The 144,179-nt window shown below is 45.8% G+C and overlaps 2 protein-coding genes across 4 annotated transcripts; one reads left to right on the forward strand and one right to left on the reverse strand.

Annotated features, from left to right (window-relative positions):
• Positions 1-4,851: 4,851 nt before the first annotated feature.
• Positions 4,852-39,265, reverse strand: LOC143767749 (uncharacterized). Of its 2 annotated transcripts, none has more exons than XM_077256270.1 (7): positions 39,176-39,265; positions 21,244-21,393; positions 20,935-21,114; positions 20,723-20,846; positions 20,552-20,649; positions 16,674-16,764; positions 4,852-6,606 (listed from the first exon to the last, which is right to left on the reverse strand). In XM_077256270.1, the coding sequence occupies exons 2-7, from the start codon at positions 21,319-21,321 to the stop codon at positions 5,687-5,689; spliced, it is 1,491 nt and encodes a 496-aa protein (XP_077112385.1). In that variant the 5' UTR covers positions 21,322-21,393; positions 39,176-39,265; the 3' UTR covers positions 4,852-5,686. The 2 variants fall into 2 exon arrangements, with proteins under 2 accessions (XP_077112385.1, XP_077112386.1); XM_077256271.1 differs by lacking the exon at positions 39,176-39,265 and adding an exon at positions 38,185-38,619.
• A 15,662-nt stretch (positions 39,266-54,927) lies between these two features.
• On the forward strand, positions 54,928-120,979 carry LOC143767741 (uncharacterized). Of its 2 annotated transcripts, none has more exons than XM_077256253.1 (7): positions 54,928-55,213; positions 109,180-109,329; positions 109,459-109,638; positions 109,721-109,844; positions 109,926-110,023; positions 110,589-110,679; positions 119,449-120,979. In XM_077256253.1, exons 1-7 carry the CDS (start codon positions 55,103-55,105, stop codon positions 120,468-120,470), a joined length of 1,776 nt encoding a protein of 591 aa, XP_077112368.1. In that variant the 5' UTR covers positions 54,928-55,102; the 3' UTR covers positions 120,471-120,979. The 2 variants fall into 2 exon arrangements, with proteins under 2 accessions (XP_077112368.1, XP_077112369.1); XM_077256254.1 differs by lacking the exon at positions 54,928-55,213 and adding an exon at positions 81,513-81,570 and having other exon boundaries at positions 119,449-120,978.
• Positions 120,980-144,179: the final 23,200 nt, after the last annotated feature.

A 144,179-nucleotide genomic window follows, 5' to 3' on the forward strand; every position in this document is an offset into this window, starting at 1 on the left:
TCCTCTCCCTGCGTCACTCTGCCTCCTGTCACATGAGCCTGGCTTCCCATGCGCCCCTCAAGTCCGTCCCCCGGAACCCCGACTCCCGGCAACAATGGTTCCACCCGTCTGCACAGCTCACCAGGTCCCTGTCCCCTACAGGTATATAACACTACGGGACACACACCTTACTTACTCCCTACTTATCTGCAGGCCCGGCAAAGAGATTACCGAGCTGGAACTGGACCCAGAGGAGGACAACCCATGGACGGGGGTGTCCAACTGGGTACGAGAACATCGGCATCGGTTACACACTCTGCAATGCCTGGTATGGACTAGGTTTCAAGAGTTGGAGCATGTTGCAGTGGCTCCACTGCGAGGGACAGCTCTACAGGCCAGAGATCAGGTGCTGGTGACAGACAAGCGTCTGCAAAACAAGCTCGGCTATCGGTGGGAAGAAACACCACTCCGGGTCATATGTCAGGTCCACCCTGGAGGGCCAGTCTACAAAATTCGACCCGAAGAAGGTGCCCCTTTTCGTGTGGTGCATCGTAACATGCTCCAGCCGTGTGTATCCAACGATCCAATTGTAAAAGAGGAAGAAGAGGTTTCTCCTGCCAAAAGACCTCCATTAATTCAGGTTGAGAAAGAGGAATATGCTGAACAATTGCCAGTGGGAGAGAGAGAAGAACGGACATCTGAGACATCAGAGGCTCCTGTAATTCCAGAAATGACTGTTCTACCTGAATTGGGTGTGTCCCCAGCCTTGTAAGTCCAATCAAATGCAACCATCTCCCAGGACCTGACAGAGTCCCAGTTTATGTCTTTCTGAACTCTCAACCGTAGGAAAACCTCCTAACCATTTTGATCAGGAACACTTCATCTGGCAACAAATTGTGAAAGGAATAGGAGAATTCAAACGCCTACTGCAAGAAATCTCGCCCTTGTGGAATGGTGAGCACAAAGGAAAGGAAAATGTAAGGAGGAGAGCCGGCCTCGGTGTGCCTTGTCTGGGACGAGTCCAGAACTACTGGTGCTGTCACTCGAATTGCAGGAGGGAGAGTTTAGTTCCTCGGACAGACCTATGAACTTGAGACCAGGGGGCGTGGAGAGCATAAAATGGTAACAATGCACGGGAAAAAGGTTAGTAGTGGCAGGATGCTGTAGTGCGCAGGGGCTGAATCCGAGCTCTCCTGCGCTGTACAGTCAGGAAAAGGTAGGCCCAAGCAAGAGTGGTCTACGGAAGCTTACCGGAGACTTCAGGCGGAGACACTTCCAGAGATCGCTGACAGTGCTGACTCCCATGACATCACTGAGCGCGAGTGATCCCTCCTTACGACTGGACCGCAGTGGGCATACTCCCTGACGTGACGACCAGGCTGCAGTCAGATACCTGTGACCGGACATCCCAGGACCACCGACAATGCCGGGATCGAAGACCCCTTCTGCATCAGGACGACACCGGTATCTTCAAGCGTCCAGGCCAGGAAGCTACCGTCATCATCTCAGAGACTGCTCCTCATCAACGTCGGAGTGATAAGTCTGATTCCTTTGAACTCCCCCCTACCTAACTACACACCTGTTGCCCCTAAGTCTATCATACTCAGTTTCACTATCCTATTTACCATATACTCCCTCCCTGCGTGGAGTAAAGCTGTTATATTAAATCCCTCTGTTAACCCTTGCTCTGCCTCCAACCATTACTGCATTCTTGTACCTGCTTCACCACCTCTATCTTTCTAACCCCCTATCTCATTTGTCACCACCCTCCTGGGCCTGGCGATTTGGAATTTCCTTTTCCTCCTCAGATCTTGCCATCTCCTCAACATTTCACTAGTAGAGATCCCATCTATCTCCTGGAATGGAACCCCACTAGCTATCAAGTCACCACACAACTCCTTCCTGATCTAATTTGGGTATCATCCTCTTTTCTCCTTTCTTGATCTACTCTCTCTACTGTGCTAGTTTTTGACACTTTTGCTTTCTCTAAAGCAGATAACTGAGAAATTAAATTGCATGCTGTATAGACAGTAGTGGAATTTCCCATAAGCGCACTGAATATAGTGAATAATGGGGATTTGTAAGCAGCTGGGGCACTTTGAATTTTTTCTTCAATTTAACCTTCATCATTACTGTCAACATTGCAGCATCTGGTCCCTTCCAATCCTCTACAACAGCAAAATGATAATTCAAATCTGGCAAAGGATTGCGAGTTGTACCACCTATGCATGCGATTTCTTTCAATCTCTGAACTCCGTCTACAAGAGACTCCCATCGAGTTTGTGGTATTAATTCAATAGGAGAATCATACACTTTTGCCACAGAATCTCTCACCAACTGCAACAAAGAAGTTTTCTGCAGTGTACCTTGCACGTCTCATTTTTAGACATACCATAGGATCAATACAAATACTACATAATCCTATAGCTTCTCCATTGTTCAAAATTATAGTATCTGCCCCATGATCCCATAATCTGACAATCCATGCTAACAAATGTTTTCCTGCTTGCTGCCTGTACCTGGTACCCAGTTCTGTTAGCACTCCTGCTGTGTACCCCCTAGTCTCTACTGTCATTGCGGATTCTGCTCCAGTAGCTGCATTTCCTGCATCCTTCCTATCTCCACTACGCTGTGTGACTTCTCCTAGTTTTTGTTATTACAATACGGCTTGCATGCATTTCTACCTTATATATCTCACTGTCAGAACTGTCCCATTCTGGCAAGTCTGACCATTGTTCACAGGTGATCATGGTCCTGACCCGTCTTGTAAAGGAGTCTGACACAGGCTGCTGCCTTCTCCTGCGTCTACGCATATTCAAATTTTTTACAACATATGCTTCAAAATTCCTTTGCATATTGTTATGCTGTTTCATTTGGTCTCTCAAGGCTCATTGCAAGCTAATACTTTGCTCTATAGCTGTATGCAGCACTAAACACAAGTTATCAATGTCCTCCTGCAAACTTTGAAGTGCCTGAACACAGACCATCCAACTGCTGCAGCAACTTTCTTTTCCTTTGCATCATACCTTGAGAGACCAAACTTGGCAGCCACATCTGGGGATTTGGTAAGCCCTGTCCCACCATATACTTGTTACATTCCTGTGTCCTGGTTCCTGATAACACCCATTCTGGCAAGTATCTGACACTCTCAACTACTTTCCTATTCTTACCAAACTTATTCAATTTTGCAAACATTTACAGTGGTGGCCAAAAGTATTGACACATCTGCAATTCTGTCAGATAATACTCAGTTTCTTCCTGAAAATGATTGCAAACACAAATTCTTTGTTATTATTATCTTCATTTAATTTGTCTTAAATGAAAAAAACACAAAAAGAATTGTCCTAAAGCCAAACTGGATATAATTCCAGACCAACCATAAAAAAGGAGGTGGACAAAAGTATTGGCACTGTTCGAAAATCATGTGATGCGTCTCTAATTTGTGTAATTAACAGCACCTGTAACTTACCTGTGGCACCTAACAGGTGTTGGCAATAACTAAATCACACATGCAGCCAGTTAATATGGATTAAAGTTGACTCAACCTCTGTCCTGTGTCCTTGTGTGTACCACATTAAGCACGGAGAAAAGAAACAAGACCAAAGAACTGTCTGAGGACTTGAGATATATACAGTATATGTATATATGTATCTATACACATAATTGTCTAAGGGTTTTTCCGTCTGTCTGTCTGTCTGTCTGTCTTTCTGTCTGTCTGTCTGTCTGTCCTGGAAATCCCGCGTCTCTGATTGGTCGAGGCCGCCAGGCCTCGACCAATCAGAGACGGGCATAGCATGGCGACGATGATGTCATAATGGAAATCCCGCGTCTCTGATTGGTCGAGGCCGCCAGGCCTCGACCAATCAGCGAAGGGCACAGTATCGACGTAGATGTCCTAATGGTTGCCATGGCGACGATGATGTCATAAAGGTTGCCTCGACCAATCAGCGACGGGCACAGTCTCGAGTGTCGAAACCATTTATAATAACTTACTACACAGCCCCTCTATCCCTCCACAAGTTACTTATTCGGGGGGGACAGTACAGTATGTCCTCTGAGATGTGGTCTTGCATTAATACTGTACGGGCTGTTCCAGTGTTTATCACTAATGAAACAGTTTGTCTCTCCCTGAGAAAATGTGGACAGTGAGTGAGGGTCCCTGGAGGGTGACAACGGAGCACAGAGAGACATCTGGAAGACCAGTTTCCTATGGAGGGTTCAGGATTGTAGCTATTGATTTTGTAGAACATTTGGAAGAAAAATTTCCTTTTTGCCCACAATACCAACATTTAACTTTCCTGCAGTCTATTTCTTCCTTGCTAGTTACTTCCGCCTCTCCCACTTTCCTTTCTGGGCTGCACGGGTCCTAATTAATTCTTTTTTTTTTTTAACATGCTTTCTAGTTCAGCACCCTGGGCTATTTCCATCAGAAGAACCCATTGCATATTACACCACTTCGGACGACTAGTACATACTGCGGTCTGGACCAAAGGTCTAAAACCATTCATGAAACACTGCAGCAATAGTAAGGGGACACTATAAAATGACAGAGACTAGATCATCCCATGTGGCCCAATATGTCTCCTCAGCACCCTGGAGACACATTCTGTTAGGGGTCCGGGAGCTGGTTAACGAGAGATAAGCTCACCGAGGGGCCAGGGCCATTGTTATGCTCTTGGCTATACCTGTGGATAATCATGTAACAGCAGGTTACTTTCTATCCCAGAAGGTAGAAAGAGTACATGACTCATCATCTTCATGGGGACCAGAGGCAACTTAGGCATCCATGGCATGGGGACCCAAAAGACACAGTAATAAACCCCACAGAGATTTTGTTTGCCACAATATCTGCAGTCTCATCCTATCATTCCTGCATAAGGCAGGGGTGTCAAAAAGGATGCAAGTTTTACATCAAGTACAGAGACTACAGGGGTCTCTGTGTTTTCATACTATCATAGATTATATTTACAGTTCTATGTCTATTTCATCTGATTTATCTTCACTTATTGAGATACAGGAAAGATCTTTGTACAGTGTTAGCCAGTAGATAGAAAAATATTTAGAACTGAGAGTCCTCAGTGGTTGACGCCTTTTAATGGCTAAATGAAAATATAGTTACAAATTGCAAGCTTTCAAGACTAATCGAGTCTCTTCGTGAGGTATAGAATAATACAAAGTCTGAAGAGTCACATTTATACACAACAGGGTACAGAAATAATGCAATAGATAAGACAACTAACGTGAAGCAGAGCTATTATTATGGAAGAGGGATAAACAGTTGTGTCCATAAATATTGGACCAGTTCATAGATAAGGAGTGTGAAAGTTTTATTGTCCTCTGATTGGGGTCTGATTCTGTGTTGTGATGCCTCCACAAGGTATGAGGAGCAAATTCCTTAATTGATGTGAAAAGACAAATCCCTGTGACACATTCCTTCCTGTGCCAAGTGTGTCAAAGGTTGTCATAAATTTAAACCCCCACACTCTTTTGTCTCTGAGATTTGAAGTTACCTTTTAAAACAAGTAATTTCATGTCCAGGCTTCTCTCCTGCGTGAGTTCTTTGAGGTGTAAAAAGAGCTGATTTATATCTAAAACATTTCCCACAATCTGAACATGAAAAAGGCTTCTACTCTGTGTGGTATCCCATGGGCCTATCAAGGTCCACCTTATGGCTAAAACATTTCCCACATTCTGAACATAAAAAAGGCTACTCCTGTGTGTGAGTTCTCCTGTGGCTATCAAGTTGCGCTTTCCTGGTAAAACATTTCCCACATTCTGAACATAAAAAAGGCTTCTCCCCTGTGTGAGTTCTCTGATGTTTAAAAAGAGTTGATTTATCTCGAAAATATTTCCCACATTCTGAACAAGAAAAAGGCTTCTCCCCTGTGTGAGTTCTCCTGTGGCTATCAAGTTGCGCTTTCCTGTTAAAACATTTCCTACATTCTGAACATGAAAAAGGCTTCTCCCCTGTGTGAGTTTTCCTGTGGCTATCAAGATTCGCTTTCCTGTTAAAACATTTCCTACATTCTGAACATGAAAAAGGCTTCTCCCCTGTGTGGGTTCTCACGTGCCTATCAAGGACAGTTTTTGAATTAAAACATTTCCTACATTCTGAACATGAAAAAGGCTTCTCCCCTGTGTGGGTTCTCACGTGCCTATCAAAGACAGTTTTTGAATTAAAACATTTCCCACATTCTGAACATGAAAAAGACTTCTCCCTTGTATGGGTTCTCTGGTGGCTATCAAAATTTGCTTTCTGGTTAAACCATTTCCCACACTTGCAACAAGAAAAGCAATTTTTTGCTGTGTGAATTTTTTGATGTTTAAGAAAAGACGTTTCGACGGAAAAACTATTTCCACATTCTGAAACTGAAAATGGCTTCTTTGCTTTAGGAGCAGTTTGTTTTTCAATTCTTATTTTGTGATTTTGATTTTCCTTAGTAGTCGGTAATGAATCAGAAGACAGGACCTGTTTCAAGGGATCAGATGATAGATCTGTACTGTGAAGGGATGATGATATATCTAGAGTAATGGTATTCGCTTCAATTGTATCCTGTGGGATGTCAAGATCATCTGATTTAAAAATTGAAGATGTCAGAAGTCCCTCTGGTCTTCTGGTACAGTCATCTGCCAAGAATAAAACCAATATTTATTTGTGAATTAAATATCCTTAATTTTTTTATTTTTGAACATTTCTACTTAAACTGTCAGTAAAAATAACAAGTTATGTAAAAATACTGAATTATTCACCAAGACAATGACAGGTTTTCTATTAAACTGTAAACTAACAGGATGAACCAGTAGAGCATGGTGTTCATCTGTTTGCTCATTTTGCCTCCCAAATATGGAATAAAAAAACACCAAACAATGTTAAAAAAAATATTGCCGGAAGGTAGATATCACAGGACACTACCTAGCTAAACTATCTGAGTAAAAAAAAAATGAATAGCTAACTAGATAAAACACTAAGGTTACTTACGGGTAGCCGTTTTTTTCTGGAACCCATGACAGCACACCTGAGAGAGGGGATCCGCCCAGTCAGGACAGGAACCCTACTGAAAATAAAAGGTCGGTACCTCTCCGTCGCTTCAGTTGGCTTACAGAGCATGAGAGGCCCCCCTGGTCAGTACACATGGCAAAACCATCACCACATCAGATCAACTAAAAACACCCAAACCTATAGTGCACACCGAAGGGGAGATAATGAGGGGGGGGAGAAATATACGGGTGCTGTCATGGGTTCCGGAAAAAACGGCACCGGTAAGTAACCTTGGTGCTTTCCTTTCTGTCATGATCCGGGTCGGCGTTTGCTTTGTTTCTCCTACTCCGGCCTGGTCATGGTGGGGTTAACCATTTCTGCCATTCTTTGATTTGGGAGTGGCTATTTCTTGGTGCTCTTGCTGGCAGCTTGTGTCAGTGATAGTTTTGGGCTTGCTGGAACTGCTAACCTGTGAAACCCCAGTGTTCCTTTTGCTTCTGACCTCCCTTACCTGTACCTGACCTGTCTCCTGTACCTGACCTAGTAGGACTCTGGTGTGTATCCCCTCAGTTTGTGACTCAGCTAAAACTCTGACTTCGTCTCCTGTTTTCCATCTTTGTTACCACATGTCTGTCTGGCTTTTTGACCTTTAGGCTTACTCTGACTCCGTTCTCTGTCTCACGTCTCTGGTACCTTTGCTCCTGGCTGGTCCTGACCCATGGCTTTTATTTTGACCACGAGTTCTGTTTTCCCCTTTAAACTATACGATTACCAACCGTTACTGACTTGGCTTGTTTTGACCACTCTCTGTTGCCACCTGATGGCACAGTGCAGCGTGAACTGGGCTGTGGTGCGGCAAGTGTGACCTCTTTTTCTCTCACCCACTCTCCCTCATGGAGTCTGCACATACCTGCATTGCTGCAGCGTGACATTACCACTGACCCTGAAACATTTAAAAGAGATTTCACACTTTTTTTTTTCTCTATCTTTGTTCATGGATCCACTGCATACCTTGGCGGATCAAGTAACTAACCTGACACAGATGATGCCGACATTATCCATGGAGCATAGGACCTTTACTACCTCTCAGAAGCAGGTGCAGAAGGCGCTTGCAGAGACAGTTAAGATAGACCAGGGTGTTTCCTCTTCCTGTCAGTAAGTCAGGTGAGATGATGATGATGTTTCTCTGCACTCTCCTGAACCCTCTGTTAAATTACCCGACACGTTCTCAGGTAAGAAGGAAAAATTCCATGCGTTCAAGGAGAGTTGAAAACTATTATTTTCCCTTAGACCCTGATCTTAGACCTCATCTCCCGGTACTTTCCTACACGCAACCTCCGATCCTCACAAGATCTCCTTCTCTACTCCCCTCTTATCTCCTCTTCCCACAATCGTATACAAGATTTCTCTCGCGTATCACCCCTACTCTGGAACCCTCTACCACAACACATCAGACTCTCGCCTACCATCGAAACCTTCAAAAGGAACCTGAAGACTCACCTCTTCCGACAAGCCTACAACCTGCAGTAACCACCGATCGACCAAACCGCTGCATGACCAGCTCTACCCTCACCTACTGTATTCTCACCCATTCCTTGTAGATTGTGAGCCTTCGCGGGCAGGGCCCTCTCTCCTACTGTACCAGTTATGACTTGTATTGTTCAAGATTATTGTACTTGTTTTTATTATGTATACCCCTCCTCACTTGTAAAGCGCCATGGAATAAATGGCGCTATAACAATAAATAATAATAATAATAATAATAATCTTCAGTGGATGAGAATCAGCGGGTGGGGATAGTTATATCTTTACTTCGGGAGGGTCCGCAGTCGTGGGCATTTTCCGTACCTCCGACTGCCCCTGAAAGAATGTCTGTGAATATGTTCTTTGATGCTCTGGGACTGATATATGATGAACCGCATCATGTTAGACTGGCAGAGGACACTATTATGGGGCTCTCTCAGGGTAAGCTCTCAGCCGAGTGGTACTGTTCGGAGTTCTGGCGGTGGTCTTCAGAGGTTTCCTGGAGCAACTCGGCTCTCAGGTGTTTGTTCCAGAGGAGACTGTCTGAACATTTAAAGGATGCTCTGGCTCTCCATCCTTCCCCCAGTTCCTTGGAAGAGGCCATGACTCAGGCTGTCCGCATGGATCGGAGGTTACGAGAGAGAGGTGTCATGCAATGGGAGGCTCCTTTCCTTCCTGGTAGGCCAGAGTCTTTGCCACCTGTTGAGCCCATGAAAGTGGGAGCCATCACTCTCAAAGAAAAGGAGAGGAGACATCGGCAACTTGGCAAACTCTGTTTTTACTGCGGAGATCCCGGACATTGGAAAATGGACTGTCCTTCCTGCTCACCGACTTTCAAGCGACCGAGTCTGGGTGATTGTCGTGGTGGTCACCCAGATTCACAGGTACCTTTTTCTTCATTTTCAAAGATATTGTTGAAAGTGGAACTAGCTGTTATGGACTGTGTTTTTGCTACCTCGGCTTTTGTGGACTGCGGGTCCTCCATGAATTTTATTGACTCCAAACTGGTGGCCACCTGTAAGTTAGGGACAGTTAGGCTGGAGACTCCCATTAAACTTGTGGCTATCGACTCTTCACCTATCACAAAGAATGGGGTTAATTTAATCTCTGAGGAGTTTATCCTCAAGATGGGGGCCTTACACCAGGAGCGTATGTCATGATTTGTCCTGGACAATCTCCCAGCTGGACTGGTGTTAGGTTTTCCATGGTTACAACTACATAACCCGGTTATTGACTGGGGGTCCCAAGATATTGTAAAGTGGGGACCTAATTGTTCTAAATGTTGCCTTATTTCGGTGTCTGTGTCATCTATCAGTCTCGAGGGTATTCCGGAGTACCTGAGAGACTTTGAGGATGTGTTCTCAGAAAAAGAGGCTGAGGCTTTACCACCACACCACCCATTTGATTGTACTATAGACCTGGTTTCTAATGCTAAATTGCCCAAGGCCCATTTATACAATCTATCTGGTCCTGAGAGATCTGCCATGAAAGAATACATCTCTGAGAGTCTTTGTGAAGGGAACATTCGCCCCTCTGTGTCCCCTCTGGTGGCTGGGTTCTTTTTTGTTAAAAAAAAAAAGATGGTGGTCTGCGCCCATGCCTCAATTTCCGAGAGCTAAATAAGATGACTGTGAGGAACACTTATCCTCTCCCACTTATCCCTGATTTGTATAACCATCTGTCTGGGGCCAAGTGGTTCTCTAAATTAGACCTCTGTGGGGCATACAATCTTATCCGTATAAGTGAGGGGGATGAGTGGAAAACTGCTTTTCTCACCTCGGAGGGACTGTTTGAGAATTTGGTTATGCCTTTTGGTCTGACTAATGTGCCAGTTTTCCAGAATTTTATCAATCATGTCTTCTCTGACTTCATTGGGAGCTTTATGGTAGTCTATCGCAATGATATTCTGGTGTACTCAGTGGATAGGCAGGATCACATAGGTCATCTTCGTGCAGTTCTCCAGAGGCTCCGGGAGAACTGTCTTTTTGCTAAACCCGAGAAATGTTTATTTGTTGTTCAGAAATTATCCTTTCTGGGGTTTATCTTGTCTGCTGAGGGGTTAAGTATGGACCCTAGAAAGGTTCAGGCCATTGTTGATTCGGTGCAACCTAAAGATCTTAAGGGTCTCCAGCGTTTCTTATTATTCACAAATTATCGAAAATGTATAAAGGGGTTTTTGCAGATTGTCAAACCCCTCACAGATTTAACTCAGAAAGGGTCTGATGTCAAGAATTGGCCGGCTCCTGCTGTAGCGGCCTTTTTGGAATTAAAAAAATGTTTCATGTCCACCTCTGTTTTGATTCAACCAGACCCATCGGAACCATTTATTGTAGAGGTGGACGCCTCTGACGTGGGGGCGGTGTTGTCCCAGGGACCTGCCACTCTAACCAACTTAAGACCCTGTGCTTTCTTCTCTAAGAAATTCTCTCCCTCAGAAAAGAATTATGATGTGAGGAATGGAGAATTGTTGGCCATTAAATTGGCTTTTGAAGAATGGAGACATTTTTTGGAGGGGGCTGTCCATAAAATCACTGTAATTACGGACCATAAGAATCTGGCTTATATTGAGTCGGCCAAAAGACTGACTCCGAGACAGGCAAGATGGTCACTTTTTTTCCCTCTCGGTTTCAGTTCTCTATCACCTTTCGGAGAGGTTCTAAAAACATTAAGGCTGATGTCTTGTCTCGTAGTCTGGACCTGGTGTCACCTCCTGAGCCACCTTCCTCCATTCTTCAGCCTGGTGTGGTGGTGGCTGGGGTTTCCTCGGAGTTGGAGCGAGAGATTTGTGAGGCCCAGTCTCTGGCTCCTCTGTCTATGCTTGTGGGTAAGCTCTTTGTGCCTGTTCAACTTTGTCTCAGGGTTCTCTGAGAGTTTCATGATTCTGTTATTTGGTGACAAAAAACGATCTGTAGAGCCTGTATTCTGGGTTGGGGATAAGGCATGGTTGTCTACCCGGAATATAAAGCTCAAGATTCCTTCAGCTAAGTTGGGGCCTAAGTTCATTGGCCCTTACGAGATTATGGAGGTGGTCAACCCGGTGTCCTTTCGATTACGTCTTCCTCCATCTTTCCGGATTCCCAACATGTTCCATGAAGCTCTTTTGAAACCGTTGGGTCCTTCCTCAGGGGTGTATCCTTCTCCTCCACCACCTGTGTCGGGGGAAGGCCAGAATGAATTTGAGGTGGAACGGATTGTGGACTCACGCATGGTCCGTCGTTCCCTCCAGTATCTCATTCATTGGAAGGGTTATGGTCCTGAGGACTGGTCCTGGGTTCCGGTGCGGTTGCGGTCAGTCCATGTGGATCGATTGGTCCGGGCATTTCACACCCGCTATCTTGGGAAACCTGGGGGTCCAGTGGCCCCACCTTGAGAGGAGGGTACTGTCATGATCCAGGTCGGCGTTTGCTTTGTTTCTCCTACTCCGGCCCGGTCATGGTGTGGTTAACTATTTCTGCCTCTCTTTGATTTGGGAGTGGCTATTTCTTGATGCTCTTGCTGGCAGCTTGTGTCAGTGATAGTTTTGGGCTTGCTGGGAATGCTAAACTGTGAAACCCCAGTGTTCCTTTTGCCTCTGACCTCCCTTACCTGTACCTGACCTGTCTCCTGTACCTGACCTAGTGTGACTCTGGTGTGCCCTCAGTTTGTGACTCGGCTAAAATTCTGACTTCGTCTCCTGTTTTCCGTCTTTGTTACCACACGTCTGTCTGGCTTTTTGACCTTTTGGCTTACTCTGACTCCGTTCTCTGTCTCACGTCTCTGGTACCTTTGCTCCTGGCTGGTTCTGACCCTCGACATGTATTTTGACCACGAGTTCTGTTTTCCCCTTTAAACTATACGCTTACCGACCGTTACTGACTTGGCTCGTTTTGACCACTCTGTCGCCACTTGGTGGGGCAGTGCAGCGTGCACTGGGCTGCGGTGCGGCAAATGTGACCTCTTTTCCTCTCACCCACTCTCCCTCATGGAGTCTGCACATACCTGCATTGCTGCAGCATGACACTTTCCTCCTTGACAGCACACCTGAGACACTTTTGTAGAATGAAAAACCTTAGGGAGGGACCACCGCTTGCAGAACCCTTCTACCAAAGGTTGGGTCAGCAGAGGATAGATCTAGCCGGTAATGTTTGAAAAAAGTTGAGGGTGAGGACCAGGTAGCGGCATTACAAATTTGATCACTTGATACCTCAGCCTTTTCTGCCCAGGAGATAGCCACGGCTCTGGTGGAATGAGCATTGATGCCTTCAGGAACCGGAGTGCCACTCGCAGAGTAGGATAAACTAATGGCCTCCCTGATCCATCTGGCAATGGTACTTTTAGCTACTCCGCTCCCTCGTCTGCTACCCTGAAAGGCTACGAATAGGGTCTAGTCTTTCCTCCACTTCCTGGTCTTGGACATGTATTGTAACATGGACCTCCTTATGTGTAACGTATGGAACTTTTGTTCCCCAGGATTCCTAGGATTATTACAGAATGGTGGTAAAGTAATCTCCTGACTCTTACGGAATTTAAGGACTACCTTGGGGAGATATGCCAGATCTGGTCTTAGAACTATTCTGTCTTCGAATGCTTGAGTATAAGGAGGGCATATAGACAGGGCCTGTAATCACCTACCCTACTGGCCAATGTTTAGGCTACCAGTAGCACTGTTTTAAGAGTAACTTTGGTGACAACTCCTGGGCTCAAAGGGGTCTCTGGTTAAAGCTTTTAAGACTAAATTCAGATCCCAAGGATGGATTTTTGGGATAATGACCGGCCTAGACCTACTACAAGATTTTATGAACTGTGAAACCCAACAATTTCATGCTAGGTTGCAGTTATATAGGGCCCCCAAGGCTGAAACTTGAACCTTAAGGGTGCTAGTTGCTATCCCAAGTTGCAACCCTGCCTGCACAAATTCTAGGATGGGTCCCACTGGAGCTACATCCCCCAACGGTTTGCCTAGGAAGTCTAGAAACTTCTTCCATGTTTCTACCTTAGATAGAAAGATACAAGAAGATATCTTAGATAGAAGTCTTCTACCGTAGATTCTAGATGTTATAGGTTTTCTACTTTTCAATAGGGTGGAGACTAACCCTGGTGAGAATCCTTGGCCTTCTCAAATTCCAGGCTGCCAGATCGAAGCCCTTCACCTGAGAGTAGCCCACTGGGTAAGCAGGTCCGGAACCGCTGGTAGAATCCACTGATCTGTTATTGACATCTGCCTTAGAATGGAGAAACATGGCCTCCTTGGCCAAAACGGAGCTATGAGAATTATTTTCGCTTCTTCAGTTTGACTATGGTTCTCCAGGAACCATCCGGTTTATGTATCAAAAAAGAAGGGGGACCAAAATCCCCTTCCTTCCTCCTGAATCGGGACTTCCTGTAGAACATGTTTCTGAACAAGTCCCAAGACCTCTGTCTCCAGAGCCGACTGTTCCTGCTGGGACTCTCTTCAGGGTGTCACTAAGAAAGTTTGCCTGGGTGGATGGATGAATTTTAACTTTAAACAGTCTTTGATTATACTTCAAACCCACGTACTGAGGTAGATGTTTACCCAGGTGGGGAGGAAGAGAGAGAGCCTTCCCCCATCCTCTAATTTAATGTCATTGGGGGATTTTTTTGATGATGTAGAGGGCCCTTTGAACATGTAGCCAAACCCTCTTTTATCTTTAAAGTCCCAATTTCTCCTATCACCTGGGGGACTACCTCTATTAAATCTTCTCCTCCAAAAGAAAGTCTTTTGGGTTCTCTAGAGAAACTGGGAAAGCTTTTCTTTTTGTCCCCTGCTTGTTCTAAGATTTCTTCTAATCTTTTCCCAAAAAGGAATTGACCGTCACACGGGATGGAACACAGTTTATGTTTGGATGGTAAATCCCCAGGACGTCCTTTGAGCAACAGGGCTCTTCTTGCCGCATTGGACAAGCCCGCTGCTCTGGCTGTTAATCTTGCAGAATCTGCTGAGGAATCTGCCAAAAAAGCTGCTGGTCCATGTACTAGGGTCAAATTTGCTAGGATGTATTCTCTTGGTACTTTATCCCTCAGCTGATCCTCTATCTGCTGTAGCCAGATCATGATCATGAGAGCACGGGCAGTACAAGTCCCAGCTATTGCTGGTTTTAATCCCCCTGCCAATGCTTCCCAGATGTGTCTTAAGAAGCTATCTGCTTTTTTGTCAAGTGGGTCTTTTAGTACGCCAGAGTATTCTAATGGAAGAGGCGATTTTTTTTTAAAGATCTGGCCATGACGTCATCAATTTTAGGGATTTTGTCCCAAGTTTCAGAGTCTTTCTCCTCAAAGGGGTACCTCCTCTTTGATGAAAATGGTAAGGTGGTCAACCTCTTAGGTTTTCTTCACTCCTTATCAATCAATGCTTTTATTTTTGCATTGACAGGGAACGTGCGTTTTCTTTTCTCCTCCAAACCCCGAACATAACATCTTCTAATGACCTAGGTGTTTTTTCCTCCTTTAGGCCCATTGCATCCCTGACTGCTTTACTCGATCTCTCTACATCTTCAGTTGGGAAACATGGTCAACCCCCTATGTCACTGTCCGAGGAGGATTCTGATGACTGGGGAGAGGAGGAGGTGGCAGAGGGAGACAGGGATCTTTCCCGACCTTCCTATCCTAGAAAGGCCTCCGAATCCGTAGGTACCTTGCGGCTTCTTTTTCTCATTTTTTGAAGGGCTATTTTTAAGGAGTCTTTTATTTCCGCCTGTATTATGGCCCTAAGGCTAGTGGCAAAACTAGGGTTTTTTTCTTGTATGGTTTTATTGATGCAGTTAGAGCAGAGATCCTTCTGCCACTGAACTGCAAGCGGGTCTTGGCGAAGGCCACAAACTCTGTTCTTTGTTTTATCGCTAGACTTCCTCGACCCCTAGTAACCAAGCAGAAAAATGAACCCTGTTACCATAAGAGTGACATTCACGTAGATCACCCACCACCGCTGTCAATCAAGGGTACCGGTTTCGGTGGCTGGTCAGATGCACGTACAGCGTCCCTCCTGGACGTCGAGGAGTCTTGCCGGACAGGATGACTGCCGCTCCTAGCACTCGAGCAGCTACTTTTCCTGGAATGCTGGTGGCTCGGCAAGGCATCTTGCGATAGCTCCTGCTGCTGCTGTGGCTCCTGCTGCCCCACTTCCATGGTGAAGTTCTGGGCATGAGTGCGTCTTCTGTGGTCATCCCCCATTTATGAGGGAACTACCCTCCCTGCCTCCTTTGGTGCCCAATGGTTGTCCCTCCCCCCTCTGCCACGCCACCGGGATCGTTTTAGCCAGCCGGCGTTTTCTTCATGGGCACCGCCATCTTGGATCCGCCGCCCATCAACGACTTGCGTGTGATGTCAGGCACGCTACCTGGAAGCGGCTGGAGCTCCTGGATGCTGGGAGAGGGGAGAGGGCGGCGTTGCAGCCACGGAGGAGACCTGGACACCCGACTGTGTTGCACCGACGCCCGCTCGGACACTAAGGCCAAGAGGACCCACGGACAGCGGATCCAGCACCCAAGGACCAGCGCACAGGCCCTGCCTGTTCTTCCACGCTGGGACGGGAGTGGGTAAGTAGGAAAAAATCTTCTGCCGTGTTCAGCACGAGGGTCCCTGTCAGGACAGGAAACCCAACTAAAGCGATGGAGAGGTACCGCCATTTTATTTTCAGTAGGTTTCCTGTCCTGACTGGGTGGATCCCCTCTCTCAGGTGTGCTGTCATGGGGGAAGGGAAAAACTAGCTGCTAACACTGCCAGCATGAGGAGAAGTCTTTCTGCGCTGTTACAGTGTCAAAATAGTGCTAAAACAAGATGTCTATTTATATGGAGAGGGACATGTGATTTCAGCAGCTAATGACACAAGTCGTTGTGTCAGGACATTGTGGATGTTTCCTGCGCCCTGATTGGCTAGTCGCAATGTGCACACATAAAGTTAGGGGGAAAAAAATTACTTTTTCCAAGCACGCCGCGCCTCTGAGCTCTGCAAACCCCTCCCCTCATCAAACACGTGCCCCACGCTCATGAAACTCCACTATTATGGTTGCAAAAGAGCTGAAAATACTTTTGTGGCAACGCACATATTTTCCCGCACTTTTTAACTGAATGTTTCCGATTTTTTAATATTTTATAAAATTTGGCTTGCGTTTCCGAATCTAAGGGTGCCATATTCGTGCCGAATTTATGCCTGACGATCGTTGTCCGAAAAAATTTGCTCATCATTACTACTCACCTGGGTAGTCATATGTAGGAATCTCCTCTTTACACCGCTCATCATCCCTCACATATTTCTCTGTAGTATTAAAATGGTTCAGATCTTCACCCTGAAACAAATATTGTAAAAGTCACAGACAGATGGAGAATTCACTTCTATGATCAGCTCTAATCCTTCCATCTCCACTGTTCTCATTACACAAGTATCTAATATATAATTGCCTAGAATACTACTTCCTGCAATTTGTGCCAACTTCCGTGGCTTTGTCCGGAGCTAATGTCCGGAGCTAATGTCCGGAGCTAATGTCCGGAGCTAATGTCCGGAGCTAATGTCCGGAGATAAGTGACGTCACCAGTGTCCTACACCCAGGCAGAGCACAGGGGCCCCAGGCAGCCTATGGGGCCCCAGGCAGAGCACAGGGGCCCCAGGCAGCATATGGGGCCCCAGGCAGAGCACAGTGGCCCCAGGCAGAGCACAGGGGCCCCAGGCAGCATATGGGGCCCCAGGCAGAGCACAGTGGCCCCAGGCAGAGCACAGGGGCCCCAGGCAGAACATGGGGCCCCAGGCAGAACATGGGGGCCCCAGGCAGAGCACAGGGGCCCTAGGCAGCATATGGGGCCCCAGGCAGAGCACAGGGGTCCCAGGCAGAGCACAGGGGCCCCAGGCAGCATATGGGGCCCCAGGCAGAGCACAGGGGCCCCAGACAGCATATGGGGCCCCAGGCAGAGCACAGTGGCCCCAGGCAGAGCACAGGGGCCCCAGGCAGAACATGGGGCCCCAGGCAGAGCACAGGGGCCCAAGGCAGAGCACAGGGGACCCAGGCAGCATATGGGGCCCCAGGCAGAGCACAGGGGCCCCAGGCAGCATATGGGGCCCCAGGCAGAGCACAGTGGCCCCAGGCAGCATATGGGGCCCCAGGCAGAGCACAGTGGCCCCAGGCAGCATATGGGGCCCCAGGCAGAGCACAGTGGTCCCAGGCAGAGCACAGGGGCCCCAGGCAGCTTATGGGGCCCCAGGCAGAGCACAGTGGCCCCAGGCAGAACATGGGGCCCCAGGCAGAGCACAGTGGCCCCAGGCAGAGCACAGGGGCCCCAGGCAGAACATGGGGCCCCAGGCAGAGCACAGGGGCCCCAGGCAGAGCACAGGGGCCCCAGGCAGCATATGGGGCCCCAGGCAGAGCACAGGGGCCCCAGGCAGCATATGGGGCCCCAGGCAGAGCACAGTGGCCCCAGGCAGAGCACACACCAAATCGGAGGCCGAGGGGCCCCGCCAACCAAATCGGAGGCCGAGGGGCCCCACCAACCAAATCGGAGGCCGAGGGGCCCCGCCAACCAAATCGGAGGCCGAGGAGCCCCGCCCACCAAATCGAAGGCCGAGGGTCCCCGCCCACCAAAGCGGAGGCCGAGGGCCCGGCCCCGCCCACCAAAGCGGAGGCCGAGGGTCCCCGCCCACCACATCGGAGGCCGAGGGTCCCCGCCCACCAAATCGGAGGCCGAGGGTCCCCGCCCACCAAATCGGAGGCCGAGGGTCCCTGCCCACCAAATCGGAGGCCGAGGGTCCCCGCCCACCAAATCAGAGGCCGAGGGTCCCCGCCTACCAAATCGGAGGCCGAGGGGCTCCGCCCACCAAATCGAAGGCCGAGGGGCCCCGCCCACCAAATCGGAGGCCAAGGGTCCCCGCCCACCAAATCGGAGGCCGAGGGGCCCCGCCCACCAAATCGGAGGCCGGGGGTCCCCGCCCACCAAATCGGAGGCCGAGGGGCCCCGCCCACCACATCGGAGGCCGAGGGGCCCCGCCCACCAAATCGGAGGCCGAGGGTCCCCGCCCACCAAATCGGAGGCCAAGGGTCCCCGCCCACCAAATCGGAGGCCGAGGGTCCACACCAACCAAAACGGAGGCCGAGGGGCCCCGCCCACCAAATCGAAGGCCGAGGGGCCCCGCCCACCAAAGCGGAGGCCGAGGGTCCCCGCACACCAAATCGGAGGCAGAGGGACCCCGCCCACCAAATCGGAGGCCAAGGGGCCCCGCCCACCAAATCGGAGGCCGAGAGTCCCCGCCCACCAAATCGGAGGTCGAGGGGCCCCGCCAACCAAATCGGAGGCCGTGGGGCCCCGCCAACCAAAGCGGAGGCCGAGGGTCCCCGCCCACCAAATCGGAGGCAGAGGGACCCCGCCCACTAAATCGGAGGCCGAGGGGCCCCGCCCACCAAAGCGGAGGCCGAGGGTCCCCGCCCACCAAATCGGAGGCCGAGGGTTCCCGCCCACCAAATCGGAGGCCGGTCCCCGCCCACCAAATCGGAGGCCGAGGGTCCCCGCCAACCAAATCGGAGGCCGAGGAGCCCCGCCCAACAAATCGAAGGCCGAGCGGCCCCGCCCACCAAAGCGGAGGCCGAGGGGCCCGGCCCCACCCACCAAAGTGGAGGCCGAGGGGCCCCGACCACCACATCGGAGGCCGAGGGTCCCCGCCCACCAAATCGGAGGCCGAGGGTCCCCGCCCACCAAATCGGAGGCCGAGGGTCCCCGCCCACCAAATCGGAGGCCGAGGGTCCCCGCCCACCAAATCGGAGGCCGAGGGTCCCCACCCACCAAATCGGAGGCCGAGGGGCCCCGCCTACCAAATCGGAGGCCGAGGGTCCCCGCCCACCAAATCGGAGGCCAAGGGTCCCCGCCCACCAAATCGGAGGCCGAGGGGCCCCGCCCACCAAATCGGAGGTCGGGGGTCCCCGCCCACCAAATCGGAGGCCGAGGGGCCCCGCCCACCACATCGGAGGCCGAGGGTCCCCGCCCACCAAATCGGAGGCCGAGGGTCCCCGCCCACCAAATCGGAGGCCGAGGGTCCCCGCCCACCAAATCGGAGGCCGAGGGTCCACACCAACCAAATCGGAGGCCGAGGGGCCCCGCCCACCAAATCGAAGGCCGAGGGGCCCCGCCCACCAAAGCGGAGGCCGAGGGTCCCCGCACACCAAATCGGAGGCAGAGGGACCCCGCCCACCAAATCGGAGGCCGAGGGGCCCCGCCCACCAAATCGGAGGCCGAGAGTCCCCGCCCACCAAATCGGAGGTCGAGGGGCCCCGCCAACCAAATCGGAGGCCGAGGGGCCCCGCCAACCAAATCGGAGGCCGAGGGGCCCCGCCAACCAAATCGGAGGCCGAGGAGCCCCGCCCACCAAATCGAAGGCCGAGCGGCCCCGCCCACCAAAGCGGAGGCCGAGGGGCCCGGCCCCGCCCACCAAAGCGGAGGCCGAGGGTCCCCGCCCACCAAATTGGAGGCCGAGGGTCCCCGCCCACCAAATTGGAGGCCGAGGGTCCCCGCCCACCAAATCGGAGGCCGAGAGTCCCCGCCCACCAAATCGGAGGACGAGGGGCCCCACCTGTGAAAATTTTACTGTGAAAATACCTGATGGGCACACAAGTATGCGCCAGTATGGGTACTAAGAGCTTTTCCACATAATAATGAAATATTTTAAAATGTCATAGAACATACCAATATACATAGTTATTGATACATATTATTTATTATTTACATTATTGTTCTTAAGCAAAGAACCGTTGTTGTGGCATTTGCCACAACACGCAAAGTTGTTGTCTGATGTCTTTCATCACTCCCCTCATAAGCATGTTCATGGATCCTGTGTAACTGTACCTTAAATAACAAGAATTGTCAAGAGCTGGTGAGTGCAGCCATTTTTTGTTCTTTCTTACTATTATTTATTAATTGTATTGTTCTTACATTTGAATAAATAAAGTATATATGGATTCTAGACTCCCAATTCTTTAGAATCGGGCTGCCATCTAGTAAAACATATAATACTGGTGGATAAAACAAGACTGAGCACAAGACCTTCACAACCGTCTACACATCATAGGAGAGATCTCCTGACACCTTCTCTCTATCTACCTGATGATCCTGAGGAACATTGGGATCTTCTTGTTTACAGTCCTGTGGAAGAAGAGGACGGGGACATCTCTCTGGTGTTGTCCTTGTACTGGATAGATCTGTAGGAAACTGAAACTGAATTAATTCTTTACATACAAATAATTATAGGCTGTGTGTATTTAGTCCTATTACCTGGTGATGTGAGGGGCTGGGGAACCTCCATCATGACATCCTTGTACAGATTTTTGTGTCCTTCTAAATACTCCCACTCCTCCATGGAAAAATAGATGGTGACATCTTGACACCTTATAGGAACCTGACACATACAATAATACCATTATTTCCCAGATCAGATCCTTTCATAGCATAACTGCATAATGTAACAACATTCCTAGCAGTGTCACCTCTCCAGTCAGCAGCTCAATCATCTTGTAGGTGAGTTCTAGGATCTTCTGGTCATTGATGTCCTCATGTACCAGGGGGTGAGGTGGAGGACCCGTGATTGGGCTCATGGGTCTTCCCCATCCCTCAGACACAGGGTCCTGACAGCGCTCACTAGAGGTCTTCTTCACTACTGTGTAATCCTGGTTATGGAGAGACACATTAATAAATCTCACTACAGACATTTCCAGAGTCCTCACCTCTCCAGTTCTGCCCATTTGTTATTCCCATATATAAGAATGATGTAATGTGACGTCATCAGAATCTCTCACCTCTCCAGTAAGCTGGAAGAGGATCTCTAGGGTGAGGTGTAATATCCTCTCCACCATCTTGTCTCTGTCCATATCCATCTTTGATGGGTAATTCAGAAAAATGATTTTGTATGAGAGATCTTCAATGAGAGGATCCGATATTGAAGGGACCTGAATGAGAAGACGATGAGCCGATGTAACATCATAAAAATCCTGAATAATAATACAATTACTGGAGATAATAAGGGAAACATTTGAGGAGATTTATTATTTCACACTATTTAGTGTAAAATAAAGACAGGCTGAATCAAGGGATGTGGAAACATCTGACAATCATCCTTTTGTTCCTCAAAATGATGTAGGCAGGCTGACTTGAGTTTGTAAGTGTTTCACTACGACTTAATTCAGGACTATAGGTCACATCTGAAAATTATAATAGGCAAAATGGACGTAATATGTAAACATTGTCGAGCAAAGAAGCTTAACTTTAAATCGCCTGGTGTGTGGAGGTCAAATGGTAAAGTCAGTTTGCCATCTTTAACGCTACCTCCCGAACCACTTTTTTCATACATGTTGGGAACAACTCATGAGTCTAAGCATTTACTGCAAATTATTAGGAGATACAATTCATATTTCTAGATGACATCCTTTGGTAGGACAGCTGGACTTGAAGCAGGATTTATGCCAACTTTTAAAGTCCAGGGACAAATCTATCACAAAATAGGTTGGATCCTAAATCAAGACCCAACATTTTTACAAATTTACTGATTGGGAGACGAGCAGATGCAAACTGATCGACACTGTGAAGCTATAACTAAAGACAAAAAACCCACATTGTTTTGAATTTGCAAAGAGTTTTCCCATCAACACAGTCAGTTAGTAAACCATTGTAAAACAGCCTTAGGCTATGTGCACACGTTGCAGATTTGCCTGCGGATTTTTCTGCACTAAATCTGCAGCTCTTGGCAGAAAACGCAGATGCGTTATTTGTGCGGTTTTTTATGCGTTTTTGAGAGCCAAATAAAGATGCATTATTGAACAAAAAAAAAGATTTGTGATGCTGTCTTGTCCAACCTCCTCTTTTACATTTGTCCAACTCCATTACACACATAGATAGACAGACAGATAGATAGATGGAATGAGATAGATACATGTAGATAGATATATGGATAGTTAGGCTACTTTCACACATCAGGTTTTTGCCGTCAGGCATAATCTGGTGAGTTTTTTTTAAAAAAACGGATTCATTTTTTTTTTCGCCAGATCCTTTTTTTTCTCATAGAGTTGTATTAGCGCTGGATTGCGCTTGATGGCCACACGTTTCATCCGTTTTTTGCCGGATCCATCAAAAGAAACTGTTTCCGGCAGATGGAAAAAAAACATACAGAGGAAAGTTTTTTCTGTCCGGCGAAAAAAAATGCGCAGCGACGGATCCGGCGAAAAACGTATGAAACTAAGATGTGAAATTATGAATCCGGCCTCCGAATCCGTTTTTTCATACATTTTTTCCATTGAAATCATGCACATTTTCCATTCTCTCTCTCGCTCTCTCTCTAAAAAAAACAAACGGATCAGTTGCATCAGTTATTCACTATTTGCAACGGATCGGATTTTTCAAAAATTCACCCGATCCTGCCTGACGGAAACAAACTGATGTGTGAAAGTAGCCTAAATATCCATATATCTATCTACATCTATCCATCAAACAGGATCTGGCGAATTTTTGAAAAAACGGATCCGTTGCAAATAGTGAAAAACTGATGCAACTGATCCATTTTTTTTTGAGAGAGAGAGAGAACACAGAAAATGTGCATGATTTCAATGGAAAAATGCATGAAAAACCGGATTCGGAGGCCGGATTCATCATTTCACATCTACACATATTTGGTATCGCCACGTTCAGAATCGCCCGATCTATCAATAAAAAAAAGCATTAACCTGATTGCTAAACGACGTAATGAGAAAAAAAATCGAAATGCCAGAATTACGTTTTTTTGGTCGCCGCGACATTGCATTAAAATGCAATAACGGGCGATCAAAAGAACGTATCTGCACCAAAATGCTATCACTAAAAACGCCAGCTCGGCACACACAAAATAAGCCCTCAACAGACCCCAGATCTTGAAAAATGGAGACGCTACGAGTATCGGAAAATGGCGCAATATTTTTTTTTTTTTTTTTTTAAAGCAAAGTTTGGAATTTTTTTTCACCACTTAGGTAAAACATAACCTAGCCATGTTAGGTGTCTATGAACTCGTAATGACCTGGAGAATCATAATGGTTAGTTTTAGCATTTAGTGAACCTAGCAAAAAAGCCAAGCAAAAAACCAGTGTGGGATTGCACTTTTTTTGCAATTTCACCGCACTTGGAATTTTTTTCCCGTTTTCTAGTACACGACATGGTAAAACCAATGATGTAGTTCAAAAGTACAACTCGTCCCGCAAAAAATAAGCCCTCACATGGCCAAATTGACGGAACAATAAAAAAAGTTATGGCTCTGGGAAGGAGGGGAGCGAAAAACGAACACGGAAAAACGAAAAATCCCACGGTCATGAAGGGGTTACGGAGCTGAAACTCCTAAACCATTCATCCAATTTTAATGTGGATACCCTCAAATGAAAGTAGAAAGTCTGAACTTCAACTGCATCTGAATTGTTTTGTTTAAAATTCATTGTGATAATGTCTATAACCAAAATTAGAAAAATGTTGCCTCTGTCCAAATATATATATGGACCTAACTGTATATCCACAGTTATATCTATACATACCATAGTTATCCAAGTATAGATATATAGATTTATCTATGGACTAGCTGTTTCCAGCCAGCTAATGCTCGGCACGCTCATTGCTATCTAATTAACGCTGCTGGTGATTAAACTAAAGTAAATAATGACGACATTCAATAGCGCTTACGCAGGTGGTAAATTAACTTAAAATTAAGTTAATATCAATAATAATCATAAAAAATCTGAATAATACTAATAACCAATCCTACGATTTAGTCGATATTGTTGTTGTCCATCAGCTACTGCATCGTTGTCCGGATTTTCCTGCGGCCTGTGAGATGGAGCTGGCGACTCTTCTTGGCTCATTTTGTTTGGGAGAATGCGGATGCAATTAAATGTACGTTTACCTTGGCTGAAGTGGTTGAATTACATAGAAAGGAAGTGCTGTGTGTGGTAATGTGGGGGGGGCGGAGCCTCGTATGGTAATGTGTGGGGACGGAGCCTCATGTGGTAATGTGTGGGGACGCTGCCTCGTGTGGTAATGTGTGAGGACGGAGCCTTGTGTGGTAATGTGTGGGGCGGAGCCTCGTGTGGTAATGTGTGGGGACAAAGCCTCATGTGGTAATGTGGGGGCACGGAGCATCGTGTGGTAATGTGGGGGAATGGAGCCTCGTGTGGTAATGTGTGGGGACAGAGCCTCGTGTGGTAATGTGTGAGGACGGAGCCTCATGTGGTAATGTGTGGGGACGAAGCTTTGTGTGGTAATGTGGAGGGACGGAGTCTCGTGTGTTAATGTGTGGGGATGGAGCCTCGTGGGGTAATGTGTGGGGACGGAGCCTCGTGTGGTAATGTGGTGGGGTGGGATTATGTGTGGTGATGTGGTGGTGGGGTGGGATTATGTGTGGTAATGTGGTGGGGGCGGGATTATGTGTGGTAATGTGGTGGGGGGCGGGATTATGTGTGGTAATGTGGTGGGGGGTGGGATTAGGAGGGATTATGTGTGGTGATGTGGTGGGGGGGTGGGATTATGTGTGGTGATGTGTTGGGGGCAGGATTATATGTGGTGATGTGTTGGGGGGCGGGATTATGTGTGGTGATGTGGTGGGGGGTGGGATTATGTGTGGTGATGTGGTGGGGGGTGGGATTGTGTGGTGATGTGGTGGGGGGTGGGATTATGTGTGGTAATGTGGTGGGGGGGCGGGATTATGTGTGGTGATGTGGTGGGCGAGCGGGATTATCTGTGGTAATGTGGTGGGGGTGGGCTTGTGTGTGGTAATGTTGTGGGGGGGCGGGATTATGTGTGGTAATGTGGTGGGAGCGGGATTATGTGTGGTGATGTGGTGGGATTATGTGTGGTAATGTGGTGGGGGTGGGATTATGTGTGGTAATGTGGTGGGGGGCGGGATTATGTGTGGTAATGTGGTGGGGGCGGGATTATGTGTGGTAATGTGGTGGGGGCGGGATTATGTGTGGTAATGTGGTAGGAGCGGGATTATGTGTGGTAATGTGGTAGGAGCGGGATTATGTGTGATGATGTGGTGGGATTATGTGTGGTAATGTGGTGGGGGGCGGGATTATGTGTGGTAATGTGGTGGGGGGTGGGATTGTGTGTGGTAATGTGGTGGGGGGTGGGATTGGTGCGTGGTAATGTGGTGGGGGTGAGATTGTGTGTGGTAATGGGGTGGGGGTCGAGATTATGTGTGGTAATGTGGTGGGGGTCGAGATTATGTGTGGTAATGTGGTGGGGGGCGGGATTATGTGTGGTATTGTGGAGGGGGGCGGGATTATGTGTGGTAATGTGGTGGGGCGGGATTGTGTGTGGTAATGTGGTGGGGCGGGATTGTGTGTGGTAATGGGGTGGGGGGCGGGATTGTGTGTGGTAATGGGGTGGGGAGCGGGATTATGTGTGGTGATGTGGTGGTTGGCGGAGCTACTGTGCAGAGGGCGGGATTAGCGAGTAATCATGATGCCTTATATATATATATATATATATATATATATATATATATATATATATAGTGGGGCAAAAAAGTATTTAGCCAGTCAGCAATAGTGCAAGTTCCACCACTTAAAAAGATGAGAGGCGTCTGTAATTTACATCATAGGTAGACCTCAACTATGGGAGACAAACTGAGAAAAAAAAAATCCAGAAAATCACATTGTCTGTTTTTTTAACATTTTATTTGAATTTTATGGTGGAAAATAAGTATTTGGTCAGAAACAAAATTTCATCTCAATACTTTGTAATATATCCTTTGTTGGCAATGACAGAGGTCAAACGTTTTCTGTAAGTCTTCACAAGGTTGCCACACACTGTTGTTGGTATGTTGGCCCATTCCTCCATGCAGATCTCCTCTAGAGCAGTGATATTTTTGGCTTTTCGCTTGGCAACACGGACTTTCAACTCCCTCCAAAGGTTTTCTATAGGGATGAGATCTGGAGACTGGCTAGGCCACTCCAGGACCTTGAAATGCTTCTTACGAAGCCACTCTTTCGTTGCCCTGGCGGTGTGCTTTGGATCATTGTCATGTTGAAAGACCCAGCCACGTTTCATCTTCAATGCCCTTGCTGATGGAAGGAGGTTTGCACTCAAAATCTCACGATACATGGCCCCATTCATTCTTTCATGTTCCCGGATCAGTCGTCCTGGCCCCTTTGCAGAGAAACAGCCCCAAAGCATGATGTTTCCACCACCATGCTTTACAGCAGGTATGGTGTTTGATGGATGCAACTCAGTATTCTTTTTCCTCCCAACACGACAAGTTGTGTTTCTACCAAACAGTTCCAGTTTGGTTTTATCAGACCATAGGACATTCTCCCAAAACTCCTCTGGATCATCCAAGTGCTCTCTAGCAAACTTCAGACGGGCCCGGACATGTACTGGCTTAAGCAGTGGGACACGTCTGGCACTGCAGGATCTGAGTCCATGGTGGCGTAGTGTGTCACTTATGGTAGGCCTTGTTACATTGGTCCCAGCTCTCTGCAGTTCATTCACTAGGTCCCCCCGCGTGGTTCTGGGATTTTTGCTCACCGTTCTTGTGATCATTCTGACCCCACGGGGTGGGATTTTGCGTGGAGCCCCAGATCGAGGGAGATTATCAGTGGTCTTGTATGTCTTCCATTTTCTAATTATTTCTCCCACTGTTGATTTCTTCACTCCAAGCTGGTTGGCTATTGCAGATTCAGTCTTCCCAGCCTGGTGCAGGGCTACAATTTTGTTTCTGGTGTCCTTTGACAGCTCTTTGGTCTTCACCATAGTGGAGTTTGGAGTCAGACTGTTTGAGGGTGTGCACAGGTGTCTTTTTATACTGATAACAAGTTTAAACAGGTGCCATTACTACAGGTAATGAGTGGAGGAAAGAGGAGACTCTTAAAGAAGAAGTTACAGCTCTGTGAGAGCCAGAAATCTTGATTGTTTGTTTCTGACCAAACACTTATTTTCCACCATAAAATGCAAATAAAATGTTAAAAAAACAGACAATGTGATTTTCTGGATTTTTTTTTCTCAGTTTGTCTCCCATAGTTGAGGTCTACCTATGATGTAAATTACAGACGCCTCTCATCTTTTTAAGTGGTGGAACTTGCACTATTGCTGACTGACTAAATACTTTTATGCCCCACTGTATATATATATATAGATATATATATATATATATATATATATATATATATATAGATATATAATAGCGAGGCCTATGTTTCTTACTGAACGTTTAATTTAAAAAAAAAAAAAACGGAATAAAATGGCATGGGCTCCCGTGCAATTTTCTGCACCAGAGGGGGAAAGCCGACGGCCGGGGGCCAATATTTGTAGCCTGGGAAGGGGTAATACCCATAGTCCCCTCCCAGGCTATGAATATCAGCCCGCAGCTGTCTGCGTAGCCTTTACTGGCTATTAAAATAGGGGGACCTCAAAAAAATATGACGTGGGGTCCCCCTATATTTTATAGCCAGAAAGGCTATGCAGACAGCTGCGGGCTGATATTTTATAGCCTAGAGAGGGGCCATGGATATTGCCCCCCCGGCTACAAATACCAGCCCCCAGCCACCCCAGAAATGTCGCATCTGTGAGATGCACCAATTCCGGCACTTAGCCCCTCTCTTCCCACTCCCGAGTAGCGGTGGGATATGGGGTAATAAGGGGTTAATGTCACTTTGCTATTGTAAGGTGACATTAAGCCTGGTTAATATTGGAGAGGCGTGAATCCTACAGTAGTGAAAGAGTTAAAAAAAATAAAGACACATCCAGAAAAAAGTATTTCATTATTCTTAATTTAACCATACTTACCATACTCGATCGCCTGTAAAAAATTAAAAATAATAAACCGTATACTCCCTGTCCGACGCAGTCCAATTAATAACGAGTGTCCCACGACGATCTCCCTCATAGAACAGTGACATCAGGTGATGTCACTGCTCTATAGGGCCTTCAGTGACACACTGACAGGAGACAATGGCTCCTGCAGTGTATCACTGAGGTTACCTTAGTTCAGAGTCTCACTTTATGGCATTGCTGCGTGGGAACTTTCTCAGACAGCAGTGCCACAAGTGAGACTAGGGACTGTTTCTCACAGGGGCGGAGGAATACAGTGCGGAAGGATACCTTCCGTCATTGTATTCCTGAAGCCCCTGGAGAGCGGTCGCATCAGCTGATGCTGCTGCTCTCAACGGGAGATTGTCGTGGGACACTCGTTTTAATTGGATTTCTGCATATCATGGAGAATATGGGTTGTTTATTATTTTAATATTTTTTACAGGTGATACTGGCTTCGGGGATCAAAGTGACAAGTGATGATGAGCATGTACTCTATGTTGTATGTACTGTATGTCTAGATATTGCATGCATGTAGAATGTTGCATGCATGTAGTATGTTGCATGCATGTAGTATGTTGCATGCATGTAGTATGTTGCATGCATGTAGTATGTTGCATGCAGTATGTTGCATGCTGCATGCAGTATGTTGCATGCATGTTGCATGTATGTAGTATGTTGCATGTATGTAGTATGTTGCATGTATGTAGTATGTTGCATGTATGTAGTATGTTGCATGTATGTAGTATGTTGCATGTATGCTGTATGTATGTTGCATGTATGTAGTATGTTGCATGTATGTAGTATGCATGTTGTATGTATGTTATATGTTTGTGTTTTTTTAATACATTCAACACATTAGCCGGATGATGGGACTACTACTGTCCCATCATTGACTAATGTGTCAATCACTGTCACTGTAGCAGGCATAGCCTGATGGGACTTGTAGTCCCATTGGACGATGCCTGCACACACACATGCACACACACACACACACACAGTGCCACACACACACACAGTGCCACACACACCTGGACAGGCCACAGACCCCCCAGACAGCCCGCAGACCACCTGGACAACCCGCAGAGCCGGCACAGAGAGCCCGCAGACTACCTGAACAGCCCGCAGACCACCCCAACAGCCCGCAGACCCGGCACGGAGAGCTTGCAGACCCTGTCCGCACACAGTCACCGCCCACACTCCGCCCACACTCTTCCCCCCTCCCGAACTGCAGCGTTTCCTCCTCAGTTAAACGGCAGATCTTTTTTACATCTGCGGTTTAGCTGCGGAAGTGCCCGACTCAATGCAAGTCGATGGGTGCAGAAACGCTGCAGCTCCGCACAAAGAATTGACATGCTGCGGAAAAAATAACGCTGCGTTTCTGCGTGATTTTTTCCACAGCATGTGCACAGCGGATTTGGTTTATATAAAAATTCTTACCCAGGTTGAAGCGAAATGGATTGAGTTTCTAGATATCCTGACCCCTAGGGGTCTAAATGAGTTATTATCATTTGCATCTTTTCTATGATTTATTGTGATCTTTTTTTTTCTATAATTTCTGCAGCGGAACTGATTGTGTGATCTTTCACAGACATTGGAACTACAGACGTATCTTTCATCTTATCTTTACAATTGGCTGATGGTGCTAGCGACATCTAGATATCTGAACATGTGATTTATGCACTGTGTCATTAGGAAATTTTAGTATCCACTTATGGCATATATGTGTGACGTTTTTAAATAGTATAGGTCTAAGATTGATGTGTTTTTTTGATCAATTATGCCAACTGATTGTAACATTATGGCACCGAAATGGTTACTTGGATCCTACATTGGTGGCACAGTGGTTGTGCGCATGCGTACTGCTACTTCCGCCCCCTGGTGTACATCGACACGTCTCTTTGTCTTGCTCGTATGCACAGGGACAATTCCCCTCTCCGCGCAGTAACACATGACGTCGAGATGTACCTTCCAGGACCTAGGGGACGCGCTGCGCATGCGCCGCTTCTAACCGCACTGATTGGCCTCAATTGTACCATGTGACTCCCCATGTGACCATAAAAGGTCCTTGCTGCTATATTTCTGTATTTCCCCCTGATAAAGCGGTGGATTGAACACGCAAAACACGCATCGGGGTCATCTAACACTGGCCTAGGGTCTCCCCTGCTTCTGCCCGTGGTAAGTTTTCTCCTTCCTTAACCCCTTCATGACCCAGCCTATTTTGGCCTTAATGACCTTGCCGTTTTTTGCAATTCTGACCAGTGTCCCTTTATGAGGTAATAAGTCAGGAACGCTTCAATGGATCCTAGCGATTCTGAGATTGTTTTTTCGTGACATATTGGGCTTCATGTTAGTGGTTAATTTAGGTCGATAATTTCTGAGTTTATTTGTGAAAAAAATGGAAATTTGGCTAAAATTTTGAAAATTTCGCAATTTTTACATTTTGAATTTTTATTCTGTTAAACCAGAGAGTTATGTGACACAAAATAGTTAATAAATAACATTTCCCACATGTCTACTTTACATCAGCACAATTTTGGAAACAAATTTTTATTTTGCTAGGAAGTTATAAGGGTTAAAATTTGACCAGTGATTTCTCATTTTTACAACAAAATTTACAAAACCATTTTTTTTTAGGGACCACCTCACATTTGAAGTCAGTTTGAGGGTTCTATATGGCTGAAAATACCCAAAAGTGACACCATTCTAAAAACTGCACCCCTCACGGTGCTCAAAACCACATTCAAGAAGTTTATTAACCCTTCAGGTTCTTCACAGCAGCAGAAGCAACATGGAAGTAAAAAATGAACATTTAACTTTTTAGTCACAAAAATGATCTTTTAGCAACAATTTTTTATTTTCCCAAGGGTAAAATGAGAAACTGGACCACGAACGTTGTTGTCCAATTTGTCCTGAGTACGCTGATACCTCATATGTGGGGGGGAACCACTGTTTGGATGCACAACAAGGCTCGGAAGGGAAGGAGTGCCATTTGACTTTTTCAATGAAAAATTGGCTCCAATCTTTAGCGGACACCATGTCGTGTTTGGAGAGCCCCCATGTGCCTAAACATTGGAGCTCCCCCACAAGTGACCCCATTTTGGAAACTAGACCCCCCCAAGGAACTTATCTAGAAGCATAGTGAGCACTTTAAGCCCCCAGGTGCTTCACAAATTGATCCGTAAAAATGAAAAAGTACTTTTTTTTCACAAAAAAATTATTTTAGCCTCAATTTTTTCATTTTCACATGGGCAACAGGATAAAATGGATCCTAAAATTTGTTGGACAATTTCTCCTGAGTACACCGATACCTCACATGTGGGGGTAAACCACTGTTTGGGCACATGGTAAGGTTTGGAAGGGAAGGAGCACCATTTGACTTTTTGAATGAAAAATTATCTCCATCGCTAGCGAACACCATGTCACGTTTGGAGAGCCCCTGTGTGCCTAAACATTGGAGCTACCCCACAAGTGACCCCATTTTGGAAACTAGACCCCCCAAGGAACTTATCTAGAAGCATAGTGAGCACTTTAAACCCTCAGGTGCTTCACAAATTGATCAGTAAAAATGAAAAAGTACTTTTTTTTTCACACAAAATTTCTTTTAGCCTCAATTTTTTCATTTTCACATGGGGAACAGGATAAAATGGATCCTAAAATTTGTTGGGCAATTTCTCCTGAGTACGACGATACCTCATATGTGGGGGTAAACCACTGTTTGTGTGCACGGCAAGGCTCGGAAGGGAAGGCACGTCATTTGGCTTTTTGAATGGAAAATTAGCTCCAATCATTAGCGGACACCATGTCGCGTTTGGAGAGCCCCTGTGTGCCTAAACATTGGAGCTCCCCCACAAGTGACCCCATTTTGGAAACTAGACCTCCCAAGGAACTAATCTAGATGTGTGGTGAGCACTTTGAACCCCCAAGTGCTTCACAGAAGTTTATAACGCAGAGCCATGAAAATAAAAAATAATCTTTCTTTTCTCAAAAATGATTTTTAGCCCACAATTTTTTATTTTCCCAAGGGTAACAGGAGAAATTGGACGCCAAAAGTTGTTGTCCAATTTCTCCTGAGTACGCTGATACCCCACATGTGGGGGTAAACCACTGTTTTGGCACACGTCAGGGTTCTGAAGGGAAGTAGTGACGTTTTGAAATGCAGACTTTGATGGAATGCTCTGTGGGCATCAGGTTGCGTTTGCAGAGCCCCTGATGTGCCTAAACAGTAGGACCTCCCCACAAGTGACCCCATTTTGGAAACTACACCCCCAAGGGAACTTATCTAGATGTGAGGTGAGCACTTTGAACCCCCAAGTGCTTCACAGAAGTTTATAACGCAGAGCCGTGAAAATAATAAATGTGTTTCCTTTCCTCAAAAATATTTTTTTAGCCCAGAATTTTTTAATTTTCCCAAGGGTAACAGGAGAAATTTGACCCCAAAAGTCGTTGTCCAGTTTCTCCTGAGTACGCTGATACCCGATATCTGGGGGTAAACCACTGTTTGGGCACATGCCGGGGCTCGGAAGGGAAGTAGTGACGTTTTGGAATGCAGACTTTGATGGAATGGTCTGCGGGCATCATGTTACATTTGCAGAGCCCCTGATGTGCCTAAACAGTAGAAACCCCCCACAAGTGACCCCATTTTGGAGACTAGACCCCCCAAGGAACTTATCTAGATGTGTGGTGAGCACGTTCAACCCCCAAGTGCTTCACAGAAGTTTACAACGCAGAGCCGTGAAAATAAAAAATCATTTTTCTTTCCTCAAAAAAGATGTTTTAGCAAGCAATTTTTTATTTTCACAAGGGTAACAGGAGAAATTGGACCCCAATATTTGTTGCCCAGTTTGTTGTGAGTATGCTGGTACCCCATATGTGGGGGTAAACCACTGTTTGGGCGCACGTCAGGGCTCGGAAGGGAAGTAGTGACATTTGAAATGCAGACTTTGATGGAATGGTCTGCGGGCGTCACGTTGTATTTGCAGAGCCCCTGATGTGCCTAAACAGTAGAAACCCCCCACAAGTGACCTCATTTTGGAAACTAGACCCCCCAAGGAATTTATCTAGATGTGTGGTGAGCACGTCCAACCCCCAAGTGCTTCACAGACGTTTACAACGCAGAGCCGTGAAAATAAAAAATCATTTTTCTTTCCTCAAAAAAGATGTTTTAACAAGCAATTTTTTATTTTCACAAGGGTAACAGGAGAAATTGGACCCCAATATTTGTTGCCCAGTTTGTTGTGAGTATGCTGGTACCCCATATGTGGGGGTAAACCACTGTTTGGGCGCACGTCAGGGCTCGGAAGGGAAGTAGTGACATTTGAAATGCAGACTTTGATGAAATGGTCTGCGGGCATCACGTTGCATTTGCAGAGCTTCTGATGTGCCTAAACAGTAGAAACACCCCACAAGTGACCCCATTTTGGAAACTAGACCTCCCAATGAACTTATCTAGATGTGTAGTGAGCACTTTCAACCCACAAGTGCTTCACAGAAGTTTATAACGCAGAGCCGTGAAAATAAAAAATAATTGTTCTTTCCTCAAAAATTATGTTTTAGCAAGTAATTTTTTATTTTTGCAAGGGTAACAGGAAAAAATTAGACCCCAACAGTTGTTGCCCAGTTTGTGGGGGTAAACCACTGTTTGGGCGCACATCGGGACTTGGAAGGGAGGGAGCACCATTTGACTTTTTGAACGCAAGATTGACTGGAATCAATGGTGGCGCCATGTTGCGTTTGGAGACCCCTGATGTGCCTAAACAGTGGAAACCCCTCAATTCTAACTTCAACACTAACCCCAACACACCCCTAACCCTAATCCCAACTGTAGCCATAACACTAATCACAACCCTAACCCCAACACACCCCTAACCACAACCCTAACCCCAACACACCCGTAACCCTAATCCCAACCCTAACCCTAATCCCAACCCTAACCCTAATCCCAACCCTAACCACAACTGTAACCCCAACACACCCCTAACCCTATCCGTAACCCTAACCACAAGCCTAATCTTAACCCTATTTCCAACCCTAACCCTAATTCCAACCCTAACTCTAATTCCAACCCTAACCCTAAGGGTATGTGCCCACGTTGCGGATTCGTGTGAGATTTTTCCGCACGATTTTTGAAAAATCCGCAGGTAAAAGGCACTGCATTTTACCTGCGGATTTACAGCAGATTTCCAGTGTTTTTTTGTGCGGATTTCACCTGCGGATTCCTATTGAGGAACAGGTGTAAAACGCTGCGGAATCCGCACAAAGAATTGACATGCTGCGGAAAATACAACGCGTTTTTGCACGGAATTTTCCGCACCATGGGCACAGCGGATTTGGTTTTCCATAGGTGTACATGGTACTGTAAACCTGATGGAAAACTGCTACGAATTCGCAGCTGCCAATCCGCTGCGGATCCGCGGCCAATTCGCTGCCAATCCGCTGCAGATCCGCGGCCAATCCGCTGCAGATCCACAGCCAAATCCGCACTGTGTGCACATGCCCTAACCCTACCCCTAACCCTACCCCTAGTTCTAACCCTAGTTCTAACCCTAACCCTAGTGGAAAAAGAAAAAAAATATATTTTCTTTTTTTTATTATTGTCCCTACCTATGGGGGTGATAAAGGGGGGGGTCATTTACTGTTTTTTTTATTTTGATCACTGTGATAGGTTTTATCACAGTGATCAAACTATACCTGGAACTAATCGGCCGGCAGATTTGGCGGGTGCACTGCGCATGCGCCTGCCATTTTGGAACATGGCGGCGCCCATGGAGAAGACGGATGGACACCGGGAGCCTCGGTAAGTATAAAGGGGTGGAGATTGGGGCACAGGGGGGGCGTCGGAGCACGGGGGGGTGCCATAGGAGGACGGGGGAGTGGACAGGAGGACGGGGGAGCGGAGCACAAGACGGAGGGGAGCCGACCACAGATCGGTGGCTTGGGGGGGCGATCGGTGGGGTGGGGGGTCACATTAGTGTTTCCAGCCATGGCTGATGATATTGCATCATCGGCCATGGCTGGATTGCAATATTTCACCAGTTTTTTAGGTGAAATATTACAAATCGCTCTGATTGGCAGTTTCACTTTCAACAGCCAATCAGAGCGATCGTAGCCACGGGGGGGTGAAGCCACCCCCCCTGGGCTGAAGTACCACTCCCCCTGTCCCTGCAGATCGGGTGAAATTGGAGTTAACCCTTTCACCCGATCTGCAGGGACGCGATCATTCCATGACGCCACATAGGCGTCATGGGTCGGATTGGCACAGGTTTTCATGACGCCTACGTGGCGTCATGGGTCGGGAAGGGGTTAAGGTTTTTTTTAATTTTTTGACTGGATGTAGTGACTTGAATATCCCTTGTTGGAGGAGTTCTCTTACCATGCTCCATATTATTGCACAAGCACTTTAGACTAAGGGTACTGTCTCACAGTGGCACTTTGGTCGCTACAACGGCACGATCCGTGACGTTCCAGCGATATACTTACGATCTCGCTGTGTCTGACACGCTACTGCGATCAGGGACCCCGCTGAGAATCGTACGTCGTAGCAGATCGTTTGAAACTTTCTTTTGTCGTCAAGTTTCCCGCTGTTGCGGCATGATCGCATCGTGTAACAAAGGTGTGCACGATATTGTATACGATGTGCGCACAGTAACCAATGGCTTCTACATCGCAAATACGTCATGAAATTATCGCTCCAGCGCCGTGCATTGCGAAGTGTGACCGCAGTCTACGACGCTGGAGCAATAATGGAGCGACGCTGGATCGTCACGGATCGTGCCGTCGTAGCGACCAAAGTGCCACTGTGAGACGGTACCCTAATACTACTGGTTATTATCAATCGGGCAGTTGCAATTAGTGGCCCCCTGGCTTTTTTGTCTCTTTTTCTGTTGATGTATCATTTTTCATGGTTGTTTTTGGTGATAATTTGTGGTTATTTGGTATTTTTGAACTTTCAATAAAATATATTTTTACTTAGTGTACCTGGTTACTCTTGTTCCTCCTGTTATATATATATATATATATATATATATATATATATATATATATATATATATATATATATGTTGCATGTATGTAGCATGTTGCATGCATGTAGCATGTATGTAGCATGTTGCATGTATGTAGCATGTTGCATGTATGTAGCATGTTGCATGTATGTAGCATGTTGCATGTATGTAGTATGTTGCATGCATGTTGCATGCATGTAGTATGTTGAATGTATGTCGTATGTATGTTGCATGCATGTAGTATGTTGCATGTATGTAGTATGTTGCATGTATGTAGTATGTTGCATGTATGTAGTATGTTGCATGTATGTGGTATGTTGCATGTATGTAGTATGTTGTATGTATATAGTATGTTGCATGTATGTAGTATGTTGCATATATGTAGCATGTTGCATATATGTAGCATGTTGCATATATGTAGCATGTTGCATATATGTAGCATGTTGCACGTATGTAGCATGTTGCATGTATGTAGTATGTTGCATGTATGTAGTATGTTGCATGTATGTAGTATGTTGCATGTATGTAGTATGTTGCATGTATGTAGCATGTATGTAGCATGCATGTAGTATGTTGCATGTATGTCGTATGTATGTTGCATGTATGTCGTATGTTGCATGTATGTCGTATGTTGCATGTATGTCGTATGTTGCATGTATGTCGTATGTTGCATGTATGTAGTATGTTGCATGTATGTAGTATGTTGCATGTATGTAGTATGTTGCATGTATGTATGTTGCATGTATGCAGTATGTATGTTGCATGTATGTAGTATGCATGTTGCATGTATGCAGTATGTATGTTGCATGTATGTAGTATGCATGTTGTATGTATGTTGTATGTAATATTTTGTATGTTTGTTTTTTTTAAAAACATTCAACACATTAGCCGGATGATGGGACTACTACTGTCCCATCATTGGCTAATGTGTCAATCACTGTCACTGTAGCAGGCATAGCCTGATGGGACTTATAGTCCCATTGGATGATGCCTGCACACACACATGAACACACACACCTGGACAGGCCGCAGACCCCTCGGACAGCCCGTAGACCACCTGGACAGCCTGCAGACCACCCGGACAGCCAGCAGTAGTGCCGGCACGGAGAGCCCGCAGACCACCCGGACAGCCCGCAGACCACCCGGACAGCCCGCAGACCCAGCACAGAGAGGCCGCAGACCCGGCACGGATAGGCTGCAGACCCCCGGACAGCCTGCAGACCCAGCACGAAGAGCTTGCAGACCCTGCCCGCCCACACACATGCACACAGTCACCGCCCACACTCCGCCCACACTCTTCCCCCCTCCCGAAATGCAGCGTTTCCTCCTCAGCTAAACCGCAGATCTTTTTTTACATCTGTGGTTTTGCTGCGGAAGTGCCCGACTCAATGCAAGTCAATGGGTGCAGAAACGCTGCAGTTCTGCAGAAAGAATTGACATGCTGCGGAAAAAACACCGCTGCGTTTCCACGCGTTTTTTTCTGCAGCATGTGCACAGCAGATTTGGTTTTCCATAGGTTTACATGGTTCTGTAGACCGCATGGAAAACTGATGCAGATCCGCAGCGTCAAAAACGCTGCGGATCCGCGGTAAAAACCGCAACGCGTGAACATGGCCTTAGAGAGAATGTCAAGTGCGGAATATCAGGGTGTAATAAGAGCAGACAAGACATTGGTTGGTGAGCACAGAAGGCGATTTACTTCTCCCAGTGTTAATGAAGTAGCTATTGTAATGGTTGGACGGGACTTTCTAAGCCGAGATATAATTATTCAGCGACGAAGTGAAAATCTTTAGCTTTTTACAGAAACACATAGATCATATGATGCTCCGCAATGATTTAAAGGGAACCTGTCAGCAGGATTGTGCACAGTAACCTACACACAGTGTCAGGTCGGCATCATTATACTGATTACAATGATACCTGGTGATGAAATCCGTCTTGTGGTTGTTGTTTAATCTTTATTTACAATTTTCAGTTAATGAGATTCTCGTGCTTCGGGGCGGTCTGTGAGCGGGGCTCTTTGTGTGGTGCTCTGTTTACATATTACATAAAATGATTAAATGGGTATTATAGATGAAGGAGAAGCTATGTGCAACATGAAGGGATAAGGAAAAGGGAACCAAACACTAGGGAAGTGGAGACCCCTAGACAGATCTAATGTCACCCTGTCTGCCCTATTGTCCCAACATAGGTTCCGCTGAGCAGGATACCTAATCCCTGCCTGACCCTGGCAATAAGCCCTACATCGGGAAGGACAGGGTGAGCGCTAGACAATCCCAAAACCGCTAAAGACAGCTAAGACACAAAACAAGGGGAAACCTAGCTTGAGTAGACTCAGAGAAACACCGTCATCCTTCAAACTCCAAAGAGGACACCTCACCAGGGACGTGCAAATAGAAATATCACCCACGCTTGCCAGAAGCAACTATATCACACTCAGGTCCAGGTGTGGCCATTAGCACCGGGGAGGTGGCCACTCGTCTGCAAATCAAACTACTGAGACCTTCTGCAGTGGATGCAGTGTAACGGTCTGCAGCCTCTGACACATCCGTCTCCCAGTTATTGGCTGAGGATGTTTGCAGACGAGCAGGTGCTGCCCCTGTGATAGGCCGGAGCGCGCCCGGAGCACACTGCCAGGAGACCTGCGCCACACAACCGACTAGACGTCATCTCAGCGTCCAACTTGAAAATGGACAAGATTATTTCACTACCAACAATGCAGAGGAAAGAGCGGCTCCACCACCTACCACAACAGAACTATAGATGGAGGCGCACGGCTCAGTCAGCACTAGGACTGCCCTGAATCCAGCGCTCTTGGAATCTCCCATCTGTAATATCACTAAGATCTATGAAAGATCTGGGGGATCCAATCACTTAATGGGGGGAATTGTTCCACTTTTTGCAATGTTACCTGTTCTTAAAGGATCAACACCAGCAGAGGAGCTGAATGGCTGCTCTGTGCGCACAGGACCTGTGATGAGGTCACAGGAGGGGAGGAGTCAGGGGTCACATGATCAGGGGCCTCAGTGTATGCAGCACTCTGCTGTGCTGGTTGTCATGGTGCTGAATGAGGGGAAGTTTATGTGTGGGGTCAGGAGGGGTTTACAGTGCGGATGTAGCAGAGCCGTGTGTGTGTTCATGAGGTGTACGGAGCAGAGCCGCGTGTGTATGAGGTGTATAGAGCAGAACATGTATAACACGTGAACATTGTGATGTTTCGGTGACCTTTCTCAGACACTTGCTGGATGGGGGCGCTGCGGGCGGGAATATCTTATAGGACGCTGCACAATTTATAAAGCAATTTCTGGAGAATGAGGCGACCCCCAGAATGTGGCAGGAGATCTCGCTTCCGAGGCTCCAGTTGAATCACTGTTTGTATTCAGGATTACAAATCTGGAATAATGTGCAGCTGCCAGAACACACACACACACACACACACACACACACACACACACACACACACACACACACACACACACACACACACACACACACACACACACACACACACACACACACACACACACACACACACACACACACACACACACACACACACACACACACACACACACACACACACTCTTTGACAGTCCTCAGGAAATCCATCTGGGCGGTCATCCGTCTGGAATATCAGAGAAGCAACACCAAGACAGAGAACCCCTGGAAGATTACCTACACTGCATGGGCATCCCCAATTATGCAGGTATCAGCACACTGTACGTGTACAGGTACCCCGATTTTGGTATCTGTCTTAGTCATGTTTCTCTGGTCTTGTATAGTGATTTACACTATGTAGTAACTCTAGTTTCACACAGACCTTCAAGTGGCCACTTTTCAAGGTTGGATGAAACTGAGATATCATGGAGTCATCAGGCGAGGGGCCATAAACCCCTAGAAAATAAAAGCCACAAATATTTAGATCAAACCACCACAGGCATAGTTTCAGTAAACCTTAATGTTTTACAATGACAAACAGCAAACATATAGAGACTTAGTGTACTGTCACACAATGGCACTTTGATCGCTACGACGGCACGATCCGTGACGTTCCAGCGATACCCATACGATATCGTAGTGTCTGACATGCTACTGCGATCAGGGACCCTGCTGAGAATCGTACGTCGTAGCAGAACGTTTGAAACTTTCTTTCGTCGTCTAGTGTCCCGCTGTGGCAGCATGATTGCATCGTGTGACAAAGATGTGCACGATATTGTATACGATGTGCACATAGTAACAATGGCTTCTACATCGCAAATACGTCATGAAATTATCGCTACAGCGCCGTGCATTGCAAAGTGTGACCGCAGTCTACGACGCTGGAGCTATAATCACACGACGCTGCAACGTCACGGATCGTGCCGTCGTAGTGACCAAAGTGCCACTGTGTGACAGTACCCTTAGAACTGTTTGTGAAGTGAGTAAACAAACATTTATCAAGATTGTGTCACTATGAGCATTGTTTGTCACATCTGTAAATGTTTTACAAGAAATACAGCTATGTGTTGTCTGAATGTATTCGGTATACAGTATTTTAATCTTGTTTACAAATTGCCATTTGTATGTTCGCCATTTGTACATTTGAGGCAGCCAAAGTTATGGCTCTGAAGGAGACAAACTGATATAGTGGACAAAGCTATATTTTTAATTCACTACAGAGCCAAACTAACAGCATTGTTTTATCAACTTTATATGAAGTGTGATGTGTCTAATGTGAGCAACCAGACAACACAAAAAGGAGCTTTTTAAGGGATCTCTTTAACCCCTTACTGACATCGGACGGAATAGTACGTCCGATGTCAGCTCCCCTGCTTTGATGCAGGGCTCCGCGGTGAGCCCGCATCAAAGCCGGGACATGTCAGCTGTTTTGAACAGCTGACATGTGCCTGCAATAGCGGCGGGTGAAATCGCGATTCACCCGCCGCTATTAACTAGTTAAATGCCGCTGTCAAACGTAGATGGGATGGGGGCGCTGCGGGCGGGAATATCTTATAGGACGCTGCACAATTTATAAAGCAATTTCTGGAGAATGAGGCGACCCCCAGAATGTGGCAGGAGATCTCGCTTCCGAGGCTCCAGTTGAATCACTGTTTGTATTCAGGATTACAAATCTGGAATAATGTGCAGCTGCCAGAACACACACACACACACACACACACACACACACACACACACACACTCTTTGACAGTCCTCAGGAAATCCATCTGGGCGGTCATCCGTCTGGAATATCAGAGAAGCAACACCAAGACAGAGAACCCCTGGAAGATTACCTACACTGCATGGGCATCCCCAATTATGCAGGTATCAGCACACTGTACGTGTACAGGTACCCCGATTTTGGTATCTGTCTTAGTCATGTTTCTCTGGTCTTGTATAGTGATTTACACTATGTAGTAACTCTAGTTTCACACAGACCTTCAAGTGGCCACTTTTCAAGGTTGGATGAAACTGAGATATCATGGAGTCATCAGGCGAGGGGCCATAAACCCCTAGAAAATAAAAGCCACAAATATTTAGATCAAACCACCACAGGCATAGTTTCAGTAAACCTTAATGTTTTACAATGACAAACAGCAAACATATAGAGACTTAGTGTACTGTCACACAATGGCACTTTGATCGCTACGACGGCACGATCCGTGACGTTCCAGCGATACCCATACGATATCGTAGTGTCTGACATGCTACTGCGATCAGGGACCCCGCTGAGAATCGTACGTCGTAGCAGAACGTTTGAAACTTTCTTTCGTCGTCTAGTGTCCCGCTGTGGCAGCATGATTGCATCGTGTGACAAAGATGTGCACGATATTGTATACGATGTGCACATAGTAACAATGGCTTCTACATCGCAAATACGTCATGAAATTATCGCTACAGCGCCGTGCATTGCAAAGTGTGACCGCAGTCTACGACGCTGGAGCTATAATCACACGACGCTGCAACGTCACGGATCGTGCCGTCGTAGTGACCAAAGTGCCACTGTGTGACAGTACCCTTAGAACTGTTTGTGAAGTGAGTAAACAAACATTTATCAAGATTGTGTCACTATGAGCATTGTTTGTCACATCTGTAAATGTTTTACAAGAAATACAGCTATGTGTTGTCTGAATGTATTCGGTATACAGTATTTTAATCTTGTTTACAAATTGCCATTTGTATGTTCGCCATTTGTACATTTGAGGCAGCCAAAGTTATGGCTCTGAAGGAGACAAACTAATATAGTGGACAAAGCTATATTTTTAATTCACTACAGAGCCAAACTAACAGCATTGTTTTATCAACTTTATATGAAGTGTGATGTGTCTAATGTGAGCAACCAGACAACACAAAAAGGAGCTTTTTAAGGGATCTCTTTAACCCCTTACTGACATCGGACGGAATAGTACGTCCGATGTCAGCTCCCCTGCTTTGATGCAGGGCTCCGCGGTGAGCCCGCATCAAAGCCGGGACATGTCAGCTGTTTTGAACAGCTGACATGTGCCTGCAATAGCAGGGGGTGAAATCGCGATTCACCCGCCGCTATTAACTAGTTAAATACCGCTGTCAAACGCAGACAGCGGCATTTAACTACCGCATCCGGCCGGGCGGCTGGAAATGACGTCATCACCGACCCCCGTCACATGATCGGAGGTCGGCGATGCTTCTGAATGGTAACCATAGAGGTCCTTGAGACCTCTATGGTTACTGATCGCCGGTAGCTGTGAGCACCACCCTGTGGTCGGCGCTCACAGCACACCTGCATTTCTGTTGTATGGCAGCGATCTTATGATCGCTGCTACATAGCAGAGCCGATCGGGTTGTGCCTGCTTCTAGCCTCTCATGGAGGCTATTGAAGCATGGCAAAAGTAAAAAAAAAAAAAAAAAGTTTAAATCACCCCCCTTTCGCCCCAATCAAAATAAATCAATAAAAAAAAATCAAACCCACACATTTTTGGTATCGCCGTGTTCAGAATCGCCCGATCTATCAATAAAAAAAGCATTAACCTGATCGCTAAACGGCGTAATGAGAAAAAAAATCGAAACGCCAGAATTACGTTTTTTTGGTCGCTGCGACATTGCATTAAAATGCAATAACGGGCGATCAAAAGAACGTATCTGCACCAAAATGCTATCATTAAAAACACCAGCTCGGCACACAAAAAATAAGCCCTCAACAGACCCCAGATCTTGAAAAATGGAGACGCTACGAGTATCGGAAAATGGCGCAATTTTTTTTTTTTTTTTTAGCAAAGTTTGGAATTTTTTTTCACCACTTAGGTAAAACATAACCTAGCCATGTTAGGTGTCTATGAACTCGTAATGACCTGGAGAATCATAATGGTTAGTTTTAGCATTTAGTGAACCTAGCAAAAAAGCCAAGCAAAAAAACTGTGTGGGATTGCACTTTTTTTGCAATTTCACCGCACTTGGAATTTTTTTCCCGTTTTCTAGTACACGACATGGTAAAACCAATGATATCGTTCAAAAGTACAACTCGTCCCGCAAAAAATAAGCCCTCACATGGCCATATTGACGGAAAAATAAAAAAGTTATGGCTCTGGGAAGGAGGGGAGCGAAAAACGAAAACGAAAAAATTGAAAAAGCTCCCGGTGTGAAGGGGTTAAGGTACGCAAATGTTATAAAGTCAAGGATGTGATTACACCAATGTGAGGTACCTTTTTAAAAAATATATTATTGCCATCACAGCCCCCCTTCCCCAAACTTCACCAGCCTATTACAGTACAAAGCACGTTCACCCTGGTGATCTAGTGGCAGTTAAACAAGAGACATTGCAGGAGACAGAGTTAAGAAGTAAGCCCAATGTAGTGGTGTGGGTCACTGAGACTTAAAATGGAGTGCATGAGCTGCCAAACAATTCCCCAATGGGGTACCTTTTTTAAAAATAGACTAGTGCCATCGCAGGCCCCTTGCCCAAAATTCACCGGCCTATAACAGTACTGAGCACATTCACCCTGGTCATCTAGTGGCAGTTAAAGGAGACATTGCAGGAGACAGAGTTAAGAAGTAAGCCCAATGTAGTGGTGTGGGTCACAGACTTAAAATGGAGTGCACGAGCTGCCAAACAATTCCTCAATGGGGTACCTTTTTTAAAAATAAACTAGTGCCATCGCAGGTCCCTTTCCCAAAATTCACCGGCCTATAACAGTACAAAGCACGTTCACCCTGGTGATCTAGTGGCATGTAAAGGACACAATGCAGGAGACAGAGTTAAGAAGTAGGCCCAATGTAATGTAATGCTCAATTCCCCAATGTGGGGTTCTTTCTTTACAAATTAAAATAGTGCCATCACAGCCCCCTTGCCCAAAATGCACCGTACAGAGCACGTTCACCCTGGTGATCTAGCGGCAGGTGAAGGACACACTGCAGGAGACAGTTAAGAAGTAGGCCCAACATAATGTAATGCCCAAATCCCCAATGTGGGGTTCTTTTTTTACTAAATAAACTAGTGCCATCACAGCCCCCATGCCCAAAATTCACTGGCCTATAAGAGTACAGAGCACGTTCACTCTGGTCATCTATTGGTTGTGGATGATGATGAGGAGGATAAGGAGGAGGATAACAACAAACAGACCAAATGTGGAAGCACATAGCCATGTGTGGTTGTGAAGAGGTGCATGAGAATACACCTCCCCATAAGAGAGAATGTATTTGAGGTTATGTTTCGCTGTTTTCACTTGGTGGTGTACAGAAGTCTTTCCCAATCCAGCCCTTGTTCCTTTTTATAAAAGTCAGCCTGTCAGCATTTTCAGTTGATGGGCGGATGTCCTTATCTGTTATAATTCCACAAGCGGCACTAAAAACTCGCTCTGACAGAACGCTAGCAGCAGGGCAGGCCAGGGCCTCCAAGGCATAGAGAGCCAGTTCATGCCACGTGTCCAGCTTGGATACCCAATAATTAAAAGACACAGAGGAATCACAGAGGACATTTGTACGATCTGCAAGGTACTCCCTGACCATCTTCACAAACATTTCACTTCTTGTGACAGCACCCCTTGCCTCTGTGCGATCACGATGGGAGGGTCTGAGAGAACTGTCCCAGAACTTTGACATTGTTTCCCTGCCTGAGCTGGATTGCACGTCTGTCTCTCTTGCTTGGACTCCTTGGTTGTACAACAAACTCTGACATCTGCTGCCAGCGTTCTCACATGGGAATTTTCTAAGTAATTCCGCTACAAGGGCCCTCTGGTACTGCAACATTTTAGTACACCTCTCTGCCTCTGGTAGAAGAGATTGAAAGTTCTCCTTGTAGCATTGGTCTACAGTAGAAGTGTCACCAACCAGTAATGAGTGTCACCAAAAATTTTTATAATGAGAGGGTCACGTGAAACACAGCGCAACATAAAGTCAGCCATGCGTGCCAGACTGGTAACAGGCAAGACTTCCGTGTCCTCACCAACAGGACGACTGACCTATCCTCGTCCTCCTCCTCCCTGTCCTCAGGCCATCCCCGCTGAACAGACGGCATGACAGCTGTGTTTGCAGTACCGTCTATAGCGCATGAAAGTAGCTCCTGTTCTTCCTCCTCCTCCCCATTGACTACCAATCCACGATGAGAAGACATGAGGCTGGGCTGAGTGTAATCCCCCTGTATGGTTCCTTGCTCCATGTCCTTGTGCTCTGCCTGCAATGCATCCTCTTTAATTGTGAGCAGAGAGGTTTTCAGAATGCTGAGAAGCAGGATGGTGACGCTAATTATGGCATCATCACCGCTCACCATCTTGGTGCAGTTCTCAAAGTTTTGGAGGATGGTACATATGTCGGACATCCATGTCCATTCCTGAGGTCTTCTGTGTGGAGTCTGAACTGAATATCGACTGCCTTGTTGATGTTGGTAGTCAACAACTGCCCTCTTCTGCTCACAAAGCCTTTCCAACATAAGCAGCATAGAGTTCCAGCACGTGGGGGCATCATACACCAGCCGGTGAGCTGGAAGGTGCAAACGCTGCTGAAGTACGGCAAGGGCAGCTGAAGCTGTAGCTGACTTTCTAAAATAGGCAGACAGACAGCGTACTTCCACTAGCAGATCTGGGTAGCTTTTCAGGTCACATTGAACCATGAGGTTAAGCACATGGGCCAAGCAAGGTATGTCTGAGCTCACCTTGCCTCAGAGCTGCCACCAGGTTATGGCCATTGTCACACATGACCATGCCTGGCTGTAGGTTCAGCAGTGTCATCCAAACATCTGACTGCTCTTTCAGTGCTGTCCAAAACTCTTCTGCATTGTGCGGTTTGTCGCCTATGCAGATTAGCTTCAGCACAGCCTGTTGCCACTTGGCTGAGGCAGTGCTGCAGTGATTCCAGCTTCTGACTGATGTGTTGCTGGTGTAATGCCAGTACGGCACACCAAGAGAAAAAGTGGCGACTGAGTACCTTGGGACTGCTGCCGCCATCAGGTTGTGGAAGGCTTCTGTCTCAATGAGCCTAAAAGGCAGCATTTCTAGCGCAAGCAGAAGAGAAATATATTTCCGCTTGCATTCCAAAGATTGGGTTATAGACAACTGAAGGCTGTGCTGGGACAAAGATGTAGACGGGCTTGATGATGGTGCTGCTTGACTGTGGGCCACAACAGGTGCAGGGCTAGAGGCATCTTCACATGCACGGTGTACTGGGGGTTGGCTTCTCCGCAAAACAGTTGAAGAAGCAGTGGTGTAACCTGCAGGCAGTGGTCCTGGAGCCTGAGGTTTGGCCCACAATGTCGGGTGCTTTGCTGCCATGTGCCTGATCATGCTGGTGGTGGTCAGGCTGGTTGTTTTGCTACCCCTGCTGATGCGCGCATGGCCGGTACTGCAAATGGCAAATGGCCTGTTTGGGGGTATCGGTTGAGTCTTTAAAAAATAACCAGACTCGGGAAAAACAGTTGGAATGGCTACTTCCCTCATGTTGGTGTTAGGGGGAATGTATGCATGCCTTCTGTCTGTGGCCACCACACTGCTTCTTCCTGCCTGTTGTGGTGATATGCCTCCTTCCCCATTTGTGCTGCTGCCCTCGCTCTGCATGTCCTCCTGCCAGGTTGGGTCAGTCACTATGTCATCCAACACCTCATATTCCACATCCACACCCTTCTCCTCCTCCTGACTTTCTGGCTATTGTGTCTCATCATCGTCCACGTCTTCTGACACTTTCCCACCATCGCTTTCGCAAGACCGAGCTTGTCAAAACTTTGGGTATCTGTACATGCGATCTCATCTGTCCCCACTTCTTGTTGACCAGCCGAGAGTTCTGAATCTTGAAATGGAAAACTGAACAGCTCTTCAGAGTGTCCAAGTGTGGGATCAGTTGTCTCAGGGCACTCGGCATAGTGGGAGGAAGGAGGATCAGGGTGAGGAATATCCAGGCCACACTCACGGCTACTCAGTCTTGACCATGTGGAAGACATGGTGGTGGTGGCTAAGTGACTGGAAGCATTATCCGCTATCAACCAACAACTGTTTCACACTTCTCTGGCTTCAATAGTGGTGTGCTGTGGTCACCTATAAACTGGGACAGGAAGGTTGAGCTAGAAGATGTGGGTCTTTGTTGTTGCCCACTTTCACCTTGGCCACGGCCTTGTCCTCTGCATGCACCATCATCATCACGTCCAATTCCCCGCCCCTTGCCTTGCCCATTTAAAATGGACTACTGCACTATTTAAAATGCTCAACACAAAGAGATTTATTAGTAACAAAATAATATCTGATCAGTATGCCTGCAAATCTACGATTTTTAAAATCCAAACACCAGGCAGGCCTGAGCCTGATATAACAGACTGCATTCAATTTTGGGGTGCTTTTTTGTGAAGTAAATTGATGCAAAATAGTGCTGTATAGAATTAGAGTATCAGACAGCAAAAAAAGGCGTATACCGGCCTACAATGACAAAACTTGGCACGCAGATATATGAGGGCTGTCACGGAAATACCACACTGGCAAAAATGTGGCCTGGTTTTTTTTAAACGCAAAATAGTGGTGTATTGAATTACAGTATCAGACAGCAAAAAAAAAGGGGTCCACCAGCCTACAATGACCAAACTTGGAGCACGCAGTTATACGCGGGCTGTCACAGAAATACCACACTGGCAAATATGTGGCCTTTTTATATATTTTGAAGTGAAATAGTGCTGTATAGAATTACAGTATCAGACAGCAAAAAAAGGGGTCCACCGGCCTACAATGACCAAACTTGGACCACTCAGATATATGCGGGCTGTTACGGAAATACCACACTGGCAAATAAGTTGCATTTTTATATTTTTTAAGCTAAATAGTGCTGTATAGAATTAGAGTACCAGACAGCAAAAAAAGGGGTACACTGGCTTACAATGACCAAACTTGGAGCACCCAGATATTTGAGGGCTGTCACTGAAATACCATACTGCCAAATATGTGGCCTTTTTGTAATTTTGGAACCTAAATAGTGCTGCATAGAATGATTGATTGTATCACCGTTTATTACCCAGCACCTGCCTCCCAGTCCTTGCTGGACAACAGTGCTAATCCGCTAGTGTTCTAGCTTGGTGCCTTGTTAGCTTTCTGTGTATGATATTGTGCAGTTCTGGGATCTCTAGTTCTGCCAGTTTTGTTTTTGGTTTTCCGTTCGTTTCTGTAGCTTAATAATAATAATAATAATAATCTTTATATAGCGCCAACATATTCCGCAGCACTTTACAATTAAGCGGGGACATATACAGACAAATTCAATACAAGTTAAGACAATTTAAACCGTGACATTAGGAGTGAGGTCCCTGCTCGCGAGCTTACAAACTACAAGGAAATAGGGGGACACAATAGGTGAAAAGTGCTTGTTATTTCAGGTCTGGCAATTATAATACATAGGGATTTTCATACAAAGCTGCATGATTCGGTCATCAGCCCGTGTGTTTAAGTGCAATAGTCAAGTATCAAGTGCAGTTATCATGTGCATGGAGGGTGTGGAGACAGATGAATAGTAGGGTGCAGATTTAGAATAATGTTTGGAAGGAGGGAACAGGGCAAAGTTAGTTTACTGAGTAGTTGATGTGGTAGGCTTGTTTGAAGAGATGGGTTTTTAGAGCGCGCTTGAATAGGTCGGGGCTAGGTATCAGTCTGATCGTCTGGGGAAGTGCATTCCAGAGAGCTGGCGCAGCACGAGAGAAGTCTTGTAGACGGAGGTGCGAGGTTCGGATTACGGGGGATGTTAGCCTTAGGTCATTTGTAGAACGGAGGGCACGTGTAGGGCGATAGACAGAGATGAGAGAGGAGATATAAGGCGGTGCAGAACTGTGGAGGGCTTTGTGGGTGAGAGAGATGAGTTTATACTGGACCCTGTAGCGAATTGGTAACCAGTGTAATGACTGGCACAAGATGGAGGCATCGGTGAAGCGGTTAGACAGAAATATGACCCTGGCTGCCGCATTCAAGATGGATTGGAGAGGAGAAAGTTTGGTAAGAGGGAGACCGATCAGAAGAGAGTTGCAGTAGTCCAGACGAGAATGAATAAGAGCGACAGTAAGAGTCTTAGCAGTTTCAAAGGTGAGAAAAGGTCGGATTCTGGAGATGTTTTTAAGATGCAGGTGACAAGAGCGAGTGAGTGATCGGATATAGGGAGTAAAGGAAAGTTCGGTGTCGAATATGACCCCAAGACAGCGGGCATGCTGCTTTGGAGTTATGGTTGAACCCTCCAGGGTAATTTCGATGTTGGGTAGAGAGAGGTTAGTAGAAGGGAGAAACACAAGAAGTTCCGTTTTGGAGAGATTTAGTTTCAGATAGAGGGAGGACATGATGTTAGAGACAGCAGACAGACAATCCTTGGTATTTTGAATTAGGGTAGGGGTGATGACAGGGGAAGAAGTGTATAATTGGGTGTCATCAGCATAGAGATGATACTGGAACCCAAATCTGCTGATTGTTTGTCCAATAGGGGCCGTGTATAGAGAGAAGAGGAGGGGGCCTAGGACTGAGCCCTGCGGAACCCCGATAGTAAGGGGACGAGGAGAGGAAGAGGAGCCAGCAAAAGATACAGTGAAGAAGCGGTCAGAGAGGTAGGAGGAGAACCAGGAGAGGGCTGTGTCCTTGAGGCCTATGGAGCGGAGCACAGTGAGAAGGAGCTGGTGATCCACAGTGTCAAATGCAGCAGAGAGATCCAGGAGAATCAGCAGAGAGCAATGACCTTTGGATTTAGCTGTTAGTAGGTCGTTAGAGACTTTAGTGAGGGCAGTTTCAGTGGAGTGTAAAGAGCAGAAACCAGATTGTAAGGGGTCGAGAAGAGAGTTTTCCGAGAGATAGCGGATTAGACGGGAGTGGACCAAGCGTTCCAGGAGTTTAGAGATGAAGGAAAGGTTAGATACAGGTCTGTAGTTAGCAGTGCAGTTCTGGTCCAGGGATGGTTTTTTAAGTAAAGGGCTTATGATGGCATGTTTAAATGAGGAGGGAAAGATACCCGAAGAAAGAGAGAGGTTAAATATTTTAGTCAGGTGAGTGGTGACCACTGGTGAGAGAGACTGCAGGAGAGGTGAAGGAATGGGGTCACTGTTGCAGGTTGTAGGCCGAGCAGAAGCGAGGAGCTTGGAAACTTCTTCTTCTGAGACAGGCTCAAAGATGTCTAGTGAGCTTGAGGTGCGGCAGGGAAGGGGATCCAGGCACTGAGGAGATTGCGCTGAGATATCCTGATGGATGTGGTTGATTTTTTTCTAGGAAGTAAGTGGCCAGATCCTCACCACTGAGATTGGTGATGGGGGCCTGTACTTTAGGTTTCAGGAGGGAGTTTAAGGTTTCAAAAAGTCATTTTGGGTTGTTGGATAGGGAGGTGATGAGGGTGGTGAAGTAGGATTGTTTGGCCACATAAAGGGCAGAGTTATAGGTTTTGAGCATGAACTTATAGTGGATGAAGTCTTCTGCTAAGAGAGACTTTCTCCACTGCCGCTCTGCACACCTTGAACAACGCTGAAGTAAGCGTGTTTGCGTAGTGTGCCAGGGCTGCCGTTGTCTCTGTCGGGTCTTTCTGCGTGTAGAAGGTGCTGCTTCATCTAGGGCATTCTTCAGTGTATTATTGAAGTGTGACAATGCTAAGTCTGGACAGGAGAGGGAAGAGATGGGGGCTAAAGATGTGTGGAGATTGTCCATAAGCTGCTGGGTATTAATGGAACGTGTATTCCGATAAGTGTGGTAAGTGGGGGTGTCCCGAGTGAGGAGACAATTCTTGACAGAGAAGGAAAGAAGGTTGTGGTCCGAAAGCGGGAGAGGGGTGTTAGTAAAGTCGTGCAGCGATCCGGGACGGGAGAAAACCAGGTCCAGAGTATTCCCGTCCTCATGCGTAGGAGAATTAGTAAACTGTGAGAGGGCAAATGAAGAAGTTAGAGAAAGAAGATGAGAGGCAGATTGGGAGAGGGGATCATTGATGGGGATGTTAAAGTCTCCCATGATAAGTGTGGGGATGTCACAAGATAGAAAGTGAGTAAGCCAGGTGGCAAAGTGGTCTAGAAACAGGCGGGAGGAGCCTGGAGGGCGGTAAACAACCGCCACCCGCATGGAGAAGGGCTTAAAGAGTCTGATGGCGTGGACTTCAAAGGAAGGAAATGTAAGTGAGGGAACCAGGGGATGACCTGGAAAGCACATTGTGCTGAAAGGAGCAAACCAACACCCCCACCCTGTCTGTTTTCAGGTCTGATGGTATGTGAAAATTTCAGGCCACCAAACGAGAGAGCAGCAGCAGCGGTAGTGTCTGAGTCCTGGATCCAGGTTTCTGTAATAGCCAGAAGGTTAAGGGAATTAGAGAGGAAAAGATCGTGAATGTAAGTTAGTTTGTTACACACAGACCGAGCATTCCAGAGTGCACATTGGAAAGCTATAGGAGAAGGCATGCACTGAATGGTAATGAGATTAACAGGGTTTCTATATGCAGCTGGAGGAGAGTAATGTATGCTGGTGGAGGGGGGGCCAGGGTTCGGGGAGATGTCACCTGCAACTAGTAGAAGGAGAAAAAACAGAAAGAGCAGGTGGTGGGATGATTTGTATGAACATTTTGAGTGCTGCATGGCGGTAGTGGCTGGTTTGGAGTGGGTAAGAAATGTCAGTAGAGCCTCAGAGTTAAACATGGGAGAGGGGAGAAGGGAGGGGTGGATATAGAGTGAGTGCCCAGAATGTGTTAAAGGGCGGGCGAGTTGTGAGTAGGCAGAAGTAAAAACAAATGAGAAGCAGATTGATATGATCAATGCATAATGTATTATGACTGACCAAGACTGATTGTTTGTTAAACTTATGCGCCTTACCTGTCTCCTGCCCAACTGCCATTGTATAACTGCCATACACTTTATACCGTTGCACTTAATATCTGTTGCACACGCGAACCCGCACGCGTCCTATCCCAGCCAGACTAAATATATATGAAATGAAGTGACTGCTAGCATCTGGAACCAAATGGCCACAATCAGCAATTAACCAATTAGCATAAGACCAGAGCAGGCATTACTATGCAGGGTAAACAACCAATGCGGAGCAAGGCCATAAAACAGTGGGGCAAAGAAAAAAAAGATAGCTTTGAACACTTTGAATCAGAGACCAAAAGCAGAGAAAAAAAAAAACAAAAAGAAAAAGAAAAGAAGCTTCTTCTATTTTCCTACTAGGAGGTTATCTGCGTTTGAAAATCCCTTCTAAAAAAAACCGGGGCCCAAGTTTGTAGGACCCTTCAAAGTGGTTCAGGTTGTCAACTCATCAGCGGTGAGATTGGACATACCCTCGTCCTGGAGAATTGCAGCGCCCCAGAGACCTGGTCGTTGCAGTAACATCGCTCTGCCACTAAGGGGAGTGATCGTACGTCTGATTGCACTGAAGGAGTTCACCTGACCAGGTATCACAGGCACCAATACACTTCACAGTCTGGCCTCCAGGGGGAACAAAGGGTACTATGTATTAGGCCACTCCTCACAATCTGATAAATCTGGTAAAACTGGGGGTTGGATAGGAAGTTAGAGAGAAGCTGACTGGGTTGGAACCAGGCAACATCCTGTGGCAGAGGGTGTTGCGGGGGAAGACTCCGGGGGGTCTCTGTCAGGGGTGGGATCCTGACAGAGGCCTAGCGAACAAGACAGAACGTTAAGGAACCGCGCCTGCACTACATTGCGGCAGTATCTCAAGAAAGGACAAGAAGCGAGGTTTATTGTGGAGAAGTGAGAAACGAGATCACAGCAAAAAGGAGATAATACCAGTAAGAGTCGTGCTGTAAGATCGAGGCAACATCCTGCTGAGGCGCGTGGCCGGAACGCCGAGGAAGTATTAGGCTCCAAGCATTACTTCAAACCAATGGCAGGACAGTTAATTATAGGTTGGCTGTCTCACCTAAATCACCTAAGCAGACATAGGAGGCAATTGTGGGAGAGGGGCGACACTAGGGTCCCGGAAGAACTCCAGGCCTACCCGTCATACGGATGCGTCCTAGCCAAATCATCTGGGGGACGGAGAGAACGAACATCAGAATAGAAACGAGAGTTGTGAGAAAGAACATCAGAAACAGACACAACAGTTGTGAGGACTATCCAGTGGTGCTCAGCAGGGAAGTACTACATCACACAGGTGCTAGAAGGTAGGCACTAATTTCCACCTGCAAAGGGAACTCTGCATGTGCCTTCGGACCGGCCGGTCTCAGCCAGCCCTGTTAGCAGTGCTCCGGATTGCAGATCCTGAAGCCTACAGTAAAGAGGTAAAGAGACTGCAACCTTGTGTCTTCGTTATTTCATCGCACCACGCACCACCACCTTTTAATTGGACGCCCCTTAGCAGGGTCACGGACCGGGTCTAGCCACCGTGACAACCCCAGAACTGAGACAGAGAAGCCCGGTGCCGAGTGCCCCGCGGCCCTGCGTCTGGGCGCGCTCCAGAATTAATTCAGTTTTTCATGTATCTTTACTGAAGAGAGTTGACATGCCAGATAAGGAGACGATGCTGATTGTTCCTCCACTTGATGAGGATGGCGAGTTTGAGATTTCACACATGCTAGATTCTAGGTGGCACAGAGGAGGGTTGCAGTATCTCGTGCCCTGGAAGGGTTTCGGTCCCGAGGATAATTCCTGGGTGAAAGCTGAGGACGTCTCAGCCTCAAGGCTTATTAAGGTGGTTCATAGGAGATTTCCGAATAAGGCTCGGCCAAGAGGCTCCAGAGGATCCTCGTAAAAGGGGAGGTACTGTTAGAATCTATTTCATTTTGAGCATCCGCCATTTTGTTGTGGTTTTTAGGCTACTGGTCTTTTTTCTCTGGTGCTGGGTTTGGCCTAGGTCAGGTGATTGTATCACCCTTTATTACTCAGCACCTTCCTCCCAGTCCTTGCTTGTAGTGATGGGCAGTCCGGCTCTTTTTGGTGATCCGGCTCTCATGGCTCCGCTCACCAAAAAGAGCCGGCTCTTCCGGCTCACGAACCGGCTCTTTTTGGATCCCTATAGACTATGTGTTCAGGCGTCCGAAACTCCGCCCACCTACCGCAGAAACTCCGCCCACTTCTTAGCAGCCAATTAAATTGAAGAGTGGGCGGGGTTTTGCTCAGGTGGGCGGAGTTACGCCTCCTGAAGTCCGGGATTTTACACCCAGTGAGAGCCATTCAGGGATTTTAGTGGCTCTCACTGGTGTGCCGGCTCCCATCGTTCACAGCGGGGAGCCGGCTCTTTGTGTCGGCTCGTTCGTGAACGACACATCACTACTTGCTTGGACAACAGTGTTAATCTGCTAGTGTTCTGGCTTGGTGCCTTATTAGGTTTCTGTGTTTGATATTGTGCAGTTCTGGCGTAGTCCTAGTACAGGGTCAGCTTTTCCCCCTTCTACCCTAGTCCTGAGTTTCAGAGTAAGAGTTTGTCCAACCACACATAAAAAAAAAATTATCTCCCGGATTCCTGCAATATGAACAGCGTCCAAGAACTTTCTCAACGCTTGCAAGGGTTAACTTTGGAAGTGGCCAGCATGCAACAGCATGTGAGTAATTGCCCTGGAACATGCTCTGAAGAACCAAAGGTAGGATTACCTGAGTTTTTTGTGGTAAACGGCAAGAATTTTTTACGTTTAAAAAAGCATGTTTACTATATTTTCGGCTTAGACCTATATCCCCAGGGGATGAATTACAGCGTGTGGGGATTATCATGTCTTTATTGCGAAGTGAACCCCAAATTTGGGCATTTTCATTACGTCCTGATGATTCTTATTTCACGTCAGTAAAAGCATTTTTTATTGCTATGGGGTTGTTATATGATGATCCTGATCGGGTCACAGCACCTGAGACAGAGCTCAGATGGCTTAAACAGGGTTCTAGTGATGCTGAGAGGTATTGCACCCTGTTCAGATGATGGTCCGCAGAGGTCAGGTGGAATGACTCAGCGCTTAAGAGTCAGTTTTTAGCAGCTTTGAGTGAAAGGGTTAAATATTTACTCACTGCATATTCTGCACCTGATACTTTGGAAACTGCTATGCAGTTAGCTATCCGTGTGGATAGAAGATTGAGAGACAGGCAAAATGAAGAGAAGGCTCCTCCAATGCTGTACCCAGCTCCTCAGGATACCCCCGTCAACAGTGGGGAACCTATGCAACTTGGGGCAATGTCGTCTTGTTCCCAGGAGAGGGAGAGGAGGTTCTCTGAGAGTCTTTGCTTGTATTGTGGTAAGGCTGACCATTTTATTAAGCAATGCAAGGATTGACTAAGGAAGTGAAAAAAAATGTCAGTAGGAGCAACACTCCCGTTCGTATTGCATTTTTACAGCCCGCGTTTTTTTTTTCTTGTAATACCACATATTGTGGTCATTCCATTGATTTTCAGGTAATGGTGGATTGTAGTTCTGCACTTAATTTGACTGATCAACAATTTCTACACAAATATAAATTTGATTCTGAACCATTGTCATCTCCTTTTCCTGTTTTGATGATTGATAACACTCAACTGGAGCATGGGTGCGTTTCTCAAAAGGTCACAGGTTTTCCACTTATTGTAAATATGGAACACCTTCAACTCTCTCCTCCGTCCCCAGCACCTCCTCCCTCCCAACTCATCTCAGCTGAAGACTTTGCCTCATTTTTCCAGCAGAAGATTGAGAACATCAGAGACAGTTTTAGTCGACAACCCCCAGAACCCTTCCTCCCAACTACCCAGCCCTCCACCTCCAAAACCAACTTCTCCACCATTACAGAAGATCGACTCTCCACTCTACTCTCAAGATCGCATCTCACCACCTGTGCACTTGACCCACTCCCATCCCACTTCATCCCAAACCTCGCCACAGTCTTTATCCAAACTCTAACCCATCTCTTCAACCTATCACTAACAACTGGTGTTTTCCCCTCAAGTTTTAAACATGCCTCAATCACACCTATAGTCAAAAAGCCCTCTCTTGACCCATCCTCTGTATCTAGCTATCGTCCTATATCACTTCTCCCCTATGCCTCAAGATTACTGGAAAACACATCCATCTTGAACTGTCCTCCTATCTATCTTCCTGCTCCCTCTTCGACCGCTTACAATCAGGTTTCCGGTCACACCACTCCACTGAAACTGCCCTAACTAAGGTCACCAATGACCTATTAACTGCCAAGAGGAAGCGACACTACTCTATCCTCCTCCTGGATCTGTCCTCTGCCTTTAACACAGTGGACCATTCCCTATTACTACAGATCCTCTCATCCCTTGGCATCACTGACTTGGCCCTATCCTGGATCTCGTCATACCTAACTGACCGAACATTCAGCGTCTCCCATTTACACACCACCTCCTCACCTCGCCCCCTATCTGTCGGAGTCCCGCATGGTTCAGTTCTAGGGCCCCTGCTCTTCTTCATTTACACTTTTAGCCTGAGACAGCTCATCTCACGGTTTTCAGTATCATCTCTATGCTGATGACACACAGATCTACATCTCTGGACCAGATATCACCACCCTACTAACCAGAATCCCTCAATGTCTATCCGCTATTTCATCCTTCTTCTCCGCTAGATTTCTAAAACTTAACATGGACAAAACAGAATTCATTGTCTTTCCCCCATCTCACGCGACCCCCCCAAACGAACCTATCCATTACAGTAAACGGCTGCCCACTCTCCCCAGTCGCAAAAGCTCGCTGTCACGGGGTAATCCTTGACACTGATCTCTCCTTCAAACCGCACATCCAAGTCCTTTCCACTTCCTGCCGCCTTCGACTCAAAAATATTTCACGGATCCGTACATTCCTAAACCAAGAATTTGCAAAAACCCTAGTCCATGCCCTCATCATCTCCCGCCTTGACTACTGTAACCTCCTGCTCTGTGGCCTTCCCTCTAACACTCTCGCACCCCTCCAATCTATTCTAAACTCTGCTGCCCGACTAATCCACCTGTCCCCCCACTATTTCCCGGCCTCTCCCCTCTGTCAATCCCTTCACTGGCTCCCCATTACCCAGAGACTCCAGTACAAAAGCCTAACCATGACATACAAAGCCATCCACAACCTGTCTCCTCCATATATCTGTGACCTCGTATCCCGGTACTTTCCTGCACGCAACCGCCGATCCTCACAAGATCTCCTTTTCTACTCTCCTCTTATCTCCTCTTCCCACAATCGCATACAAGATTTCTCTCGCGCATCACCCCTACTCTGGAACTCTCTACCACAACATCTCGGACTCTCACCTACCATCGAAACCTTCAAAAAGAACCTGAAGACCTACCTCTTCCGCCAAGCCTACAACCTGCAGTAACCACCGATCGACCAAACCACTGCACGACCAGCTCTATCCTCACCTACTGTATCCTCACCCATCCCTTGTAGATTGTGAGCCCTCGCAGGCAGGGTCCTCTCTCCTCCTGTACAAGTTGTGACTTGTATAGTTCAAGATTATAGTACCTGTTTTTATTATGTATACCCCTCCTCACATGTAAAGCGCCATGGAATAAATGGCGCTATAATAATAAATAATAATAAAATAATAATAATCAGGAGTGTATAGACTTGTTTGTTCTTGCTAAATTGCCTTTCCCAGTCATCCTGCACAATCCTTTGCTGGACTGGTCGCCTAGTACTATAAGGTCCTGGGGTCAGGGGTGTTATGGTAAATACTGTAATGTTCATGTTGCTGCTATTGTGAAGAGGGAGCTACCTGAAGCCATTCAGGATTTCTGGAGGGTATTTTCAGAAGTTGAGTCGCAAGCTCTACCACCCCATAGAGATTAAGATTGCGCTATTGAGTTCGTTCCAGGTGCTACACTCCCTAAGAGTTGTTTATTTAATCTGATGATTCCCGAGAGGACCCTCTAAGTCCCCTGTGGCCGTAGGATTTTTGTGTCAAAAAACGCCGGCGTTTTATCAAAATTTTATTATTGACATTCTGAGGCCGTTGATCAGTAGAAGTGTTATTGTTTATTTGGATGATATTTTGATTTACTCACCTGATCTGGAGTCGCAATGGCAGAGAGTCCGCAAAGTTTTACAGATTTTGAGCGAAAACACACTCTTTGCTAAATTGAAGAAGTGCGAGTTTGCGGTCCAGAAAATTAGTTTTTTGTTGTACTTTGTCTCCAGTGATGGGTTTGAGATGGACCCGGTGAAGTTCAGGCAGTTTTGGAATGGCCTAGGCCTGAATGTTTAAAGTTGGTTCAAAGATTTTTAGGGTTTGCTATTATAGAAAATTCATAAAGAATTTTTCTGTTATCGTTAAACCTATAAGTGACCTCACCAAGAAGGGTTCTAATATTGTCCAATGGTCGACTGAGGTTCTTAAGGCTTTTGAGCATCTCAAGGAGAGGTTTAGCTCTGCTCCTGTTTTGATCCAGACAGATGAGATTAAGCCGTTTTTGGTAGAGGTGGATGCCTCATCAGTAGGGGTGGGGGCAGTTCTGTCCCAGGAGGGGGAAGATAGGGTGCATCCCTGTGCTTTCTTTTCTAAAAATTTTTTGAGGACTGAGCTCAACTATAATATACCAAAGTAGTAGGGCAACTGCTGTCTTATATAAACAACTACCTAATGAGAGCCTGATGGTTGAAACTCAGACAAGGAAATCTGGAGGAGAACACCAAGGAGGAGGAGAACACCAAGGAGCGGCAGACACCGTTACTAGGCCCCAACCAAAGTAGTAGGGCAACTGCTGTCTTATATAAACAACTACTTAATGAGAGCCTGGAGGTTGAAGCTCAGACAAAGAAACCTGGAGGAGAACACCAAGGAGGAGGAGAACACCAAGGAGCGGCAGACACCGTTACTAGGCCCCAACCAAAGTAGTAGGGCAAATGCAGTGTTACATTAACAACTACTTAATGAGAGCCTGAAGGTTGAAGCTCAGCTTTTTCAGTGGAGGACAGCTTGATTGAGTGGCGCAGACAGACAAAGGTAGTATGTGTTAACTAAAAAAGTTGGCTCTATGCAGTTTTAAATTGGTTACAGGGGTACACAGGCAGCATTGGTGTGGTCAGCGGAGGACAAATGGAAGGAGGGACCGCAGACAGGCTTCCTAGGCCCAAAATAATAAAATAGGCTCTATGCAGCTTAAATTTGGCTACAGGGGTACACAGGCAGCATTGGTGTGGTCAGCGGAGGACAATAGGAAGGACGGACCGCAGACAGACTTCCTAGGCCTAAAATAATAAAATAGGCTATATGAAGCTTCCATTATGTGGCAGGGGTACACAGGCAGCATTGGTGTGGTCAGCGGAGGACAATTGGAAGGAGGGACCGCAGACAGACTTCCTAGGCCCAAAATAATAAAATAGGCTATATGCAGCTTCCATTTTGTGGCAGGGGTACACAGGCAGCATTGGTGTGTTCAGCGGAGCACAATTGGAAGAAGGGACCGCAGACAGACTTCCTAGGCCTAAAATAATAAAATAGGCTATATGCAGCTTCCATTATGTGGCAGGGGTACACAGGCAGCATTGGTGTGTTCAGCGGAGGACAATTGGAAGGAGGTACCGCAGACAGACTTCCTAGGCCTAAAATAATAAAATAGGCTATATTCAGCTTCCATTATGTGGCAGGGGTACACAGGCAGCATTGGTGTGTTCAGCGGAGGACAATTGGAAGGAGGGACCGCAGACAGACTTCCTAGGACTAAAATAATAAAACAGGCTATATGCGGCTGGCTATATGCGGCTTCCATTATGTGGCAGGGGTACACAGGCAGCATTGGTGTGGTCAGCGGAGGACAATTGGAAGGAGGGACCGCAGACAGACTTCCTAGGCCTAAAATAATAAAATAGGCTATATGCAGCTTCCATTATGTGGCAGGGGTACACAGGCAGCATTGGTGTGTTCAGCGGAGGACAATTGGAAGGAGGGACCGCAGACAGACTTCCTAGGCCTAAAATAATAAAATAGGCTATATGCGGCTGGCTATATGCGGCTTCCATTATGTGGCAGGGGTACACAGGCAGCATTGGTGTGGTCAGCGGAGGACAATTGGAAGGAGGGACCGCAGACAGACTTCCTAGGCCTAAAATAATTAAATAGGCTATATGCAGCTTCCATTATGTGGCAGGGGTACACAGGCAGCATTGGTGTGGTCAGCGGAGGACAATTGGAAGGAGGGACCGCAGACAGACTTCCTAGGCCCAAAATAATAAAATAGGCTCTATGCAGCTTCCATTATGTGGCAGGGGTACAAAGCAGCATTGGTGTGGTCAGCGGAGGACAATTGGAAGGTGGGACCGCAGACAGACTTCCTAGGCCTAAAATAATAAAATAGGCTATATGCAGCTTCCATTATGTGGCAGGGGTACACAGGCAGCATTGGTGTGTTCAGCGGAGGACAATTGCAAGGAGGTACCGCAGACAGACTTCCTAGGCCTAAAATAATTAAATAGGCTATATGCAGCTTCCATTATGTGGCAGGGGTACACAGGCAGCATTGGTGTGTTCAGCGGAGGACAATTGGAAGGAGGGACCGCAGACAGACTTCCTAGGCCTAAAATAATAAAATAGGCTATATGCGGCTGGCTATATGCGGCTTCCATTATGTGGCAGGGGTACACAGGCAGCATTGGTGTGGTCAGCGGAGGACAATTGGAAGGAGGTACCGCAGACAGACTTCCTAGGCCTAAAATAATTAAATAGGCTATATGCAGCTTCCATTATGTGGCAGGGGTACACAGGCAGCATTGGTGTGGTCAGCGGAGGACAATTGGAAGGAGGGACCGCAGACAGACTTCCTAGGACTAAAATAATAAAACAGGCTATATGCGGCTGGCTATATGCGGCTTCCATTATGTGGCAGGGGTACACAGGCAGCATTGGTGTGGTCAGCGGAGGACAATTGGAAGGAGGGACCGCAGACAGACTTCCTAGGCCTAAAATAATTAAATAGGCTATATGCAGCTTCCATTATGTGGCAGGGGTACACAGGCAGCATTGGTGTGGTCAGCGGAGGACAATTGGAAGGAGGGACCGCAGACAGACTTCCTAGGCCCAAAATAATAAAATAGGCTCTATGCAGCTTCCATTATGTGGCAGGGGTACAAAGCAGCATTGGTGTGGTCAGCGGAGGACAATTGGAAGGTGGGACCGCAGACAGACTTCCTAGGCCTAAAATAATAAAATAGGCTATATGCAGCTTCCATTATGTGGCAGGGGTACACAGGCAGCATTGGTGTGTTCAGCGGAGGACAATTGCAAGGAGGTACCGCAGACAGACTTCCTAGGCCTAAAATAATTAAATAGGCTATATGCAGCTTCCATTATGTGGCAGGGGTACACAGGCAGCATTGGTGTGTTCAGCGGAGGACAATTGGAAGGAGGGACCGCAGACAGACTTCCTAGGCCTAAAATAATAAAATAGGCTATATGCGGCTGGCTATATGCGGCTTCCATTATGTGGCAGGGGTACACAGGCAGCATTGGTGTGGTCAGCGGAGGACAATTGGAAGGAGGTACCGCAGACAGACTTCCTAGGCCTAAAATAATTAAATAGGCTATATGCAGCTTCCATTATGTGGCAGGGGTACACAGGCAGCATTGGTGTGGTCAGCGGAGGACAATTGGAAGGAGGGACCGCAGACAGACTTCCTAGGCCCAAAATAATAAAATAGGCTCTATGCAGCTTCCATTATGTGGCAGGGGTACAAAGCAGCATTGGTGTGGTCAGCGGAGGACAATTGGAAGGTGGGACCGCAGACAGACTTCCTAGGCCTAAAATAATAAAATAGGCTATATGCAGCTTCCATTATGTGGCAGGGGTACACAGGCAGCATTGGTGTGTTCAGCGGAGGACAATTGCAAGGAGGTACCACAGACAGACTTCCTAGGCCTAAAATAATTAAATAGGCTATATGCAGCTTCCATTATGTGGCAGGGGTACACAGGCAGCATTGGTGTGGTCAGCGGAGGACAATTGGAAGGAGGGACCGCAGACAGACTTCCTAGGCCCAAAATAATAAAATAGGCTATATGCAGCTTCCATTATGTGGCAGGGGTACACAGGCAGCATTGGTGTGGTCAGCGGAGGACAATTGGAAGGAGGGACCGCAGACAGACTTCCTAGGCCCAAAATAATAAAATAGGCTCTATGCAGCTTCCATTATGTGGCAGGGGTACACAGGCAGCATTGGTGTGGTCAGCGGAGGACAATTGGAAGGAGTGTCTGACACAGTAAGTACTCCCAAAAACTAAATAGATGTTAATGTCTCCCAAAAAAAAAACAAAACCAAAAAAAAAAAAAGGTGGCATACTTAGGTACAGGGGTGTGCTCCTATGCTGACTTTCAGACATTGTAATTTGGCGCAAAGTATTTACTGGTGTAAATGTAGGACAGGGCCCCTGACTATTTTAACTAGCATCATACATGTCAAAAAATTGTTATTCTCTGTGCCAGGCATGGAAGGATTTCAGCGCATAGACTAAACAGTGGTGGAGCAGCGAGAGATAATTTTGCAAGTGGTAGAGCACTGTTTGACCTGGGGGGGGAAACTCTCTCCTGGCCGGCGGTACAAGCCCAGGGCCCCTCATGTTACAACGGTGTGTCTGACGTTGGGTGTGCGCCACCACCACCAGAGACACTTCATTGTACTATGAGGGACCCAGTGTCAGTGCCGTCGACCAAAAGTGGGCACACCCACCTCTTCAGACAAACGGCACTCTGACGGGTGCTTGCGCCAAGTGGCGAGACCACGGCCCCGTGGGGGGAGTTAGGCCATTTAGGGAGGTGTAAACATGTCGTATGCTGGACAAACAGCAGCTGCAAATTAAGAGATTGGAACAGTCAGTAACACTAGTCCCACAGCAAGATCTTTTTACAGGAAAGCTAGGTGTCAGCCGGGAAAGGCGGGGCAAAATAATTTGAAATCCATGAGTGGTTCATTTTAATGAAGGTTAGATCATCAACATTTTGGGTAGCCAGACGAGTCCTTTTTTCGGTCAGTATTGAACCAGCAGCACTGAATACTCTTTCTGATAGCACACTAACTGCTGGGCAAGCAAGCTCCTGCAATGCATATTCGGCCAATTCAGGCCAGGTGTCTATTTTGGATGCCCAGTAATCAAAGGGGAATGACGGTTGAGGGAGAACATCGGTAATGGAGGAAAAATAGTTAGTAACCATACTGGACAAATGTTGTCTCCTGCCACTTTGAATTGATGCTGCAGTACCTGTCGTGTCTGCGGTCATTGCGAAATCACTCCACAACCTGGTCAGAAAACCCCTCTGTCCTACGCCACTTCTGATTTGTGCACCTCTAACACCTCTGCCCTGTTGCCCCCTGCAGCTCGTGTGAAAACCATCACCGGCGCTGTGTGCTGGGAATGCCTGAATCAAACGGTCTACAAGAGTAGCTTGTTTGGTTGCCAATATTTGTTTGAGGTTCTCATGTGGCATGATATTTTGCAATTTGCCTTTATAGCGAGTATCATGGAGGCAGGCCAACCAGTAATCGTCATCGGTCATCATTTTTATAATGCGTGGGTCCCTTTTGAGGATACACAAGGCATAATCCGCCATGTGGGCCAATGTTCCAGTTGTCAAGTCAGTGCATATGCTGGGTTGAGGAGCACTTTCGGGCAAATCAACGTCACTTGTCTCCCTCAAAAACCCTGAACCCGGCCTTGCACCGCCAGCACTTTCTATTGCCCCCTGAGAAGCTTCCTCATCCAAAAAATACTCATCCCCATCATCCTCCTTGTCCTCCTCCTCTTCGCCCGCCACCTCGTCCTGTAGACTTCCCTGAGCAGACAATGGCTGACTGTCATCAAGGGTTCCCTCGTCCTCGGCTGCAGACGCCTGCTCCTTTATGTGCGTCAAACTTTGCATCAGCAGACGCATTAGGGGGATGCTCATGCTTATTACGGCGTTGTCTGCACTAACCAGCCGTGTGCATTCCTCAAAACACTGAAGGACTTGACACAAGTCTTGGAGCTTCGACCACTGCACAGCTGACAACTCCATGTCTGCCATCCAACTGCCTGCCCATGTATGTGTATCCTCCCACAAATACATAACAGCACGCCTCTGTTCGCACAGTCTATGAAGCATGTGCCGCGTGGAGTTCCACCTTGTTGCAACGTCGATGATTAGGCGATGCTGGGGAAGGTTCAAAGACCGCTGATGGTTCTGCATACGGCTGGAGTTTACGGGCGAACGGCGGATGTGAGAGCAAAGTCTGCGCACTTTCAGCAGCAGGTCGGGTAACCCCGGATAACTTTTCAGGAAGCACTGCACCACCAGGTTTAAGGTGTGAGCCAGGCAAGGAATGTGTTTCAGTTGTGAAAGGGCTATGGCAGCCATAAAATTCCTTCCGTTATCACTCACTACCTTGCCTGCCTCAAGATGTACAGTGCCCAGCCATGACTGAGTTTCTTGCTGCAAGAACTCAGACAGAACTTCCGCGGTGTGTCTGTTGTCGCCCAAACACTTCATTGCCAATACAGCCTGCTGACGCTTGCCACTAGCTGTTCCATAATTGGACACCTTGTGTGCAACAGTGGCAGCTGCGGCTGGAGTGGACGCGCGACTGCGGTCTGTGGACGAGCTCTCGCTTCTGCTGGAGGACGAGGAGGAGGAGGGGGGACGAACGCCTACAGCCAACTGTTTCCTAGACCGTTGGCTAGGCAGAACTGTCCCAATATTACTGTCCCCTGTGGACCCTGTATCCACCACATTAACCCAGTGTGCCGTGATGGAGACGTAACGCCCCTGGCCATGCCTACTGGTCCATGCATCTGTTGTCAGGTGCACCTTTCTACTCACAGATTTCCTGAGCGCATGGACAATGCTGTCTTTTACATGCTGGTGGAGGGCTGGGATGGCTTTTCTCGAAAAGAAGTGTCGACTGGGTAGCTCGTAGGGTGGTACGGCATCGTCCATCAGGTGTTTGAAAGCTTCGCTTTCAACTAACCGGTAGGGCATCATCTCTAACGAGATTAGTCTAGCAATGTGGGTGTTCAAACCCTGTGTACGCGGATGCGAGGATGAGTACTTCCTTTTCCTAACGAGAGTCTCATGTAGGGTGAGCTGGACTGGAGAGCTGCATATGGTGGAACTAGCGGGGGTGCCGGTGGACATGGGTGACTGAGAGAGGGTTGGTGATGGTATTCTTGCTGTTGCCCTACATACTGTTTTTCCTACCACGAACCTGGTGATTCCCTGACTGCTTTGGCCTTGCGATGAAACCGCCACATTACCTGCAGGTGGTGTGGTAAACGGTTGGATTACAGTGAGGGAAGGGATGTCACGTTGCTGACTAGCTTCATTGTGAGAGGGTGCTACAACGTTAACGGACGTTTGGTAGTTTGCTTGCAAGTGCATGGTGGTTAAATGTCTACGCATGCAACTTGTATTTAGATTTTTAACATTCTGACCTCTGCTGAAGGTCCTTGAGCATTTCTTACAGATGACTTTGCACTGATCATTGGGATCTTGGTTAAAAAATTTCCAGACTGCACTCTTCCTACTATCGGATACCTTTTCAGGCATTGCACACTGAGCTACTTTAACCGGATGGCCACGCTGTCCTACAACTGGTTTTGCCACACGTTTTTGGCCAGATACGGGCCTGCCAGATGGAACCTGTTGCGATGATGATGCCTGCTGCGGCTCCTCCTCCTCCGCTTCAGAGCTACTGCCGCCTGCACCCTGTTCCCCCAATGGCTGCCAATCGGGCTCAACAACTGGGTCATTTATGACCTCCTCTTCTCTGTCCTGTGCACCTTCCTCTGGGTCACCGTGTAAGCCGGTGCTATAGCTTTCATGACGGGGCTCCATAGTCTCATCGGGGGTCAGATTCTGGATCAGTACACTGCGAGGGCAATGTTCTGATCTGAGTCAAAGGAACAGCATAATAATCTGGCTGTGGCTGTGCATCTGTGCACTCCATGTCCGATTCATCTTGTAATGGGCATGGCCTGTTAACAATTTCCCTTTCTAACTCAGGCACTGTATGTGTAAAGAGCTCCATGGAGTAACCTGTTGTGTCGCCTAACGCATCCTTCACTGTTGTTCTGGGTGAAGGACACAAGGAAGCGACTTGTTCCTGACCGGGAGCATCCACTGACGACGCACTGCTCTGACATTTGGCACTTTCCGAGGAGGAGGCGAAAGAGCTAGAGGCAGAGTCAGCAATGAAAGCCAATACTTGTTCCTGCTGCTCCGGCTTCAAAAGCGGTTTTCCTACTCCCAGAAAAGGGAGCCTTCGAGGCCTTGTGTAGCCAGACGATGATGCTGGCTCAACAACTCGAGACAGGGGCTATATTGCTTTTCCCACGACCACCTGATGCTCCACGACCACCACCACTACCATCATTACCAGCTGGCAATGACCGCCCACGGCCACGACCTCTTCCACCAGACTTCCTCATTCTTGGGAAAATTTAACCAAACTAACATCCGTTATGTGGTCCTGTAAAACCAGGTAGAAGATGTACGTGAACTTGTTGTGAATTTACATCTCCCTTTTTTATGTGTGGGAGAATGCAGGAAAAAATCAGGTCCACTGTATTACACTACACTGATTGGCAGAAAGAGGCTGGCAGATATGACACTAACAGGAGTGACGCAGATGCACACACTGGCAATAGAAATGTCCCTCTTTATGTGTGGGAGAATGCAGGGAAAAATCAGGCCCACTGTATTACACTACACTGTTTGATTGTCAGAAAGAGGCTGGCAGATATGACACTAACAGGACTGATGCAGATGCACACACTGGCAATAGAAATGTCCCTCTTTATATATGGGAGAATGCAGGGAAAAATCAGGCCCACTGGATTACACTACACGGTTTGATTGGCAGAAAGAGGCTGGCAGATATGACACTAACAGGAGTGACACAGATGCACACACTGGCAATAGAAATCTCCCTCTTTATGTGTGGGAGAATGCAGGGAACAATCGGGCCCACTGGATTGCACTACACAGTTTGATTGGCAGAAAGAGGCTGGCAGATATGCCACTAGCAGGACTGACGCAGATGCACACACTGGCAATAGAAATCTCCCTCTTTATGTGTGGGAGAATGCAGGGAACAATCGGGCCCACTGGATTGCACTACACAGTTTGATTGGCAGAAAGAGGCTGGCAGATATGCCACTAGCAGGACTGACGCAGATGCACACACTGGCAATAGAAATCTCCCTCTTTATGTGTGGGAGAATGCAGGGAAAAATCAGGCCCACTGTATTACACTACACAGTTTGATTGGCAGAAAGAGGCTGGCAGATATGCCAGTAACAGGAGTGACGCAGATGCACACACTGGCAATAGAAATCTCCCTCTTTATGTATGGGAGAATGCAGGGAAAAATCAGGCCCACTGGATTACACTACACTGTTTGATGGGCAGAAAGAGGCTGGCAGATATGACACTAACAGGACTGACACAGATGCACACACTGGCAATAGAAATGTCCCTCTTTATATATGGGAGAATGCAGGGAAAAATCAGGCCCACTGGATTATACTACACAGTTTGATTGGCAGAAATAGGCTGGCAGATATGCCACTAACAGGACTAACACACGCAGATGCACACACTGGCAATAGAAATCTCCCTCTTTAGGTGTGGGAGAATGCAGGGAACAATCAGGCCCACTGGATTACACTACACAGTTTGATTGGCAGAAAGAGGCTGGCAGATATGCCACTAACAGGACTAACACACGCAGATGCACACACTGGCAATAGAAATCTCCCTCTTTATGTGTGGGAGAATACAGGGAAAAATCAGGCCCACTGGATTACACTACACAGTTTGATTGGCAGAAAGAGGCTGGCAGATATGGCACTAACAGGACTGACGCAGATGCACACACTGGGAATAGAAATGTCCCTCTTTATGTGTGGGAGAATGCAGGATTTAATCAGGGCCACTATATCACAGTATATTTCCTGTGGCACAAAATGAATGGCAGATACCACAGACAGCACTGGCACAGATGCAGAGATATGGCTATATTATTCTCCCTTTATTTTAATTTTTTTTTTTATATGGGAGACAAGTGATTTAATCAGGCCCACTATATCACTGTATATTTCCTGTGGCACACAATGAATGGCAGATACCACAGGCAGCACTGGCACAGATGCACAGATTTGGCAAGATTATTCTCCCCTTATTTTCATTTTTTTTTATATGGGAGACAAGTGAATAAATCAGGCCCACTATATCACAGTATATTTTCTGTGGCACAAAATGAATGACAGATACCGCAGACAGCACTGGCACAGATTTGGCAAGATTATTCTCCCTTTATTTTAATTTCTTTTTTTAGATGGGAGACAAGTGAATAAATCAGGCCCACTATATCACAGTATATTTTCTGTGGCACAAAAAGAATGACAGATACCACAGACAGCACTGGCACAGATGCACAGATTTGGCAAGATTATTCTCCCTTTATTTTAATTTTTTTTTTCTTTTTGGGGAGACAAGTGATTTAATCAAGCCCAGTATATCACAGTATAGTTTCTGTGGCACAAAATGAAAGACAGATACCACAGACAGCACTGGCACAGATGCACTGATTGGCAATATCAATCTCCCTTCTTAGGTGTGGGATAGTGCAGAAAAATACAGGCCCACTGTTTTACACTACACAGTTTCAGTGGCTGGAAGATATATAAAAAAAAAAAAAAGGACTGTACTACAATTACTATCTCCCTACAATAATCTCTGAAAAGTATGGCAGGCAGCAATAAAAAGGAGTGCTGCACACAAAAAATGAGGACAAACAAACAAGATAGCTGTGCAGAAAGGAATGAGCAGCAGGATTTGTGCTTTGAAAAAAGCAGTTGGTTTGCACAGCGGCGTACACACAGCAACACAGGGATCAGAGAGCCTTATAAGCTACACAGCTGTTGCACAGAAATCTTGCCTCCACTGTCCCTGCAAAGAAAAGGTGGTGTTGGACAGTGGAAATCGCTACAGCACAAGCGGTTTGGGGGTTAATGTACCCTCCCTAACACTATCACTGCTTCTGACTTAGCAACAGCAACCTCTCCCTATGCTCAGATCAGCAGCAGTAAGATGGCGGTCGGTGGGAACGCCCCTTTATAGCCCGTGACGCCGCAGAAAGCAAGCCAATCACTGCCATGCCCTTCTCTAAGATGGTGGGGACCAGGACCTATGTCATCACGCTGCCCACACTCTGCGTCCTCCTTCATTGGCTGAGAAATGGCGCTTTAAGCGTCATATGAAACGCGACTTTGGCGCGAAGATCGTGTACCGCATGGCCGATCCCACGCTGTGATCCGATCGGATTTCATGAAACCCGACTTTGCCAAAAGTCGGCGACTTATGAAAATGACCGATCCGTTTCGCTCAACCCTACTTGCGACTATCCATCATCCTCTTAATTACATTCCAGAGGTTTTCAATGGGGTTCAGGTCTGGAGATTGGGCTGCCCATGACAGGGATTTGATGTGGTGGTCTCTTAGTTTTTGCCAGAGCTGTAGTAGACGTCCGGTAACTGGTGATAATTCCCTCATGTGTGGGGTCTATTTGTCTCCAAGCAGAGAAATCACACGTTACATTCCACACATAACACTGTGTAGAAAAGGCGGCTCGGGGTAATTGTGCCAGTAGTGAGGGGGAATAATGGCGGAAATGTCACTGAGGAGAAGTTTCCATGTAGGGTCTTCACTAGGGTTAAGCGGAACGGGTCGTTCATTTTCAAAAGTCGCCGACTTTTGGCAAAGTCGGGTTTCATGAAACCCGATCCGACCCCTGTGCGTGGTCGGCCATGCGGTACGCGACTTTTGCGCCAAAGTCGCGTTTCAATGACACGAAAAGCGCCATTTCTCAGCCAATGAAGGTGAACGCAGAGTGTGGGCAGCGTGATGACATAGATGTCAGTCCCCACCATCTTAGAGAAGGGCATTGCAGTGATTGGCTTGCTGTCTGCGGCGTCACAGGGGCTATAAAGGGGCGTTCCCGCCGACCGCCATCTCACTGCTGCTGATCTGAGCTTAGGGAGAGGTTGCTGCAGCTTCGTCAGAAGCAGGGATAGCGATAGGCAGGGTCCATTAACCACCAAACCGCTTGTGCTGTGGCGATTTCCACTGTCCAACACCACCTTCGGTGTGCAGGGACAGTGGAAGCTAATTTTTTTTTTTTTCCTCAGCGCTGTAGCTCATTGGGCTGCCCTAGAAGGCTCCCTGATAGCTGCATTGCTGTGCCTGTGTGTGTACGCCACTGTGCAAACCAACTGCTTTTTTCAAAGCACAAATCCTCTTGTTCCTTCCTTTCTGCACAGCTATCTTTTTTGTTTGTCCACACTTTTTATTTAATTTGTGCATCAGTCCACTCCTTATTGCTGCCTGCCATACCTGGCTGAGATTACTGCAGGGAGATAGTAATTGTAGGACAGTCCCTGTTTTTTTTTTTTTTTTGTGGGAGATTAAGATTGGCATTTCTGCTAGAGTGCTATCCCTGTGTGTGTGCCATCTGTCACTCACTGGGCCATAGAAAGCCTATTTATTTTTTTGCTTGATTTGGGTTCTAAAATCTACCTGGAAAAAAAACACTACATCAATCAGTGGGAGAAAAATATTGGCCTCAGGGCTTGTGTGCCACTCCTGACTCCTGTGTGTGCCATCTCTCACTCAGTGGGCCATAGAAAGCCTATTTATTTTTTTGCTTGATTTGGGTTCTAAAATCTACCTGAAAAAAAAACACTACATCAATCAGTGGGAGAAAAATATTGGCCTCAGGGCTTGTGTGCCACTCCTGACTCCTGTGTGTGCCATCTCTCACTCAGTGGGCCATAGAAAGCCTATTTATTTTTTTGCTTGATTTGTGTTCAAAAATCTACCTGAAAAAAAAAAAACACTACATCAATCAGTGGGAGAAAAATATTGGCCTCAGGGCTTGTGTGCCACTCCTGACTCCTGTGTGTGCCATCTCTCACTCAGTGGGCCATAGAAAGCCTATTTTTTTTTTTTGCTTGATTTGGGTTCTAAAATCTACCTGAAAAAAAAAACACTACATCAATCAGTGGGAGAAAAAAATTGGCCTCAGGGCTTGTGTGCTACTCCTGACTCCTGTGTGTGCCATCTCTCACTCAGTGGGCCATAGAAAGCCTGTTTATTTTTTTGCTTGATTTGGGTTCTAAAATTTACCTGAAAAAAAACACTACATCAATCAGTGGGAGAAAAATATTGGCCTCAGGGCTTGTGTGCCACTCCTGACTCCTGTGTGTGCCATCTCTCACTCAGTGGGCCATAGAAAGCCTATTTATTTTTTTGCTTGATTTGGGTTCTAAAATCTACCTGAAAAAAAAAACACTACATCAATCAGTGGGAGAAAAATATTGGCCTCAGGGCTTGTGTGCCACTCCTGACTCCTGTGTGTGCCATCTCTCACTCAGTGGGCCATAGAAAGCCTATTTATTTTTTTGCTTGATTTGTGTTCAAAAATCTACCTGAAAAAAAAAAAACACTACATCAATCAGTGGGAGAAAAATATTGGCCTCAGGGCTTGTGTGCCACTCCTGACTCCTGTGTGTGCCATCTCTCACTCAGTGGGCCATAGAAAGCCTTTTTTTTTTTTTGCTTGATTTGGGTTCTAAAATCTACCTGAAAAAAAAAAAACACTACATCAATCAGTGGGAGAAAAAAATTGGCCTCAGGGCTTGTGTGTTACTCCTGACTCCTGTGTGTGCCATCTCTCACTCAGTGGGCCATAGAAAGCCTGTTTATTTTTTTGCTTGATTTGGGTTCTAAAATTTACCTGAAAAAAAACACTACATCAATCAGTGGGAGAAAAATATTGGCCTCAGGGCTTGTGTGCCACTCCTGACTCCTGTGTGTGCCATCTCTCACTCAGTGGGCCATAGAAAGCCTATTTATTTTTTTTGCTTGATTTGTGTTCTAAAATCTACCTGAAAAAAAAAAACACTACATCAATCAGTGGGAGAAAAATATTGGCCTCAGGGCTTGTGTGCCACTCCTGACTCCTGTGTGTGCCATCTCTCACTCAGTGGGCCATAGAAAGCCTATTTATTTTTTTTGCTGGATTTGGGTTCTAAAATCTACCTAAAAAAAAAAAACACTACATCAATCAGTGGGAGAAAAAAATTGGCCTCAGGGCTTGTGTGCCACTCCTGACTCCTGTATGTGCCATCTCTCACTCAGTGGGCCATAGAAAGCCAATTTATTTTTTTGCTTGATTTGTGTTCTAAAATCTACCTGAAAAAAAAAAAACACTACATCAATCAGTGGGAGAAAAAAATTGGCCTCAGGGCCTGTGTGCCACTCCTGACTCCTGTGTGTGCCATCTCTCACTCAGTGGGCCATAGAAAGCCTATTTATTTTTTTGCTTGATTTGTGTTCTAAAATCTACCTGAAAAAAAAAAAACACTACATCAATCAGTGGGAGAAAAAAATTGGCCTCAGGGCCTGTGTGCCACTCCTGACTCCTGTGTGTGCCATCTCTCACTCAGTGGGCCATAGAAAGCCTATTTATTTTTTTGCTTGATTTGGGTTCTAAAATCTACCTGAAAAAAAAAAAAACACTACATCAATCAGTGGGAGAAAAATATTGGCCTCAGGGCTTGTGTGCCACTCCTGACTCCTGTGTGTGCCATCTCTCACTCAGTGGGCCATAGAAAGCCTATTTATTTTTTTGCTTTGGTTTCTAAATTGTCCCTGAAAAAAAACATTTTATTTTATTTGGTTTCTAAAGTCTCCCTGAAAAAAAAAAAAAAAAAAGGTGGAAAATTAATATTGACATTTGTGCTTGAGTGACAGTCCTGCGTGTGTGGCATCTCTGTGATTTGGTGCCACAGAAAACAGAGTGTGTAACATTGTGCCTGATTTTCCTTGTGGTCTCACCAACCTGTAAAGGGATATTGAAATCATACTGAAGTTATTGCTCACCGTGTAAGTTGTTTGACAGCAACAAATGAAGTTACTTTGGTTAAGTTTTTAAAACGATGAGGAAGTCTGGTGCAAGAGGTCATCGTGGCCGTGGGCGTTCATTGTCAGCTGGTAATGATGATAGTGGTAGTGGAGCATCAGGTGGTCGTGGGGTAAAAAATATTACAACAAAGTCTGGAGCTGTGGAGCCAGGTTCGTCGTCTGGCTACACAAGGCCTCGAACGCTCTCTTTTCTGGGAGTAGGAAAACCGCTTTTAAAGCCGGAGCAGCAACAGCAAGTTTTGGCTTACATTGCAGACTCAGCCTCTAGCTCTTTTGCCTCCTCTTGTGAAACTGGTAAATGTAAAAGCAGCGCGTCGCTTGTGGATGTTCACGGTCAGGGACAAGTCGCTTCCTTGTCCTCTTCAGCAAAAACAACAACAAGAGAGAAGGATGCAGCAGGCGACACAACGGGTTACTCCATGGAGCTCTTTACACATACCGTCCCTGGCTTAGAAAGTGAAACACTTAACAGCCCATGCCCATTACAAGTAGATTCTCACATGGAGTGCACTGATGCACAGCCACAGCCAGACTGCTATGCTGGTCCTTTGACTCAGACCACAACATTGCCCTCTCAGGGTACTGATCCACAATCAGACCCAGATGAGACTATGTTGCCCCGCCACGAACGCTATACCACCGACCGACACGGTGACACAGACGAAGTTGCACACGAGCTCGAAGAGGAGGTAATAGATGACCCAGTTGTTGACCCCGATTGGCAGCCATTGGGGGAACAGGGTGCAGGCAGCAGTAGTTCAGAAGCGGAGGTGGAGGAGGGGCCGCAGCAGGCATCAACATCGCAACAGGTTCCATCTGCCGGGCCCGTATCTGGCCCAAAACGCGTGTCAAAGCCAAAACCTGTTGGAGGACAGCGTGGCCATCCGGTTAAAGCTCAGTCTGCAATCCCTGAAAAGGGATACGATGCTAGGAAGAGTGCAGTCTGGCATTTTTTTAAACAACATCCAATTGATGAGCGCAAAGTCATCTGTCAAAAATGTTCAACTAGCTTAAGCAGAGGTCAGAATCTGAAAAGTCTCAATACTAGTTGCATGCATAGACACTTAACCACCATGCATTTTCAAGCCTGGACTAACTACCAAACGTCCCTTAAGGTTGTAGCACCCTCGGCCAATGAAGCTAGTCAGCAACGCAACATCCCTTCCGTCACTGTAAGGCCACCATTTTCCACACCACCGGCAGTATCTGTGCAGGTTTGTTTGCCAGCCAAAAGCAGTCAGGGTCACGGAATCGCCAGTTTTGTAGGAGGAAATATTGCATCTAGGACACCGGCGGAAACAATACCATCTCCAACCGTCTCTCAGTCTGCCATGTCCACCGGCACACCCGAAAGTTCCACGTTCTCCAGCTCTCCTGTCCAGCTCTCCCTACATGAGACTCTGGTTAGAAAAAGGAAGTACTTATCCTCACATCCGCGTACACAGGGTTTTAACGCCCACATAGCTAGACTAATCTCGTTAGAGATGATGCCCTACCGGTTAGTTGAAAGCGAAGCTTTCAAAGCCCTGATGGAGTACACTGAACCACGATACGAGCTACCCAGTCGACACTTTTTTTCCAGAAAAGCCATCCCAGCCCTGCACCAGCATGTTAAACAGTGCATCGTCCATGCACTCAGGCAATCTGTGAGTACAAAGGTGCACCTGACTACAGATGCATGGACCAGTCGGCATGGCCAGGGACGTTATGTGTCCATCACGGCACACTGGGTGAATGTGGTGGATGCAGGGTCCACAGGGGACATCAATTTCGGGACAGTTGTGCCTAGCCCACGGTCTAGGAAACATTTGGCTGTAGGCGTTCGCACCCCCTCCTCCTCCTCCTCGTCCTCCTGCAGAAGCGACAGCTCTTCCACAGACCGCAGTCGGCCAACCACTCCATCGGCAGATGACAGTGTTGCACACCAGTTGTCCCATTATGGGTCAGCTACTGGCAAGCGTCAGCAGGCTGTATTGGCTATGAAGTGTTTGGGCGACAGCAGACACACCGCGGAAGTTCTGTCCGAGTTCTTGCAACAAGAAACGCAGTCGTGGCTGGGCACAGTAGATCTTGAGGCAGGCAAGGTAGTCAGTGATAACGGAAGGAATTTCATGGCTGCCATCTCCCTTTCCCAACTGAAACACATTCCTTGCCTGGCTCACACCTTAAACCTGGTGGTGCAGTGCTTATTGAAAACTTATCCTGGGTTCTCCGACCTGCTCCTCAAAGTGCGTGGACTTTGCTCACATATCCGACGTTCGCCTGTACACTCCAGCCGTATGCAGACCTATCAGCGGTCTCTGAACCTTCCCCAGCATCGCCTAATCATAGACGTTGCAACAAGGTGGAACTCAACACTGCACATGCTTCAGAGACTGTGCCAACAGAGGCGGGCTGTTATGTTTTTGTGGGAGGATACACATACACGGGCAGGCAGTAGGATGGCAGACATGGAGTTGTCAGGTGTGCAGTGGTCGAAGATACAAGACATGTGTCAAGTCCTTCAGTGTTTTGAGGAATGCACACGGCTGGTTAGTGCAGACAACGCCATAGTAAGCATGAGCATCCCCCTAATGTGTCTGCTGATGCAAAGTTTGACGCACATAAAGGATCAGGCGTCTGCACCAGAGGAAGAGGAAAGCCTTGATGACAGTCAGCCATTGTCTGGTCAGGGCAGTGTACAGGACGAGGTAGCGGGCGAAGAGGAGGTGGAGGACGAGGAGGATGATGGGGATGAGTATATTTTTAATGAGGAAGCTTTCCCGGGGGCACTGGAAATTGGTTGCGTGGCAAGGCCGGGTTCTGGTTTTTTGAGGGACACAATTGACGTAGATTTGCCTGAAACTGCCCCTCAACCAATCACAACCGGAGATTTGACAACTGGAACTTTGGCCCACATGGCGGATTATGCCTTACGTATCCTCAAAAGGGACACACGCATTACTAAAATGATGAACGATGACGATTACTGGTTGGCCTGCCTCCTTGATCCACGCTATAAAGGCAAATTGCAAAATATTATGCCACATGAGAACTTGGAACTAATATTAGCAACCAAACAATCAACTCTTGTTGACCGTTTGCTTCAGGCATTCCCAGCACACAGCGCACGTGATCGTTCTCACACGAGCTCCAGGGGGCAGCAGACCAGGAGTGTTAGGGGTGCACACATCAGAAGTAGCGTTGGACAGAGGGGTTTTCTGACCAGGTTGTGGAGTGATTTTGCTATGACCACAGACAGGACAGGTACTGCTGCATCAATTGAAAGTGACAGGAGGCAACATTTGTCCAGTATGGTTACTAACTATTTTTCATCCCTTATCGATGTTCTCCCTCAACCGTCATTCCCATTTGATTACTGGGCATCAAAATTAGACACCTGGCCCGAATTGGCAGAATATGCATTGCAGGAGCTTGCTTGCCCGGCAGCTAGTGTCCTGTCAGAAAGAGTATTCAGTGCTGCAGGTTCAATATTAACCGAAAAAAGGACTCGTCTGGCTACCCAAAATGTTGATGATCTAACATTCATTAAAATGAACCACAACTGGATTTCGAAATCTTTTGCCCCACCTAGCCCCGCCGACACCTAGCTTTCCTAGGAAAAGCTCTTGCCTGTGGACTACTGTGAATTGCTTGTCTAATGTCTAATTTGCTGCAGCTGATTGTTCAGCATACGACATGTTTACACCTCCCTAAATGGCCAAACTCCCCACACGGGGCCGTGGTAACGCAACTTGGTGCAAGCACCCGTGAGACTGCTGTTTGTCTGAAGAGGTGGGTGTGCTCGCTTTTGGTCGACGGCATTGCTAATGGGTCCCTCATAGTACAATAAAGTGTCTCTGGCGGTGGTGGTGCGCACCCAACGTTAGACACACTGTTGTAACATGAGGGGCCCTGGGCCTGTACCGCCGGCCACAAGAGAGTTCACCCACCCCCAGGTCAAACATTGCTCTACCACTTCCACAGTTATCTCTCACACTTCCACCAATGTTTAGTCTATGCGCTGACATCCTTCCATTCCTGCCACTGACAATACCATTGTGTTGACATGTATGATGGTACTTAACATAGTCAGGGCCAGTGTCCTCTATTTACCACATTAAATACTTTCGCTAAATTAGTAGGTCTGAAACTACGCAGAGGATCCCACCCCTGAACCTAATGATTGCACCCTTTAGTGTTTTCGTTTTGTTTTAATGCGAGACATTCACATTTATTTATTGTTTTGGACTACTAACTGGCAGACACTCATTACAATCGGCCTCCACTGACCAGACCACTGCTGCCCGTGTACCCCTGTAACCAATTTTAAAGTGCGTACAGCCAGCCCATTTTATTATGTTAGGCCTTCGAAGCCTGTCTGCGGTCCCTTCTTCCACTAGGCCACCACTGACCATACCACTGCTGCCCGTGTACCCCTGGAACCAATTTTAAATTGCCTACAGCCAGCCCATTTTATTATGTTAGGCCTTCGAAGCCTGTCTGCGGTCCCTTCTTCCACTAGGCCACCACTGACCAGACCACTGCTGCCTGTGTACCCCTGGAACCAATTTTAAAGTGCCTACAGCCAGCCCATTTTATTATGTTAGGCCTTCGAAGCCTGTCTGCGGTCCCTTCTTCCACTAGGCCACCACTGACCAGACCACTGCTGCCCGTGTACCCCTGGAACCAATTTTAAATTGCCTACAGCCAGCCCATTTTATTATGTTAGGCCTTCGAAGCCTGTCTGCGGTCCCTTCTTCCACTAGGCCACCACTGACCAGACCACTGCTGCCCGTGTACCCCTGGAACCAATTTTAAATTGCCTACAGCCAGCCCATTTTATTATGTTAGGCCTTCGAAGCCTGTCTGCGGTCCCTTCTTCCACTAGGCCTCCACTGACCTGTCTAATGCTGCCGCCGTGTACCCCTGGAACCAATTTTAAATTGCCTACAGCCAGCCCATTTTATTATGTTAGGCCTTCGAAGCCTGTCTGCGGTCCCTTCTTCCACTAGGCCACCACTGACCAGACCACTGCTGCCTGTGTACCCCTGGAACCAATTTTAAAGTGCCTACAGCCAGCCCATTTTATTATGTTAGGCCTTCGAAGCCTGTCTGCGGTCCCTTCTTCCACTAGGCCACCACTGACCAGACCACTGCTGCCCGTGTACCCCTGGAACCAATTTTAAATTGCCTACAGCCAGCCCATTTTATTATGTTAGGCCTTCGAAGCCTGTCTGCGGTCCCTCCTTCCACTAGGCCTCCACTGACCTGTCTAATGCTGCCGCCGTGTACCCCTGGAACCAATTTTAAAGTGCCTACAGCCAGCCCATTTTATTATGTTAGGCCTTCGAAGCCTGTCTGCGGTCCCTTCTTCCACTAGGCCACCATTGACCAGACCACTGCTGCCCGTGTACCCCTGGAACCAATTATAAAGTGCCTACAGCCAGCCCATTTTATTATGTTAGGCCTTCGAAGCCTGTCTGCGGTCCCTCCTTCCACTAGGCCACCACTGACCAGACCACTGCTGCCCGTGTACCCCTGGAACCAATTTTAAATTGCCTACAGCCAGCCCATTTTATTATGTTAGGCCTTCGAAGCCTGTCTGCGGTCCCTCCTTCCACTAGGCCACCGCTGACCAGACCACTGCTGCCCGTGTACCCCTTGAAACCTATTTTACAGTGCATAGAGCCTTTTTTTAATTTTATTTAATATTAATAAAGCCATGATGGACTACGCGGTACCATGCTATGAGCTACCCAGTTGACAATTCTTTTGCGAGAAAAGCCATCCCACCCCTCCACTAGCATGTTAAAGACCGCATTGCCCATGCACTCTGTCAATCTGTGAGTCCAAAGGTACACCTGACAACAGACACATGGACCTGTAGGCATGGCCACGGAAGGTTACGTGTCCTTTGTGGCGCAATGGGTTAATGTATTGGATGCATGGTCCACACAGGGGACAGCCTGGTAAGTCTGTCTGCAGTCCCTAATTCAAGTTGTCCTCCACTGAACAAAGCTGAGTTTCCACCTTCTGGCTCTCATTAAGTGGTGTTTTTTACAAGATTGGTGGTTCCGGCCTACTAACGGTGTCTGCCCCTGCCTGGTGTTGTCCTCCACTGAACAAAGCTGAGCTTCAACCTTCTGTTCCTGATTAAGATTTAAAAAAAAAAATTGGGTGTTTATGGCCTACTAACGGTGTCTGCCCCTGCCTGGTGTTGTCCTCCACTGAACAAAGCTGAGCTTCAACCTTCTGTTCCTGATTAAGATTAAAAAAAAAAAAATTGGGTGTTTATGGCCTACTAACGGTGTCTGCCCCTGCCTGGTGTTGTCCTCTACTGAACAAAGCTGAGCTTCTACCTTCTTGATCTTATTAAGATTTAAAAAAAAAAAGTTTAGGGCCTACTAACGGTGTCTGCCCCTGCCTGGTGTTTGTCCTCAACTAAATAAAGCTGAGCTTCAACCTTCTGGCTTTCGGCCTATAGTATCAGATATTAAACTGCATTTGGCCTTCAACTTTGGTTCCGGCCTACTAACGGTGTCTGCCCCTGCCTGGTGTTGTCCTCAACTGAATAAAGCTGTGCTTCAACCTTCTGGCTTTCGGCCTATAGTATCAGATATTAAACTGCATTTGGCCTTCAACTTTGGTTCCGGCCTACTAACGGTGTCTGCCCCTGCCTGGTGTTGTCCTCCACTGAAAAAAGCTGAGCTTCCACCTACTGGCTCTCATTAACTGCTGGTTTTTAAAAGATTGGTGGTTCCGGACTACTAACGGTGTCTGCCCCTGCCTGGTGTTGTCCTCCACTGAACAAAGCTGAGCTTCCACCTACTGGCTTTCGGCCTATAGTATCATCAGATATTAAACTGCATTTGGCCTTCAACTTTGGTTACGGCCTACTAACGGTGTCTGCCCCTGCCTGGTGTTTGTCCTCAACTGAATAAAGCTGAGCTTCAACCTTCTGGCTTTTGGCCTACAGTAGCAGATATTAAACTGCATTTGGCCTATTAGTGTGTTTGGGCCCTTAAAACAGTGTCTGCTGCTCCTGTGTTTGCTACTCCACTCAACAAAGCAATGCCGCCTGTTTAGTCCTGTTACCAATTTTGAACTGCATTTAGCCCACTTTATTCTTTGGCCCTATATCTGTTTCCTCCTCATCCTGCCCACTGCCCAGCCACTGCTACATGAGTCTGCTGGTACATTGCTCTAGACCACTACATTCCCCTTGCACTCTACACAGCCAGACTCTGACCCTGCTGAAAGTAAGGTTCCCCTTCCCGCATGTTATACCACCTTACACAGGGACAAAGAGGAAGGTGCAGATGAAAGTGCAGGTTCCTTCATCAGGTGGGGGGGGGCATACTCGTTGGCGACGTCACTGGCACAGGGCCCCTCAGAGTACGCAAAAGTGTCGCTGCTGGTGGGAGGCGCCCCCGCCATGCAAACACACAGCGCTGTACTTTGAGGGGCCCTGTGCCAGTGCCAATGCGAACGAGTGGCCCCCCCTGCTTGTTCAGGATCACAGCACTTGCAACGTTGAAATACTTACCTCTCCCTGCTCCACCGCCGTGACGTAGTCCACGTTTCCTGGGCCCACTAAAACTTTCAACCAGCCCTACCCCCCACAACTTTTGCCAAATGACCCCCAATTTCCAATGCCCAACTATTATTATAAAGTTAATTAAGATTGACAAGCTTCAGAAAACAAGAATGGATGTTTTTGGCATTAAAATGGGCACTGTAGGTGTTTCCACTGCCGACTATACTTCCCCATTGACTTGCATTGGGTTTCGTGTTTCGGTCGATCCCCGACTTTTAGCGATAATCGGCCGACTGCACTCGACTCGACTCTGGACAAAGTCGGGTTTCATAAAACCCGACTCGATCTTAAAAAAATGAAAGTCGCTCAACCCTAGTCTTCACTGCTATCATTCCCTGAGGCCCCTGATCATGTGACTCCCTGACTCCTCCCTTCCTGTGACCTCATCACAGGTCCTGTGCACACAGAACAACCATATATGTGGAGGGCGGCTCTGCAGGTGGAGGTAGGTGCTGGAGATTCCCCATTACTGAGCGCGGGGGACATTAACCCCTTCAGCACGAAGACGCTTTTGGGGTCTCTGTGTGGTGTGAACAGTGACGTAACAGCTGTAGACAGAATTCGGCTTCGCTGGTTCCCAAGTCCTCAGACACCTGCAGGATGAGAGGACAGAAGCCCAGAGAAGTTCTCCCACAATGCGATGATTCCTCTCCTAGTTCCGCCCCAGCACAATAATGTAGATACTAGTGATGAGTGAGCCGCTCGGCCCTTGATCCAGTATCCTGTGTGCTTGGGCCCCGTATGTCTCACGGCTGTTAGACGGCCAATAAACCTAGTTACATGGGTTGAATAACGACCTAGGTCCATCAAGTTCAACCTTTCTCCACCAATTGTTCATTTTGTCACTAATGTAACTATAACCCACAGTGTTACTTGTACTGAGGAAATCATCCAGCCATTTTTTAAAAGCTGTTACAGTGTCTGCCGTGCTAGGTGCATTACTCTACATTTATCAATATTAAACCTCATTTCATCTTATCCGGATCATTTTTTAATATTGTAATTTCAAGGTCAGATTTTAACCCCTTCACGACCTTGCCCTTTTCCGTTTTTGCGTTCTCATTTTTCACTCCCCTCCTTCCCTGACCCATAACTTTTTTATTTTTCCATCAATATGGCCATGTGAGGGCTTATTTTTTTGTGGGACAAGTTGCACTTTTGAACGTCATCATTGGTTTTAGCATGTCGTGTACTAGAAAACAGGAAAAAAATTCCAAGTGCAGTGAAATTGCAAAAAAAGTGCCATCCCACACTTGTTCTTTGTTTGGCTTTTTTGCTAGGCTCACTAAATGCTAAAACTGACCTGCCAATGTGATTCTCCAGGTCATTACGAGTTCATAGACACCAAATATGTCTAGGTTATGTTTTATCTAAGTGGTAAAAAAAAATTTCAAAAACTTTGCTAAAAAAAAATAAATTGCGCCATTTTCTGATACCCGTAGCTAGCGTCTCCACTTTCTGTGATCTAGGGACAGGTGAGAGCTTATTTTTTGCGTGCCGAGCTGACGTTTTTAATGATACCATTTTAGTGCAGATACATTCTTTTGATCGCCTGTTATTGCATTTTAATGCGATGTCGTGGCGACCAAAAAAACATAATTCTGGTGTTTCAATTTTTTTTCTCGTTACACTGTTTAGCGATCAGGTTAATCCTTTTTTTATTGATAGATCAGGCGATTCTGAACACGGCAATTCCAAATATGTGTAGGTTTGATTTTTTTAAACTTTTATATATATTTTTTCAGATTTTTTAAATCTTTTTTTCACTTTTGCCATGCTTCAATAGCCTCCATAGGAGGCTAGAAGCTGGCATAGCCTGATCGGCTCTGCTACATAGCGGCAATCATCAGATCGCTCCTATGTAGCTGGTTTACAGGCTTCCTATGAGTGCCGACGACAGGGTGGCACTCACAGCAAGCCTGCATCAGTAACCATAGAGGTCTCAAGGAGACCTCTGGTTACTATGCCAACGCATTATTGACCCCCAATCATGTGACGGGGTCGGCGATGCGCTTATTTCTGGCCTGATGGCCGGAAGTGCCGGTTAAATGCCCATGTCAGCATTTGACAGCGGCATTTAACTGGTTAATAGCGGCGGGTGAATTGCGATTTCACCCGCCGCTATTGCGGGCACATGTCAGCTGTTCAAAACAGCTGACATGTTCCGGCTTTGAGGTGGGCTCAGCGCCGAAGCCCACATCAAAGCAGGGGATCCGACCTCCACAGTAATAGTACGGCAGAGGTCGTGAAGGGGTTAATATCCTACATATTTTGGTGTCGTCAGCAAAGACTGACACTTTACCCATCTGCAAGGTCATTAATGAAGAGGTTAAAAAGAATTGGTCCTAGCACAGATCCACTGCTGACTACATCTTATTTAGAGATATTAACTCTTTGTTTCCTGTCATTTAGCCAATTCCTTACCCATCTGCATATAGTGCCCCCAGTCCTTGCTTCTGTAGCTTCAGTATAAGGGCTTGTTTCCATTTGCGAGAAACACGTCCCTGTCTCGCATGTGGAAACCAAGCTCTGGCGCTGGCACTTTGGAGCGGAGCGTGCAGCTCCATGTGTTGCTATGCGGCCGCATGTGCCGCTCCAAAGTGGTGGTGCCAGAGCTTGGTTTCCACATGCGAGACACGGACGTGTTTCTCGCAAATGGAAACAAGCCCTAAGGCTGTTATGTGGTACAGAATCAAATGTCTTTGCAAAGTCCTGATAAATCACATAATTACCAACATCCAGATTTGCACTCACCTCCTCATAGAAATACAACATGTTAGTTAGACAAGACTTAGCTTTCATGAGTCCATGCTGGTTGTCAGTTATATTATTCTCTGCAATATATCTCTGCAATATCTCTGCAGGTCATCTCTTATGATGCCCTAAACAGTTATGCACACTATTGATGTCAGACTTACCAGATGGTAGTTACCTGGATCCACCTTCTTACCTTTCTTAACCCTGCTGTTCTGTTAGGTCAAAAATGACCGTTTTTGAAATTCTATAATGTTATAAAAATTCAGCGTGTGATTCTGAGACTTGAGGCTCCCTGACTTTTCGTCATTAGGGGGGTACTCTCTGTGGGAATTTTTTTTTTTTTTTATTTTTGTTTACTTTATTTGGTACAATTTTTTTTACACTTGTACTGTTCGGTCAAAAATGACCGATAGGCCTTTATTCAGCTCTCCAGACAATTTTTGACAAAAATAAAGGTGCTATCACCTCATTTTGAACTATATATTGCATCTACTACTATTTATCAATGTATCTGACTACTTTTGGTCAGAACAGATTTACACATACCAACATTTTCAAGTTGCGATACAGCCGACGGATTCGCTTCCAGTATAGCTATGCGCAATTTATTTCACTGGTTTTTATTTACCCTGCTGTTCATATAGATCTAGTTCCATTCAGTTGTCAACATTTCATATTGTAAATCATGATTTTCTGATTTTCCATGTGTTTGCTGGTTGTACAGTATTACACAGTTATACAGTATTATAAATCTAATATGTGTTGCAAATGTGCAAAATACTTGTGCAAGCGTCATGTAAATTATACATGTGATCAATGCAAGTAATACATTGATCGCATTTATCATTTGTTTTTGACAAAAAACCTTTCTTTTTTTTGAAAAGTTTGTATATAGTTTAGAATAAAGAAAAGTTTTTATGTGCAATATGAAGCAAATATTGCAAAAAATGTTAATTTATTTGATTCAAAAAATAAAAGTTTTTGATTTAATTTTTCATCTGATTATTGAAAACCATGTTCACATACAGTAAAACAATGCAACAGGTAATCAAATAACACTTGAATTAGGTACAAATCACAACTTTGTTAGGTCCGGTCAAAAATGACCGGGAACAGTATAAGTGTATAAAAAACAACGTTTTTTGCCATTTTATAGAGAAAAAAGCTTTTTTTTTTTTTTTTTGCCTTTGAAAAAAGTATATCTACATAATGTTTGATATTATTACTTATAGTTAACATTTAGATCAAGATTTTTTTTTTATCTGCAAAAATAATCAATTTTTACAAAAATCGAAAAAATACCATGTTCCCTTTTGGATATAAAAAAAATATAAAACAAGCTTTGTATTTATTTTTTTTTCTGGTATTTGAACAACCATCTTCACAAGCAATATAATAGTGCAAAAACTGTTTAAAAAAACCACTTAGATTAGCTAAAAATGATTATTTTATAAGGACGGTCAAAAATGACCGGGAACAGTACAAGTGTATGTGAAATCTAAACAGAACAGCAGGGTTAAATATCGGTACCACATCAGCTATCCTCCAATGTTCAAATTGCTCAGACACATGAGTACTTCTTTTCATGTTTAACTATTATTTCAGATGGTGAACTTGAATTTTTGCCTTGTTGAATGATAACAGAAATATTGGTGAACATGGATGAAAAGTGCCTGTTTAATATCTCAGCCTTTTCTTTGTCTTCTATAACAATTATCTTGTTAGCGTTTTAAAGAGGCCGAAATTATCTTTTTTTTCTCCTTGGCATTGATTAATATAGAGGCACGAGGGGTCAGCGGGTGCTCTGGTTCGCAAGCCGAAACTACATGGACTAGGGATCATCCTAATGAACGCACACTCTCCTTTTACCATGGGTGTAAGACTACTCAGACAGCACAGAGTGAGGGTAAAACAGTGTGGCAATATTTTATTTAACCACAAAACAGGCAAATACATAGAGTAGTCCCAGCAAAATACTCAAAATGGTGCACATTACAGAGTCTCACCTTTCCGCCAACGGCCCCACCTGTGGCACGCACACAGAGAGGAGGTAATGACAACCTTAGGAAGATGAATGAGCGTATTAATGTGGATATAATCTGTGCTGCTGAATAGATGTAGGTCCAGATGTATTTCACATAAAGAGAGGTGTTTTATTGAACGTGTTTGGAAGTCTAAGCGACTAGTATACTGTCTTGTGTATACAAAATTTCAATTATCGGCGCCATTGGCATCACCTGACAAACAGACAATGTCAGAGTTCACAGATAAAGCACATGACATGTTAAAGAATTGATGTATATTTGAGTAAAATATTTAAGCATTGAAATTTTATGGTATTAACCAAATTTTCCTATTCCATAGTGCAAAGATGAAAAAATTTGGAAAATTTGGTTAATACCATGAAATTTCAATGTTTAAATATTTGCTCGTCAGGTGATCCCATTGGTGCCGTTATTTGAAAATTTTGTATATATAAGACAGTATCCTACTTCTGACTCTTTATTGGTGTGGTATTTCGTGATGAAGAAGTCGCTTAGACTTCGAAACGCGTTGAATAAACCACCTTTACATAGTAACATAGTTAGCAAGGCCGAAGAAAGACATTTGGTCAGAATAAATCCCCAAATCTACGTCCTTCTAAATAATCTAATAACTGTAAGATGCAATATTGTTACCCTCCAGGAAGACATCCAGGGCTCTCTCTTCTGGACCCCTCGACTGAGTTCGCCATCACCACCTCCTCAGGCAAGGAATTCCAGATTCTCACTGCCCTAACAGTAAAGAATCCTCTTCTATGTTGGTGAAAAAACCTTCTCTCCTCCAGACGCAGAGAATGCCCCCTTGTGACCGTCACCTTCTTTGGTATAATCAGATCCTTGGAGAGATATTTGTATTGTCCCCTTATATACTTATACATGGTTATTAGATCGCACCACAGTCATCTTTTTTCTAGACTAAATAATCCTAATTTTGCTAATCTCTCTGGGTATTGTAGTTCCCCCCATCTGCTTTATTAAATTGTTGCCCTCCTTTGTACTCGCTCTAGTTCCATTATATTCTTCCTGAGCACCAGTGCCCAAAACTGTACATAGTACTCCATGTGCGGTCTATCCAGGGATTTGTGCAGAGGCAGTATAATGCTTTCTTAAATTTAAATACATCTGGACCTACATCTATTCAGCAGCACAGATTATATCCACATTAACCCGTTTATTCATCTACAGCATGGTCACTTGCTGACCAGTGGATCTGCTGCAGCGGATAACTTTATATGCTTTATCAAAAGCTCCATCTGATGAGTAGAATTTGATTATATCAATTCGCTTTGCGTTGGATAAGACTCTATTTGTGCCGATTTCTCCAACAGCATTCCTAAGCTTAGGAAGATGACAGTCCATTGAGGTACAAGGCCAGTTAACCCGAGATTCAAAACCTGGCTTCGCTGAAAATCTCCATGGAGCCAGATGACCAGTGAGTTCCATTCCTGGCTTTCACAAATGTATTCATGAGGCTCAAGTGACCGGAGGGTCCAAATCCTGACTTCCCCAAATGTATCCATGGTTCAGTGATGGTCAATGGAGCAAACCTGCATTCTTTCTACAGGGGCCATGTTCCCCTAAGCTGGCATCCTGTAGAATGACAATTCTGTGTCCCTTGTGATAAAGCTGTGATGTCTTTGTTGCTCTCCTGTAGACAGTCTTTGGTTCTTTGGATGTCTTGGCTGAATATCTGTCTCATGTTACAGAGGCACCTAACTTTTTTATTGTTAAAAATTGTCATTCAAGCCAGCATTCACAGGTAAATGGGAAGAATAGTGATGAAATCAACTTGCATAATTTGATTATTTAATCCATTTGCATAGTTTTTCCTTCTCTGTTTTGCAAGCCAACAAGCTATCTGGCCTGGACAATGTGTAATCAACATATCAGCAAACATCATTATTCAGTTATCCTGTGTCTTTAGTCATCCAGGATAACAGCACAAAATGTTACATCAAATGTCCACTTACAAGTCAATATTACAGGCTTATACAAACAAAAGACTGTGTTTTTGACCAACAAGAAAGAAACACAAAAATGTAAAAGTCAACAAATAGATAAGTCTATTCTTCCCATCTTGCTGAAAATAGATGTTTGGTTAATTAAGCAAAAAAGCTGTTTCATCGCAATGGATTTATAACATTTTTTGAGATTTAGTTTAATGTCGCTGGCAATTTGTTTCTCTTTGGATAACTTTGCTAGCTTGATTTCTTCTTTACATTTCTTATTTAGATCTTTATACTCCTGAAATGTTATTTCTGTATTATTGCCTGCCATATAAGGTAATGCCGTAGCCATGTTGGCTTTACTGTGACTGGCTGGCCGCATCGTGTCCCTGGGTTAATATAAGACAACCTTTTGAGCCTTGTGCTGAGAAAGACGCTTCATAGGTCACTCCCGATCAGACTGACCGGGAAGTCAGAGATGTGTCCAGGTATCTTCTCAATACTGTTCCTATTCCATTTGAGTGCTTTTTCAATCCATTTCAGCGATTTTCCTGCCCTATTGTTAGAGTCTTCTAGAAAAAGTTTTGAGTTTCTCATTGACTTTCATTATACTCGGTACTCGAGTCAAGCCTCTCCAACCTACTGGATTTGAGTAACGAGAACTTAAGCGTTTTACTAGATACAATTGATGACACTTCAGGGAATTTGCATGAATATATGGCAAATACTTGCTGGATTATCTGCTTTCAGGACTGGTTCCACCTGTAAATCCTATTAAAAAATTCAGGAGAAGATCCTGTCAAATTCGTGACATAAGATCCATCAGATGTCAAATGTCAGAACAAATGCACGTACGTTACATAAAAGTAATACATGACACAAGAAAACAAGAGAAAATGGAGATAAACAACTCATGTCCATTGAATTACTGTATTATAAACCAATAATACTAGAAACATATTGCACAGGGGATATGGCAGCCAATTCCCACAAGAAGAATCTTGGAAACACAGAATTAGAAATGATTCTTTCTCTGCAGTTTCCATAGGACTTAATACATTCCTGATTCCGGAGAGTAATAGAAATATGGCAGAAAACAGAGGAAGAAAGTTCAGAGAAGAAGCTCCATAGAAAGACATTGAAGTTACAGATGCCATTTAACCTTTTGTGGGAAAGTGATTCCAGCACTTCACCAAGTAAATCCCATGAGAAATGTAGCAGGTAAAGACCCCAATATCCACAGGTGTCCCTTCTAATTGGGGGGAACTATCACCTCTAATAATCTTCAGACAGTTCTGACAATCACGGAAAAGTGCCCCACTATGGATGTGACAGAAAGTGTGTTTAGTCACTTTAGCTTCATAGTATCAGCTCTAATCCAATGGTGAGTGTTATGATCTGGTGGCCTAGGAGCAGCATGGACGAGCTCTGTCGAAGGTTGCCTCTATACTGACCGCAGACCCTGGACTTAACACCGCAACTAGAAGTAGCCGTGGAATGTTCCTGTAACTCCCTAGACACTGTTGTGAATTCCGTTCTCGGGCTCCCTCCTGTGGTCATGAGTGGTACTCTGTGAGTTCTGTTCTTGGGCTCCCTCTGGTGGCTTTTAGCGATACGGCTGGTCTGTGGCTGGGCTCAGCTGCCTCGTCATCTGCTATTCTGGCCTCCTATTTAACTCCACCTGGACCTTTACTTGTTGCCTGCTGTCGTTGTATTCAGTACTGGTTCTGATCTCTCTTGGACTTCCCTTGTGACCTGTCTCCTTCTGGAGAAGCTAAGTCTTGCTAGTTCATGTTTGCTCATTGTTTCCTTGAAAATGTTTCTCAGTATATTATGAGCTTAGTCCAGTGTTATGACCCCAATGGCGAGGGTCTCAGAGATATCAGCCAGTCTGCGAAGTACAAAAATCCAGCTCATAGGGCAGTGGTAACTGGGTTGACCATATATCTACTCCTAACGCCAACACTAGAAGTAGCCGGGGAACATGCCTACGTTGGTCGCTAGATGTCTCGCGCCAGCCGGAGAGCTAACTACCCCTAGAAGAGGAAAACAAAGACCTCTCTTGCCTCCAGAGAAAGGACCCCAAAAGTAGGATACAAGCCCCCCACAAATAATAACGGTGAGGTAAGAGGAAATGACAAACACAGAGATGAACTAGGTTTAGCAAAGAGAGGCCCACTTACTAATAGCAGAATGTAGTAAGATAACTTATATGGTCAACAAAAACCCTATCAAAAATCCACGCTGGAGATTCAAGAACCCCCGAACCGTCTAACGGCCCGGGGGGAGAACACCAGCCACCCTAGAGCTTCCAGCAAGGTCAGGATACAGATATATACAAGCTGGACAAAAATGCAAACAACAACAAATAGCAAAAAGCAAGAAAGCAGACTTAGCTTAATCAAACAGGAACCAGGATCAGTAGACAAGAGCACTACAGATTAGCTCTGATATCAACGTTGCCAGGCATTGAACTGAAGGTCCAGGGAGCTTATATAGCAACACCCCTGACCTAACGACCCAGGTGAGCATACAAGGGATGAATGACATACCCAGAGTCAAATCACTAGTAGCCACTAGAGGGAGCCAAAAGGTAAATTCACAACAGTACCCCCCCCTTAGTGAGGGGTCACCGAACCCTCCCCAAGACCACCAGGGCGATCAGGATGAGCGGCGTGAAAGGCACGAACTAAATCGGCCGCATGCACATCAGAGGCGACCACCCAGGAATTATCCTCCTGACCATAGCCCTTCCACTTGACCAGGTACTGAAGCCTCCGCCTGGAGAGACGAGAATCTAAGATCTTCTCCACCACGTACTCCAACTCGCCCTCAACCAACACCGGAGCAGGAGGCTCAGCAGAAGGAACCACAGGCACAACGTATCGCCGCAACAAGGACCTATGAAATACGTTGTGAATGGCAAACGACACCGGAAGATCCAGGCGAAAGGATACAGGATTAAGGATCTCCAATATCTTGTAAGGACCAATCAATCGAGGCTTAAATTTGGGAGAGGAGACCTTCATAGGAACTAATCGAGAAGACAGCCATACCAAATCCCCAACACGAAGTCGGGGACCCACACCGCGGCGGCGGTTGGCAAAACGCTGAGCCTTCTCCTGTGACAACTTCAAGTTGTCCACCACATGATTCCAGATCCGCTGCAACCTATCCACCACAGAATCCACTCCAGGACAATCAGAAGGCTCCACATGTCCCGAGGAAAAACGAGGATGGAAACCGGAGTTGCAGAAAAATGGCGAAACCAAGGTGGCAGAACTAGCCCGATTATTAAGGGCAAATTCAGCCAACGGCAAGAAGGTCACCCAATCATCCTGATCAGAAGAGACAAAACACCTCAAATACGCCTCCAGAGTCTGATTAGTTCGTTCCGTTTGTCCGTTAGTCTGTGGATGAAAAGCGGACGAAAACGACAATTCAATGCCCATCCTACCACAAAAAGATCGCCAGAACCTGGAAACAAACTGGGATCCTCTGTCCGACACAATATTCTCAGGAATGCCGTGCAAACGAACCACGTTCTGGAAGAACACAGGAACCAGATCAGAAGAGGAAGGCAGCTTAGGCAAAGGAACCAGATGGACCATCTTGGAGAAACGATCACATATCACCCAGATGACAGACATGCCCTGAGACACCGGAAGATCCGAAATGAAATCCATAGAGATGTGTGTCCAAGGTCTCTTCGGGACAGGCAAGGGCAAGAGCAACCCACTGGCACATGAACAGCAAGGCTTAGCTCGAGCACAAGTACCACAGGACTGCACAAATGACAGCACATCCCTTGACAAGGAAGGCCACCAAAAGGACCTGGCCACCAGATCTCTGGTGCCAAAAATACCTGGGTGCGCTGCCAACACTGAGGAATGAACCTCGGAAATGACTCTGTTGGTCCATTTAGCAGGCACAAACAATCTGTCAGGTGGACAAGAGTCAGGCCTACCAGCCTGAAATCTCTGCAACACACGTCGCAGATCTGGAGAAATAGCTGACAAGATAACTCCTTCCTTAAGAATACCCTCAGGTTCAGCGACTCCAGGAGCATCAGGCACAAAGCTCCTAGACAGAGCATCGGCCTTCACATTCTTAGAACCTGGTAAATATGAGACCACAAAGTCAAAACGGGAGAAAAACAATGACCAGCGGGCCTGTCTAGGATTCAGGCGTTTAGCAGACTCGAGATACATCAGATTTTTGTGATCAGTCAAGACCACCACACGATGCTTAGCACCCTCGAGCCAATGACGCCACTCCTCAAATGCCCACTTCATGGCCAACAACTCCCGATTGCCCACATCATAATTTCGCTCTGCCGGCGAAAATTTCCTAGAGAAAAAGGCACAAGGTCTCATAGTAGAGCAACCAGGGCCTCTCTGCGACAAAACGGCCCCTGCACCAATCTCCGAAGCATCCACCTCAACCTGAAAGGGAAGTGAGATGTCAGGCTGGCACAAAACAGGCACCGAAGTAAACCGGCGTTTCAACTCCTGGAAAGCCTCCATGGCAGCAGGAGCCCAGTTAGCCACATCAGAGCCTTTCTTGGTCATATCCGTCAACGGTTTAACAACGCTAGAAAAATTAGCGATAAAACGACGGTAGAAGTTAGCGAAGCCCAAGAACTTCTGAAGACTCTTAACTGACGAGGGTTGAGTCCAATCATGAATAGCTCGGACCTTGACTGGGTCCATCTCCACAGCAGAAGGGGAAAAAATGAACCCTAAAAAGGGAACCTTCTGTACACCAAAGAGACACTTTGAGCCTTTAACAAACAAAGAATTTTCACGCAAAATCTTGAAAACCATCCTGACCTGCTCCACATGCGAGTCCCAATCATCAGAAAAAAACAGAATATTATCCAGATAAACGATCAAAAATTTAACCAGATACTTCCGGAAGATGTCATGCATAAAGGACTGAAAAACTGAAGGTGCATTAGAGAGCCCAAATGGCATCACCAAGTACTCAAAATGACCTTCGGGCGTATTGAATGCGGTTTTCCATTCATCGCCCTGCTTAATGCGCACAAGGTTGTACGCACCACGAAGGTCTATCTTGGTGAACCACTTGGCACCTTTAATCCGGGCAAACAAGTCTGACAACAGCGGCAAAGGATACTGAAATTTGACAGTGATCTTATTTAAAAGCCGATAGTCAATACAAGGCCTCAAAGATCCGTCCTTTTTGGCCACAAAAAAGAATCCCGCACCAAGAGGGGAAGAAGAAGGACGGATATGCCCCTTCTCCAGAGACTCCTTGATATATGAACGCATCGCGGTATGTTCAGGTACCGACAGATTAAACAGTCTTCCCTTAGGAAACTTACTGCCTGGAATCAAATCTATTGCACAGTCACATTCCCTATGAGGAGGCAATGCACTTGACCTAGACTCGCTGAAGACATCCTGATAATCAGACAAATACGCCGGAACTTCCGAAGGCGTAGACGTAGCAATAGACACGGGCAGGGAATCTCCATGAATTCCATGACAGCCCCAACTTGACACTGACATTGCCTTCCAGTCCAAGACTGGATTATGGGTCTGTAACCATGGCAAACCCAAAACAACCAAATCATGCATCTTATGCAGAACAAGAAAACGTATCACCTCCCGATGTTCAGGAGTCATGCACATGGTAACCTGTGTCCAAAACTGCGGTTTATTTTCTGCCAATGGCGTAGCATCAATACCCCTAAGAGGGATAGGATTTTCTAATGGCTCAAGAACAAAACCGCAGCGCTTGGCAAATGACAGATCCATAAGACTCAGGGCAGCACCTGAATCCACAAACGCCATGACAGGATACGATGACAGTGAGCAAATCAAAGTTACAGATAGAATAAACTTAGGTTGCAAATTACCAATGGCGACAGGACTAACAACCTTAGTAGGACGCTTAGAGCATGCTGAGATAACATGTGTAGAATCACCACAGTAGTAACACAAGCCATTCTGGCGTCTATGAATTTTCCGCTCATTTCTAGTCAGGATTCTATCACATTGCATTAAATCAGGTGCCTGTTCAGATAACCCCATGAGGGAATTTGCGGTTTTGCGCTCCCGCAACCGCCGGTCAATTTGAATTGCCAGGGCCATGGAATCATTCAGACCTGTGGGAATGGGAAAACCCACCATCACATTCTTAATGGCTTCAGAAAGGCCATTTCTAAAATTTGCAGCCAATGCACACTCGTTCCACTGGGTCAGCACGGACCATTTCCGAAATTTTTGGCAATACACTTCAGCCTCGTCCTGGCCCTGAGACATAGCCAGCAAGGCTTTTTCTGCCTGAATCTCAAGATTGGGTTCCTCATAAAGCAAACCGAGCGCCAGAAAAAACGCATCAATATCAGCCAATGCCGGATCTCCTGGCGCCAGCGAGAAAGCCCAATCCTGAGGGTCGCCCCGTAAAAAAGAAATAACAATTTTCACTTGCTGAGCGGAGTCTCCAGAGGAACAGGGTCTCAGGGACAAAAACAATTTACAATTATTCCTGAAATTTCTAAACTTAAATCGGTCTCCGGAAAACAGTTCAGGAATCGGTATCTTAGGTTCTGACATAGGATTTCTGGTAACATAATCTTGTATGCCCTGCACACGAGCAGCAAGCTGGTCCACACTTGTAATCAAGGTCTGGACATTCATGTCTGCAGCAATCACAAGCCACTCAGAGGTAAAGGGGAAAAGAAAAAAAAAATGAGAGAAAGAGAAAAAAAAAAACTCAGAACTTTCTTTCTTATAATCCCGCTTCTGCAATGCATTAAACATTTAATACCGGCCTGGCAAACTGTTATGACCCCAATGGCGAGGGTCTCAGAGATATCAGCCAGTCTGCGAAGTACAAAAATCCAGCTCATAGGGCAGTGGTAACTGGGTTGACCATATATCTACTCCTAACGCCAACACTAGAAGTAGCCGGGGAACATGCCTACGTTGGTCGCTAGATGTCTCGCGCCAGCCGGAGAGCTAACTACCCCTAGAAGAGGAAAACAAAGACCTCTCTTGCCTCCAGAGAAAGGACCCCAAAAGTAGGATACAAGCCCCCCACAAATAATAACGGTGAGGTAAGAGGAAATGACAAACACAGAGATGAACTAGGTTTAGCAAAGAGAGGCCCACTTACTAATAGCAGAATGTAGTAAGATAACTTATATGGTCAACAAAAACCCTATCAAAAATCCACGCTGGAGATTCAAGAACCCCCGAACCGTCTAACGGCCCGGGGGGAGAACACCAGCCACCCTAGAGCTTCCAGCAAGGTCAGGATACAGATATATACAAGCTGGACAAAAATGCAAACAACAACAAATAGCAAAAAGCAAGAAAGCAGACTTAGCTTAATCAAACAGGAACCAGGATCAGTAGACAAGAGCACTACAGATTAGCTCTGATATCAACGTTGCCAGGCATTGAACTGAAGGTCCAGGGAGCTTATATAGCAACACCCCTGACCTAACGACCCAGGTGAGCATACAAGGGATGAATGACATACCCAGAGTCAAATCACTAGTAGCCACTAGAGGGAGCCAAAAGGTAAATTCACAACAGTCCAGCTTGCTTATATGTGATTTTCTCGCTTGCTGGTAGCTCTGGGGTGCAGAGTTGCGCCCCTCATATTGTGAGTCGGTGTGGGGGTTCTTGTATTCTCTGCGTGGATATTTTTGATAGTATTTTTTACTGACCGCACAGATCCCTTGCTATCTTCTGACTATTTAGTGTTAGCGGGCCTCATTTGCTAAAACCTGTTTTCATTTCTACGTTTGTATTTTCCCCTTAACTCACCGTTATTATTTGTGGGGGGCTGTCTAAACTTTGGGGTATTTCTCTGAGGCAAGTGAGGCTTTGCTTTCTCTCTAGGGGTAGCTAGTTTCTCAGGCTGTGAAGAGGCGTCTAGGATTTTAGGAACGCTCCACGGCTGCCTATAGTGTGTGTTGATAGGATCAGGGTTGCGGTCAGTACAGTTCCCACATCCGCAGAGCTTGTCCTAATTTCTGCTTTACTTATCAGGTCAGTTTTTGTGATCCTAACCACCAGGATCATAACAGTACAGCAGGCCTACAAAGTGTTAATGCATCGCAGAAGAGGGATAAGAGAGGTCCTGAGTTCATTTTTTTTTCCTCTGCAGTGTGTCTGGCCTCTCTCCTCCCCTTAATCTCTGGGTGGTTCAGAATTCAGCTGCAGATATGGACATTCAGAGTCTGTCCTCTAGTGTGGATCATCTTACTGCAAGGGTGCAAGGCATTCAGGATTATGTAATTCACAGTCCTATGTCAGAGCCTAAAATACCAATTCCTGAGTTGTTCTCTGGAGATAGATCTAGGTTTTTGAACTTTAAGAATAATTGTAAATTATTCCTTTCTCTGAGACCTCGTTCCTCTGGTGATCCTGTTCAGCAAGTTAAAATTATTATTTCTTTGTTGCGTGGTGACCCTCAAGATTGGGCATTCTCCCTGGCGCCAGGAGATCCTGCATTGCTAAATGTGGATGCGTTTTTTCTGGTGCTTGGATTGCTTTATGAGGAACCTAATCTGGTTGACCAAGCAGAAAAGGTTTTGCTGGCTCTCTCTCAGGGTCAGGATGAAGCTGAGGTTTACTGTCAGAAGTTTGGGAAATGGTCTGTGCTCACTCGGTGGAATGAGTGTGCCCTGGCAGCGATTTTCAGAAAGGGTCTTTCTGAAGCCCTTAAGGATGTTATGGTGTGGTTCCCCACGCCTGCGGGTCTGAATGAGTCCATGTCTTTGGCCATTCAGATTGATCGGCGTTTGCGGGAGCGCAAACCTGTGCACCATCTGGCGGTATTTTCTGAGCAGAAGCCTGAGTCTATGCAATGTGACAGGATTCTGACCAGAATTGAACGGCAAAATCACAGACGTCAGAATGGGTTGTGCTTTTACTGTGGTGATTCTGCTCATGTTATATCAGATTGTTCTAAGCGCACAAAAAGATTCGCTAAGTCTGTCACCATTGGTACTGTACAGCCTAAATTCATTTTGTCTGTTACTTTGATTTGCTCTCTGTCATCCTACTCAGTTATGGCTTTTGTGGATTCAGGTGCTGCCCAGAATTTGATGGATTTATCATTTGCCAGGCGCTGTGGTTTTATCTTGGAGCCTTTGCAATTTCCTATCCCACTAAAGGGAATTGATGCTACGCCATTGGCCAAGAATAAGCCTCAGTACTGGACTCAAGTGACCATGTGCATGACTCCTGCACATCAGGAGGTGATTCGCTTCCTTGTGTTACATAATTTGCATGATGTTGTCGTGTTGGGTCTGCCATGGCTGCAGGCCCATAATCCAGTCCTGGATTGGAAAGTGATGTCTGTGTCATGTTGGGGTTGCCAGGGGATTCATGGCGATGCTCCTTTGGGGTCAATTGCTTCCTCTACTCCTTCTGAAGTCCCTGAATTTTTGTCGGACTACCAGGATGTATTTGATGAGCCCAAATCCAGTGCCCTACCTCCTCATAGGGATTGTGATTGTGCTATAAATTTGATTCCTGGTAGTAAGTTCCCTAAGGGACGACTTTTTAATTTATCTGTACCAGAACATGCCGCTATGCGGAGTTATACAAAGGAGTCTTTGGAGAAAGGGCATATTCGCCCGTCCTCGTTCCCTTTGGGTGCAGGGTTCTTTTTTGTGGCCAAGAAGGATGGTTCTCTGAGACCCTGTATAGATTATCGCCTTCTAAATAAAATCACGGTCAAATTTCAGTATCCTTTGCCACTGCTGTCCGATCTGTTTGCTCGGATTAGGGGGGCTAGTTGGTTCACCAAGATAGATCTTCGAGGAGCTTATAATCTTGTGCGTATAAAGCAGGGCGATGAATGGAAAACAGCATTTAATACGCCCGAAGGCCATTTTGAGTACTTGGTGATGCCTTTTGGGCTTTCTAATGCCCCTTCCGTGTTTCAGTCCTTCATGCACGATATCTTCCGAGAGTATCTGGATAGATTTATGATTGTGTACCTGGATGATATTTTGGTCTTTTCTGATGATTGGGAATCTCATGTGAAGCAGGTCAGGATGGTATTTCAGGTCCTGCGTGCCAATGCCTTGTTTGTGAAGGGCTCTAAATGTCTCTTTGGAGTCCAGAAGGTTTCCTTTTTGGGCTTTATATTTTCTCCGTCTACTATTGAGATGGATCCAGTCAAGGTCCAGGCTATTTATGACTGGACTCAACCTACATCGCTGAAGAGTCTTCAGAAGTTCTTGGGCTTTGCTAATTTTTACCATTGCTTCATCACTAATTTTTCTAGTGTGGTTAAGCCTTTGACAGATTTGACCAAGAAGGGTGCTGATGTGATGAATTGGTCTCCTACGGCCGTGGCAGCCTTTCAGGAGCTGAAACGTCGGTTTTCTTCGGCTCCTGTCTTACGTCAGCCGGATATCTCTCTTCCTTTCCAGGTCGAGGTTGATGCTTCTGAGATTGGGGCAGGGGCTGTCTTGTCGCAGAGAAGCTCTGATGGCTCTGTGATGAGGCCATGTGCTTTCTTTTCAAGAAAGTTTTCGCCTGCCGAGCGGAATTATGATGTTGGTAATCGAGAGTTGTTGGCAATGAAGTGGGCATTTGAGGAGTGGCGTCATTGGCTTGAGGGGGCCAAACATCGTGTGGTGGTCTTGACGGATCACAAGAATTTGACTTATCTCGAGTCTGCCAAACGGTTAAATCCTAGACAGGCTCGATGGTCGCTGTTTTTCTCCCGTTTTGATTTCGTGGTTTCATACCTTCCGGGTTCGAAAAACGTTAAGGCTGATGCCCTTTCTAGGAGTTTTGTGCCTGACTCTCCGGGAGTTTCTGATCCGGCTGGTATCCTCAGAGAGGGGGTGATTTTGTCTGCCATCTCCCCTGATTTGCGACGGGTGCTGCAGGAATTTCAGGCCAATAGACCTGACCGTTGTCCACCGGAGAGACTGTTTGTCCCGGATAGATGGACCAGTAGAGTTATTTCCGAGGTTCATTCTTCGGTGTTGGCGGGTCATCCTGGGATTTTTGGTACCAGGGATTTGGTGGCTAGGTCCTTTTGGTGGCCTTCCTTGTCGCGGGATGTGCGTTCCTTTGTGCAGTCCTGTGGGATTTGTGCTCGGGCCAAGCCTTGCTGTTCTCGTGCCAGTGGATTGCCTTTGCCTGTCCCGAAGAGGCCCTGGACGCATATTTCCATGGATTTTATTTCGGATCTTCCAGTCTCTCAGAGAATGTCTGTCATCTGGGTAGTTTGTGATCGTTTTTCTAAAATGGTCCATTTGGTGCCCTTGCCTAAGTTGCCTTCCTCCTCCGATTTGGTTCCGCTGTTTTTTCAGAATGTGGTTCGTTTGCATGGTATTCCGGAGAACATTGTGTCTGATAGAGGATCCCAGTTTGTGTCCAGATTTTGGCGGTCCTTTTGTGCTAAGATGGGCATTGATTTATCTTTTTCGTCGGCCTTCCATCCTCAGACGAATGGCCAAACCGAACGAACTAATCAGACCTTGGAAACTTATCTGAGATGTTTTGTGTCTGCTGATCAGGATGATTGGGTGACTTTTTTGCCATTGGCTGAGTTCGCCCTCAACAATCGGGCTAGTTCCGCTACTTTGGTTTCGCCTTTTTTTTTGTAATTCTGGTTTTCATCCTCATTTTTCCTCAGGTCAGGTTGAGCCTTCTGACTGTCCTGGGGTGGATTCTGTGGTGGATAAGTTGCAGCAGATTTGGAACCAAGTAGTGGACAATTTGACGTTGGCACAAGAGAAGGCTCAGCGCTTTGCTAACCGCCGTCGCTGTGTGGGTCCCCAACTTCGTGTGGGGGATTTGGTATGGTTGTCTTCTCGTTATGTTCCTATGAAGGTTTCCTCTCCTAAGTTCAAGCCTCGTTTCATCGGTCCTTATAAGATTTTAGAAATCCTCAACCCTGTGTCATTTCATTTGGACCTCCCAGCATCGTTTGCCATTCATAATGTGTTCCATAGGTCATTGTTGCGGAGGTATGTGGTGCCTGTGGTTCCTTCTGTGGATCCTCCTGCTCTGGTGTTGGTTGAGGGAGAATTGGAGTATGTGGTGGAGAAGATCTTGGATTCTTGTATTTCGAGACGGAGGCTTCAGTACTTGGATAAATGGAAGGGCTATGGTCAGGAGGATAATTCCTGGGTTGTCGTCCTGATTGGCCTGGGGGCTCTGGTGAGGGTTCGGTGACCCCTCCTCAAGGGGGGGTACTGTTGTGAATTCCGTTCTCGAGCTCCCTCCTGTGGTCATGAGTGGTACTGTGTGAGTTCTGTTCTTGGGCTCCCTCTGGTGGCTTTTAGCGATACGGCTGGTCTGTGGCTGGGCTCAGCTGTCTCGTCATCTGCTATTCTGGCCTCCTATTTAACTCCACCTGGACCTTTACTTGTTGCCTGCTGTCGTTGTATTCAGTACTGGTTCTGATCTCTCTTGGACTTCCCTTGTGACCTGTCTCCTTCTGGAGAAGCTAAGTCTTGCTAGTTCATGTTTGCTCATTGTTTCCTTGAAAATGTTTCTCAGTATATTATGAGCTTAGTCCAGCTTGCTTATATGTGATTTTCTCGCTTGCTGGTAGCTCTGGGGTGCAGAGTTGCGCCCCTCATATTGTGAGTCGGTGTGGGGGTTCTTGTATTCTCTGCGTGGATATTTTTGATAGTATTTTTTACTGACCGCACAGATCCCTTGCTATCTTCTGACTATTTAGTGTTAGCGGGCCTCATTTGCTAAAACCTGTTTTCATTTCTACGTTTGTATTTTCCCCTTAACTCACCGTTATTATTTGTGGGGGGCTGTCTAAACTTTGGGGTATTTCTCTGAGGCAAGTGAGGCTTTGCTTTCTCTCTAGGGGTAGCTAGTTTCTCAGGCTGTGAAGAGGCGTCTAGGATTTTAGGAACGCTCCACGGCTGCCTATAGTGTGCGTTGATAGGATCAGGGTAGCGGTCAGTACAGTTCCCACATCCCCAGAGCTTGTCTGTTGTGGATTCCGTTTTTGGGCTCCCTCTGGTGGCTACAGATGGTACTGGGTGACTTTTGTTTTTGCGGTCTCTGGTTTCCACCTGTTCCATTAGGAGCTGGGAGTTCCCTATTTAACCTTGCTTCCCTGTCAGTCCCTTGCCGGCTGTCAATGTAATCAGAGTGTCTCAGTTTACCTCTTGCTACCTGCTCCCAGATCCATCTGGACAAGCTAAGTTTTGATTTCTCAGTTTTTGTGTTTTGCCTTATCATGTTTTTGGCCCAGCTTGCATATATGTGAATCTTGCTGCTGGTTGCTCTAGTGGGCTGAAATTACCCCCCATGTACCATGAGTTGGCACATGGGTACTCGTAATTTCAGGATGGTGTTTTGAAGGGTTTTTCACTGACCGCCTAGATTACTTTTGTGTCCTTCTGCTATCTAGCTTTAGCGGGCCTCATTTTGCTAAATCTGTTTTCATACCTATGTATGTGCCTTCCTCTCATTTCACCGTCATTACATGTGGGGGGCTGCTATATCTTTGGGGTATTTCTCTAGAGGCAAGATAGGTCTATGTTTCCTCTTAAAGGGATAGCTAGTTCTCCGGCTGGCGCGAGACGTCTAGCATCATCGCAGGCACGTTCCCCAGCTACTGCTAGTTGTGTGTTGAGGATTAGGACCGCGGTCAGCCTAGGTTCCATCACCCTAGAGCTTGTCCTATTTTTGTGCTTGTCCGTTCTGTGTTCCCCAGCCATTGGGAACATAACACTTGTCCTAATTTCTGGTTTACTTATCAGGTCAGTTTTTGTGATCCTAACCACCAGGATCATAACAAGACACCTCGTCACAGCCGGAGGACTAATTACCCCTAAAAAAAGAAACAGGAAAACTATCTTGCCTCAGAGAAAATCCCCAAAGGAAAGACAGCCTCCCACAAATATTGACTGTGAGAGGAGAGGGAAATTACATACGCAGACTGAAAACAGAATTTAGCAAAGGAGGCCACGCTTAGCTAGAAAGAAAAGACAGGACAGAGTACTGTGCAGTCAGTATTAAAATACTACAAAAATCCACCACAGAGAATACAAAAATCTCCACACCTAACTAAAGGCATGGAGGGTAACTCTGCAACTCCAGAGCTTCCAGCTTGGCTGAATAAATCCTTACACAGACAAAGCTGGACAAGAAAGAACATAGCAATTCACTGAGCTATAAAGTCCACCGCATGTGGACTGCAAAAAACAAGGCCAGGACTTATCTTTGATGGTTTAGGCAATTCAGCAGGAGAAACCAAGCAGAGATGTGAATCCTCCATAAAACAATGGACAACTGGCACTGATTAAAGGATCTAGCCAGAATAAGTAGTCCAGTCAGAATTGGTAGCAAGTGAAAGCACCTGATAACTGCTGAGATCAGCAGCAGTACCACTTACAACCACCGGAGGGAGCCCAAGAGCAGAATTCACAACAGTACCCCCCCCTTGAGGAGGGGTCACCGAACCCTCACCAGAGCCCCCAGGCCGATCAGGACGAGCCAAATGAAAAGCACGAACCAAATCGTCAGCATGAACATCGGAGGCAGCAACCCAAGAATTATCCTCCTGGCCATAACCCTTCCACTTGACAAGATACTGAAGCCTCCGCCTCGAAGAACGAGAATCCAAAATCTTCTCAACCACATATTCCAACTCCCCATCAACTAACACCGGAGCAGGAGGGTCAACAGAAGGAACAACGGGCACCACATATTTCCGCAACAAAGATCTATGGAAAACATTATGGATGGAAAAGGAGGCTGGAAGGGCCAAACGAAAAGACACTGGATTAATAATCTCAGAAATCTTATAGGGACCAATAAAGCGAGGTTTGAACTTAGGGGAAGAGACCTTCATAGGAACATGACGGGAAGACAACCAGACCAAATCCCCAACCCGAAGCCGGGAACCAACACCCCGACGACGGTTAGCAAAACGCTGAGTCTTCTCCTGAGACAATACCAAATTGTCCACCACATGGGTCCAAATCTGCTGCAACCTGTCCACCACAGAATCCACACCAGGGCAGTCAGAAGGCTCAACCTGTCCAGAAGAAAAACGAGGATGAAATCCAGAATTGCAAAAAAAGGCGAAACCAAAGTAGCCGAGCTAGCCCGATTATTAAGGGCAAACTCAGCCAATGGCAAAAAGGTCACCCAGTCATCCTGATCAGCAGACACAAAGCATCTCAAATAAGTCTCCAAGGTCTGATTAGTACGCTCGGTCTGGCCATTTGTCTGAGGATGAAATGCGGAAGAAAAAGACAAATCAATGCCCAGCCTAGCACAAAAGGCCCGCCAAAACCTAGAAACAAATTGGGAACCTCTGTCAGACACAATATTCTCAGGAATGCCATGCAAACGAACCACATGCTGAAAAAACAGCGGAACCAAATCAGAGGAGGAAGGCAACTTAGGCAAGGATACCAAATGAACCATCTTAGAAAACCGATCACAAACCACCCAGATAACAGACATCTTCTGGGACACAGGAAGGTCAGAAATAAAATCCATAGAAATATGCGTCCAAGGCCTCTCAGGGACCGGCAAAGGCAAAAGCAACCCACTAGCAAGAGAACAGCAGGGCTTGGCCCGCGCACAAGTCCCACAGGACTGCACAAAAGAACGCACATCCCGTGACAAAGAAGGCCACCAAAAAGACCTACCAACCAAATCTCTGGTACCAAAAATCCCAGGATGACCCGCCAACACAGAACAATGAACCTCAGAAATCACCTTACTAGTCCATCTATCAGGAACAAACAGTTTCCCCGCTGGACAGCGTTCAGGTTTATCAGCCTGAAATTCCTGAAGAGGCCGTCGTAAATCAGGGGAGATGGCAGAAAGAATCACCCCTTCTTTCAAAATGCCGACCGGCTCAAGAACCCCAGGAGAATCAGGCAAAAAGCTCCTAGAGAGGGCATCAGCCTTAACATTCTTAGAACCCGGAAGATACGAGACCACAAAATCAAAACGGGAGAAAAACAGGGACCAACGAGCCTGTCTAGGATTCAGCCGCTTGGCAGACTCGAGGTAAATCAGATTCTTATGATTGGTCAAGACCACAACACGGTGCTTGGCCCCCTCAAGCCACTGTCGCCACTCCTCAAATGCCCACTTCATAGCCAACAATTCCCGATTGCCGACATCATAATTGCGTTCCGCAGGCGAAAATTTTTGGGAAAAGAAGGCACATGGTTTTATCAAGGAACCATCAGAATTCCTCTGAGACAAAACGGCCCCTGCCCCAATCTCAGAAGCATCAACCTCCACCTGAAAAGGAAGAGAAACGTCCGGCTGACGCAACACAGGGGCAGAAGTAAATCGGCGTTTAAGTTCCTGAAAAGCAGAAACAGCCGCAGAGGGCCAATTCGTCACATCAGCGCCTTTCTTCGTCAAATCGGTCAAGGGTTTAACCACACTGGAGAAGTTGGCAATGAAACGGCGATAAAAATTAGCAAAACCCAAAAATTTCTGAAGACTCTTCACAGATGTGGGTTGAATCCAATCATGAATGGCGTGAACCTTAACCGGATCCATTTCCATAGACGAGGGAGAAAAAATGAAACCCAAAAAAGAAACCTTCTGTACTCCAAAGAGGCACTTAGACCCCTTCACAAACAAAGCATTCTCACGAAGGATCTGAAATACCACCCTGACCTGTTTCACATGAGACTCCCAGTCATCGGAAAAAATCAAAATATCATCCAAATATACAATCATGAATTTATCAAGATAATTGCGGAAGATATCATGCATGAAGGACTGAAACACCGATGGAGCATTAGAGAGCCCGAATGGCATCACAAGGTATTCAAAATGACCTTCAGGCGTATTAAACGCAGTTTTCCATTCGTCACCCTGTTTAATACGAACAAGATTATACGCCCCTCGAAGGTCAATCTTAGTAAACCAACTAGCCCCCTTAATCCTAGCAAACAAGTCAGAAAGCAAAGGCAAAGGGTATTGAAATTTGACCGTGATCTTATTCAAGAGGCGATAATCAATACAGGGTCTCAAGGAGCCATCCTTCTTGGCAACAAAAAAAAAACCCGCTCCCAAAGGTGAAGAAGATGGCCGAATATGCCCTTTCTCCAAGGACTTCTTAACATAACTCCGCATGTCGGCAGTTCTGGTACAGACAGGTTGAAGAGTCGGCCCTTAGGGAACTTACAGCCTGGAATCAAGTCAATAGCACAATCACAGTCCCTATGCGGCGGAAGGGAACTGGATTTGGGCTCATCAAATACATCCTGGAAATCTGACAAAAACTCAGGAATTTCAGTAGAGGGGGAAGAGGAAATTGACATCACAGGAACGTCATCATGAACCCCCTGACAACCCCAACTAGTCACAGACATAGATTTCCAATCCAGTACCGGGTTATGTATCTGTAACCATGGAAAACCCAGTACAATAGAATCATGCAAATTATGCAACACCAGAAAACGACAATCTTCCTGATGTGCTGGCGCCATGCACATAGTCAGCTGTGTCCAGAACTGAGGTTTATTTTTAGCCAAAGGTGTAGCATCAATGCCCCTTAAAGGAATAGGATCCTGCAAAGGCTGCAATGGGAAAGTACAACGCTTGGCAAATTCTAAATCCATCAAGTTCAAAGCAGCGCCTGAATCCACAAATGCCATGACAGAAAATGACGATAATGAGCAGATCAGGGTCACAGATAACAGAAATTTAGGTTGTGCAGTACTGATGGTAACGGAACTAGTGATTCTCTTTGTACGCTTAGGACAATCAGAAATAACATGAGCAGAATCGCCGCAGTAAAAACACAACCTATTCTGACGTCTGAATCCTTGTCGTTCAGCTCTAGACAAAATCCTATCACACTGCATAGGCTCAGGACTCCGCTCAGAGGACAATGCCATCGTGTGCACAACTCTGCGCTCATGCAAGCGCCGGTCAATCTGATTGGCCAGAGACATAGAATCACTCAGACCAGCAGGCGTGGGGAACCCCACCATAACATCTTTAACGGATTCAGAAAGACCCTTTCTGAAAATTGCCGCCAAAGCATCCTCATTCCATTTCGTGAGCACAGACCATTTTCTAAATTTCTGGCAGTATAATTCTGCCGCTTCTTGACCCTGACACAGGGTTAACAAGGTCTTTTCTGCATGATCCACTGAATTAGGTTCATCATACAATAACCCTAGCGCCTGAAAAAAGGTGTCTACATTAAGCAAGGCTGGATTCCCAGACTCCAGAGAAAATGCCCAATCCTGAGGATCGCCACGCAGCAAAGAGATGACAATTTTAACTTGCTGAATGGGATCACCAGAGGAATGAGGTTTCAGAGCAAAAAACAGTTTGCAGTTATTTTTAAAGCTCAAAAACTTGGACCTGTCCCCAAAAAACAAATCAGGAATTGGAATTCTAGGCTCCAAAACCAGAGTCTGGACAATATAATCGGAAATACCCTGTACTCTTGCAGCAAGTTGATCCACACGAGAAGCCAGTCCCTGAATATCCATGCCTGCGCCAAACTCCTGAACCACCCAGAATTTAAGAGGGAAGAGAAGACAAAACAGACTACAAAAAAAAATGGCTCAGCACTTCCCTTCTTTTGAGATGCATTTAACTCTTTGTGGCCAGTTGTACTGTTATGATCTGGTGGCCTAGGAGCAGCATGGACGAGCTCTGGAGAAGGTGGCCTCTATACTGACCGCAGACCCTGAACTTAACACTGCAACTAGAAGCAGCCGTGGGATGTTCCCGTCACTCCCTAGACACCTCGTCACAGCCGGAGAACTAATTACCCCTAAAGAAAGAAACAGGAAAACTATCTTGCCTCAGAGAAAATCCCCAAAGGAAAGACAGCCCCCCACAAATATTGACTGTGAGAGGAGAGGGAAATTACATACGCAGACTGAAAACAGAATTTAGCAAAGGAGGCCACGCTTAGCTAGAAAGAAAAGACAGGACAGAGTACTGTGCGGTCAGTATTAAAATACTACAAAAATCCACCACAGAGAATACAAAATTCTCCACACCTAACTAAAGGCATGGAGGGTAACTCTGCAACTCCAGAGCTTCCAGCTTGGCTGAATAAATCCTTACACAGACAAAGCTGGACAAGAAAGAACATAGCAATTCACTGAGCTATAAAGTCCACCGCATGTGGACTGCAAAAAACAAGGCGAGGACTTATCTTTGATGGTTTGGACAATTCAGCAGGAGAAACCAAGCAGAGATGTGAATCCTCCAGAAAACAATGGACAACTGGCAGTGATTAAAGGATCTAGCCAGAATAAGTAGTCCAGTCAGAATTGGTAGCAAGTGAAAGCACCTTATAACTGCTGAGATCAGCAGCAGTACCACTTACAACCACCGGAGGGAGCCCAAGAGCAGAATTCACAACAGGTGAGATAGCGATTTACCCTGAAGAGTCACAGTGTCAGGACTCTGAACATTTTTTATTACCTTTTGTGCATTACTGCCCTTTTCCAAGATGGCATCTTTGGTCTCATGTGCACTGTGTCTTCCTGCTATAAAACTCCACCCCAGCCTTCAGTCTGTGCTAGAGTATTCTGCCTTGCATCCAGCTCCAGACCCTGGTGACTCCCTGGCTATATACCTGCTCCTGTGAACCTGTGTGGTGATCCTGCTACTCTGCTTTGAGTTCCTGCTGCATACACCAGTTCCAGTAATCCTCCTTCATCTGCTGCTCGTGTTTACTTCCATCTGCATTTGCTGGACATGTAAGTTGTTTGCTGCTCTGCAAGAACCTGAGACTATTACCCAGGCCTCCCTGGTTAAGCTAAGATATTATTTGAACTGCCTTATAAGCATATCTATCTGTTTTGGACTAAGCAAGGACTTATTCGTGTCAGGTATCCTCAAGAATAATTGTGCTTCATAGACTTTCTGCATGATTGCATTTTCCTCTGGAGGTTCCTATAGACTGCTAAGCTGCGTTTAATATTTACACCAAGTGTTGTGGACTTGAGTTTCTCTCTGCACCTGTTTGAATCACTGTGATAATATAGACTTTACCACTTATAAAACTGTGTCCTGTAGTTTTCTTGTTCCACGCAAAGAGTCTCCTGAGTTATCCCCTATAATTATTACACACAGATTGTGGGGGTGTTATAAAATATTATATTTAGGGGGGTTTTGTGTTGTCTCCTTATAAGAATCACAATGGTTTTGTTCCTTTTCCGCTGATAGATACAAACGACCCAACTATGAAAGACGGGAACCAAGGAAACCTGTATTACTCTCATAGTACCGTGCCCTTTTCTTGGCCCCCAGACACAGTATAATGTTTCCACAGTATCCCCCACACATTATGATCGTACAAGATGTCCCACACAATATTCTTCCACCCAAACCACTAGATAATAAATCCTCACTTATCCCATTCTTGATACCGTACAGTGCCAGTTTCTTGCCCCCCCCCCCCACACACACACACGCACACACGCACAGTATAATTTTTCCACAGTACCTGCATCCCCAATTTTTCTAGGGTATTTTTTATGTAGTATAAAGAAGCCTACAAAAAAAGCTATTAAAACCTAATATAAAGAGAAAATAAAACACTGTGCATGGAGATATTGACATCAAACAACTCCTGTCTTGTCGTTCTTACAAACAAGCTTTTATAAAAGCCTCAAACTTCTGTGTGTGAATCAGACATGAGATCTAACGTGATAGAAGGTTACAGTACGGGGAAGACGGGAAACCTTCATATAGACGGCTGGTGGTGATGGAGTCAGTGACGGACTTTGGCCAAATATGTTTCTAGAGCCGTAGTAGAAGATGAAGATGTCGTCCTCATCATGAAGTAGTTATTTCTCATGTCCCGTGTAATTAATATCTTCTGCAGTATTACTAATGCCGATTTCAGTGTCACTAAATGAGATGAGAATTAGCGTTATGGAAGATGAGTCTATGAGAAACGTATTCACCTGCCGACTCCGAGGAAGAAGCTGCTTGTTGTCTGTGGCCTAAATACATCGGTTTTATTAGTAGATGTCAGGGAAGAACTCTGTATGTTGTAAAATAATAAAAAATACCATTGCTGCTTGGGTCCCCCGCCAGTCTCTGTATTTCCTAGTCATTCCCAAGGAACTTGTGATTCCTACAGCCAATAAGTTGCTGAAGCAGTAAGAAACATAGCCAGTCATTGGGAGCATGGAGATGTCTTAGCCAGCAATTCAACTTATGTTACAGTCCATAAAGGACTAGAGAATACAACATCTACACGTTCTATCTCCTCATGTGTTTCCCTTATTATCTCCAATAATTGTATTATTACACAGGATTTAATGATGTTACAATCGCTCATTTTCTCATTCAGGTCTCAACAATATCGCATCCTCTCAGTGAAGATCATCTATATAAGACAATTTTCCTGAATTACCCATCAAGAATGGACATAGACAGAGACAAGATGGCGGAGAGGATATTACACCTCACCCTAGAGATCCTCTTCCGGCTTACTGGAGAGGTGAGAGATTCTGATGACGTCACATTACATCATTCTTATCTATGAGAATAACAGATGGACAGAACTGGAGAGGCGAGGAGTCTGGAAATGTCTGTAGTGAAATTTATTAATGTGTCTCTCCATAACCAGGATTACACAGTAGTGAAGAAGACCTCTAGTGAGCAATGTCAGGACCCTGTGTCTGAGGGATGGGGAAGACCCATGAGTCCAGTCCTAAGGCCTCCATGTAACCCCCTGGTTTCTGAGGATATTAATGATCAGAAGATACTAGAACTCGCCTGCAAGATGATTGAGCTGCTGACTGGAGAGGTGACACTGCTGGGAATGTTGGGACATTATACAGTAATGCTATGAAGGGATCAGGGGATGACTGTATCATTGTATGTGTCAGATTCCTGTAAGGTGTCAGGATGTCGCCATCTATTTCTCCATGGAGGAGTGGGAGTATTTAGAGGGACACAAAGATCTGTACAAGGACGTCATGATGGAGGTTCCCCAGCCCCTCACATCACCAGGTAATAGACAGGACTAAATACACTGCCTATAATTATCTGTATGTAAATAATGAATTCAGCCCTTGTATGTGTTTCCTTCAGATCTATCCAGTAAGAGGACAACACCAGAGAGATGTCCCCATCCTCTTCTTCCAGAGGACTGTACACAAGAAGATCCCAATGTTCCTCAGGATCATCAGGTAGATGGAGAGAAGTTGTCAGGAGATCTCCCCTATGATGTGCAGATGGCTGTGAAGGTCTTGTGCTCAGTCTTGTTTTATCCACCAGTATTAGGCTATGTGCACACGATGCGGATTTGCTTCGGATCCGCAGCGGATTTTTCCACTCAGAAACGCTGCAGATCCGCACTGTGATTTATAGTACAATGTAAATCAAAGTGAAAAAAGCTGTGCACATGGTGCGGAAAAATTAGTGCGGAACTGCTGCGGATTTAAAAAGTGCATGTCACTTCTTTTGTGCGGATCTGCAGCGTTTCTGCACCCCTCCATGATAGAAATCCGCAGTGGCAAAAACTGCAGAAAGTCCGCACAAAATCCTTATAAAAACCGTGGCAAATCCGCGGCTGTGAATTCTGCAAGGAGATGCGGATTTTGTGCAGAAAATTCTGCACCACTTTTCCTACGTGTGCACATAGCCTTATATTTTTTATACTTGTGTTATGAGAATGGTGGAGATGGCAGGCTTAGAGCTGACCATAGATGTGACTTCTCCATCTGTCTGTGACTTTTACAATATTTGTTTCAGGGTGAAGATCTGACCCATATTAATACTACAGAGACCTATGTGAGGGGTGATAAGCGGTGTAAAGAGGAGATTCCCACATATGACTACCCAGGTGAGTAGAAACCACTAAATGCAGAGAAGTCACAGATTCTTCTCAGTCACCAGCTGTGGCTGCTTTATCGATAGTCTGTTCTGGTCGTATCACAATCGTGTGACCACCATTTTTTTTAAATTTGTTTATTAATTCCAGAATAAACAAATAATGCATAGATTAGCATTTATCATCATTAATTATACCACCGAATACAAATAATTACAGAATATCATCATATCCAGAACTTACAGGGGTAATAAACTGTGCATGCTAAATCATTAGCACCTATAAAATACCTACTATACAACTTTAACCGTTAACAGTAAGTCGCCAAAATGAAAAACAGATTTGAATCCTACTCCACAAGCGATGTCCCAAAACCACAAGCCCATTCTCCCATGCATGTATCTAATCAGCGCAGACTACAGAGTATGATGAGAGGAGTTCCATCTACCCCAGATTTTTTCGAATTTACCTGGGCACCCTCTATTTTGGTACAGTGTTCTTTCATATGGGATGACCGAGTTCACCAAGTCAATCCAAGCTCTGAGAGACGGGGAGGAACCACCCATCCACCTTAACGCCAGCACCTTCCGTGCTAATAAGAGCGTCTCTCGAAGAAAGATCCCAGTATAGTGATCCCAGGCCTCTGCATCCCACACTCCGAATAAGCAGGTCAATGGCTCAAGTGGGACAGGGATTGACAATAAAGATGTTAATAATGTCGTGACCTCTTTCCAATAGTGAGAAATTATCGGGCAGCTCCAAATCATATGGATAAAATCTGCATCTCGTGCATGACATCGCAAGCAATCTGACGAATGGAGGCGACCCATTTTAAAGAGTCGCGTTGGGGTCAAATAGGTCTGATATATAATATGCAGCTGGGTCATCCTGTTATTAACTGAAGGAGAAACTTTAGTTGGAGACTCTAGAATATCTTCCCATTCCTCTCCCATTGTATGGGGAAGAAGTCCCTCCCACTTCTTTTTAAGAGAGTTAATAGTAGACCCATCTCCCACAGATAACAAATATGTATATAAAGAGGAAATGAGTCCCTGAGGACCTTGTGAGTTGAGAATGCCTATCAGAGGTAGAGACGAGATCGCTCGACCCGCACCTATATTTTGCATATATGATTGAAAAGCTGACCTTAGCTGTAAATAACGGAAGAATTGAGATCTTGGGATATTGTAGGTATCCTGTAATTGTTCGAAGGATACAAAAACCCCTTGGTCATGTACATTGCCCACCGAGAGAACACCGCACGAGATCCAGAACTCAGTAGATGGGTGATTCAGTAATTCTGGGAAATAACTATTATGCCATAGGGGCATTTCAGCTATTACATCTGCAAATTTAATAATTTTTTTGATTTTGTCTCCATATCAATCTCACCAGTCGAAGTAAAGGCAGCAAACGGGGAGCATTGACTTTCTCTGTTTCCAAAAATCCCACTGGACAATCAATCCGGGCAGAGTGAAATAAATGACTCTCTGAATTAGGTAAAGCGTTATTAGGCATCCATTTGCTCAATGCCTTAGCTTGTCCGGCAAGATAGTACAGATAAAAGTCTGGTAAAGCCGCCCCACCCCCCCTTTTTGGTCTCTGCAGAGTAGATAGTTTAAGTTTGGGTCTGGTCTTCCCCCATATGAAGGATGTAGTTAGGGAATTTAAATTTGCGAAGAAAGACTTGGGTATTGGCATGGCACTGTGTTGGAGACAATAATTAAGTTTGGGGAGCAATATCATTTTAATTAAATTGATGCGGCCTGCAACAGAGAGGGGAAGTTTGCTCCAGGTTATAAATTATGATTTGACCAGGTCTAATAGTGGGTGAATGTTAAGTTGTAGGTCTAGCCGACTATATTGGGACATATGAATACCCAAATATTTGAAACTGGAGACTACAGGTAGTGACGAGAGATTTTCGAGACAGGGTATCGGAGCATGAGACAGAGGCATCAGGGCAGACTTGTCCCAATTTATATAGAGACCGGAGAATTTACTAAATTTGTCGATGGTCGTTATTACTTGCGGTAGCGTTTCTTCTATTTTGTCCATAAATATGATCATGTCATCGGCATAAAGACCAATGGTATCCATACGATCCGCAATATTAATTCCTTTAATATCCGTAGAGGACCTTATGCGTATTGCTAAAGCTTCTATCGCGAGGGCAAAGAGAGCCAGGGATAGAGGACATCCCTGACGGGTTCCCCTGTGCAAGGTGAAAGAATCAGAAATAGTTATTCACAATTACCCGTGCCCTAGGATTCCTATATAGTGTATCTATCCCTCTAATAAATTTGTCCCCAAAACCGTATTTCCGTAGGCATGCGGAGAGGAAAGGCCACTCAAGAGAGTCGAATGCTTTGGCTGTATCTAGTGACGCCAGTGCCCAGTTATTATCCAGTTCTAAAGAGCTATATTGAATCACTGATTGGACCCGTCTAATATTGATGGAGGTACTTTTCCCAGGCATAAAGCCAGTTTGATCTGGGTGTATAAGGTCTAGTATGATTGTATTTAGCCTGGTGGCCAAGATTTTAGTGAAGATCTTATAATCTACATTCACCAATGATATGGGGCGATACGACCCACACTCCAGGGGGTCCTTTCCCTCCTTCTTAAGTACAATAATATTTGCATCGTAAAATGTTTCAGGCATAAACTCTCCCTTCCATATACTCCGGAGTACCTTTAATAAAAGTGGTGCCAGGTGGCTCCGATATTTTTTATAGAACTCAGCGGGAAACCCGTCAGGTCCAGGGGCCTTCCCGGTAGCCATGTCCACTATAGCATGCTCCACCTCCTCCAGAGTAAACTCGGCCTCCATAAAAGCCTTCTGGGTTGGACTCGGTGAGGGGAACGCTATGTCCGATAAATAATCCATACACTCAGGGAGTGTGACCACCATTTTGCCTATAGACCACAACATTCTGCTCTATTTGGAAATGTTGAAATTACTTTGTGAAATTAAATCCTTTTCTATAGAACTTATAACCTGGAGAATCCAACTACCCCCCAGGGATTAGTAGTCACTGACCATTACCTGCCCAGATCTGTAAACTACAAAGCCAAATGACATAGAATGTGCTAACAAGTAAGAAAATCACTTGAACAAAAATAGGGGTAACGATGCTGTTGGATTCCTAGAATCCTGATATCTTATTGGATGAATTTACCTTCTTCCTCTTTTGTGCTGCTGAATGTTCTCATATGGTCCTTATAAGACCAGGTCCAGTCTTTCTGGCCAAACTTTGCTTTTATGATCAACAACTTAATCCCATATGACGTACTATCCCATCAAGGTGACCTGGGACTTAATTCCCAGTGACGGGATAGTAGGTCATATGCGATCGGCCGGGGGGAGCGCGGCCGATCGTGGCCAGGTGTCAGCTGACTATGGCAGCTGACATCCGGCACTATGTGCCAGGAGCGGTCAGGGACCACCCCTGGCACATTAACCCCCGGCACACTGCGATCAAACATGATCGCAGTGTTCCTGCAGTACAGGGAAGCATCGCACCTTGTACCGAGCGTCTCCTCCCTGCAGGCCCCTGATCCAAAATGGCCGCGGGGCTACTTCTGGTTCCTGCAGGGAGGTGGCTTACCAAGTGCCTTCTCAGAGCAGGCGCTGGTAAGCCAGGAGCCCTGCATGTCAGATCGCTGATCTGACACAGTGCTCTGCAAAGTGTCAGATCAGCGATCTGTCACTATACAGTGATGTCCTCCCTGGGACAAAGTAAAAAAGTTAAAAAAAATTTTTTTAAATGTTTAAAAAAAAAAAAAAAAAAAAAAAAAACTAAATAAAAAATATATATTGTTCCCATAAATACATTTCTTTATCTAAATAAAAAAAATAAAAAATAAAAGTACACATATTTAGTATCGCCGTGTCCGTAACGACCTAACCTATAAAACAGTCCCACTTGTACATCCCTTCAGTGAACACCGTCAAAAAAAAAAAAAAAAAAGAGGCAAAAAATAACGCTATATTATCATACCGCCGAACAAAAAGTGGAATGACACGCGATCAAAAAGACGGATATAAATAACAATGGTACCGCTGAAAACGTCATCTTGTCCCGCAAAAAACGAGCCGCCATACAGCATCATCAGCAAAAAATAAAAAATTTATAGTCTTCACAATAAAGCGATGCAAGAATAATTATTTTTTCTATAAAATAGTTTTTATCGTATAAAAGCGCCAAAACATAAAAAAAATGTAAATGAGGTATCGCTGCAATCGTACTGACCTGACGAATAAAACTGCTTTATCCATTTTACCAAACGTGGAACGGTATAAACGCACCCAAACTAAATTCATGAATAGCTGGTTTTTGGTCATTCTGCCTCACAAAAATCGGAATAAAAAGCGATCAAAAAATGTCACATGCCCAAAAATGGTACCAATAAAAAAAAAATGTCAACTCGTCCCGCAAAAAACAAGACCTCACATGACTCTGTGGACCAAAATATGGAAAAATTATAGCTCTCAGAATGCGGTAATGCAAAAAATATTTTTTCCAATAAAAAAACGTCTTTTAGTGTGTGACAGCTGCCAATCATAAAAATCGGCTAAAAAAAGCTATAAAAGTAAATCAAACCCCCCTTCATCACCCCCTTAGTTAGGGAAACATGAAAAAATGTATTTATTTTAATTTTCCCATTAGGGTTAGGCCTAGGGTTAGGGCTAGGGTTAGGGTCAGGGCTAGTGTTCGGGCTAGTCTTAGGCTTAGGGTTAGGATTGGGGCTAAAGTTAGGGTTGGGGCTAAAGTTAGGGTTAAGCTTTGGATTACATTTACGGTTGGGATTAGGGTTAGGGGTGTGTCAGGGATAGGGGTGTGGTTAGGGTTATGGTTGGGATTAGGGTTAGGGGTGTGTTTGGGATAGGGTTTCTGTTAGAATTATGGGTTTCCACTGTTTAGGCACATCAGGGCTCTCGAAACGCGACATGGCGTCCAATTTCAATTCCAGCCAATTCTGCGTTGAAAAAGTAAAACAGTGCTCCTTCCCTTCCAAGCGCCAAAACAGGGGTTTACTCCAACATATGGGGTTTTAGCATACTCAAGACAAATTGGACAACAACAATTGGGGTCCAATTTCTCTTGTTACCCTTGGGAAAATAAAAATTTGGGGGGGCTAAAAAAACATTTTTTGGGGAAAAAATTCATTTTTATTTTCACGACCCTGCGTTATAAACTGTAGTGAAACACTTGGGGGTTCAAAGTTCTCACAACACATGGTGTCACTTGTGGGTGGTTTCTACTGTTTAGGTGCATCAGGGGCTCTGCAAATGCAACGTGATGCATGCAGACCAATCCATCTAAGTCTGCATTCCAAATGGCGCTCCTTCCATTCCGAGCTCTGCCGTGCGCCCAAACGGTGGTTCCCCCCCCCCACGTATGGGGTATGAGCGTACTCAGGACAAATTGGACAACAACTTTTGGGGTCCAATTTCTCCTGTTACCCTTGGAAAAATACAAAACAGGGGGCTAAAAAATAATTTTTGTGGAAAAAAAATGATTTTTTTTTTCACGGCTCTGCGTTATAAACTGTAGTGAAACACTTGGGGGTTCAAAGCTGTCAAAACACATCTAGATAAATTCCTTAGGGGGTCTACTTTCCAAAATGGTGTCACTTGTGGGGGGTTTCAATGTTTAGGCACATTAGGGGCTCTCCAAACGCAACATGGCGTCCCATCTCAATTCCAGTCAATTTTGCATTGAAAAGTCAAATGGCGCTCCTTGCCTTCCGAGCTCTGCCATGCGCCCAAACAGTGGTTTACCCCCACATATGGGGCACAACAACTTTTGGGGTCCATTTACTCCTGTTACCCTTGGTAAAATAAAACAAATTGGAGCTGAAGTAAATTTTTTGTGAAAAAAAGTTAAATGTTAATTTTTTTTTAAACATTCCAAAAATTCATGTAAAACACCTGAAGGGTTAATAAACTTCTTGAATGTGGTTTTGAGCACCTTGAGGAGTGATGTTTTTAGAATGGTGTCACACTTGGTTATTTTCTATCATATAGACTCCTCAAAATGACTTCAAATGTGATGTGGTCCCTAAAAAATATTGGTGTTGTAAAAATGAGAAATTGCTGGTCAACTTTTAACCCTTATAACTCCCTAACAAAAAAAAATTTGGTTCCAAAATTGTGCGGATGTAAAGTAGACATGTGGGAAATGTTACTTATTAATTATTTTGTGTGACATATCTTTGTAATTTAAGGGCATAAAAATTCAAATTTGGAAAATTGCAACATTTTCAAAATTTTCACCAAATTTCCGTTTTTTTCACAAATAAATGCAAGTTATATCGAAGAAATTTTACCAGTATCATGAAGTAAAATATGTCACGAGAAAACAAAGTCAGAATCACCGGGATCCGTTGCAGCGTTTCAGAGATATAACCTCATAAAGGGACAGTGGTCAGAATTGTAAAAATTGGCCCGGTCATTAGCGTGCAAACCACCCTTGGGGCTTAAGGGGTTAAATGTGCAGTCAGGGCCAAGTGTGAATTTCTGTACAATAACAACAGAGTTTCCTTTTATCATGACTTTTCAATTTCTTTAAAACTAACTAACTTCAAGGATGATTATGATAAACTACACACAAAATATTACACCTGTCCCATGATATATCGCTAAGCTGTGCATGGCTGATGGCTGTAAAATACATTTATTTATGCCTGCAGAAGATGGTGGCATGGCTCGAGCCTTGGTTTCATGGATTCACTCCACGTCATAAATTTCAAGTTGTTTTCAATCCTAAAGAATTCAGATTACTGCACAATCTCTCCTGATATGGGGAGCACTAATACTTTCTCTTCTCTTATCTTTGACTATCTAATATTTCTTCTTGAAACTCATCTGACAGAAAATTATGATAATTTAGATTGCCAAGAACCACCAAGCTCCATACTGTAACTGCTCCAGAGAGGTTTCACCTCTGATCACTCATTGTTTACTAATGAAGTTTGTTGAGTTTGATAATTTCAGTAGATGTGTTATTGTCTATAGTTACAGTTTTTGACTACAGTAGTTAGTTCCCAAAATACTCTGATAACCAGTTCCTGCAGCCAGTTTTATGTTCCTAATCAGGGTCCATTTTTCAAATCTGACGTGTGTCACTTCATGTGGTGATAATTTTAGAATTCTTCAGAAAATATAAGCCCAAATTTTTTCAATTTCACAAAGGGTAATAGCAAGCAGATAGACCTCACGCATTATTTTACAACTTCTCTTGTATCCGACAATTCCCTATATATGGTTGTACATTACTGTCTGGGCACATTTCATGGTTGAGAAGGGAAAGAGCGCCATTTAGCTATTTGAATCCAGATCTTACTGGAATAGCTTGCAGACACAAAGTACTAGGAGCAGTGTTTGTGGCCACCTATCAGCTCAAAAGATGGCCATCACAAACAGGCTTGGCGCAATCTACTCCATCTTCCTGATCCCAGGGATTGTCTTGCCCATTACACTTTAACACCTCTACATGGATCTGGACTTACATTGAGACTTACATTGAGACCCACCTGGCTTGGCCCACAGTGTTGCCTGCTGTTCGGTGGTGTGAAATGGGAAGAACAATAGTCAGGTAGCCGGGTCAGAATCAGTAAGGCAGAGAAAATACAAAATCAGAAGACATAAGAGTAGTCAGCAAACAGGCCAGGATCACAACAGGAAATAAATACACAAGCCGTGAGCTGAACATAGAGGACCGAACCAGAGAAAGACAAGGCTGTATCTGGCAGCTTCCTTCAATATGCTTCGAGCTTTCATAGAATATGGTGCTATCCAATTGGCTGTATAAGGGAGCAGATTACTTCAGCTGGACAACACATACTCCCATACTGCCAGACTAGAAGGTACTACTTGTCCCAGGCACCCTAATCTTTGTGGCTGAATCATGCCTATGTCATCCAGAGCTTCTGGTCTACTCCGTTTTTAGCCCGGCCAGCCATATGAATAAAGACAAACCTGCTGACATTATAGGGGCAGATCCTAGAAGAGATGTGACACACCATCTGCAGAAGCCCTAATTTGACAACATTCCTGAAAAAATCAGAGCTGTAGGAATCCCCATAAAATGACTCCATTTTGGAAATTATAACCCTCAGAGAACTAATCTATTGGAATAGCGGCATTTTTTTATTCCATAGGCAATTTCTGGAAATTAGCACACAGTGGATGTAGGAGAAAACAAATGGCAAATATGCCATTTTATTACCCAACACATAGTGCGCTGAGGAGACACACACACCATAAATTAAGTGGGTTCTTCTCACTAGAGCAATGCCAAATATATGTGGTTTGGGCATACTGAAAGGCTCAGAGGTGAGGGGGAAATTTGACTTTGGGAGAGTGGTCATTGCTGGATTGGTTAATGGAATCCATGTTAATTTTCAAGAGTCTTTGAGCCACTAATAATGTGGAAACCTTCTGTTTTTCCACGGACAGATGATGGACATGAGTGGGGACTTGTTTTTTGTTAGATGAATAGAAGTTTTTATTGGTATTAGGTTCGTCAACATAATGTTTCTGTGTGGCTTTTTGTTCCATATTTGGGAGGCAGAATGAACAAACAGTTGAACACCACACTCCACTGGTTCATCCTATGAGATTTTCTATTAGACTGTGAGCTGTCATTGTCTTGGTGAAGAATTCAATGTTTTTACATAACGTGTGCATTTTTACAGACAGTTGAAGTAGAAATGGTAAATGACATTCAAGATATTTTATTCAAAAATAATAACTGGTTTATATCTTGGCAGATGACTGTACCGGGAGATCAGAGGAACAGCTGACATCTTTAATTTTTAGATCGGATGATTTTGAGATCCCACTGGATACAATTGAAGTTAATGCCATTACTCCAGCTATACCATCATCCCTTCACAGCAAAGACCTATCATCTGATCCTTTGAAACAGGTCCTGTCTTCTGATTCATTGGTGACAACTAAGGAAAATCAGAGTCACAAAATAAACATTAAAAATGGAAATACTTCTAAATCAAAGAAGCCATTTTCATGTCCAGAATATGGAAACAGTTTTCCCATCGAAAAGTCTTTTCTTAAACATCCAAAAATTCACACAGTGGAGAAAAGATTTTCTTGTTCCAAGTGTGGAAAATGTTTTAAACATAAATCCTATCTTGTTAGACACCAAAGAAGACACACAGGGGAAAAGCCTTTTTCCTGTTTAGAATGTGGGAAATGTTTTAATGATAAGTCATATTTGGTTAAGCACCAGAGAACCCACACAGGGGAGAAGCCTTTTTCCTGTTCAGAATGTGGAAAATGTTTTAAACAGAAATCGGCTTTGGTTACGCACCACCGAACCCACACAGGGGTGAAACCTTTTTCATGTTCAGAATGTGGCAAATGTTTTAATGAGAAATCAGCTTTGGTTAAGCACCAGAGAACCCACACAGGGGAGAAGCCTTTTTCCTGTTTAGAATGTTGGAAATGTTTTAACCAGAAATACAAGCTTGTTATACACCAGAGAACCCACACAGGAGTGAAACCTTTTTCATGTTCAGAATGTGGCAAATGTTTTAATGAGAAATCAGTTTTGGTTACGCACCAGAGAACCCACACAGGGGAGAAGCCTTTTTCCTGTTCAGAATGTGGCAAATGTTTTAATCAGAAATCAGTTTTGGTTACGCACCAGAGAAGTCACACAGGAGAGAAGCCTTTTTCCTGTCCAGAATGTGGGAAATGTTTTAAAAGGAAATGGAATGTTGTTATACACCAAAGAACCCACACAGGGGAGAAGTCTTCTTCATGTTCATAATGTAGGAAATATTTTACACTAAAATCATCTCTTTAACATCAGGGAAGTCACAAAGGGAGAAGCGTTTTTCATGTTAAGAATGTTGGAAATGTTTTAACCGAAAATTGTATTTCTTAAAGGGGTTGTCCATTACTAGGACAACACCTTGTCATTCCTCATGTTTGTCCTCTTTCAAATAAAAACACTCATTTTGCATGCCTGCGCTGTTCAAGGGTCTTAGCAGTCACTTTCCTGGGGCTCATGTGAGGTTGTTACATAACACAAGCCCAGCGTGCAATCAGCACTGGCTTCACTGTTCTTACAGGCAACATGTATGTTTTTAACTTTTTACAAACAATGTATTAAATCAGACAAAATTTCAATTTTTATGGAAATCACCTGGTGCTCTTTTTTTCTTTTTTGCCTGCATTTATAAGTGGACTCCAGAGACATTGAACCTGGCACCCATGGTCCTGTGATACTCTGGTGAGCACTGTGAAAATCCTTTTTCCCGTTTTCCCATGCTGATAGATTCACTGTTCCTGACTTCGGATATATTGAACATCAACAGGCTGCAGCTGCTCTCTGGCTTACTCTTATTGTTTGATGTGTCCAAAAAGTGAAGACAGTGAACCAAGTTTAAGAATGCACTTGCTTTCAAAAAGCATTTGTGCTGTGCAGATGTGCAGCACTGAGCTCTCCCCATCATTTTCACAAACATCGGGTTCCTGCCTAGTAAACGGCAGGTTGTTGTCTCAGTACGGCTGGAGGAGACATTAGGGAGCCGAGAGGAAGGATTTGAGTCAGCACTTGTACTGGAAATCGGCACACGTGCAGAGCTGAGGCAGCGGCGCGATGAATACGCTCGGAGTCGACAGGCATCTGCTATGCACGGTCAGTGACTCATCTGCAGGTCGATTCCCGGGTGAGTTGAAGACATCGAGGGGGCTGATGAAGAGCGCCTGTGGCCTGGGTGCTGAGACCTGGGTCCCCTGGAGACGTGAGACTGCTGGTGGCGGGAACTGACCTGAGGTGCGGCGGCCATCTTGGGATTTCCCTGGTACGTGGAGAAGACATTGGAGTTGGAGGAGAGACACGAGGAGGCAGGCAGGAGATCCTGAAACAGCTGGAGAAGATAGCTGGCTAGCTGCAGCAGAGGTATGGGGGTTTACAGACTAAGGCTGCCGTCACACTATCAGTGTTTGGTCAGTATTTTACATCAGTATTTGTAAGCCAAAGCCAGGAGTGGGACAATTAGAGGAAAAGTATCATAGACACATATGCACCACTTCTGCATTTATCACCCACTCCTGGTTTTGGCTTACAAATACTGATGTAAAATACTGACCTAATACTGCTAGTGTGATGGCAGCCTAAGGCTACTTTCAAACTTCCGTCAGTACGGGGCCGTCGCCATGCGTCGGCCCAACGTACCGACGGACATTGTGAAATAAATGAACAACGGGGGCAGCGGATGCAGTTTCTCAACGCATCCGCTGCCCCACCGTAATGTCCGGGGAGGAGGGGGCGGAGTTCCGGCTGCGCATGCGCGGTCGGAAATGGCGGACACGACGCACAAAAAAGCGTTACATGGAACTTTTTTTGTGCCGCCGGTCCGCCAAAACACGACGCCGTGAGGCCATACATTCCAATGCATCGCTAAAGAGACGCGGGATCGCTGGTGGCAGGAACTGACCTGAGGTGCGGCGGCCATCTTGGGATTTCCCTGGTATGTGGAGAAGACATTGGAGTTGGAGGAGAGACACGAGGAGGCAGGCAGAAGATCCTGAAACAGCTGGAGAAGATAGCTGGCTAGCTGCAGCAGAGGTATGGGGGTTTACAGACTAAAGGCCCTGTCTCACATAGCGAGATTGCTAGCGAGATCGCTGCTGAGTCACAAGTTTTGTGACGCAACAGCGACCTCAGTAGCGATCTCGCTATGTGTGACACATACCAGCGATCAGGCCCCTGCTGTGAGATCGCTGGTCGTGTCGGAATGGCCTGGACCTTTTTTTGGTCATTGAGGTCCCGCTGACATCGCTGAATCGGTGTGTGTGACACCGATCCAGCGATGTCTTCACTGGTAACCAGGGTAAACATCGGGTTACTAAGCGCAGGGCCGCGCTTAGTAACCCGATGTTTACCCTGGTTACCAGCGTAAATGTAAAAAATAACAAACAGTACAAACTCACCATCTGATGTCCGTCAGGTCCCTTGCCATCTGCTTCCTGCTCTGACTGACTCCCGGCCGTAAAGTGAAAGTACAGCACAGCGGTGACGTCACCGCTGCGCTCTGCTCTCACTGTACGGCGGCAGTCAGTCAGAGCAGGAAGCAGATGGCAAGGGACCTGAAGGACATCAGATGGTGAGTATGTACTGTTTGTTATTTTTTACATTTACGCTGGTAACCAGGGTAAACATCGGGTTACTAAGCGCGGCCCTGCGCTTAGTAACCCGATGTTTACCCTGGTTACCCGGGTGCTGCAGGGGGACTTCGGCATCGTTGAAGACAGTTTCAACAATGCCGAAGTCGTTCCCCTGATCGTTGGTCGCTGGAGAGAGCTGTCTGTGTGACAGCTCCCCAGCGACCACACAACGACTTACCAACGATCACGGCCAGGTCATATCGCTGGTCGTGATCGTTGGTAAATCGCTATGTGTGACAGGGCCTTAAGGAAGGTAAACAACTTCCCCTCTTCCCCCTCCCCTCATTGTTTGGAGTGATTTCCTGGGATAAGCTGGAGACACTTGGCCAGTGTGATAAAACTCTATGCACTTGCAGGCTGCAAGGTGCTGATGCCATCTAGTGCTCTTTTTGAGAATTGCACCTTTTGCACATAATTATGCAGCAAAATTTAGTTGGGACATGACTTTGTAACCCTCTTACTATTAACATCCGAAACTCTAATGCTATCCTATCAATTCATACTGAATAACCAGTCATAAGACTTACTCTCATATTGCATACATAATTTGGGGAAAGCATTATGAGTCCTAATAAATCACAATCTGCAGCTGTCAAGCTGAGGAGCTACACCAGGGGAAAGAATTTGACGACAATTCAGAAACCCTTAAACAAATTGTCTCAAGGAGAGACATCAATGTCACAAGAACCAGAGGACATGGATTCAGAACCCCCTCTGAAACAGGTATCCGCACATCTGCTAACTGCCTTTCAGAGCAGCACAGCTTCCCTGACTGGGAAAATTGAAGAGGTTAAAACTGATTTGGGACTCCTCCGCAATGACATGTCAAATCTGGGAAAGAAAGGTGGAGGACAGAATCTCGAGTCTGGAGGATCAAACGGTGCTCTGGCCAGAACGTATCCGAGAAATAGAACATAAAATGGAAATGTGCTTACAAAAAATTATGACTTTGTGGAAAAAATGGATACGTGATCTATTTCTGGGAGCCACCTTCTCTGCTGCATATGGGGTGGAGAGGACACAACGTGTGATTTCCGGATTTTTCAGCTGATTTGCAGAAACGGAGAGCTTCATTTATATCAACTAAGAAATGCCTGAAAAGTTCCAATGTGATTTATTCACTGGCATACCCAGCCAGGCTAATGGTGGTAGATGGTGAGAGGGTAATTTTCTTTCAGAATCCAGCGGAAGCAGAAGAGTGAATTTCCGGGACAGAACGGTGTCAGAGATAGTAATGAAAATCCATATTAATCTGAAGAGTTTATTGTATTAACACTGAATTTTATGTTTCAGATGCAAATTGCCTCTTCTGAGGAAAAGAGGACTTAAACTCTATAGCGCCACCTGTTGGAAGTAGCGCTACTTCCAACAGGTGGTGCTATAGAGTTTAAGTCCTCTTTTCCTCAGAAGAGGCAATTTGCATATTTAATTTCCCAGAGGAGCATTGCACAGCGAATAAGCCTCCTTACCTTGACAAGCCACCTGGTATGTCACTCTCCATAAGGAGAAAGGTTACCCCTTTGACCCCATGTTTCAGATGGAGACTTTTAACCAGATCCCAGCAAGTTACTATTTAAAAATTATTTGATGATAGAATGACTTTAAAGGAGCCCCACCACAGCAGGCGGCTACAGGGGTTCCTGTTAATGTGATTCATAAAGAGGAGGAGGTAGCAGCCCCTAAGGTCTATGTCCCAGAGTTAAGGGTGACCGGGAAAAGTGTGGGTCTGACCAATTTGAGGACTTAGCAGAAGAGACCAAGAGTGTGACTGTTTAAAACAGGATGGCTCCAGGAAAGGGGTCCGACACATGTTTAAGTGGGGACTTGTTGTTCCAGGGTTACAGGGTGAGTAGTGGTGACTCCTATTCAGACTGTGACGCAAGAGAAAAAGAATGCGGTAAGGTGGACCAATGGCAGGTCTTCTTTTTGTCGCTGGGGACATGGCAGTCGCTGAAAGGCAGGAAAGGCTACACCCTGGGAGAAGAGGGATGGAGAAGAGACAGGGTCAGCGGCAAACCAGGTTAATGTCCTTGATAAGGAGGTCACTTTACCACTGATAACCCCCAACACAGAGGTAGTCGATGACGTGGAGAAAAGAAAACTGACCCAGGGTGGTGGTAGGGATCCAACAGCTAAAATCGAAGTTGGAGAAGAACGAGAGGTTGAAGGTGTCGAGTATGGAAGCCGCCAACTCCGTGCAGCTGGATCAGATGCATCATCTGGAGTCTGAGCTCTTGGCAGCCAAGGCTCAGCTTGAAGCAGGGCCGGACTGGGACTAAAATTCAGCCCTGGCATTTGAAGGTACACAGACCCACTTGTCACATAGCAGCTGACATTACGCAGCTGACATCAACCCTAAAAATTACACATACCAGAATTAAATGCTTTGGTGGCAGGGAAAAGCAATAGAGTTAGCGCTATTCCCAGGCACTGGGTGCTAACTACAACTGTCATCATCCTTGCCTGGTCTCCCTGCAAAGCATTTCTGCTGTATTTACATGCGCTGATCTCAGGCCACTAAACGAGTGTGATCAACAATAGTGAAGTAGTTTGCTTGTTTCCCGGCCTCTTAACACCAACTGAGAAAGAATGAAGGGAACAGAACAATCACTATTAGATCAATCTGTCCCCATACAGTATCATGTTATCAGCAGCACAACTGCAGTTTACATCGGCGATGTGCTGCTGAGAACCAGGATTTCTGTTCCCACATAAACAATCCAATCACTCGATGAATAGGCAGCATTTTGCTTGTTTAGTATAATACACCCCATAGTCCTCCATGTATTATAATGTGCACCTCAGTCCTCCTTATAGTATAATACACTCCTCAGTCCTCCGTATAGTATAATACACGCCTCAGTCCTCCATATAGTATAATACACTCCTCAGTCCTCCGTATAGTATAATACACGCCTCAGTCCTCCATATAGTATAATACACGCCTCAGTCCTCCATATAGTATAATACACTCCTCAGTCCTCCGTATAGTATAATACACGCCTCAGTCCTCCATATAGTATAATACACTCCTCAGTCCTCCGTATAGTATAATACACGCCTCAGTCCTCCATATAGTATAATACACTCCTCAGTCCTCCATATATTATTATATACTCCTTATAGTCCTCAATATATTAAAATACACTTCTCAGTCCTCCATATATTAAAATACACTGCAATTCCTCCATATATCTACACAAGGAAAAGAGTATATATAACACCTACACAGTAGTTCAAATGGAACAACTTTTATTAAACATATCTTGGTTACATATAACATGCTTCAATAAACAAGCAGAAGGAGGAAGAAACAACTGATACTCAAAAAGAGGATCACTGCTCCACTATAAGACCTGGGGGAGCATATACAGTATATATATACAAATACAATATAGCCACAGCAAAAGAAATATGCGAGCTAAGTGCAGGAGAAATTCCAATAATATAGTCAGCACATGTGTGCTAATAGCGCACTACCATATCCCTAAAGCACATATAGAGTTGAAGTCAATGCTCACCCATTGTAAGTCCGGATAGTGCAGTGGTCCTCCCTATGACCCCTGACGCGTGTTTCACGTGATGACTTTCTCAAAGGGATATAATAACCTACTCCTGTCACTGCTTTCCTTTTTATAGGGATATGGCCCACTAATCAAAAATGGCGCATCTGCCCGCGTCCCCCCACACTCAAATCGCCCCCTCCTGTCGGCGTCATTGTACAGTGCGCATGCGGGTGAACACGCACCCGATGACGTCAAGAGCATGCGCACTGCACATTCCAGTCACCTTCCCGAGGAACACTGTGTGGGATAGGTCGCGCACGTGCACCGTCAGCGGCCATTTTCTTGGTGGGCAAAGGAGGAATCGTCAATCAGGTGATCCTGCTAAACAGAGCCACCTTATTGTTCCTATTCTGGCCATAGGCTCTATTCTGTCAACAACATAGACACCCATATATACTGCAGTTGAAGGTGTAAGAATAACTATATAAGTGTTTGTTTCATTTCAAGTACAAGGCCTCATAGTAAACCGGACACAATTTTAAGAACGGTTCGTATTGGGCTACAAGGTGCAAAAATATTTGTTATATAGTGTCCAATATGTGTAATAGCATAATTAGTAATCAATAAGTATAAAAATTAGCTATAACGACTATTGACAGTAAGGTGACTATAGTGCTATATTGTATAAAAAGACTCACAACATTAATACCACCAGATATTTTTTAAAAAATAGTGATAGACAGTCCGAATGGCCACTGATGACAGCTTCTTGTCCTCCAACTAAAGATAGTCAAGATAAAAAGAATCCCAAAAGGTAGAATCAGTCCTCATGTATCCTATATATGCCCAAAAAAGAGCAATAAATGCACTAAAAGGAAAAGAACAAGACAAACAAAAATTCAAATTCAAAACAACACAGGTTTAAATTTTGTGGTATATCACTTCTCAGTTGATACACATCTATATTGTACTCTCATAGACTGTGGGGGGACAGGACGAAAAGAGGTTTCAAACAGTACTAAAAAATCATAAAAATGGAGCAAAGGTCAATTTCTCATTTAACCCCTTCAGGGATATAGTGTCAAGGATTGCAATCCACCTACACTCCCGTTGAGCGAGAATCTGTTTAAGGTTGCCACCCCTGACCCCACCATGGACACAGTCAATAACCTTCACCTTCAAGCCACGGGGATCGGACCCGTGAAAATCCCTAAAGTGTCTTGGTAGCGTTTTTAGTGTGGAAACATCCAACACTTCCTTGGCAACTATGATATCACGCACATGCTCACGGGTTCTGATCTTGAGCTCTCTAGTTGTACGGCCCACATATATTAGGGAGCAGGGACAAGTGGCATAATATACCACATATGCTGTGTTACAAGAGATATACTCACGAATCTTAAATTCCCTGCTCCCATCTGATGTCTTAAATGTCTCGCACCTCAATATATTGGGGCACGCCACACATGACCCGCAGGGGAAGCAACCATTTTTTGGGCCACCTAAATTAAACATTCTTTTTTCTTTTGCCACATAGTGGCTTCGTACCAAATGGTCACGTAAATTTTTGCTCCTCCTTTGTGTCATGTGTGGGAATTGTGGTATGTGGGCTGCCAAGACCGAATCCGTGAGCAGTACTGGCCAGTGTCTATTCAGGATCTCACGGATCCGATCCCAGTGGCAATTGGATGTGGAAATGTAACTCATCCCATAGTCACCTCTTTTATCCTTTTTCCCAGATGGTTTCAATAAATCGCTTCTATCTGTGTGCTGTGCCTGTCTGTAACCAGCCTTTATACACCGGGCACTATATCCCCTGGACGTAAACCTCTCTGCCAAGATTGTGGACTGTCTCTCAAATCGGGTCTGTGTAGAGCAAACCCTCTTTTTCCTGAGATACTGGCCAACTGGGATGGCCCTAATCGTAGATTGACTGTGTGCTGAGGAGGCATGTAGGAGAGAATTCACAGAGGTGTCTTTTCTGTATAAGTCAGTTTCTATCCTCCCATCCTCCCCGACAAACAGGCTAATATCCAAAAAATCAATGTGTTTTCTATGACAATTAAAAGTAAATTTTAAATTAAAAGAATTGTCATTTAGTTGTTGCATAAAGTTGGATAGGCCGGTTTCGTCACCCACCCAAATCATCAATACATCATCAATGTAACAAAACCAGCCCATCACTGGGTCAGCGGCCCGTGCCCCGTTGCCCTGGAAAACCTGCCTCTCCCAAAAAACAAGAAACAGGTTTGCATACGACAGGGCTCAGGCCGCACTCATCGCAGTACCTTGTGTTTGCAAAAAAAAACGATTTTTAAAAACAAAAAAATTATGCGTCAAAATAAACTCTAACAAATCCAAAATGAAATCAGATAGATGGCCATCCCAGTTGGCTGTCTCAAGGAAGAATTTGGCCGCTCTTAACCCATCAGAGTGCCTAATTGATGTGTATAGTGACTCAATATCAATAGTCACCAACATCATGTTTTCATCAATTGAGACACCATCAATCTTGGTAAGGACATAGGAGGGGAGCGTTTCAACTAAAGGTTTTAAATAAAAATAAATGAATTTACATACGTTGTCGCTCAACCCTCCTATGCCAGAGACTATTGGACGCCCAGGGGGATTTAGACGGATAATAGGAACAGCGCTCCAGCCGGGTGTTATATTCCAAAACCAATCTTTATTCCAGCCATGTTACAGCAACGTTTCGACCGTATACCGGTCTTTTTCAAGCATACATAGTAATGTTGTAGGCTGTCTTAAATAGTGTGGACACCACACAGGGAGCCAATCACTATCCAGTGCCAGCCCACATTCTAATACCATATAAAAATATATATAGAAAAAAATCAAACATCAGACACGTGCATATATAAAACTATCACATAGGTAAACTAGCGATATACATAAAATGCAATACTGCATATAGAAATGTATATGCCCAGGGGGATTTGTCATGTCTTTGTGTATCTTTGGCAAAAGATAAAAGGTGGCTACTTTGGGGAATTTTGGCAATAACCCATCCAGAACCTTTTTGGGGACAATACCAGACTCGTGGGCATAATTTAAAATCGACTCTAGTTCAGTCTGAAATGTCAGCATGGGATTTTGTGGAAGCATACGATAGATGTCCCTATTTCTAAGTTGGCGAAATGCTTCTTTCTCATATTTCTCAATCGGCCAGATCACGACGTTCCCTCCCTTGTCTGCCGGTTTTATCACCACCGTGTCCAATGATTGCAATTCCCTCAGAGCTTGCCTCTGTCTGGTAGTAAGATTATCATTACATATCTTATGAGATATTCTTTTTAAATCCTCTGTTACAAGTCTACAAAAGATTTCCACTTGGGGACAGACAGACAAGGAAGGGAACGTCCGAGATCTGGATACGATCGAGGGGGGAAAAGTAGTACCTTGATTTCCAACTTGTTGTTCATTCAATAGATCTTCCAGCACTGCCAATGCTTGTTGTTCAATGGCACTTATTGAACCCAATTGTGGATCAGTCTGATTGTGAAGTTTCTTTAACACAAGTTTACGGCATAGAAGATGAACATCTTTCAAGGCTGTAAAAAAATCAAAGCCATTACGTGGCACAAAATTCAACCCTAATTTAAGCAATTCACATTGAGTATCAGATAAAGGATAATTGATTACCTTTAAGTTCGTATTTTTTGCCTTTCGCTCATATATTGAGGGGAAATTCTGTTTCCTTTCGTTGCTTGTAGGATATCTCTTAGGATATCGAGCAATTCCTGTTTCTATCATTATCTGAGATTTTTATATTCTCAGAGGCAACACTAGATTCATTGGCTGATGTGAGAGATGATATTGACCCAGATCTAATTTGAGAATTAGGACGATGACCAGTGCGATTCCTTTTCCATCTATATACCTTATTTTCTTGTAGGTCAAGATTGTCCCTCTGTAGTTTTTTAGCCTTAAGTGCCCCAATTTATTTTTCCCATGTGGAAAATCTTTTTCCAAAATAGGAATTAAGTTTATCCAAGGCATCAGGGGTCAAATCACCCTTGATTGAGGATTGCAATATGTCAATTTCTTTTTCTAAATCCCCCAATTTACTTTAATCCAACAATTAGAAGTTCCATAAAACCTCGAGAACATTTTGTCGCAGTTGTCATGTCGGACGCTGTTCAGACCAGGTCGTCCGACAGACAGCGGTAATTCTGCTTTTGTCCACTATGCGCTCATTGGCGTCGGCTAGATTTTATCTAGCTGATCCGGGGTTAAATTACCTGGTGCTCGGATTGGAAGCTGGGCCATGCCCACTGCCTTTAAATAGTTCTCCTGAACATTGGGCGGCGCCGATTATAGCTTCTGTCTTGTGTGTGGTTATCTCGGTCTGGATTGGTGAGCTTGTAGTTGGAGTATCGTTGCTGGTTGTGTATTTCCCTTTGTCTTATTTTCTCCTTCCCATATTTGTATTTGTTTTGCCCTTTGCATTTATAGTGTATTCCTGAGTGACTGCGGCGTGGTGCTTATTTTTCCGTTATCCTTTTCTGTGCTAACTGTGGGTATTGGAGTGTGGTCTCTTCACTGGGTGGTGGTTTCAGCCTAGGGTTGAAACAGGAGATAGGGCGAGGGTGAAGGCCCAGACATGCACACCATCAGTGTAAACTCTGGGAGAGGGTCAGTCAGGGTTTCCCTAGTCTGAGGGAAATCGCAGGGGTCCGGGTTTTTAGCTCTTTCCTACCTAGGTCTCCCATGACATTATAATCGGCCAACATTATTTCCATGGATCCCATGATTTCCATAACCCGCCAGTTGGAGGCGCTGTCCCTACAGGTCACTGAGTTGAGGGGGGCAGTGCAGCAACAGGGACTAGCAGTATCTAATGTGCAAGCCGGAGTTACAGGTAAAGTTGCTGAGCCTAAGTTTCCTTTGCCTGAAAAGTTTGCTGGGGAACGCAGTAAATTTGTTTCTTTTCGTGAAGCTTGCAAACTGTATTTCTGTATGCGCCCGATCTCCTCCGGTAATGAGGCTCAGCGTGTGGGCCTGGTGTTGTCATTATTAAGCGGGGATCCCCAAGCATGGGTGTTTTCTTTGCCGTCTGATTCTGCTACATTTAACTCTGTGGAGAGTTTTTTTTTCTGCTCTAGGACACATTTACGACGATCCGGACAGAATGGCTCTAGCAGAATCTAAGATACGAACTATTCGTCAGGAGGAGCGTGTTGCAGAGGATCACTGTTCTGAATTTTGCCACTGGGTGGTCGACACACAGTGGAATGATCCCGCGCTGCGGAGTCACTTTATTCATGGAGTTTCTGATAGGGTTAAAAAAGCCCTCCTGATGTACGAGACTCCTGCTTCACTAGATTCCGCTATGAGTCTTGTTGTCCGCATTGATCGCCGTTTGCGTCAGGGGGATCATGAGACGCCGCCTGTGGGAGAAGGTTTAAGTTCACGTGAGGTTGCTGCAGGTGAGCCCACGGAACCTATGCAAATCGCAAGGGTATCACATGTTAAGCATCGAGCCCCTGTACTCAGGAAGCAGGGAGCCTGTTTTTACTGCGGTAAAACTGGTCATTTTATCAATATCTGTCCTCTGCTGTCAAAGAAAAACGCAACGGCGGAAAACTTCTAAGCTCAGAGGGTGTGGAGGAGTCCAATCTGAGCTTATGTATATCCTCCATGATGGTTTCTCAGTGCATGCTCCCTGCCAAAGTTGTTGTCGCTGGCAGAGAGCTGCCAATCACTGTTTTTGTGGATAGTGGTTCTGCCACAAATCTCATTGATGAGGAGTTTGCGCGCACTGCTGGTTTTAGGATCGAAAAACTGCCTCATCCTATCCGCGTGGTCACCATCAATTCTGCTGCTCTCCCACAGGGGGAGATTACTGAGTTTGTGGCTGAGGTTAAACTCCACATTGGGGTTCTTAATTTCGAGCAGGTTACATGTAAGGTGCTCAAGAGTCTTCCGGCACAATTGGTTCTGGGTTTTCCATGGTTGTCTACACACAACCCGGTTATTGACTGGAAAACTCAGGACATAATTCAGTGGAGTAATTTCTGTCAGGAGAATTGCTTGGCCACATGTGTTTCTGCTGTCACTTCAAGCGTTCCTGAGTCACTTCTGGATTTTGTGGATGTGTTCTCTGAGAAGGGTTGTTCAGAGTTGCCACCACATCGCTCCTATGACTGTACTATCAGGTTTAAACCAGGGGCCAAATTGCCTAAAGCAAGGATGTTTAACATCTCCCCGTCCAGAGAGACAAGCGCTAAAGGATTACATTGCTGAAAGTTTGAGCAAAGGGCACATCAGGCCTTCATCCTCACCAGTGGCAGCAGGGTTCTTCTTCGTTAAGAAGAAAGATGGTGGACTACGGCCGTGTCTGGATTTCAGGGAGTTAAACCAGATTATGGTTCGTGATCCATACCCTATGCCATTGATACCAGATTTGTTCAACCAGGTGGCAGGTGCTAAGTGGTTTACCAAGCTTGACCTCAGGGAGGCGTACAACCTCATAAGAGTCCATCAAGGTGATGAGTGGAAGACGGCTTTTAATACCCCTGAGGGTCATTTTGAGAATTTGGTGATGACATTTGGGTTGACAAACGCACCTGCAGTGTTTCAACATTTCATAAATGATGTGTTCTCGCATGTTTTGGGGAAATTCGTTATTGTGTACCTAGATGACATCCTCATATATTCTTGCGACCATGATACTCATTTAGATCATGTCAGGCAGGTGTTACAGCTTCTCAGAGAGAATAAGCTATATGTAAAACTGGAGAAATGTGTATTTTCGGTACAGGAGTTGGTTGCCTTTCTTGGGCTATATTGTGTCTGCTTCTGGTTTTAAAATGGATGCCGCTAAGGTGCAAGCGGTGTTGCATTGGGAACGGCCTGATAACCTAAAAGCACCTCAATGGTTCCTTGGGTTTTCTAACTACTATAGGAAGTTTATCAAGGATTTTTCTATCATTGCTAAACCGCTAACTGACATGACTAAAAAGGGTACCAATTTCTCCGTTTGGCCTGAGGCTGCTGTGTGCGCATTTGAATCTCTTAAGAACAGGTTTGTTTCGGCTCCCATTCTTGTGCAGCCAGATGTATCGAAACCTTTTGTTGTAGAAGTCGATGAGTCTGAGGTTGGTGTGGGGGCGGTGCTGTCACAAGGCTCATCCTTGAACGGTTTGCGTCCATGCGCCTATTTTTCCAAGAAACTGTCGGCCGCCGAACGTAACTACGATATCGGCAACAGAGAGTTGTTGGCTATTAAGTTGGCCTTTGAGGAATGGCGACACTTCTTGGAGGGGTCGGTTCATCAGGTTACTGTTATTACCGACCATAAGAATTTGCTTTATTTGGAGTCTGCCAAGCGTCTGTCTCCCAGGCAGGCTCACTGGGCATTGTTTTTCACACGGTTCAACTTTGTTGTCACTTACAGACCTGGTTCTAAAAACACTAAGGCGGATGCTTTGTCCAGGTGTTTTCCGGGGGGAGAGCCTCGGGAAGATCCAGTACCCATCCTCCAAAAGGGTGTTGTGGTTTCGGCTCTCACTACCGAGGTTGAGGCTGAGATTGCCGAGGCCCAGGAGGAGGTACCATCTGAGCTTCCCATCAACAAAACGTTTGTACCGCTTCATCTCCTCTTAAAGGTTTTGGCAGAGCATCATGATGCTGTCCTGGCTGGCCATCCAGGGGTTAGGGGTACCTTGGAGTTGATGTCACGTCGGTTTTGGTGGCCCAAGATCTGACAGGACGTGGTCTCATACGTGTCAGCTTGCACCACGTGCGCTAGGACTAATTCGCCCTGCTCCTGTCCTGTTGGCACACTACTTCCTCTCGAGGTACCTAGTAAGCCATGGATGGAAATCTCCATGGATTTTATCACTGACTTGCCCTCCTCAGCTGGGAACACGGTCATCTTGGTGATTGTTGATCGGTTCTCAAAAATGTTGCACTTTGTGTCTTTGCCTTCGTTGCCTAATGCTAAGACTCTGGCTCAGGTATTTGTGCAGGAGGTGGTCAGACTTCATGGGGTTCCATCTGACATCGTTTCTGATAGGGGGTCTCAGTTTGTGGCAAAATTTTGGAAAGCATTTTGTTCACGGCTGGGGATCAAGTTGTCTGATTCTTCGGCGTTTCATCCTCAGTCAAATGGTCAGACTGAGCATATGAAACAAAATTTGAAACAGTACTTACGCTGCTTTGTTTCGGATAACCAGGAGGAGTGGTCGAAGTTCCTTCCTTTGGCTGAGTTTGCCATCAATAATCACCGCCAGGAGTCGTCTGGGGAGTCTCCGTTTTTTTGTGTTTACGGGCTTCATCCTCAATTTTGTACTTTGAGTCAGAGGGGCTCTCCCGGCGTCCCGGAGGAAGACCAGTTAGGAGCACAATTATCATCAGTCTGGAGGAGAGTTAAACAGCGCCTGTTGAGTGTGGGTGTTAGGTACAAACGTGTGGCTGACAGTAGGTGTGTGCCAGGTCCGGACCTGAGTGGATGACTGGGTGTGGTTATCCACAAAAAACATAAGACTAAAAATACCATCCCTTAAATTGGTCCATCTAGGGTCGCCGCTGTCATTAACCCAGTAGCGTACCGGTTGGAGCTTCCTACGGTGTATTAAATACACAACGTGTTCCACAGATCGTTGTTAAAGAAGGTGATGGGTCTTGTGGACGTGACACCAATACCTTCTCCAGTCTTGGTGGATGGTAATTTGGATTTTGAAGTCTCCAAGGTGGTTGACTCTCGTGTAGTGCGCCGCACTTTACAGTACTTGGTACACTGGCGTGGTTATGGGCCTGAGGAGAGGTCCTGGGTACCAGCCTCGGACGTTCATGCGGATCGGCTGGTCAGATTGTTTCACCGCCACCATCCGGACAAGCCGGGTCCTATAAGCCTTGAGGGCTCTGGGGTCCCTCGTAGAAGGCAGGGTACTGTCATGTCGGACGTTGTTCAGACCAGGTCGTCCGACAGACAGCGGTAATTCCACTTTTGTCCACTATGCGCTCATTGGCGTCGGCTAGATTTTATCTAGCTGGTCCGGGGTTAAATTACCTGGTGCTCGGATTGGAAGCTGAGCTGTTGTGGATTCTGTTTTTGGGCTCCCTCTGGTGGTTACAACTGGTACTGGGTGACCTTGGTGGGTTGCGGTTTCTGGTTCCCACCTGTCCATCAGAGGCTGGGTGTTTCCTATTTAACCTGGCTTTCCTGTCAGTACCTCGCCGGCTATCAATGTATCAGTGTGTCTCTGTTACCTTTGCTACCTGCTCCTAAAGTCTGCAAGACAAGCTAAGTCTGGATTTTCCTGTTTCTTATTTGCTTTCATGTTTTTAGTCCAGCTTGCAGATATGTAATCCTCTGCTGCTGGTTGCTCTAGTGGGCTGAGATTACCACTCATGTACCATGAGTTGGCACATGAGTTAAAGTAATTTCAGGATGGTATTTTGAAGGGTTTTAAGCTGACCGCGCAGTTCACCTTTTGTATCCTCTGCTATCTAGCTTTTAGCGGGCCTCATATTTGCTAAATCTATTTTCATAACTACGTTTGTGCCTTCCTCTCATTTCACCGTCATTATATGTGGGGGGCTGCAATTTCTGTGGGAATATTTCTCTAGAGGCAAGCGAGGTCTGTGATTCTTCTGATAGGGGAGGCTAGATCTCCGGCTGGCGCGAGGCGTCTAGAGTCCCCCCAGGAATGCTCCCTGTTGTGAATTCTGTTTGTGGGCTCCCCCGGTGGTGTTTGATGGTAGTGCCACTTGTGTGCTTTCTGCTATCCCTGCTCACCTGTTGCCACCCATTAGGGGAGTTTCCTATTTAAGGCTGCTTGGCTGTTAGTCCTATGCCGGCCAACAATGTATCAGTAGCATTCTGTTGCATTCTCCTGCCTCAAGTTCCTGTTCAGCTAAGTTGAATTTTGTTTTGAGTTTATGCTAACTACTTGTCCAGCTTGCAGTAATGTGACTCTCTGCAGCTGGAAGCTCTTGCGGACTGTAATTGCCACTCCAGTGGCATGAGTTGTCACTGGAGTTTTAAAGTAATTTCAGGATGGTGTTTTTGAGTAGTGTTTTAAGTTGACCGTGAAGTAACACTTTTCTATCCTTCTGCTATCTAGTAAAGCGGACCTCTCTATGCTAAACCTGCTGTTCATCCTACGTATGTCATTTCCTCTGAACTCACCGTCAATATCTGTGGGGGGCTGCTATCTCCTTTTGGGGTACATCTCTGGAGGTAAGACAGGCCTGTATATTCCTCTGATAGGGGTAGTTAGATCTCCGGCTGGCGCGTGGTGTCTAGGGCATCGTAGGAACACTCCCTGGCTGCTTCAAGTGTTGTGTCAGGTTCAGGTCACGGTCAACTTTAGTTTCCATCACCCGAGAGCTAGTCCGTTTTGTTATTTTTTATTTCCTTGCCATTGGGAAATCATGACAGCTCCCCGGCTGCTGTTAGTTGTGTGTGTTGAGGTTCAGGATCGCGGTCAGCTCAGGTTCCATCACCCTAGAGCTCGTCCTGTTTTTGCCCGTGTTCAGTGGTTCAGATTCCCTGCCATTGGGAACATGACAGTATAGCCGGCCCACAAAGTGTTAATTGTTTGGGCTGAAGCAGGAGAAAAAGAAGTGTTGAGGAGAATTTTTTTTTTTTTCCCCTCAGAGTTTTGCTGCCTAGCCCTTAATTGCTGTCTAGCTGCTTCTTACCTCCTCTTAACCCTTGAATGGCTCTGACCTTAGCTGTTTAACATGGATGTCCAGAGTTTGGCTTCCAGCCTGAATAATCTCGCTGCTAGAGTTCAAAACATACAGGATTTTGTTTGTCACACTCCTATGTCTGAACCTAGAATTCCTATTCCAGAGTTTTTTTCTGGAGATAGATCTACCTTCCTGAATTTCAGGAATAATTGCAAATTGTTTCTTTCTTTGAAATCTCGCTCCTCTGGAGACCCTGCTCAGCAGGTTAAGATTGTGATATCTTTCCTGCGGGGCGACCCTCAGAATTGGGCATTTGCATTGGCGCCAGGGGATCCTGCATTGCTCAGTGTGGATGCATTTTTTCTGGCACTGGGATTGCTCTATGAGGAACCTAACCTGGAGATTCAGGCTGAAAAGGCTTTATTAGCCCTCTCTCAGGGGCATCATGAAGCGGAGGTATATTGTCAAAAGTTTCGGAAGTGGTCGGTGCTTACTCAGTGGAATGAGTGCGCCCTAGCTGCAAAATTCAGAGATGGTCTTTCTGAGGCCATTAAGGATATTATGGTGGGGTTCCCTGCGCCTACAGGTCTGAATGAGGCTATGACTATGGCCATTCAGATTGATCGGCGTTTACGGGAGCACAAACCTGTGCACCAGTTGGCGGTGTCTTCTGAACAGGCACCTGAGACTATGCAATGTGATAGAATTCAGTCCAGAAGTGAACGGCAAAGTTATAGGCGGAAAAATGGATTGTGTTTTTATTGTGGTGATTCAGCTCATGTTATATCAGCATGCTCTAAACGCACAAAAAAGGTTGATAAATCTTTTGCCATTGGTACTCTGCAGTCTAAGTTCATTTTGTCTGTGACTCTGATTTGTTCACTGTCATCCATTTCCGTCGATGCCTATGTGGATTCGGGCGCTGCCCTGAGTCTTATGGATTGGTCATTTGCCAAACGCTGCGGTTTTAGTCTGGAGCCTCTGGAAGTTCCTATTCCTTTAAAGGGGATTGATTCTACACCATTGGCTATGAATAAACCGCAGTACTGGACACAAGTGACCATGCGCATGACTCCCGTTCATCAGGAGGTGATTCGCTTCTTTGTACTGTATAATTTACATGATGTACTAGTGCTTGGTCTGCCATGGTTACAAACTCATAATCCAGTCCTGGATTGGAAAACAATGTCTGTGTTAAGCTGGGGATGTCAGGGGATTCATGATGATGCATCTCTGATTTCAATCGCTTCATCTACTCCTTCTGAGGTCCCTGCGTTTTTGTCGGACTATCGGGATGTTTTTGAGGAGCCTAAGCTCAATTCACTCCCTCCTCATAGGGATTGTGACTGTGCTATAGAATTAATTCCTGGCAGTAAGTTCCCTAAGGGTCGTTTATTTAATCTGTCAGTGCCAGAGCATACTGCTATGCGGAATTATATTAAGGAGTCCTTGGAAAAGGGACATATTCATCCATCTTCGTCTCCTCTGGGAGCAGGTTTTTTTTTCGTGGCTAAAAAAGATGGTTCCCTGAGGCCTTGTATCGATTATCGCCTTCTGAATAAGATTACAGTCAAATATCAATATCCATTGCCCTTACTGACTGATTTGTTTGCTCGCATTAAGGGGGCTAGGTGGTTCACTAAGATAGATCTTCGTGGTGCGTATAATCTTGTGCGGATAAAGCAGGGTGATGAGTGGAAAACCGCATTTAATACGCCTGAGGGCCATTTTGAGTATTTGGTAATGCCTTTTGGACTCTCTAATGCTCCTTCAGTCTTTCAGTCCTTTATGCACAATATTTTCCGTGAATATCTGGATAAGTTTATGATTGTGTATTTGGATGATATTTTGGTGTTCTCTGATGACTGGGAGTCTCATGTTCTACAGGTCAGGAAGGTGTTTCAAGTTCTGAGGGCCAATTCTCTATTTGTGAAGGGCTCAAAGTGTCTCTTCGGAGTCCAGAAGATTTCTTTTTTGGGGTACATTTTTTCTCCTTCTACTGTTGAGATGGATCCCGTCAAGGTTCAGGCTATTTGTGACTGGACACAACCTACATCTGTTAAAAGTCTTCAGAAGTTCTTGGGTTTTGCTAATTTTTATCGTCGGTTCATTACTAATTTTTCCAGTGTTGTTAAACCTTTGACTGATTTGACTAAAAAGGGTGCTGATGTTGCTAATTGGTCTCCTGCGGCTGTGGAGGCCTTTCGGGAACTTAAGCGCCGGTTTTCTTCTGCTCCTGTGTTATGTCAACCAGATGTTTCACTTCCTTTTCAGGTTGAGGTTGATGCTTCCGAGATTGGAGCGGGGGCGGTTTTGTCACAGAGAAGTTCCGATGGCTCGGTGATGAAGCCATGTGCGTTCTTTTCTAGAAAATTCTCGCCCGCCGAGCGCAATTATGATGTGGGTAATCGGGAGCTTTTGGCCATGAAGTGGGCATTTGAGGAGTGGCGTCATTGGCTTGAGGGTGCTAGACATCGTGTGGTGGTCTTGACTGATCACAAAAATCTGATTTACCTTGAGTCTGCCAGGCGTCTGAATCCTGGACAGGCTCGTTGGTCATTGTTTTTTTCTCGTTTCAACTTTGTGGTTTCATACCTGCCAGGTTCAAAGAATGTGAAGGCAGATGCTCTTTCCAGGAGTTTTGTGCCTGACTCTCCTGGAGACTCTGGGCCTACTGGTGTCCTTAGGGATGGGGTAATATTGTCCGCCGTCTCCCCAGACTCGCGACGTGCATTGCAGGAGTTTCAAGCGGATAGACCTGATCGTTGTCCACCAGAGAGACTGTTTGTTCCGGATGATTGGACCAGTAGAGTCATCTCCGAGGTCCATTCTTCTGTGTTGGCTGGTCATCCTGGAATATTTGGTACTAGAGACTTGGTGGCCAGGTCTTTTTGGTGGCCTTCTTTGTCAAGGGATGTGCGTACCTTTGTGCAGTCTTGTGAAGTGTGTGCTCGGGCTAAGCCTTGCTGTTCTCTGGCCAGTGGGTTGTTGTTGTCCTTGCCTATCCCGAAGAGGCCTTGGACGCACATTTCCATGGATTCTATTTCAGATCTTCCTGTCTCACAGAAAATGTCCGTTATCTGGGTTGTGTGTGATCGCTTTTCTAAGATGGTTCATTTGGTACCCTTACCTAAGTTGCCTTCCTCCTCTGAGTTGGTCCCTTTGTTTCTTCAGAACGTGGTTCGTTTGCATGGGATTCCGGAGAATATCGTTTCTGACAGGGGATCCCAGTTTGTGTCTAGATTTTGGCGGACGTTTTGCGCCAAGATGGGCATTAATTTGTCTTTCTCGTCTGCATTCCATCTTCAGACGAATGGCCAGACGGAGCAAACTAATCAGACCTTGGAGACTTATTTAAGGTGTTTTGTTTCTGCTGATCAAGATGACTGGGTTGCCTTTTTGCCACTGGCGGAATTTGCTCTTAATAATCGGGCTAGTTCTGCGACTTTGGTTTCTGCTTTCTTTTGTAATTCAGGGTTTCATCCTCGTTTTTCCTCTGGTCAGGTGGAGCCTTCGGATTGTCCTGGAGTGGACGTGGTGGTGGACAGGCTGCATCAGATTTGGAATCAGGTGGTGGAAAATTTGAAGTTGTCTCAGGAGAAGGTTCAGCAGTTTGCTAATCGCCGTCGCCGCGTGGGTCCCCGACTTGGTGTTGGGGACTTGGTGTGGTTGTCTTCTCGTTTTGTCCCTATGAAGGTCTCTTCTCCTAAGTTCAAGCCTCGGTTCATCGGTCCTTATAAGATCTTGGAGATTCTTAACCCTGTGTCTTTTCGTTTGGATCTCCCAGCATCGTTTGCTATTCATAATGTGTTCCATCGGTCGTTGTTGCGGAGGTATGAGGTGCTCGTTGTTCCTTCGGTTGAGCCTCCTGCTCCTGCTCCTGCTGGTGGAGGGAGAATTGGAGTATGTTGTTGAGAAGATCTTGGATTCTCGTGTTTCCAGACGTAGACTCCAGTATTTGGTTAAGTGGAAGGGTTATGGTCAGGAGGATAATTCCTGGGTGGTCGCCTCTGACGTTCACGCGACTGATTTGGTCCGCGCCTTCCATAGAGCTCATCCTGATCGCCCTGGGGGTTCTCGTGAGGGTTCGGTGACCCCTCCTCAAGGGGGGGGTACTGTTGTGGATTCTGTTTTTGGGCTCCCTCTGGTGGTTACAACTGGTACTGGGTGACCTTGGTGGGTTGCGGTTTCTGGTTCCCACCTGTCCATCAGAGGCTGGGTGTTTCCTATTTAACCTGGCTTTCCTCTCAGTACCTCGCCAGTTATCAATGTATCAGTGTGTCTCTGTTACCTTTGCTACCTGCTCCTAAAGTCTGCAAGACAAGCTAAGTCTGGATTTTCCTGTTTCTTATTTGCTTAGCCTTTCATGTTTTTAGTCCAGCTTGCAGATATGTAATCCTCTGCTGCTGGTTGCTCTAGTGGGCTGAGATTACCACTCATGTACCATGAGTTGGCACATGAGTTAAAGTAATTTCAGGATGGTATTTTGAAGGGTTTTAAGCTGACCGCGCAGTTCACCTTTTGTATCCTCTGCTATCTAGCTTTTAGCGGGCCTCATATTTGCTAAATCTATTTTCATAACTACGTTTGTGCCTTCCTCTCATTTCACCGTCATTATATGTGGGGGGCTGCTATTTCTGTGGGAATATTTCTCTAGAGGCAAGCGAGGTCTGTGATTCTTCTGATAGGGGAGGCTAGATCTCCGGCTGGCGCGAGGCGTCTAGAGTCCCCCCAGGAACGCTCCCCAGCTGCTGTTAGTTGTGTGTGTTGAGGTTCAGGATCGCGGTCAGCTCAGGTTCCATCACCCTAGAGCTCGTCCTGTTTTTGCCCGTGTTCAGTGGTTCAGATTCCCTGCCATTGGGAACATGACAGTATAGCCGGCCCACAAAGTGTTAATTGTTTGGGCTGAAGCAGGAGAAAAAGAAGTGTTGAGGAGAAATTTTTTTTTTTTCCCCTCAGAGTTTTGCTGCCTAGCCCTTAATTGCTGTCTAGCTGCTTCTTACCTCCTCTTAACCCTTGAATGGCTCTGACCTTAGCTGTTTAACATGGATGTCCAGAGTTTGGCTTCCAGCCTGAATAATCTCGCTGCTAGAGTTCAAAACATACAGGATTTTGTTTGTCACACTCCTATGTCTGAACCTAGAATTCCTATTCCAGAGTTTTTTTCTGGAGATAGATCTACCTTCCTGAATTTCAGGAATAATTGCAAATTGTTTCTTTCTTTGAAATCTCGCTCCTCTGGAGACCCTGCTCAGCAGGTTAAGATTGTGATATCTTTCCTGCGGGGCGACCCTCAGAATTGGGCATTTGCATTGGCGCCAGGGGATCCTGCATTGCTCAGTGTGGATGCATTTTTTCTGGCACTGGGATTGCTCTATGAGGAACCTAACCTGGAGATTCAGGCTGAAAAGGCTTTATTAGCCCTCTCTCAGGGGCATCATGAAGCGGAGGTATATTGTCAAAAGTTTCGGAAGTGGTCGGTGCTTACTCAGTGGAATGAGTGCGCCCTAGCTGCAAAATTCAGAGATGGTCTTTCTGAGGCCATTAAGGATATTATGGTGGGGTTCCCTGCGCCTACAGGTCTGAATGAGGCTATGACTATGGCCATTCAGATTGATCGGCGTTTACGGGAGCGCAAACCTGTGCACCAGTTGGCGGTGTCTTCTGAACAGGCACCTGAGACTACGCAATGTGATAGAATTCAGTCCAGAAGTGAGCGGCAAAGTTATAGGCGGAAAAATGGATTGTGTTTTTATTGTGGTGATTCAGCTCATGTTATATCAGCATGCTCTAAACGCACAAAAAAGGTTGATAAATCTTTTGCCATTGGTACTCTGCAGTCTAAGTTCATTTTGTCTGTGACTCTGATTTGTTCACTGTCATCCATTTCCGTCGATGCCTATGTGGATTCGGGCGCTGCCCTGAGTCTTATGGATTGGTCATTTGCCAAACGCTGCGGTTTTAGTCTGGAGCCTCTGGAAGTTCCTATTCCTTTAAAGGGGATTGATTCTACACCATTGGCTATGAATAAACCGCAGTACTGGACACAAGTGACCATGCGCATGACTCCCGTTCATCAGGAGGTGATTCGCTTCCTTGTACTGTATAATTTACATGATGTACTAGTGCTTGGTCTGCCATGGTTACAAACTCATAATCCAGTCCTGGATTGGAAAACAATGTCTGTGTTAAGCTGGGGATGTCAGGGGATTCATGATGATGCATCTCTGATTTCAATCGCTTCATCTACTCCTTCTGAGGTCCCTGCGTTTTTGTCGGACTATCGGGATGTTTTTGAGGAGCCTAAGCTCAATTCCCTCCCTCCTCATAGGGATTGTGACTGTGCTATAGAATTAATTCCTGGCAGTAAGTTCCCTAAGGGTCGTTTATTCAATCTGTCAGTGCCAGAGCATACTGCTATGCGGAATTATATTAAGGAGTCCTTGGAAAAGGGACATATTCGTCCATCTTCGTCTCCTCTGGGAGCAGGTTTTTTTTTCGTGGCTAAAAAAGATGGTTCCCTGAGGCCTTGTATCGATTATCGCCTTCTGAATAAGATTACAGTCAAATATCAATATCCATTGCCCTTACTGACTGATTTGTTTGCTCGCATTAAGGGGGCTAGGTGGTTCACTAAGATAGATCTTCGTGGTGCGTATAATCTTGTGCGGATAAAGCAGGGTGATGAGTGGAAAACCGCATTTAATACGCCTGAGGGCCATTTTGAGTATTTGGTAATGCCTTTTGGACTCTCTAATGCTCCTTCAGTCTTTCAGTCCTTTATGCACAATATTTTCCGTGAATATCTGGATAAGTTTATGATTGTGTATTTGGATGATATTTTGGTGTTCTCTGATGACTGGGAGTCTCATGTTCTACAGGTCAGGAAGGTGTTTCAAGTTCTGAGGGCCAATTCTCTATTTGTGAAGGGCTCAGTGTCTCTTCGGAGTCCAGAAGATTTCTTTTTTGGGGTACATTTTTTCTCCTTCTACTGTTGAGATGGATCCCGTCAAGGTTCAGGCTATTTGTGACTGGACACAACCTACATCTGTTAAAAGTCTTCAGAAGTTCTTGGGTTTTGCTAATTTTTATCGTCGGTTCATTACTAATTTTTCCAGTGTTGTTAAACCTTT

This window comes from Ranitomeya variabilis, chromosome 4 (assembly GCF_051348905.1).
Source record: "Ranitomeya variabilis isolate aRanVar5 chromosome 4, aRanVar5.hap1, whole genome shotgun sequence".
Taxonomy (NCBI): domain Eukaryota; kingdom Metazoa; phylum Chordata; class Amphibia; order Anura; family Dendrobatidae; genus Ranitomeya; species Ranitomeya variabilis.

Excerpts from the sequence above, each read along its gene's own strand:
- LOC143767749 (XM_077256270.1), bottom strand. The coding sequence starts at position 21,321 with ATGGATATGGACAGAGACAAGATGGTGGAGAGGATATTACACCTCACC. Across the intron at positions 21,115-21,243 it reads TCTTCCAGCTTACTGGAGAG|GATTACACAGTAGTGAAGAA; the intron begins GTGAGAGATTCT and ends CTCCATAACCAG. Across the intron at positions 6,607-16,673 it reads TCCTACATATGACTACCCAG|ATGACTGTACCAGAAGACCA; the intron begins GTGAGTAGTAAT and ends TATTCTTGGCAG.
- LOC143767741 (XM_077256253.1), top strand. The coding sequence starts at position 55,103 with ATGAACAGCGTCCAAGAACTTTCTCAACGCTTGCAAGGGTTAACTTTG. Across the intron at positions 109,639-109,720 it reads TTGAGCTGCTGACTGGAGAG|ATTCCTGTAAGGTGTCAGGA; the intron begins GTGACACTGCTG and ends TGTATGTGTCAG. Across the intron at positions 110,680-119,448 it reads TCCCACATATGACTACCCAG|ATGACTGTACCGGGAGATCA; the intron begins GTGAGTAGAAAC and ends ATATCTTGGCAG.